The sequence below is a fragment of the Urocitellus parryii genome, chromosome 5 (genome assembly GCF_045843805.1).
Source record: "Urocitellus parryii isolate mUroPar1 chromosome 5, mUroPar1.hap1, whole genome shotgun sequence".
Taxonomy (NCBI): Eukaryota; Metazoa; Chordata; class Mammalia; order Rodentia; family Sciuridae; genus Urocitellus; species Urocitellus parryii.
In genome coordinates, this window is record NC_135535.1 from 110239600 (window position 1) to 110383778 (window position 144179).

Below are 144179 nucleotides of genomic sequence, written 5' to 3' on the forward strand. Positions count from 1 at the left end.
TCGGAGGGTAAACACAGTCACTTGTGGAGGAGGCCAGTCATCTTTAATTTTCCCCTCCACTGTGACTTCTGGCTCCCCACACCCAGCCCTCCCCACCCCTCCAGAGCACCAGGAACACAGACATCCCATCGTTTTGTTCTCATGTGTGTTTATTGAGTGCCCACGGGGCCCGTGGTACTGTGCTCAGGGTTCGGAGCCACTGTCTAGTCCAAAGGAGACCAGAGCTAGTACAGAGAATTTTTCATAGCTGCATAACATCTGTTAAGGGGTGGGGAAGGGGAGAACTAATCACAAAACAAATTCCTATTCGAAAGCAACAGAATCTCCTCTGAGAGTAATATATATGGTACGCGCACACACCCAGGCGCACGCACACACGCACTCACACACCCCTCTGGATGAACACGGAAGTATACCCACTTGGTTGTATATGCATGCATATACAACAGTGTTTGTGGGCAAATAAACTAATATATATATGCTGTTCACACACACGCACGCGCACACACACACCACCGCACAGACAGATAATCTGGCTTATGCTATCAAAGACACTAGTCTCCAGGTTCTAGTGGAAGCAATCTGTCCTAGATGCCTGCAGCATGCAAAACTTGGAAGATCCAGAGTCACAGTTTAGGAGGACGATGGGGAGACACAGGGGCTTTTCCATCCTCAGGGCCCAGCCACGGCGCATGAGGTTGCTCTTTGTGGGCGACGACAAAGCCTTTGTGGCAGGCTCCCAGGGCAGAGCGGAGGAGCTGGAGGCCTTCCGTCCATGGCGGGGCCCACGGGAGCCCTGGTGAGTCCACCGATCTTCAAGGCAGAATTGAAAGCTCTGGTTTTCGAGTGTGTAGTCCTGCGAACAGTGTTCCTGGGGACAGCGCGGCAGATCGAGGTGAGAGTTCCTTTTCCCGCTCGTTCTCTGCGCTTTCCCACATGTGCTAACGCATTTTGTAGTCATTAGATACAGATGTTTCACACAGCTGTCCCTTAAAATCCAAGTCCACTGTGAAATCGAGGTCTCGCTGCAAAGAAAGAGCAAGGGGTTGCCGCGTTAGTTTGGGTAGGGAAGTTGAGCCCTCCTCCTGGTGCCGGGCGGGTGGGCAGTCTGGGGCTTCTTAAGGGTTTCTAGCTAGGGCCTCTCCATGAACCGTCCTCAGGATCTATTCTGGTGCCTCATTATTCTCACAGGGAGTTCTTTGATTTCTAACCTAAATCCTGTCTGTTCTAATGTAAAAATGTTCTCTCAGATTTCATCCTGGGAAAAAATGGGGCGGGGGGAATGCTTGACTGTTCTATGCCATAACCCTCCAAGTAGTCTGTAGACTTGGGGTTACTCAAGAAGAACTGGTGTCCAGTCTACCAAGCCAGATGAAGAAATACAAACCAAATGTCATCCAGACACCAGAAACTGTTATTTCCTGGCCCAGCTCATCCTAACCTAGGTAGAACCCAGTCATTCGACAGAGTCCATCCTCAAAGCACCTCATGTGAAGGGCGGGGAGCTGCCCTCAAGGCTGAGAGTCCAGGGGGAACCTAGAGAAGGCTCCTAGTTGCCAGATTTTGAAGAGTGAAGGTCGGACTCCTTCCATTACGCCTAATTGCATGTCACCCCCAAATGTGGCCCGCTACTGTCTCCCTTGGGAACTTTTCCAGTTGTACACATGAAGTTTGACCCTGGGAGAGTGAGTCCTGGGGGCTCCCTGGGTCCTTTCTCCTTGGTGACCCTGGCCATACCAGGCTCCTCAGCACTCACCACGTTTTTGGCATTTGGCTTCATGGATATGGTTCCATAGATTTCCTCCCCCCTCCGGACAGTGAGGTAATCTTCCAAGTAGAAGACGGTCTGCTTCCAGTGGGTGTAGGGAGCATCAGGGGCTGAGGGGTGAAGAAGGAGGAGTCAGAGGTTATGTCTGTAGAAGGGCGAGGCTTCCCATGGGACTCACTGATGATCTTGTGGAGTCAGATGCCCAGTCTGAGCCCCCCCCCAGAACTCCCCACTCAGCCCCAATGCCCCCCCTTCCCTTCAAGTCCCAACCCCTGCAGGACTGTTGTTCACAACCACGGATCAGCCGAGAAAGAAGCCGAGGTTACAAGTTCATACCAAGGGTGCATGATGAATGCCCTCTCATCAACGAACCTCATTAGCGCCAATGAACTCACCACGCCGCTGTTTTAATTAGTTCAACAGAGTTAAGACTTTCAAATAGTGTGGGGGGGAAATTTGTGTAGTAGGCCCCCCATCTCCCCTCAAATGGCATCATTTATGCAAACTCCATGGCTAAACCAGCTTCCTGATTCGTTTGACATCCCATGTACTTGATCCTCAGTCCTCAATAGCTTTCCCTGCCTGTGACTCTGTGTCCTGGAACTGAGCCCAGCACCCTGGTCCAGGGCTACTGTGGGGTCCCAGCTGTGCCTTCCTTACTGGACTAGAAAGAAATGAGGAATGATTCTCACTCCACAGCTTCCACCCCCTGGTGCATAGTTCATATATCCCACATGCTCCACAGCACCCCAATATTATCCACTGAACCCCCTCAGCACATGGCATATTCTCCAGCTAAGCACGAGGGTCCTGCCTTTAGAGACATCATCATCTTTTTGCAGCAGCTGTCTCTGGAACATTCTTCTCCTCCTTTTCCCTCATCCCTTGTGGTCAGCCTTCTCTGGACACTCACCCCTGGATCAAGGGCTGCAACAGCACCCTGAGCTGAAGTCATCACAGTCCAAATGCCTCCCCCTCCACCACTCATTTGCCTCTTCCACAAGACTACAGTCTCCGTGAAGGCAGGGACATGCCAGCCCTGCTGATGATCATATCCTCAGTGCCTGCCATGATATTCAGTCTGTAAGTTTTAAATAAATGGATGATGGCAGGAACCCAAAGAGCAGATCCCTGTGCTGCTTCGACGTACCCTGAGATGGTCAGTGATGCTGGGAGTCTATGGATTGGAGAAGAACTCGCTTTACAGCAAGGTCCTTGTCCAAGGCTATTGCTCTCCTCTGCCAGCTTCCTCTTTGTCATCTTGTGCCAGAGATGACAAGACTTGGGGAGACCCGATGAAGGTCTTTCAAACTTGTCAAAAGGTGCCACATAGAGAGGCTTATATGTGGCTATATGGCCTTGGGGCAGAACAAAGGCTAGTCACCAGGAATTACTGGAAGGCAGATTTTCAATTCACCAGGAAGAATCAGAGCTGTCTCACAATCACACCAGCTACCTAAGGCCCAGCCCGGGAGGGGCTCACAGGACCACCCTGAGTGAGTGCAATCATCACATACCAGCTCAGACCAGGTGACCTCTAAGATCTTTCCAAACCCTGAGATCTCTGTTAATGGTGGTAAAGAGTCTCTCTCTGCCCTCTGCAGTGAACTGGCTTGATCAAATGTCAGTGGTTTGGATAGACTCCCGCAGCCTTCAAAGTGCTCATTTGGAAATCAATGTAAACTCAAGGTCACGGGGAGAAAGCACAGTCTGTGCACTTGGAAGGAGAAGGAGTACCTTAAATGTGCAACCTGTGCGTCTCAGACCCTGGGTCCTCACACGCACCCAGCCTGCCCAGCCTCCCACATACTGCTGCCGTGGACAAGTCCACCTGCTCCCGGCACACTTCCCTGCCAACGACCTCTAAATAAATTGTCAAAAGATGGCTTCTGGTTGTCTGTGGAGCATGTCAATGTATGACTGACAGCACTCTCGCCCCCACTCCCACCTACACCAACTCAGACAGGTGTCTCTTTTTCCTAAAGACCTTCAGGCAAGGGGACTCAAGCAGCCTCTTTCTGTCACCCAATCAGATGCTTTCTGAGAAACCAAGACGTCACTGGCTCAGAATTGCTGGCCAGTGAACCCAGAAGTCTGAATCGGAAGGTGGCCTAAAAAAAAAAAAACCACACACCAGCTCCAGATTGGAAGAAAATTATTTTTCTATCAACATCAACACCAAAAGGTTAGAGATTTCCCCCAAATATCTATTTCTACGGTGGGTCCCTTAGCCATGGGCTAATTGTCTAAACCAGTTTTCTCCATCCTATTTCTCCATCAAAGTATTCAGTAAAATTTAGAATCTGGATGTTTGAATCTATTCCAAGAGATGGCAATACAGTAACTCTAGGGAGGAGGGTGAGGGGACAGCTTGCCAAGACATGAACCCCCTCCCCCAGGTAGTGTGGACACACAGCCAGGACTGAATCACTGTAGAAAAGACATTTAATTAGGCGACCATCAGCCTTGTTTCCAGTCTTTACTTTGCCACAGACCTGCCACAGACTGGGGCTCATGTTCTACATCTGTGGAATATGGGACATGATACTTGTTCCCTGAGGCAGTGTGAGGATGAGATGAGAGGAGAAGGGGGAAGCGTCATATGCTAAGGGTGACCCAGTCTCCTGCAGTGCCGAGGACAGTCCCAGCTTATGTCTGTTTTCCTGGCATAATTATTAATAGCTCTCCCTTTTATTTGCAGAAGCGTCCTTAATTGAAAGATAAATTATAAAGTTAGCCTACCTATAACATATGAGGCTGGTGTTTAGAGTATCACTAAGCCATTGCATCTGGTAATTATTTAATCACTACATAAAGTGGTATGTAATTTTGTTCGTCCATCAACTGTGGCTCTGGTCTGCAAAGGTAAGCTCCCTCATTCGAGCAGCCTAGAATATCCTGGGGAAGGATCTGGAATGCTGCTGCACAGCAAAAGGGTAAGCACCCAGCACAGGGCTGTGGATGACATCTAGCGCTCTCCATATGAGTGACAAACCTTCCCTCTCTCCCCTACCCCAACTGCAACTCTGGAGATGGTACTGGCTTTCAGCTTTCCCTAGCATGGCAAAGCCTTCCTCCTGGAAATATTCTGGCCCCACCTGCCTGCCTCCACTTTTCTCCCTCTCTCGAGCCTCCTCCCCTTCAGTCTCTCTGGGTTCTAGATTCTGGACAATGTGTGTTCTATATTTTGAAGCAAATGTGATCAGTACTGTCCATAGCACCCCAAGTGCAAATGCACAGATTCGTTCACTCAGTAGATCTTTGTTTAGGAAACTTATGTGCCAGGTCCCCACCCCCTTGGACACATCCTCAGTGGGGTGGAGGAACAGCAACCAAAATGAACAGAGCTTTGCATGCCCCTCACCCCTGCAGGCCCTACAGCCTGACGAGACAGTCAGGTGGACAGTGAGAGACAGTATGAAGGACAGAGTTGGAAACAGAGGAAGCTGTGGCAGGGGGCTCTCATTAGATTTTTCCTGGTGCTTTTGGAAAGGGAAACTTGATTCCTCATGACTAAGTGGCTGAAATTTCTTCCTGAAATATAATAACTTTCCTAGTTGTAAATTTGGAATTATATTCCCTTGGGAATTCACATAGTTTTAAAAGAATTACCATGTACCAAGAGGTTTCTTTGACCTGAGAAACTAACCCAATGTCACAGGATGGCAAAGCTGGAACGGGGCTGCCTAAGTCCAAGAGCCAGAAAGTAACTAATTCAAGGAAATCTCCAATGAATGGCCACCCCATCTTGAAGATTTTTCCAGAAAAAGCAGGTCTTGAAACCAAGCCTGCTTTCACCTGGCCTACTGCCTTCCACCTACTACACAGTTTTTCTGGATTGAACAGAAGCCCCAAGGGTTCCCAGTGCCCATTTCCTACCCCCGCCCCACTGAAGATGTGTCCAAGAGGGTGGGGCACTCTGCTGGCTGGCAGAGTCTGGAAGCCTGGGTGCCTGTGCCTATTTGTGACAGCTTCTGCCAGAGCTGCAGAGATGCTGGAGCCATTAACAGGGATCATTTTCAGGCTGCACAATATGTGATGTGCTTTGGAGTGGGCCCCCCAGAGCCAGCTGCGCCTGGGCTGGGATGAACAACCCAGTCAGCCGTTGTGGGGGAGGGTCCCATCAGCAGGTTCTGATTTGCATGAAATTCAAAAACAACGGAGACCAAAAAAATACTTTGTTGAGGCATATTCATACTGGTGATAAAACATTAAAAATAACAAGGGAATAAGGAACACAAAATGCAGGATAATGTTCAACTGAAGGCCGTATAAAGGAGAAGAGGATAGAAATGAAGAATACTGGGTAGGTGCAGAGGTGTTGATACAGCATTTAAGTCACGGACTTCTATGGGCTGACAGGGAGTTAGATAACTATTATTATTATTAATATTATTAATAGTATTATCATAACAAGATGGCTATTAATTAACATCGATTATAAATATAATCATATTTATTAACAATGTATTTCTAGTTGATATTTATAGTTTAGTAATTATTTATTGTTTAATCACTAACAGTTACATTCTGATAGAAATAATAAATTTATTGCTAGTTACTGCTTGCATTCTAGTTAACACTACTTTATTGACATCCTAGCTTTTTAGTTAGGTGGTGAGTTCATGAGTGCTGGTGATATTAAAAAATAAATAAGCAAAAAGTGACCCAGGTGGGCTGGGATTGTGGCTCAGCAGTAGAGTGCTCGCCTAGCATGTGTGAAGCCCTGGGTTCCATCCTCAGCACCACATAAAAATAAAATAAGGATACTGTGTCCACCTACAACTAAAAAAATAATAATAAATATTTTTTTAAAAAGTGACCCAGGCATGGTCCAATGATGGCTGTGTGTCATAAACCAAGAACCAGGGTTAATCTAATTCTGTGCATCTGGGATCCTCAAAAACAAAAAGGAATTGCTTGGTCAGTGGTCTGAGGGCAGATGTCTGAGTAGAGCCCACTGTCCAACACAAATGATCCAGTACAGAATCCAGCTGCATGCTGGATACAAACCCCACACTCACACCCCAAGGTGGCTGAGAAAGCAGCCAAACAAATACTCCCCCTGACGTCTACCCACTCCAGATTGCTGTAGGCAAAAGTAAACTGTGTCTATTCCAAAAGCACAAAGGCTCAGTGAGCGCAGAGGAGACGGAATCGCCTTTCCAGAGGGGCTGCACATTGGTCTCATTCTCAACCACATTATTAAGGACAGTCTTTCGCAAAGACAGTGGTTCCCAAACTTGAGCAGACACTGCAACTAACTAGAAGTCTTGTTAAGAGCCAGATTGCTGGACCCCACCCCAGAGTTTCTGAGTGAGTGGGTCTGAAGTGAAGCCTTACACGCTGTCTGGTGATGCTGAGGCTGCTGCTCCATGGACCACACTACACCAAGGCACAGGAGCAGAGGACTTGCAGGGGTTCCAAATGTCTTACAGCCTAACTTTATGAAATTCTGTGCAACCTGTTACCACCAAAAGACAGACGCTGGAGCAGGCTTTCACCTGGATTTAGACCACAGTCCGTGAGTTTGTGTGGGAGGGTGGTAGGGGTGTGGCTAACAAATAGGAAGGAAAGGAGCCATGGGTTAGACACTCATCTTTGGGACAAATCCTCACTATCAGGAAGCACAGATTCTGGACTCCAGTTTCACCAAGCCTCCAACACATGGGCCACTGGGAATGTTATCCCTGCCACCCACAGAGCCAAGAGACTGCTTGGATTGGAGAAGAGATCATTTCAAAGGGAGGCAAACCTTGCTGAGTGCTGCAGAGCTAGAGCCAGGCTTTAGAAACCCACACCTTTTTCCAGAGTGGCCGCATCTACTGACTTTCTCATCACTCGCAGCAGGGCAGGCCCTGGGCAGATTCCGACACTGTGTCCCTGACCACAGCCGTGATCCTCAAGCACGCTCGTCCTCAGCTCTCTCACTGTCTCCACTTCCTCACCGCCACTGGGACTGAGCTTTATGTATCCTTCAAGGCCAAGTAAAATCTTCCTTCTCTGTCCTGGCTGTCCACTGAGAAGGTGAACTCCCCTAGTCCCTCTCTAAGGAGGGTAGCAGCTGTAGGATGGTCTCCTAGACCAGGGGGTGGGGGTTCTGGCTTTCCCCAGGGCAGGAGGGCACCAGGACAGACAAGCTGATACAGACAAGGAAAACCTTGACCATTTAGGGGACACTGGTCTGGGAAAAGCATTTCTAGAAAAGATCAGGGAAGCCTCTTGGCTTCTCTATCCACAGGTAAACAAAGAATCTTCATCATCCTGATTTCAGAAAGTTCATAATCATATCCTCCAATCAACTCCCCTTCCTCTTCCCCTGATGCACACACACTCACCCATCCTCTGAGGAGGGGCTTCTAGTCCCAGGAAGACTTCCGTCCCCTTATGAACACAAAGGCAGAGGCACAGCATCCTAGACTCATGTAACAGAGATGCGTATACAACTGTGTTGTGGAAGCCAGGAGTGCAGAGACGAATGAAATGTGATTCCTACTCCGGGGAGACAGGTAGTCTCAAGAAGAATGGAAATGTTGAATAAAGAATGGCTTCCCCTACATTGGAATCCCATGGAGTTGCTTAAAGGGAAAGAAAGTAAATATTCCTGTGAGGCTATGGAAATATCTCCAAGATATGTTGTTGAACAACAAAAAAGGTAGCAAAGGGCAGGGTGGGTAAGATGACTCAACCAGTGGTTTCTCCAGGATGTCGTTTTCATATTGTGTTACCGTTAAGTAAAATGCCACAAGTGGGGGAAACTGGTGAAGAGCTCACAGAACTCTGTGGGCTATTATTGCAATTTCCTATGAGTCTAATAACGTCTTCAAAATAAAACACAAAAGCAGTATGTATAAATACCTACATGCTTGAGCACCCACTGAGGTATTTTGGAAGGACATGAAAGAAATCATTAATCACATATGCCTCTGAGGAGGGGCCCGGACACATGGGGCAGAGAATTTGTTCCTTGACGTGTTATCTTGTTTTGAACCAATTTCTTAATGTTGCTGTGCATAAGTATCACTCTTAACAGAGGCATAACAGGCATTTACAGGGGATGTTAAGGGCCCTGAGAAAGACTCCTAAAGTTGATCTGAAGGAAAGGCGAGGACCAAGTGACACCTGAGCTGTCAAGAGGTGAAGCCTGTGGTGGAGTTGACCAGGAAAGGAGGTGGGGACCGGGAAGGTACTGTGAGCGGAACCATAGCCACTCATGTCCATATTGAAGTCCTCACACCCAGAACCTCAGACTGTGACTCTATTTAGAGATATGACCTTCAAGGAGGTGATTGAATTAAAACGGGCCCTTAGCATGGACCCTAACATAGTCTATTGTCCTTATAAGAAGAGATTAGGAACATGAAGAGAGAGCCTACAGAATGGGAGAAAATCTTTGTCACCTGCACCTCAGATAGAGCAATAACCTCCCGGATACATAAATAACTCAAGAAACTTAACACCAGAAAAACAAATAACCCAATCAATAAACAGGCAGATGCTTCACAGAAGAAATACAATCAGTCAACAAATATATGAAAAAATGTTCAACATCACTAGCAATTAGAGAAATGTAAAATAAAACTGCATCTCATCTCAGTCAGAATGGCTATTATCAAGAATAAAAGTAACAATAAATGTTGGTGAGGATGTTGGGGAAAAGGCACACTCATACATTGCTGGTGGGACTGCAAATTGGTGCAATCACTCTATAAAGCAGAATGGAGATTCCTCAGAAAACCTAGAATGGACTCACCATTTGACCTAGTTACCCAACTCCTGGGAATATACCCAAAGGACTTAAAATCAGCATACTATAGTGACATATCCACATCAATGTTTAAAGGAGCTCAATCCACAATAGCTAAGCTATGGAACCAACTAGGTGGACTTCAACAGATGAACGGGTAAAGAAAATGTGGTATATATACACAATAAAATATTACTCAGCCATAAAGAAAAATGAAATTATGGCATTTTTCGGTAAATGGATGGAACTGGAGACTATCATGCTAAGTGAAATAAGCCAGTCCCCCCAAACCAAAGTTCAAATGTTTTCTCCCATATGCAGATGCTGACATCTGTGGTGAAGGGGCAGAAGGGGAGGTTCACTGGATTGGACAGGGCAGAGTGGGGGGAAGGGAGAATGGTGGAAATGGGAAAGGCAGTAGAATGAATCAGACATAACTTTCCTATGTTCATATAGGAACTCACAACCTGTGAAAGTCCTCATCATGTACAACCACAAGAATGGGATGTTCTAGTCCATGTATGTATAGTATGCCAAAACACACTCTACTGTCATGTATAACTAAAGAGAATAAATAAAGATTTAAAAAAGCAAAACAAAACAAAGACAGAATAAGAAGAAGAGGAGAAGATTGGGATGCACAAACAAAATCCCAGGGTGCATGAGGAACCACCATGTGGGATACAGTCAGAAGACAGCCATCTGTAGGCCAAGGAGAGGGGGCTCGGGAGGAGCCAAACCTGCTGACACTGGGTCTTGGAGTTCTAGCTTCCAGAATGTGAGAAAATAAACGTCTGCTGTCTAATCCCCACACCCCAGGGTCTATGGCACCTCGTTTTGACAGCCCAACATGGGAGGAAAGGGGATCGCAAAGCCTTGGGATCTGGGACCCTCCCACCCCCGGGGCACACGCTGGATGCACAAGGGAGTGGTGTCTGCAGAGGCAACAGCCCAGAGACACAAGAAGCCTCCTTGAATTTTTGTCCCCCAGAAGTTATTGTGTTGGAAATGTGGTCTCCAATGCAGCACTGTTGGAGGGGGGGCTTGGGAAGTGATTGGGTCAGGAAGGTTCTACCCTCACAAATGGATTAATCCATGCATAGTTGGATGGATTCACGGGCTTTTGGGGGAGCAGCTTGTCATAAAGGCAAGCTCGCCCCACACACTGGCTCACTTACCACATGCTTCCTCTACCATGTTGTGATGTAGCACAAGGCCCTCATCAGAGCCCAGCAGATGCCAGCACCATATTCTCGAACTGCCTAGCAGCCTCCAGAACCAAATAAATTTCTAGTCTTTATAAATTATCCAGTCTCAAGTATGTTGGGATAGCAACAGAAAACAGACTAAGACAGTACAGGTGATCTTTGGGGAACTTAACCAGGGATTCAATGAAGGATGGATTGGGGTAGAGGTACAGGGGAGAAGAAGAGATCAGTTTGTAGTCTAGTGAGATCAGTAGAATTCTAACAGAGGCATTGCAGTGGAGCTGGAGGAGTCTCATTCAATCCTGGGTCCTTACCTCTCATACAGAATATGCTCAGTAAATGAAAATGGAAGAGTCTCTGGGGGTCCTCAGTAGTTTCCCCCTGCCTCCCCCTTACCCAGTGCTTGCTCTCAGCTCTGGGAGCATCAACCACATTTGGTTTACCTTCTCCTTGGGGAGCCAGTGTGTGGGACATGCCATTTCTCCCCTGCCTGAACCCCAAACACCTTCTCCATCAGTTGAGGCCAGACTTGGTCTTGCCCACATAGCTTCAGGGAAGCCCAGAGGAGGAGAGAACCAAGAAACAGCTCACCTGTGGAAAACCCCATTTTCTTGTGGCACTTGGTAAATTCAATATTAAAATAGGTGACCAGGGCGTGGACGTAGTCATTGCGCTGTATCTGCAGGCAGAACGCAGATGTGAACGATAACTCCTCTGTCTTCACCGTGTAGATGTCCACCTCCTGCAGTCCAGACAGGAGAGAATGCTGGAAACGTGTGGCCTCCACCAGGTCCAGGGCCTGGTCAGTAGACTCACTCCAAGAGAGACTGTGGGCAGTGGCCTCTCTGGGGGTGTCGTTATTCTTAGAGTGAATCCAGGCCCACCCTCCACCCTCCCGATGACCTCCTCCATCCATTCTGGGGTGGAGGGTGCTCAGGGAATGGTACAAATGGACTTGAATGAAAAACTGAGGGGAACAGAATGTGGGAGGTAAATCTGCTGCAGATGGGCCCTGGAGGGGGCTGGCAGGGAAGAGAAGGGTCCATTAGACAATGAATCCCTGAACTGATCATGGTCCAGACACTACCTCCATCCAGTTATCCTCAAAGTGTGGACCCCAGATGGTCAGCATCCATATCACCTGAGAGCAAATTCTGAGTGGGGCAGGGAGGGGTCCCAGACCTATTGAATCAAAACAGCAGTCTGGGTTTATCAGGCTCTCCCAGGGATTTGCATGAACCAGACCATTTATTTCCTGTTTTTTTTTTTCTTCTTCTTCCTTTCTTTCTTTTTCTATTCAAGCTCCCAGTAATAGGAGACACTGAGCATTGTCTCAGGAGTCAAAGCCTCAGCTCACAAAGTCACAGATTGAACTGAAGGAAGTTCTCTCAACCATTTATAACAAGGTTGGAAAGTTTTTCAAAAATAAATAAAAGGGAGAAATAAGAGCGAGAATTTTCAGGTCTGGCCTGGGGAACGTGGAACACAAAGAACTAATAATTCTCACAATTTCAGCCCGAAAGTGACTGGAAATCAATCTTGCGTGGGGAGCAAGGGTAATAGAGAGACGAGTCTGCCATGTGCTGTTCTTTTGAGTGTGGAGGACGCAGACCTGTTGTTTGCTGGCTGCCATGAGACAGGGAGACCCCACCAGGAGCCCAAGAAGCATTCAGACAGATTCCAGAGAGGCCCAAGGAAGAACTCCCCACAGGTCATGTTTGTGTAGCAAGAACCACTGTCCTGAAAATTCTCTAAGAGCCAGACAGACACCTGTGTGCTTCCTGGTTCTGGGGGTCCTCCTGAGCCCCAGAAGCAGGATGGATGAAGAAACAAAGTAGCATTGAGAAAATAGCTTTTATCTCTCTATATTTCTAGGATAAATAAAGAAAAAAAAGAGATCCATAGTTGTCTGGGACCTGCAAAGAGAAGTCCTGGCTCCACAGAGATGGAGAGAGGAGGGAGAAGAGCTGTCATGGCTGATCATATGAGTCCTGCTGTGGCCTGGGTTGAGCAGCCGTGAAGGCCTCTGGGAAACTGAAGCTCTCTGACCGTTGTGAAGAGGGTGGGACTGCAGGGCTCGGGGAAGGTGGTAGCGCCTCAGTGAGTTGACTTTCCAGCGCAAGTTGCACTGTGTTTTCTGGGTTCTGATAAAACTATTGAAGGGTGAGCCCTGGCCAGGCATGCAAAAGTTGATGGGATTGTACGCCACGACCCCTGGAGCAGAGCCCTTTATTCAACGTAAGAATCCAAAATCCCTCGGCAGCATTCCCAGCCAGTGTCCCTCTAGTGTTTGCAGAACCCTTTAGGGTGCTGCACTCCCCACCCACGGGGCAGCTCACACCACATCCAGACATCTCCAACCAGTAGGTCCCTCTTCAGAACCAGACAGCCCACTCTGTCTCTGCAACTTCCACCCACAGAAAAGGCCAATGGCTCTTCCCACTCACACAGGCCCCCTAAACCTTTTCTTCTATAACATGGATTGTCCCTGGTTGGCAATTTCTCCTAAGTCATGGTTTCAGACCCCTTGTCCTCCTGGCCTTTCTCCTCTGGTGAGTTCTACCACTTTCAAAGCTGACCATGATGCTGACCACATCAGCCCTTCCTTCTCCATTTGGAACCTACTTCTAGAAGCCCCCACCCACCCATGCCATCCTATTGGAACAGGCCAGGTCCCAGTCTGGGAAACCCTCATAGACTCAGCACCCATGGGCCTTCATGGTGCTAACTGTCCCTCCAGCCACACATGATCCACAAGTTCCCTCCAGCTCCTGAGCGCTAGAGTGAGCCTGGGTGACCCTCATGGTTATTAATGCCACCATCGTGGTCCACCTGGCTTGCAGTGTCCACACACAGTGATTTTTCTATCTCCTTCTCAGCCAGGGACAGCCAGGCTCCAGATCCTCTCCAGGGTCCTGGGCGTCTTTCTGTTTAGGTCCCTCTGCCACCAGCCCAGCCTAGTTTCTGGCTCATCTCCGAAGCCTCATCATCTCTACCCTCATTCCTACCCTTGAGATGCAGAAGCTACCCCTCATTGTCCTGGGCATCCTTGTTGAGTGACACAGCACGCCAAACACAGTCATGTGTGTTGGACCCATCTTCTCAGAACAGATCTCCCTGTTCAAGTCTTTCCTTCCTTCCCCAGGTCTCTCATAACCATGAACCAGCAAAACTCCTTAAGGTTCATTCAGAGGATGTTACTCCCTGGATCCACAATCTGCAGTGACTCCCTGTGGCTTATCAGCTAGACTTGGTTACTTTCTCCTTCTAGACTCCCCTCACTTCTTAATTGCTTTTAGGACACACACACACACACACACACACACACACACACACACACACATCACCCCATCCAGTAGGAACTCTACCTCTAGCAGTTTTTTCTTGCAGTCAAATGTCCATCAACCAAATGTCAGCTGTCTGTGTTCACTAAGTCCTGGAGACATTTGCATTTGAATAGCCCCCCTCCTCAGAACAAAAGCCTTCAAGGGGACAATAGTGGAGCTATACATTAAACTGGCAACTACAGAGGCAGCTGGTCCTCTGGAGTGAGGGTCCTGCCGCATGTAAGAGTGGGATCCGTCAAGGCTGGGCTTTGCAGACAAAGGCCCCTGGGTTCATGCCCATCCCCCTTCAGATCCAAAGGTTTCAGATCAGCCCCCTTATTCTGATCCCCAGAGCCCTTTGCTGGAAGGTTTCTTTCTTTCCACAGATGCAGCAGCCTCTTGGAGACCCCAGGGAGACCCACTGCCTTGGCCTCAGGCAACCCCGGCAAGCCGGAGGTTTCTCTGGAGTAAATTACTCAGAAGAGCCCCTGGCCACGGCTGTCCTGCCTCTAAATCATGTTACAAATGGATGTCTCCAAGCAGAAGTCTGGTCAAAACAGAGTCTTAATTATAATAAAGTGTCACACTAGGCAATGTTAATGACGATGAAAATAGCAATTAAGTGTGTGAAGAAGGGCAAGCGTCTTCCCAAAAGGTGGGGCCAGACGCTGCTTAGCACATTAGCAAGAGAGCTGATGGAAGGGCTCCCCTGGCCGCAGGAGCAGACACAGCCAGCCAGTCCCCCTCCGAAAACAGGAAGGGAGGCTGGGGCGGGGGGGAGGGGCAGGACGGCACCACAGATGTCCCCTCCTGAGACACCGTCAGTGCCCCTTAGTTTCATGAGGAGTGTGTGAGAGACACCACCCCCCTCCTGTCCCTCCTTGATCAGTCTGGCTGCTTTGTCCCTGGATGCACTCAGGGGCAACCACAGGAGACGCCCTTGCTGGTACTGGGCTGAGAGGTGGGAGGAGGGAGGAAGGACACAGGCCCCTGTGGGAAGAAGCAGGCCAGTCCATGAGGAAACCAACAGGACCCAAAAGCATAGGGGCCACTCCTGCAATGGGGGCTGGAGTCAAGTGCAGAAATCCACCAGATGTCCAAGAACATGGAAGGAATGTTATCCTCAAGCTGAAACCATTGCCTGCAGATGCCTAACGGTGGCTATAGTTGCCATGTGTCGTTTTGACCAATGTGATGGTGCGGGTGGACTTCCACCTGTTCTACAATATTGACAGAAATGTCTTACACTGTGGGTGAGCTTCTTTTTTGTATGTGTGTGTTGGGGGGTGCCGTCCTTTTCTTGTTTGGGCACCAAGTGGAGAGGCTTCAGGGTAGAGGGGCTGGTCGGAAGAAATGGCTCACAGTTAATCCTGCCTGCCACAGGAAGAGGCTGCTTCAGAAAGCAGAGGGAACCCTAAAAGCAGAGTCCCGGGCTTAGACTCGAAGCCAAACCTCTGAGGCAGGATGTCACCAACAGAGGGCATCTGATGAGGTCTGCATGAGGCTCTGCTATTTTATTTGCCCCTGAGGTTCCAAGGGATAGTCCAGATCATGGACTATAGTTCTGCAAAGGCCCATGCTCAGCAGGAGAGAACACTTCTCAAAGGGACAAAGCAGCAGTTTGCATCCATCTTTCAGAAACTTCAACTCACCCTTGTCGGCCCTGGGCCCACCCTCCACCCCCATCTCACTGTGAATGCTCCAGTCCCTCCTTTCACTTTCAGGAAAAAAAAAATGTCATCAGAGCAGGCAAGTATGTTTTAGCAAGACAAGAGTCAGGTGTCTGATGAATACTTACAGAAGGAACCCATATGTTTAAATTAAAGATTAATTTCAGCCATGTGAAATTGATGTCTTCTACATAAAAAATTCAGATATCGGTAGTTTCATACAGTTCAACGTAATATATCAGCATGTATAAATGCAAACACATAGAATGAGAACTGGAAGAGTCAATCCGACCTTGAAGAGCAGTCACCCCGGGAGGAGTGCGGGATTGGAAGGGAGGGGAGGGAAAGAGAGCTTTAATCTGTGCTCTCATTGGGTGTTTTTGAGTAGCTGATAATAAGCATGCATTGAGGACGGCTATGGAGAGGACACTGACCAGCTAGCTGTTCATCTGCACTACGAAAGAAGGCCTTGGAAGAAAAGATATTAAAAGCAGAAACGAGCAAGCAGGACTAGGAAGGGGCCAGAAGCTCTGTCTGGGTCAGATGAGAGCTCTCAAGTGGAGACGATTGCATGGCAGACTGAGCCGGGGGAGCTCTTTCCAGATGCACAGCCAGCTCTGAATGGACTCGCTTTCCCAAGCCTCACATACCCTCCTGGCTCCACAGCATCCTATCCTTTGATGACTGTCCCCCATCTATCCCTCTTCACACCACCAGGGCCCTGATCTGGACCCTCTTCCTTCAGCTGTGCCACCATGGAGTCCCCTCAGGGGATCTGCTCAGTGAGAACCCCAACTTTTGGCTTGTCACTGCAGAGCACCCTGAGCTCTGGCCAAGGTGGCCTCGCATCACTGGGATGGGGCAGCGCAGGAGCTGGTTCTGCCCACACTCCAGGCCCACCCCACGCCTGTCTTTCCAAGGTGGCTCAGCTGGGTTCCCAGCATGCCCAGGCCCAACCAGGATGTCTCCAGACCTTTATTAAACAGGCATTGGTCACCACTTGCTTTGGATCCACGATGTCCACCAGGGGCTCCTTCATGGCAACGTCCCGGATGCAGGTCATGTCAAAGCCATAGACGTTCTCCCACCCTGTGGGGACAGAGTGAGATGTCAAGGCAGGCTGCAGGACCCCCGAAGCTCACGTGGTCTCCTCAGTGCTAGAGCACAGCCTGCTTCAGAAGGTGGGGGCAGCCCACGTTCCCAGCATCCAATGGAGTGAGCACTGCTGACCTGCATGGGGAGCTTGGCAATCTACCAATTTTTTCATTTTTATCTCTAGAAAAGGCAGGGCCCATTTTATAATTTGGTAAACTAGAGTTCAGAGAGGCTGGGAAACTAATTTCTCCAAGTTCACACAGGTAGAATAGAGCTAGGCTAAAACCAGAACCCAAGTTACTCTTCCTGGTGTCTACTTTTGTGTCCCCTTGCTAAGCCGCAGAGTGTCCTATGAACTCCCTCATCTGCCAGCGGCTTTCCTATTTCTATGCTCAAGCTGTTCGCCTCTCCTAAAAGACCCCTCTCTCACCCTTCTCCCAGCCCCACCCATTGACCCTTTAATGCAGCCTAAGGCAGCATGGGCTCTTCAAGTGAAAGAGACTAGATGTGAATCCCCACACCGTCACGGACAAGTCAGGCCCTGTGCAGACTCCCCAACCCTCTGAACCTCAATTTTCTCCACTGAGTGAGTCCAAGAGAGCCTTTCTGTCTCCACAGGCCATGAAGCACTCAGGATCCATCCCATAAGGAATGGCCCGCAGGTGGGGTAAGACCATCCCAGCCTTGTGTGTTGGCCTTGTTCTTCAGACTACTCATAGGATGCTTCTTTCAGAGGGAGAAAGATTTGGGGTCTCAGAGTTGGTGAGTAAATGAAATTAAATCACATGGCTCAAGGTCATCAATGATGGTCATAATTGCTACCACTGATTAATCACCTTCATTGAATCTACCCAGCAACTCCTGGAGAATATCTCTGCACGAGAAATAAGAAATTTGTGGCTGGGAGAATTTGGCATCTGGCTCATACCAAAAATCTGGCTCCTGTCACTCATTGGGGAAATCATGAAGGTAGGCATGGAGCCAAACTTGTCCCCCTAATCCTTGAGCAGCAGAGACCCAACTGAGTCCGCCACAGCTATGTCACGTTCTCACCCCACTGTGCAGAGAGGCTGATTTCTGGGCAGTTGAATCTCATTTATCTGTTTATTCAGCCGGGTTTATAAATGCCTTGTAGTAGAAGTGCTTTTCTCTAAAATCTTATGAAGTCTAATTTTTTTAGAGCATTCATTAGGGGAAACAAAAAAGTTCCTTGGGGAACCCATGGCTCTGTGTGTGTGGAGCAGAGTGGGTGGATGAGGAGCGGGATGAGAGTGGTCAATGAAAGACTGGCTCCTTTGACTCAGATTCTTTCCTAAGGTACATAAAGACCTTTCTCAGGGAGAAAAGAAAGCAGGAAAAGTAATCGTCTCCCAGAGGGTGAGTACTTGTGAAATTCCAGCTTGAGGATAAGACGCCAGTCAAATCCCATTCAATCACCCAAGGTGGGTGCCAAACTCCCACTTGAAACCTACATTATGGAGAGGAAGCTGCCCGGTTGGCAATAGGACAGGCTACAGAGAAGTCTCCCTTCCGGAACCTGGAAATAGCCATTCATCCTCTCCCCAGATGAAAACACATACTAAAACACACTGCTTTCCGTTAAAACTCTCCCTTAGGAGACCAGCAGCCACGCCCCTGCTCTGTCTCTCCTGGATCCCACCATGACGTTCGAGTTCAGTGGAAGTGTTGGGCAAATCCTGAGGGTTGCTGAGGGTTGTTGGGCTTTGGAGTTCAAATCTGAGCTCTGCCATTTATTTGCTATGTCATCTTGAGCAAGAATGAATCCTCTCTAAGCCCGTGGCACTTTCTTCCTCTTTAAAATAGAGGTGAGGAACCCATTTCCAGAAAAAAAAAAATCTCCTGAATGATCTTCTGGGTTGTGCCTTATGCCAGCAGTTCCAACTAAAGAGGATTCCTAAGAGAGTCTTCAAATACTCCCAGGGACAGGGGTACTTTAAGCGAATCCATTTCCAGCTCTTCCACTTCCATATGTACTCTTTCCTGAAATTGATTTGTCTAAGATGTCTACAGTTGAGATGTGAATCAGTTCTTGTTTCTCATATTTCTTTTCCTTGTCCATGTCACCCACCCATATCTTACTACATCCATCCTTCATGATGCTTAAAAAAAGACTCCAAATAAAGGTACAATTTGAAAAATAAATAAATAAAATAGAGATGATGATGATGATGATGGTGGCAGCTGCCATCAGGGTCATTATGAGGATTAAATGTGATAGCAGTTGTAAAGTGCATAAGATAGTTCTCGGCACATAGAACTTGATACACAGCAGACATTATCATCTTTTGGTTTGTGCTCTGTCTTTGCTGCCTTCTGAGCTGTATGACACTGGGTTTATTTGTAAAATGAGAAATTTGATTTAGTGGTTCTGTGAGTTCATCTGGAACACAGTCTCAAATGCAGACTCCTGGGCCCATACAGGTCTGCTGTATCAATAGGAAATTAAGACACACGTAGAAAAGGGGGGAAAAAGACTTAATATCAAAAGAAAAAAGAGTCATCGGATCAGATTCAGACATAACTCACATGTTGGAATTAAAAGTAATTATAATAAGTATGTTCAAATATGCAGTGAAAAGGTTGACAACACCCATGGATAGATGGAAAATTTTACCAGTAAGATGGAAACAACTTTTGAAGTCAATGAAAATGCTAGAAAACAAAAATTACAGGAAGCTGGATTTTTAAAATAAAATCTATATAGGCAATTCCAACCAGAGTTTGGAAATCTTTGGAGTGCATGATCTTTAAAGTCTTTTTTCAAGTCCTGAAATGATGAACCTTGTGACACTTTCTCCAGCTACTCCTGACCGTGGGCCTCTCCTTCTGTATCCTTAGTATCTAGTCACAGCCCTTGGCATGGTACAGGTCCGAAGGTAACATGGTGCTTTTCATGTTGCAATCCATTCCCCAACATTTAATGCTATACCCCTTTGCAATGCCTGGTGTTTTCATTACCTTTCTAGGGCTTAACTGATGTCTTATCTCCCAGCTAGACTGCCCTACCTCCAACTCTTCAGGAAACAGATTAACCAGGGTAGACATTTTTTCTCCTTTCTGTTGACTGTTCACTCCCACTAGGCTCTTTTTCCAGAAGAAGAGCAGGAATGGGATATGTTTCAAATCAAATGCATTAACTTTTTTATTGCAATTATGTATTATCTGTTGAATGAATGAATATGAGGTAATGGCTACTAGCCACCAAGAAATATTGTTAGTTATCTAGGTATTAAAAAGTAACAGCAGAGGAACCTGTGAATCTTTTGTTTATGGATTAAAATTAGCTCCTGAAAAGAACTGCACTGTGGTGTAATGAACATAACTACAGCAAACCACAAAGTGCACAACTACAGATTATACTGACTCAAACCCCCATTCTAATAGCCTGACAGAGGAAAAATCTCTTTTCTGGGCATAAATATTATTCATCTGTCTCTACTGTTCTTTTACCCACAATGTCTAGCATGAATGGAAAATTATAAGACACATGAAAAAGTAACTATACTAATTATGATAAAAGATCTAGAAAAAGGTAGACAACATTCATGGACATACATAGATTTTCATCACTGAAATGGAAATAATTTTCTTAAAGCCTATGGAAATGCTAGATCAAATTCACAATATCAGAGAGGAAGAATTATTTTAACTAGCTCATTAGCAGAATGGATACATCAGAGGCAATAATCAACAAACTAGAAATCAGGTCAAAAAAAGGACAAACTTAAATACAATGAGAAAAAAATTAAAAAATAAACAAAGCATCCAAGAGCTATGGTACACAACAAACAATACCTAACATATCTTTAATGGGAGTTTCTGATCAAGAAGAGAAAGAGATCAGACAGGAAAACACACACACACACACAGAAACACACACATACACACACACACACACATATGTATATTTACACACCCAAGTATTGTGTAAGACTCCAATTAGGATAATACAAAGAAAAATACCCAGGTAAATCTATGTGAAACTGCTTAAAATCAAAATATAGAGAGAAATATTTTTTTTAAAAAAGCCAGAGAAACAGAAATATGGAACAAACTTGACTTCTTATTGGAGTGAGCCAGAGCTACATCCTCTCTCCATTTGTTGGCTCCAGAGATCTGAGTTTCTCTGCTGGGGCTAATGGCACTGCCTGAGAATGATGTCAGAGAAAACCAGCAGGGCCTTCTAGGCACTAATGCAATTTCTCCTCTATTCACAAGGGAAGATGTTCAGAATATTGGTATGCATCTTAGGCTCTCACCGTCAACTCCTGGCATAAAAGCGGGTGGACCCAAGAATAGCACTCTAAGTGCTGGGAGTAGAAATAAAGGAGAAACCCAGGGATAGCCACTAGCCCTCCAAGAGGAGCTGCCCTTCCACCCTTCAACTGAGGGTGAGCTGCTTCTGCACACAGTCTCCCTCTCAGTCTTCTCATCATTGAGAAAGCTGGTGCCCATCTCTCCAAATCTCAGTGGCTGTAGAGAGTCATGTGTTAGGAATAAAATTGAGTAGACAACCCACCACATTCCCTTCCAACTTGGAGATTCCATAAATGTCTTTTATAGTAGGATTTTTTCCCACTGCTCCTCTCTCAGAGATAAGCACTACAGCGTGCACACCCCTCTGATGCCTTACTTTTTTTTTAATTCCTTTATCCAACAAACTATGTATATGCCAGTCATTTGTCTCTGTCTTCCTATGGGTTCTCTAAGGGTGGTGAACGAATCAAGGGCACATTCTGCATTTCACTCTTTCTTGTGTTCCCCCTGTTGCATGTGGTTCAGAAAGGAAAGGGGAGGGATTGAGGGGAGGAGAGAGAAAGGAAGGAAAAGGCGAGAAGAGGAAAAGAAAGGATGTCTTTCCCCTAACAGTTTACTTTCTGAAGGGGCTGGGCACGTCTCATCCTCCTGCCCCACTTTAAGATTTTCCCTTGACAGCTGGTTCTTGAGCCAATTGAAATTTGCTTATAATTGTTCCCTTAGCAACCAGCAGCCTTTATGCTATTCTTTTGATTTGGAACTCAGAGTAACTAAAACCTCTTTTTATCTGAAAGGCATTTCTAATGTGTTTGCTTCCATTACAAAATAAAAAAGATATTTTAAAAATTTCAATAGAAAAACTTAACAATATTTTAAATAAATTTTAAGTGGGGTGTGTATGTGTGTGTGTGCGCGCGCTCGCTCACGTGCATGCACGTTTGTTATTCCGGTTTTTGTTGTTTTGTTTTCTTGGCAAAGACTTCAGAGCAAACACTCCATAAGAATAAAATGGGGGCTGAGTTTTAGACTTTGCTCTTTTCCAAAAGTTAGGAATAATGCATTGGAAATCAAAGGAATAAATCACACGATGCTCAGTCCCAGGCTAGCACCTGAGTAGCAGCTCCTGTCCCCTCAGCTCCTCTCTGGACCCCCAATCCTCTTCTGCTGGTGGCTGGCTCATTGCTGTCTACAGCCTCCAGACTCCAAGCACAACCCAGTGGAAGGGAAGAAGGGATGAGATCTGTTTGTTTTGGAAACCACGAGGAAACTTCTTTAAAAGGTGTTCCCAGGACTGGAGCTCACTAAAGATTTAAGTGGAGATGAGAATAGAGAACGCACCTGAACGTTCCCCTCAAAACACCGCTCAGTACAATTACGCTACGAGAGCTCCCAAACGCAGCTCCAGGGCAACGCATGTCCTATTTATACACACATTTGATCAATGTTCACTGTTGAGTTGTTTCTGTAATCTTCCCTGGGAAGACATCTGCCCTAGATTCCAAGCCAAGAGGGGCCAGCGGGCTTGGCAGAGCCCTGAGCGGAAAGGGGCGTAGTCTTAGCTTCAGAGAGGAGACCTGGTCTAGTCCACCCGTACAGCACCATGAACGGCTGCGCCCTTAACACATGTCACCTCACTGACTCCCTGTGACAAGTCACTGGCTTTGATGATACTGTCTTCAACTGAGGCTCAAAGGTGTTAGGTCATTTGCTCAAGATTTCCCAGTCAGGAAACGGCAAAGCCCAGAGTTGAAACTCAGGGTTGGCAGACTTCAAAGCATTTAACTAAGGTACCCAACCCGTTGCTTGCTCTCATTTGGAGATTTATCTCCTTCCCTCTTTAGGTCAAATATTAGAAATCGTACTAGATCAGCCAGAAACAGAACTCTGAGTGGGTTTCCAGGGCCTGGAGACTCAAACAACTGTCCCAGTCCCAACTTCTCCTGAAGTTGGCTCTGAACATCATGCTTTGATTTTGCAACTCCAGAAAAGTGTGCAAATACACACACACACACTCCCTAGCACAGTCCAGTGGAGGCCTCACTGGTGGCTCTAAAGATTAGATGACAATTGTTGGAATAAAGGGGGCAACAATTTGGTGACTCTTGGCCTCTGGGGGCAGGAGGCCTGGGTTCACCTAATCAGCATGCGAAGCCCTCTGCAGTAATCTTGTCAAGTGGGGCCTGTCCACGCCATCACGGCAGGATCGACTGATTCTCCTGGACAGTTCAGAGCTTCTGTCCCTTGCTCCAATTAGTTGTTTGTGTGCTTGCTTGTTTGGTTCTTTGCTCTTTCGTTATGTCTGAATCTGGCTGAGGAGATGCAGCTATGTCTAACCTCACAAACACACACAGTAGGATTTCTCCCCAGACTAGGCCTGCATTGCTGAGAAATGTTTTCTTTTAAAGGTAATAGAATAAAATAGTTCTATTCCTTTCCAGACCAGATAAAATATTGGAGAGTGGTTTTTGTTTCGTTTGTTTTACTTAAATTTTTTCCAAGAGAACCACTGTGTGTGTGTGTTTGTGTGTAAGAGAGAGAGAGAGAAAGACTGGGAATCGAACCCAGGGGTGTCTACCACTGAGCTACATCCCCAGCCCTTTTATTTTGAGCCCGGGTCTTGCTAAATTGCCCAGGCTGCCGTCCTCCTGCCTGGGCCTCCCAATTTGCTGGACGTACAGGAATGAGCCACTGTGCCCAACAGTGTCACTCCTTTTCAGCTGGTGAGGCATTATGAATACACATTTAATGTGAGCCTCCTGCTCCCCCTGAACACTCACACGCAGAGACCTACACATACACGCACACATAAACACACCATTTGTTCGACGGTTCAAAGCAAAGTCTCCCCTCCTGCCCACCCTACTGCTATCCAATCTCTGAAAGAACCTCGGGGAAGAATACCTCTTTACCTAATGTGAAGAGGAATCGAAATTATTTTGACACATTTGAGTGGCCTGAAGGCAGATTCACAGTGATTGGCCTGGCTGGAGACCTGCCCCCTCGGACCCCTGTGATGGCCTTTAGGGTGACTAAGCCCTGCTCTCTGCAATTCTCTTCTTATTCGCTTTGCATTCCTCCTCTCACATCAGGACATTTCTCTTTTACCAGCCATATCGCTTATTTTCTTTCTTAAACCTCCCTCTCTTGGGATTGGAGAGAAACACAGAGAAGAATCCAGAAAGGGTCACAGACAAACTCTACCACGGGGCGAGTGGCAGTGTCCATGACGCTCGGGCCCACTGAAGTGACCCCCTCCCACAGGGTGCAACAGAAGTTCCAGGCAGAACGAAACGGTGACTTACAGTGGATTTTGAAGTCCTTGTACTGTCTGTCTTCGATCGCTACCACGTACAAAGCTGCCCGGTCTGGAAACATAAGCCCTCCAGGTTTCTGTTGATGAATGGTGGGGAAATGGGTCTCGTAATCTATTCACCTGACAAAGACATCACATTTTGAACTGCACATAGAGTCACCAGACAAGCATCCCCTCGCCAGCATTTCTCATTCAAGGGACTGTCGCCTCGTCCAGGGTCGGGGCTGGGACAGCCATGCTCAACGTTTATTTTGGAGCCAGGACAAATGCAGAGTGGAGGGCACTTCAAAGCCAAGGTCAGCACCACGTTTGCTCGCTGGCAGTTATGTGAGTCCCAAGGGCTATGGCCCAGGACAGACTTTTCTCTTGAGGGCAGCGAATGGGCGTCTACTATCGAGAGGCCCCGGTTAGTCCTCAATTGTGCATTCTGACGGTTGCCTGCGGGACCAGGGTGAGCCTCCCATCCCTTAAAGCAGATAGGCTTTACAGAGAGCGGCCTGGGAGAGCTCTCTCTGAAGTCCTCGTATTCTCCCTAGGCTGTAGGCCACGGGGACAGCAGCGAGACAGCCAGCAGAACAGTGCGGGGACAGCATGTGAGACACTTACCAGCCACTTGTCCCTGGCAAAGATCACCGTGTTGAGCATTGACTCATAGAATAGACAATAGCCCATCCACTCGCTGATGATGATGTCCACCTTCTCCACGGGCAGCTCCACCTCTTCCACTTTACCCTTAAATATGGTGATGACTGGAAAATAAAAACCCCAAGGCCACGCTTTGCGGGGACCCCACTGAGGAACCGTGAGCTGCTCACTTCAGAGCACATCTCCAATTCTACCTTTAGGGAGTGACGTGCCTCGCTCCCGGCCAAGCTGATTTGTACTAAGATCATTGAACGCAACTTGCACATTTGCCCCCTAAAAGGCTTTAAGCAGTTACGAGGGCTGGCGTGCCTCGCCATCAGCTAGCTCTCCCTGCAACCCTATGACGTAAGCATGTCATCATTCTTCTCGTTTTTACAACAGGAAACTGAGGATTGCAGGTCAAATGGTGGCAGCGGAAACAGAGCCCAGGTCTGATATGATAGGACAGTAATCCTCCCATCAGCGTCCCCGTCCAGGGCCAGGTGACCGTGACGTTCAAATGCAAAGAAACAAGGGATGCCTCCTCCATGCCCCTGTATCTATTCAGTCAGCACCCAACACCCCTGGGTGCCCTCGGTGTCGGAGAGGGAGGCAAATTGGTGTTTTGACAAGATCTGGATTCCACAGTCACAGAAACCTGGGGGTAAGTGCTGGGTCTTCTAATGGTTAGCTGACTGGCTTTACCCGTGTTATTGGACCTAACTTAATGCCAATTCCCCAGAGAACCGTGGGGGAAAGTAAGGTCTCCAAAGAGGGACGTTGTATTGATTAAAGAAATGACACATGGGAGGTGTCACTGTTGAGGTCAGCAGAAGGTAAAAATGACCTGACAGCTTCCTTCTTGTTGATGGATGGATGGAGAGGGGACGGTAATAAGCCCTGTTCCAGGTGGCCTCTGCTTATGAGTCAGTTCCAAAACCCCAGGGCCCACTGTGATTGGTGAAACTTCTTAGTTGGATTTTTGATCAGCTGACACAGACATATACATAATTTTGGAGTCTCCTCTCTCTCTCTCTCTCTCTCTCTCTCTCTCTCTTTTATTTGTGGCAGAAAAGATCAGAGCAAAATCTACCTTGGATGCTGCTACTGAATTGACCGAGTCCTGTCCTGGTTGGCTACTTCCTTCTGAAATTCTCACTCAGCACCCACCTCCCCACCGCCCCACAGGCCACGCTGGGCCTGAGCTCTGAGGACAGGAACCCATGGTGGCCTGTACCAAATCAACCACAGCTGTCTGTCATCAATCTGAGTTTCATGGAAATTAATTTGGACACAAGGCTGTTCCTGGGTGAAGGTCACAAAATCCAGTGGCTTAACTTGGTGTCCTCACTGGGGACGAGGCAGATGATGACGGAGGGCCCATTAGCCACCTCTAGTGCTGGTTCAAGCTGTGCCTTCTGGCGTTTGATCCGGGGTCATCAGGAAGACCCTGCTCTACAAGGAGCCAGAGGCTGTACATGAGCGCTGGCCCTGACCCAGGCCTCTGTGACCTTTCTGGTTACTACTCCTGAGTCCCTGCCAAAATTCTCCTTCTCCAGGGCCCTGAGACCCCAGGGCAGGGACTCAACCAAGAGCAGGGCCCAAGATACACCTAGAGAATTCACCAGGGCACAAAATCAAGGATTTTTGAAAATGCAAACGGTGCCTGATTTATTTCTTGTTCTTATATGCCTGACCTACCTGCCTGATTACTGGCTTGCAAAGTCTGGCTTCTCTAAGTTTTTGGTAAACAGTTTTACAGTGTTTTAATGGCCATTCTCCTTCTCCTCCTTCTTCTCACGACTCCTGAAGGTTCTTCCCTGATGTCCACAGGTGTCTAGGCTGCTGTGGGTCAGGCCCTCCTCCTGTGTTATATCATGGCCTCCCTATGACCAGGGACATGTCTCTTCTGTCCTCTGGAGTCCCATGGCCTCCAACTGGGGTGTTTAACACAAGGCTCCACCCATGATGATTCAGTGGACTGGGCTCCATTAGGAGCTGTGGGAAACAAATGGACAAGCGCTTATAGGCTAGTTCAGCAAAGAGGCGTATGTGGAATATTCTTGGGTGCTTCCCCTGCCCTCAGCGAGTGAATACTGCCCATATTCTCTGTGCTAGCGCTCTAATCCATCAGCTGCTATATCCTGATCAGTATAGCTTATGACCGATAAATAGATAAGATGGCTTGATAAGCAGACAGGTGCTTTGCAACAGGAAGAAGAAACACCTCCCTTGGGTTCAGATGTGGACTGGAACACAGACTCTACTCCTACCCTTGTCCAGGTGCTTTTGTGCAGTGCTCAACCCGCACAATTTTATGCTGTCATCTTGGAGGCCACAACTTATGCTCTTGTTTCAACTGACAATGAATCCTGTGGGAATCACCGCCTCTCCTTTGGGACCTCAGTTTCCTCAATAGTAAAAAGAAAAGAGGGGAAACAGAGGAAGTAAATTGTATCAGAAATCCTTTGCAGTTCCAAAACACTATGGTCCTTCAAATACGTACTGAGCACTCACACTCTGTAAGGCACTCTGTGAGGAGTCCTGATAAAGGCAGCTGGCATTTATATAAAGTGCCACCTGCAATATCCAATTTAGTTCTAAGTTGCAACAGTTCTTGAGCTTGATTTTTTTTCTCAGAGGCCACATATTTCCTATGGACACAAACACAACTGCCAAGATGAATCGTGGATATTTATGAGGACTGTAGTCATCGCTGTAACCACTTCAATCCCCGAATTCAATTTCCAATCTGCAAAATGATACCTCTTGTGGTAGAATCTGTGCCAATCTGTTAGGGGCTGTGGACCAACATATGGCATGAGGCTGGCTTGAAGAATTCTGTGGGGGCTCACAGCTCGGTTTCCCCTTCTCTACATCATGGTTTTTCAAGGGGGTCTAAGGTTCTGGGTAGCTTCAGGCTGCAGACACCCTTGCCCAATCTGGACCCCACATCACTAAAACTGCACCAGCTCAAGGTGGCATTGAGGACACTAATGGGGCTGCATTCTTATTCCATAAGGATGGTGGAAAGTTTGTTCAACTACCTGTGACAGGGCCCTGGCTCGTCAACTTCAGGATGATTGATCATAACTAAATGCACCACAGGGAGCAATCGACTCTAAACTGGGAAGTTCCCCCCGTAGCAAATTAGACATCCAGAAATGTTATATTAGTGTTCTTTTTCTTTTTCTTTCAATTTGAGCAGTTATTTCAGAAATGTAATCATTTTGATTAAAGGTAATTTTTATTACCTTTAATATTAAAAAATTATATTAAAATATTTTTAAAGATATTAAAAAATTGGAGCTGGGCACAGTAGCACATGTGTATAATCCCAGTGGCTTGGAAGGCTGAGGCAGGAGGATCGTGAGTTCAAAGCCATCCTCAACAAAAGCAAGGCACTAAGCACTCAGTGTGACTCTGTCTCTAAATAAAATACAAAATAGGGCTGAGGGTGTGGCTCAGTGGTCGAATACCCCTGAGTTTAATGCCTGGTACCAAAAAAAAGCAAAAATTTAAAAACCTCCTCATTGGGCCAGCACAACATTTGAGCCTCCATTGCATCCACCAAAATCAGATGACCCTGTGGAGTCTGAAGTTAGTGATGTTCCCGTTTTAAATTCCTCACATCTGGGAGCAAATACTGTCCCACAGAAAAGTGGGCATTAAGGGTCATGTGCCTGAGGACAAGAAGGACACTGTGAGCCAGTGACACTGACAATGCCACCCTACTACAGGAAGACCCCTGGCCATTCCCTCTCCACTCCCTCAGAATTTCACTTGCTTGTCTATTTTGGGGACACCCACGCTGACTGCCATGCACCTTCTGAGGGCCTGACTTGCCTCCAGCCTAGAAGCTCCAGCTCCCGCTGTCTATTCTAGGTTCCTATTTCCAGGATCTAACAGAGCACTTGACTCCCCACAAGCATTCAAAACTCGTTACTGCATGAATGGATGAATGAATGAGCAATTTCAGAAGAGAGAGAGAGAGAGAGAGAGAGAGAGAGAGAGAGAGCGAGCGAGCGCATGCATTGGGTTAAGAAACAAAAGATCTTCCAACTCATCCTAATTATGATAGTAAAAAATTGCTATCATTTGAAAAGCAACATGCAGAGTGATTTCACATATATTATCTCAATCATCCTCCCAGGGACTTGCATGGCTGTTTTTACTCATCCCTTTGCCTGATGAGAGAAGTGGAGTTCATCAGAGTCAAACTTTGGACCCAAACCCAAGCCGGCTGTGTGGTCTTGTGCAAGGCACGCAGCCCCGCTGAGGTCCCTTCCCTTTGCCTGGTGGGTGGATGCAATCATGTCTGACCTGTCTGCTACCTGGGATTGCTTAGAGAATAATGAAGAGATCATCCTCAAGCTTGGGAAGTTGAGAGAAAAGAAATCAGAGAAGGGAAAGGACTCAAGGGTCCTGCTCCTGAACGCTGGTCAGGTTGGTTGGCAGGTGGAGGAGAGAGAAGCATCACCAGCAGCCAGGGCGGGGACAGAACCCATCAATCTTCCCTGGCCTCAGCGCCTGCCCCAGCTTCCTGCCCTTGTTTTCTACAGGGCCCAGATGTGTGCATAAACCTCTCTCAAGGAGGTCGGAACCAGCACAATCTGGAGCCTGTGGTGACAGGAGAAGAACATCAGTATCTTTATCTTCTACATCTAGTAGGACTTGGCATGTGTCCTGCAGCAAACAGACCCCATTACTAGAGTGGCATGGGTGGCCCCGGGTGCCATGTACCTTCCATAGAATACGTACCACTCTATGGTACCCAGATTCCTACTCATCCAAGAGCATAAAGCTTGAGGTCCCCAGTGCATGATCTGCCTCTTTCTGCGTGCCAGCCTGCTCTGGCTCCCCGGAGAGAAGCTGAAGTCCTATTGGCTTCAGTCAGAGCCTTTTTCTGGCCAGAAGCCCCACCTGGCATCTCTCCTCCCTAAGCAGTGAATGTAAGCCATACTAGAACTCTTCCCCATCCCCAAACACCATCTACCACTTAAAACCCCTGGCCTGGCCCAGCCTGCCAGAGGAGAGCAGAGGCCGGGCTGGTGGGGGCAGGGAGGGGTCCTGGGAGGATCGAGTGAATCAGTTGGTGTGTAAAAGACAACCAAGCTTCCCCTGGATTCATGTACTCAAAAACTCACTCCCCATCTCACTTTCACTCACTGGCTGTAGCGGAGGTTTACTAGGGACGGACAGAATTGTGCCCCATCTTAGGGAATTGACGAAGATGCTCTTCCACAGCTGTGGGTTCAGCATCTGCGGATTCAACCAAAATAAAATCAAAAATATTTTTTAAAAGTTGTTTCTTTACCGAACACAGACTTCCTCTTCTTGTCACCGTTGCCTAAGCGATATAGTAGAACAACTATTTACACACATTTGCATTGTATTCAGAGTGATGAGTAAGGCAGAGATAATTTCAAGTACCCAGGAGGATGGGCCTGGGCGACGTGCTACTGTGCCATTTGAAATGAGGAACTCGAGCATCCTCAGATTCTGGTACCAGCAGGGCATGGTGACACATGCTTTTAATTCCAGCAACTCAGGAGGCTGAGGCAGGGGGGTCACAAGTTCAAAGCCAGCCTCAGCAATTTAGCAAGGTCCTAAGCAACTTAGCAAGACCCTGTCTCTAAATAAAATATATAAAGGATGTGGCCCAGTGATGGAACACTCCTCTTCAGGAGGTTCTGAGACCCATTCCCGACTGACACAAGAGATGACTATACAGTTGTCCCTGTGTGTGAAACACTGTCCCCGCTCTTATCATGGACCTCTTCAGCTTCATCACCCTCTTCTCTGAAAATTGTCCCCTTCTTACCAGTGCTGTCCTGGACGATGCTCACCTTCAGCCCCAGAAGGAAGTAAGGGAGGGAGCAGAGTGGCCGGCAGCCCCGAATCAGAGCGCCTGCTGACCCCCGTCATGCAAAGACTATCAGGCTAAGGACACCCCACCTGCGGCGTCACTCAGGCAGGACTGAGAAGAGGGGCAGGCACAGAACTGGTTCTTAAAGAAAGCAGTCCCCTGGTTTTCTCCATCACTACAGCATGTTTCTAAGAACTTTCCCATTTTGTAATCACGTGGTTATTTTGTCTGCTCACTCGCCTTCACAGCTATCTTCTCTGTGACTTTGGAAGCTTTGTGACAGCAAAAATTTTACTGTCCTTGTCACACTCCCTTGTGCCTGGCTCAGGGTCTGGCATGAGGGACAATAAAAACTAAAGGGATGAATCAGTGAAACTCACTTTTGAGATTATTAATTGGTTATTTCACCAGCGGTTAGGAAAAGAAGTACCAATGGCCGATAGGCACTAGTACAAGTTCATTAAAAACACATGCATGTGATTACTCTTGTTTCTTCTTTTGACAGGGTCATTAGTCAAGTTAATAAATGAAATATAACAGCAACAGTAGCTAACCGTGCATTGGCTACTTGCTGCCCACCAGACGCTGCTGTGGTGTGCTGCAGGGTCTCAGCAACTGACTCTCAAGAGGATGAAAGCCTAATTTGTAGAATCTTCTGATTTCTTGGTAGCAAAGAATACTTAGAAATGTTTACATTTCCACCATGATCAATTTCAAGCCCTTAAACTTCACCCATTCCACAAATTTACTGAAAATTGAGCAGTCAGATGCCCTAGATCGCCACACTTTTACTGAAGCAAATATATAATTCTCACTGCAACCCTGTGAAATAGGAATCACAATCATTCCCATTTCACAGATGAGGAAACCAAGGCAGAAAATCACAAGCTGGGTTTCAGGAAGTCCTGTTCTAGGGCCAGTGCTTACACCTGGTGGAGACGGGAGCAGGACTTTGACGAGGCCTCTCCTCCACTGCATCCCACTGGAGAAGGTGGCAGATTGTCAGGGGGCTTCACATCTGGCTTCATGACTGCATTCCAAGGAGCTGGTGAAGAGCAGAATGTCAACAAGCCCACAGGAGCCCCCACACTCGCCACAGGGCATCAACAAATGGGTCGATTTGAGGAGGGAGGGGTGTGGGAGTCTTAGTAGTTTGCAACAAGGGACCAACTGTCTCAATGTGAAATTTAGTATGAGGAAGAAACTCGACTCCCAGTTTGGATGCAAAACACGCGGCATCCAGAGGTAGGCTGGTTGATGGAGCCCAGCAGTAGTGTGGGAACCGGCCACAGGCGGTAGCTGGTCCCCAGCTAGAACAGGGTGGCACCGTGTTTTCCACACTGGAGCTGCGCTGTCAGAGGTGCAGTGTGTGGCTCCCCCAGGCCCCTGGCTGAGCATCACCCTCAGAGGGTGGGGTGGACGCTGAAGCACACCTGGCCCTAGGAGAAGGGAGTCCAATCAAACCCTCCCCAGCAAAGAGGGGCAGGAAGTGGGCTGTGCAGCCTGCGTCTGTGGGAGAAGGGAGGCTCCTAGCTCTGTGTGGCCCCAAAGGAAAGAAATAGAACATTGGCAAGGTTACCAGGAAGCAAAGTCCACCTCTGTGGAAAAAAGTGCTTTCTGACAACCCCAGCTCCCCAGATGGCTGGTAGTGGGATCCCCATCAAGAGGATCAAGAGGGTCATCCCAGAGTGGCACACCTGCGTGGCATGGAAGAAAACTGTAGGGAGACAGAATCGGGCATCATCTAGGTAAGGTTCGCAGTGCGTGGCCAAGAATTATCAAGGTGGAGAGCATCAGGCCCGAAATAATCTACAGCTGCTTTATTGAGCACCTATTATGGGGGAGGGCTTGTATTAAGCACTTTGCCTATATTATCTATAACTCCCAGTAACCCAGCAAGCTGTGCAATGGTGTATCTCCTCTCTGGGGAGCAAACGGAGGCTCTTTAAAGGCTTCAGAGGCCCCTATCTCCATTGTCACTGGGCTGCATCCTGCTACCCTCTGATCTCTTCCACCCGTGACACTTATGCTTAGAACACGCACAAAGGGAAGAGAAAGGAGGGGCATTTTGTTTTCCTTTAGATTTCTGAGAAGCAAATGGGTGAGAGTGTTTGCATGTGGAATTATGAAAATCCTCTCAATCTGCACTCCCGTGTCAACGCTCACGAGCGACCCAGGATTCCCAAGCACCTGGGCAGTACAGTGGCTTCCTCGTCTCAGAGGAAATGATGATTGTCAGATGCTCCAGGCAAAGAGGAGTCACTGACGTGTGTGAAGGCCACGTGGGGAGTGAGGGGCATGAAGGCTGCGTGTCTGCTGCAGGTGGCTTCCTGTCGGTGTGTCTCCATGTGAATCAATCAATCCCAAGTTACTGCGTGTGGAGGACAGGGAGAGAGACGGATTGCTTCTGGGAGGTGGGTATTTTGTGCCCCTACACTCCCGAGATCAGCACAATTGGCCATGGCGACATTTCAAAGCATTTCCATGGAAGCATCCGGGCACTACGAGCTGTCCTCTTTGAGTCCCCATGCCAAGGCTGAGTGAGCTCATGCAGGTGACCGGGCCCTGGGTGGCTCTGTCAACTCCCCCCACCTGTTGCAACCTCTAAGAAATAGACAATTTGGCATTACGGAGTCCCCTTTGCCAGGAGTCCCCTCCTTGGGACAGTGTGTGTGAGGGGGAGGAACAGGGACGAGGCATGGGGAGGCTCTTCTCTTAGGGACCATGGTTTAGCCTTCTTGGGTCTTTGCCTCAGTGGCACAGAATCAAGTCTAAGCTACCAAATCAGAGCATGAAACGATTCCACCCTAGAGATCCTCAGTGGAGCTCAAGGGCTGGATGTCCAGGCTGCCTTGGGAAAGGTGGGGGTGCGGATGCCACAGCTCGGGAAGGTGAAGCTTGCGTGGGGAGAGGGTGGCCCAGCTGGGCACATCAGAGCTCAGGAGGGTGGAGAAGGAGCCTTGGTCCGGTGCAGAAGAGTGGAGGCCCAGGGCCAAGAGGCCTCTGTGCAGGAGGAGGCCCACTTGAGAAGGCTTCCCAGGGAACTGGCAGGAGGTGGCGGCAGCTACGGGAGATTGGTCATACCCGGCAGGGACTGGTTGGATAAGTGAGCATGCAAATAATGGGAGGCTGGGAAAAACTCGAGTAATCCTGTGGCCCTGGGTGAAAAGTGGAGGTGTCCCAGGAGCGCAGGCGTGACAATAGATATAGACAAATAAGCGCTGTATAGAGGTGCACACACTCCCTGGCTTTCCACCGTCAACCAGCCTGGGAACGTCAGGACCCTAAAGCCCGTGGGCGTACCTAGCCCCAGGTCCTCAAGTCTAAACCCAGTCCCTGGGATCAAGGGGAATCAGCGGATCTGAAAACAGAAGTATGACAACCTGAACGAGCCTGGACGATCTGCTGCCAGAGAGTGAGAAAACTTGCAAAAAGGGAATGAAGTGCATGGAAAAGACAGAAGCCAGATTGAAGGGTGCCCAGGGACCCAGCTGGGAGCAGCCCGAGTATCCAAGTAAGTAGTGATAACAAGCACAACCCATTAAATTAAACTAGGAGTCCGTGGGGAGATGAATTAATACCTAACGAAAAAAAAGGTAGCTGGATAGCTGGATGGGCAGATGTACAGTGCACATGTACACAAGGTGGATATTTGGCCAGGTGTGGGGGCACACGCCTGTACTCCCAGAGGCTCGGGAGGCTGAGGCAGGAGGATCATGAGTTCAAAGCCAGCCTCAGCAACAGTGAGGTGCTTAGCAACTCAGCGAGACCCTGTCTCTAAATTGAATACAAAATAGGGCTGGGGATGTGGCTCAGTGGTCGAGGGCCCCTATGAGTGACCCTGAGTTCGATCCCCAGTACCAATAAATTAATAAATAGATAAGTAAGTAAGTAAGTAAATAAAGGATGAATATTTGATGAGGAATGACATTGTTCCTAGCTGGGATCTGTGATGTCCCCCCAAATCCCATGGGTTGAAGGCTTGGTCCCAGCTGCTGGCGCTATTGAGAGGTGGTAGAAAACTTAGGAGGAGGGGCCTGCTTGGAAAAAATAGGTCCTGTGGGTGTGTCTCTGAAGGGTAGGTCTTGTTCTGGTTCCTTCCTCTCTTTCTGCTTCCTGGCCCTCAGCAGGTTCACAGCGTTGGCCGACCACACTCCCTGCCATGACCTACCTCACCACTAGGGCCAAAACAATGGAGTTCAGTGACCATGGGCTGAAATCTCTGACACTGTGAAGCAGAATAGATCTTTGCTCCTTTTGAGTTGCTTATGTCAGGTATTTTGTCACAGTGACGTAAAGCTGACTAGCACAGAGATGTTAATATGATTTCAAAGTAACTTCCCCAGGAAATCTTACTAATCACAAAGGGGAACAGGGCAACTCTGCCACAGAGAAGCCTGATAGACATGGCTGTTACCAAGTGGTCAAAGCAGACGCTCTCAGTAACAGGAGAAGCCAAAGTGTCATGTAACGAGAACGCCGCATCTTGTTGGGGATGTGTCTGCCGGAGATGCATCACCTGAACCCCTTCATGGGGACAGGCCACGCTCGATCCTGCCCAGAGTCCTGTAACTTCTGCTGGGTTCTTTTCCTCTGAACGTGGTGCTTTGGTCTGAGTGTGTCCCTGAAAAGTTCATGTGTTGGAACCTTAATTCCTCCGTGTGGCAGTGTTGAGAGGTGGGGCCTGGAGGGAGGTGTCTGGGTCATGGCCCTGGAGTCCCAGTGAATGGATTCATGTCTTTTCGAGGGAGGGGTTAGTTAGTACCAGAGCAGGTTGTTGTGACCCTTGGCTTTCTCTTGTTTTCTCTCTCATCGTGTGACCTTGCTTCTCTACACACCTGCTTTCTCTTCCACTTTCCACAATGAGCTGAAGAACCAAGAAGCCCACCCCCATACAAATGCCCAATCTTGAACTTCCTGGCCTCCAGAATTGTGAATCAAAGTCAACCTTTTTCCTTTGTAAATTACCAGTCTTGGGTATTGTATTGTAGCAATAGAAAACAGACTAAGGCACTTGGTCAGCCTGGTGCCTTCCTGTGAGTCAACTTTGAGTTTAAATGTGACCCCGTCAGAAAGCATCTAACCTAAAGTAACCACCGGGTCTCTTTCTATCCTATCACTACTTCAGTGCACAGAGGAGCACTTATCACCCTCTGGTATTTTTCTTTGTCTCCTGATTTGTTTAGCATCTGTAATTCCACGTTCCACTGGAACACAGAATCCATGAGGTAGTTTTATTCCCTACTCTGTCCACAGAGCCTGGCTCACAAGGATACACACAGAAGTTGGTTGAATGAACCATACTACTGTCCCTTCAAGGAGTCTAGGCAAGTGGGTTGAACAGCAAACAAGTGGTAGGGCTGAGGCCACATGGAAATAGGTCAGTCCATAACTGTGTGTGGCAGCAAGAGAACCACTGGACCTGGCATCTCTGGTCAGACCCATAGGGACATCTGGGCAGCAGACACCCCACAGGGGAGCAGGTGGTTTGGTGGCCAGCAGGGAGCCTGGCCATGGAGCTGGGCTGCCTCAGCACAGAGGGGGAAGGCAGGCTTTTTAGGGACTCCCATTCCAGCCTCTTCCCCAGGCCTACAGACCGGCCCTCAACCTTGCCCTCACTCAGGAGTGTCCTTCCCTCCCAGCCTCATCCTCTCCACCCTTGGACTCCACGTGGGCTCTTTCTTGTGCACGTGTCCCTCCCAGGCCTGCTGCTCCCAGGGGATTTGGGCCCACTGACCAGAAACGGCAGCTCGCCCTGCTCAGGGAGGTCCTCGGACCAGGCCCCCAACAGGTCTAAGACGGGCACCGAGACAGGGGCCGGGAGTCGCAGTCCATGGGCGAGGAGCGAGAGGAGGAGGGGGAGGGAGGGGATGCACTCTTCTTTATACTCAGACTCCAGCTGGCAGAAGCTCCCAGGAGCAGCATGGTTGCCTGGGCCGTCCACTGGCCACAGGGGTCTGCCAGGATGGCCGGGGGGAGGTGATGGGCAGAGGTAGGCCCGGGGATGGTGAGGACAGGAGGAGGGAGAGGAAGACTGCCCTTCTGCAGAGCTCAGCAAGGTGCCTCCAGGTCAGTGAAGCTGAGGCAGGACGGTCAGGGATTCAGCCAGGGGTGGGGCCTGCTGAGAGCTGACCCTCGGCTGGCATGGCAAGGTGAGAACCTGAGACCCCAGGGTCGCCATCCTGTTCTCAGGGGCCTCAGCGAGGGTCTCCACCACCCCAGGCCAGGAGCTCTGGACTCTCCCCTAGGATGTCAGTCTGTGACCCCCAAACAAGAAAGCGCAAGCCCCCTCCCCGCCCCATCCAGGGGAAAGGACTCGGAGGCGGCCTTACTGTTGTCCAGGTGGTTGGCCTTAATGATCTTCTCCGAGTAGTCGGAAATACTGGAGCACTCGATCTAGACAGGGCACAGAACAAAGGAGCAGCACGTCAAGAAGAGCCACAGCATGTCTGTTGCAGCCTGGATCTGGGAAGCCCCCAAAGCCCCTGTGTGAAAGGCTGTCCCCAGCCTGTGGCACTATTGGGAGGGGGTGTCACCTACAGGAGGCGGGGCCTAGTGGGAGGAAGTTAGATGACTGAGTGCATGGTCTGGAAGGGGATACTGGGACCCCAACCCTTTTTTCTCTTTCTCTCCTTGGTTCTCAGTTTCCACGAGGGGAACAGCTTTGCTCTACCACATACTCCAACCACAATGCTCTCCCTCACCACAGGCCCAAAGCAATGGAGCCAGACAGCCAGAGGCTGAAATATCTGAAACCATAAGTCAATAAACCTTTCCTCCTTAACAGTTGTTTATGTCAGGTATTTTGTCACAGTGACAGAAAACTCACTCATACAACATCCAATACCAGCTTAATGAATGGAGAAGTTTCAGGTCTAGAGAGGTGTGGTGACCTGCTCACAGCTGCACAATAAATAATGGCAGAATAAATTAGGGACAGAATTTGTGCCCTCTCAAGTCCAGTGTCCTTCCACTAAATTGGATTGTCTTCATCAGGTTCTAACACCTGGCTGCAGCCCATGATGAAGGACCTGATCTTTGTTCTGGAGCTTTAAGAAGAACTGGTGATCCTCACCTCCTGGCCAGAGGAGAATGGGAAGGGGTAACACAGCCACTGACCTCCCAGGGAGGTGTTGGCCAGAGTTGCCACAAACCTTCCTCTACATTCCCCACATGAAACCCTCCCAAGGTGAACCATGCACACTTCTGACCATGTGGGAGATGCCAGGTCAGGACTTTAGGACTGGACTTAAGATGCTCCCCTAACTCACTACACATGTCCGCTTCAACCCTTGCTGTAGTTGGGATAGTTACTAAAAGGCTTTTTTGCCTGTCTGTGGAAGGTCCTAGAACCTTTAGGAGGTGGGGCCTAGTGGGAGGAAGTGAGGTCAATGGGGACATGCCCTTGAAGGAGATATTAGAACCCAGGTCTTTGTTCATTTCACTCCTGACCATGAGGTAAGGCCTTTCTCTTGCCATATGATGTGCTGCCTCATCACAAGTCCAAAAGCCATGGAGCCAACTAACAATGGGCTGAAACCTAAAAAAACTGTAAACCAAAACAAACCTTTCCTCTTTTTAAGTTGATTATCAGGAGTTCTTTGTGACAGTAATGAAAGCTGACTCATGCAACCCTTCTTCAGACTCCACTTTTGAAAGGATTTATTTCTTTTAATCTGGAAGTCCTTTCTAGGATCCCTAAGCCTCCTAAGTGAAGGGCCAACATATTTGAGAGATGAATGGGTCATGAGCTCACAGCAGGACCTTGTGGGAATAGTTGGAGATCAAGCCCCAGGCCTAGGATGTGCTATCAGAGATCTCTGGGAAACAGATGGGCCTCTGTCAAGCGCTGCCCCTACCTCCCTAGCTGGCTCTCCCACAGGGCTAGCCTGTGCCCAGGCCCTGGGCTTGACTCCCCTCCACACTGAGGCCCCATCTCAGACTGCCCTAGGGCCTCACGAGGGGACCATTCCCTTCAGAAGTCATTGCAGAGGGAATGACACTGAGGGAGTTTCTGACAATCAGTGTCTGCCTTTGGGGCTGGAAATGGGTCTGGTCACTGTTAGAGGAACAGCTGAGCAGGCAGACCCTGGCCCAAGCTCAGGGACATCCAGGAGGCCCTCCCTGCTCCTGGGCAGCCTGGCTCTTGGCCCTCGGTTCTCACGATCTTCAGAACCATGCCCCTGTCCTCCTCTTCTCCCCCTGGCCACCATCCCACCATCCCCGTGAGGTTACTGAGGTGAACGGTGAACACACAGGCTCCTGGCCAAGGAGCTGGTCTCCCTTCGGGCCTCCACCTCCTTCCACCTGGGCCTCTCGGGCCTCGAGACAAGGTGCAGCCCGTCTCAGGTGGTCCTGTGAGGACAAGGGGGTTCAAGTGTGGAACTCCAGCACCAGCTGCCCACGGCTTCCCGGACACGCCAGGCCACTCTGTCCCCGTCCCTGTCATCTTCCTCCACCTCTTAATGGCCCTGCCTTCCCATCCTTCTCTCACACTTTCTCCTTCTTTTCCTTCCTCCTTATTTTCTGATCCTGCTGTTTCTCTGGCTCCTCGCGTCTCTCTGGTCCCCTCTGCTCTTCGTTTCCCTCCATGTCTCTCTCTCTGCCTCTGTCTCCACTTCCTGTGGCTCCCAGTGGTCTCTCCTCTCTTCTCCCTGCTCCACCCTGGCCACCATCTCCCTCCCTGGGGAGGAGCTGGGAGAGAAGAGCCTGTGAAATGAGCCATCCGGAAAGAAGCCTGGCCTGGTGGGTGGTGGCGGGCTGCCTAGGAGAGCCGCTGGGGCTGTGCCAAGTCCCCACAGCTGGGCGCTCTGGACAGCTCCTTGGCTGGAGCCCCCGTGACTCAGGAGCCAGGGACGGCGCTGCCTCTCCCAGCACTGTCCCGTCCCCTGCCTAGGCCTGGGCCCTGGGAAAGAAAGCAGGCAGGGGTCACCAGATGACCCCAAGGGCACCTCGAAGGCACGTGACCTTTCTGCAGGTTGAATCTGTGCCCTGCTGGGGGCCTCTGTCCTGGTGAGGGGACCTAGAGAGGGAAGCCTGCTGGGGAGGGGCCGCAGCTGTGATGATGACAGTGACGATGACAATGATGACGATGATGATGATGATGACGATGACGACAGGTGACCATGTGCCTCCTGGGCATCACATGGGCACCTCCCCTCAGCACAGGCCTCAGCTGAACTTTCACGCTGTTCCTGGTCAAGGCTGCATCCCAGGTACCTGAGGACAGCCCGGGCTTCTGGAAGACTCTACAGCCCCTGTCCCAGGGGCATGAGAGAGGAAGGAGCACTGTCCTGTTGGAGGCTCAGGGGCCAGCCTCGGGGACCGGGGTGCCCAAGGGGACTTGGGGGCTCTGGTGGACCCAGGGCCTGGAGCTCCTGAGGGCAGGCTCCAGTGGCCCAGCACAGCTGGAAGGATGCTCCTGCACACTGTTTCAGGCCCCAGGGCCTTGCCACGTGCCCACTGGAGCCCACTGGGGGTCGGCCTCTGTTTTCCAGCTGTATTCCACCAAGGCCGGCAGCTCAGAGCTCTTCCCAGTTCTTTCCAGCTCCGACTCTCCCTGCCCTTCCCTGTCCTGGCTGCGTGGCCACATCCTGGGAGCCAGGGGAGGCTTCCCAGAGCAGCGCCAAAGCAGATTTAAAGGGACCAACTTGCTCCTTAAAGATAGAGGAAGGAGATTGCCTGCCCTCTGCTAGGGCCCCTGTCCCCCAGCCATGACAGCAAGCCCTGAGCTCTGGCCCTCTGCCCGGCACCCTCTGAGCACTACCACGTCTGAGGCTCACCCCAGCCTCTGGGCCAGGTTCTGCCGACCTGCCATGCTACAGATGAAGACAGAGACACAAGATGTCCAGGTCACACACGCGATGGGTGGACGTGCAGAGGGTCAGACCAGAGCCCACTTCTAATTGGCGAGGGCAGAACTTGGTTCTGGAAGTTAAGGATGACCTCAGGAAGGCCCCAAAATCAGGAGAGCCAAATCCCTTCACAGAAGTCACCAGTCGCCAGGGCAAGAGGTCGGGGCCATGCCTGGTGACAGGGAGCCTGCCCACCCCGAGGGCCACGCCTGGTTTTCTCGACTCCTCCAGAGCAAGCCTGCCCCTCCAGGAGGGAAGACGAAGCGGTGGGGAGGGCAGGGCGCGCTCACCCCAAACACCTTCCTGGCCCCGGCCTTGGCGGCGAACATGGAGAGGATCCCAGTCCCACTGCCCACGTCCAGCACCACCTTGTCCTTGAACACGTGCTTGTTGTGGTACATGGAGTTCCGGTAAGTGAGCGTGCGCACCTCGTCCTTCAGCATCTCCTGTGGTGGAAGGGGAGGGAAGGCAAGGTCAGGGCAGTCGAGATACCAGGGGGACAGCAGGGCCAGGCACCCCTGGACCACCCCAGAAAATGCTTCCAGAACCTCAGTATCACGGGGCACAGCCGCAGAAAACTAGGGTGGGGCAGCTGGGCCAGAGACTCCCTGCATTGTCCCAAACCCACCCAGAAAAATAACTTGGTGCCATCACAAGAGCAGCTCAGGTCCGAGCTTTAGAAAGTTCTATTTTACGAAAGAACACAGGGAGCAATTATTCCAACTCAGTGTGAGAGATTTAAATTAGATCTGAAGCAGAATTTTCTGCTATAGCCAAAGAATTGTCATTGAACAGGTTTTTAAAAAATATTTTTAAATTATACATGGACAGGATATCTTTATTTTGTTTATTTATTTCCATGTGATGCTGAGGATCGAACCCAGGGCCTCACATGCGCGAGGCAAGGGCTCTGCCACTGAGCCACAGCCCCAGCTCTTGAACAGGTTATTAAAGACGGGTTTTTTTATGTGTGTGTACTTTCATTTCATTGGCTTGTTTGTTTTTGAGAATGGAAGACATGCTTCTCTCTCCAGAAGTAGGTGCTTGGTAAAAACTGGAACCTGATAAACTGTGAAAACTGTCTGTTGCCCGATGAGAACATGATGGATCTGTGTAGGGGTCAGGCAGGGACCTCTGGCCATTCAAATTACGGGCAGATGCTTTCAGCTAACTCATCCCCAACAGTGTTGGGTTGTTTTTTTTTTCCCCCACAGAAACCAACATTATTGATAAAATTTGGATACAATAAAAAGCTCAGATTTTAAGAGTGGCCATGCATCACTTCATGCGTGAACGTCATACAAGCTTGGACGTCGCTAGGCTGGGATCTCATGGCCACAGCCCTCCGTGGGGTCCCGGGTGCCTGCAACACCCTAGTGTGGCACCTGACTGAAGTGGCCAGTGTGAGGATTTTGACACGTACCCATTGGCACCATGGCCATAGGCAAGATCCACAATATTTCCTTTACCCTGAAAGGTTCCTTGCTCCCCGAGTCCACACGGCCCAAGTCCACACGACACATATTCTGATTTCCGTCCCCAAGCTTCTTCCTGCCTGTTCCAGACCCTCGTGCAGATCAAACCGGCTGGCATGTGCCTTTTTGTGTATGGCTTCTTTGCTCCATGTAAAGCTTTGAGATTCACTCGTTCGCGTGGCTTGGCGTATCCAGGTTTGTTTTCTGCTGTAGTTTTTATCATTGACTAGCACGTCATGGCACGAGCACCACCAATGTTTTTGTCTGCTCCCTCGTTCATGCGTGTCTGGATTGTTTCCAGGATTGTTTGTTTGTTAATTATAAATAAAGCTGCCATAAACATCCTTATGTAAGGATCTTGGAGGATGCACATTCCTATTTGCTTTGGGTAAATACCTAGAGCTGAATTTTCTGCATCTTAAGGTGGGTACACGTTTAATTTCATAAGAAATTGCCAAATCTTTTCCCAAAAGAGTGGTACCATTTTATGCCACCATCAGCAACGTCTGAGAGTCCAAGTTGTTTCTCATCCCAGCAACTTAGTACAGTTAGTCTTTTGAGTTCTAGCCATTTTTAATTCTAGCCACTGAACGGGTGTCTCACTGTAGTTTTGACTGCAATTCCTCGATGGCTATTTGTTTTGTAGGTTATGTGCTCGGTGGCTATTTGTTTTAGTGAAGAAAGACCCAACCAAAACAACTGTAGAGAAGGAAAAGTTTATTTGGAGGCTTACAGTTTCAGAGGTCGCTCAATCCATAGACAGGGGCTCCATTCCTCAGGGCCCCAGGTGAGGCAGGAACAGCATGGGGAAGAGTGTGACAGAGGGAAGCAGCTCACATGATGATCAGGGAGCAGAGAGACTCCACTCTATAAATATACACCCCGTAGCCACAGCCCAACTCTCACCTCCTCCAGCCACCACTCAGCCAATCCCATTGAGGACTAATACACTGATGAGGTTAAGTTGGTCATTTCTCCTCCAAACTTTCTTGCATTGTCTCACCCGTGACCTTTTGGGGGCCACATCTAAGCCACAACACTTCATATTTACCTTTTGTGTGTGTGTGTGTGTGTGTGTGTGTGTGTGTGTGTGTGACATGCCAATTCAAGCCCTTTGACATTTTTTTCCCTTGCACTGTTTGTTTGACTTGTTTTTACTGAATGATAGGAGTGGACATATTCTAGAAATAAGTTATTTTATAAATTTATCCTTTTTACTTATACATGACAGTAGAGTGTATTTTGACATATTATGACATACATGGAGTATAATTTCCCATTCTTGTGGTTTTCATGATGTGGAGTTTCACTGGTTGGGTATTCACATATGAACAGAGGAAAGTTATGTTTGATTCATTCTACTGTCTTTCCTATTCTCATCTCCCTTCCCTTCCATGCATTCTCCTTTGTCTAATCCAATGAACTTCTGTTCTTCCCTCCCCACTCCTTATTGTGTGTTCACATCCATTAGAGAGAATATTCAGCCTTTGGTTTTTAGGGATTGGCTTATTTCACTTAGCATGATATTCTCTAGTTCCCACCATTTACTGGCAAATGCCATGATTTCATTCTCTATAGTTAAGTAATATTCCATTGTGTATATATACCATATTTTGTTTATCCATTCATCTGTTGAAGAGCAGTTAGGTTGGTTCCATAGCTTAGATATTGTGAATTGAGTGCTATAAACATTGATTTGGCTGTATCACTATGTTACGATGATTTTAAATCCTTTGGGTATATGCTGAGGAGTTGGGTAACTAGGTCAAATGGTGGGTCCATTCCAAGTTTTCTGAGGAGTGTCCATACTGCTTTCAAGAGTGTTGCACCAATTTGCAGTCCCACCAGCAGTGTATGAGTGTGCCTTTTCCTCCACATCCTACCCAACACTTATTATTGCTGGTATTCTTGATAATTGCCATTCTGACCGGAATGAGATGGAATCTCAGTGTGGTTTCAATTTGCATTTCTCTCATTGCAGGAGAGGTTGAACTTTTTTTTTTCATATATTAATAGAAACAAGTTCTTTTTTCCAGCTATATAAAATATTTTGAATATCTTCTCCCAATCTGTGGTTGGCTTTTCTCTTCTCAACCATATCTGTTGAGCAGTCTTAAATGTTGATAAAGGCTGATTTCTCAGGCTTTTTCTTTCTTTCATTATCAGTGCTTTTTATTTCCTATTGAATTTATCCCAAGGTCACAAAGATAGACTATATTTTCTTCCAGAAGTTTTGTGGTTACATTCAGGTCTTTGATTCATGTCAGGTTTACTTCTGTTAGTGGGTAAGGTGGGGTGTGAGCCCATGTTTTATCTTATAAATAAATGTTCCAAGCGCCACCGAATGCAATAGGCTGTCATGCCCCCACACCTCGAATGACCTTGCCACTTCTCTGTCTGTATGTGGTGCTGAGGATCCAACCTGGGCCGCGTGCATGCCAGGCGAGTGCGCTACCGCTTGAGCCACATCCCCAGCCCTTTTGCCACCTCTCTCAAGATCAACTGCCTTTACACAGCTGGCTTTCAGATATTTAATCCGCTCCACTGATACACCAATTCCACACCAACTTGACAAGTTGATATTAATTTTGAAATAAAGTAGTGGAAGTCTTCCAATTTAGCTCTTATTTTACAAGATCATTTTGTTTTTTCTAGGTCTTTTGCATTTCTGTATGAATTTTAGAATCTGCTTATTAATTCATGCAGAGCCATCTCCTGGGGTTGATTGAGTTACAGTGACTCTGTAGGTAAATCTGGGGAGAATTGTTATCTTAGCACAACTGAGTTTTACAAGCCAAGAGCATGACACAGTTCTCCATTCATTTAGGTCTTCTTTAATTTCTCTCTAAAATGATTTATAGATTTCAGTGCAGAGATCTTGCATTCATTTCCTCCATTCAATTGATTCTTAACTATTTGATAGTCATGCCTAAGGCCTCTCAAAAGTACCCGATTCCAGGGGCTAGTGTATATGTGACCTTGTATCTCGCAGCCTCGCCCACACCACGTGGTAGGATTTTTATTTGTTTTCTAGATTTCTTTATTTTTTATGTAGAAATTTTTTGTTGCTTATAAAGAAAACTAATTTTCCTCCTATCTGTTTGCCCTTTGTTTTTTGTTCTTTCCTCTTTCCTTATTATTGCACTCACAAGAAAACACTGACCAGAATTGCCAAGGATAGACATCCTTCCTTCATTCCAATATGTAATATGTCACCAGCATGTAAAATTTTAGCTGTAGGCTTTCCATGAATCTTTTTTTTAAATCAGACTGAAGATGTTCCCGTCTCTCTTTAACTGGTTGAAAGCTTTGATCATGAATCGGTATTTAATTCTGTCACCTGCCTTTTCTACATTTTTTGAGATGGTGCATGACTTTCCTCCTTTGTTCTGTTAATGTGTAACTCCACAGACTGGTTTTGAATGTCATGCTGCATCAGCCTTTTTAAATATTACTAGGTTTTCTTTACCAACATATTGCCACAAATATTTGTATCTGTGTTTATGAGAGATGTTGATCTGAAATTTCTTTCTACCCTCCCTGCTAAGCTCTGCTGGGCGTACCTCGTATGTTAGAAAGGATCCTCTTCTCAACACTTTTCACAAACGTTTGTGTAAGATGCATATTCTTTTTTCCTTTAACTCTTTTATATTACTCACTAGTAAAACCATAGGGGTCAGGAGTCTGAGGCAGGAGGATTGCAAGTTTAAGGCCAGCCTTAGCAACTTAGAAAGGCCCTAAGCAATTCAGTGAGACTCTGTCTCCAAATAAAAAGGGCTGGGGACGTGGCTTAGTGGTTAAGTATCTCTGGGCTCAATCCCTGGTGATTGATAAATAAATAAATAAATAAATAAATAGCCTGGGTTTTTTGAGGGGGAAGTTTTCAATTATGAACTTTGTTTGTTTCATTAGTGAAGGGTTATTTTAGCTTTCTATATACTTGTATCCGTTTTGACAGTGTTATTTTTCCAATGAACTTATCCATTTCATTCAAAGTATCAAATATATGGGCAGACCAATAATTCTCTTATTGCCTGCTGAGTGTCAGCACAACTACAAAGATGTCTATTTATGATTCTATAACTTGTGTTTTCTCTGGGATTTTTTTCTTGATCACTCGAGGTGGGTGTTATCAATTGTCTTAGTCTGTTCAAAAACTAGCTTTTGGTTTTATTGGTTTTCTCTCTGGGTTGATTTCTACTCCATTGACTTCAGCTCCCATACTTATAATTTCCTTTGCTAAACTTATTTAGGTTTTACTTGTTCTTCTTTCTCTAGCTTTATAAGGCAGAAGCTTTGATCATTGATTTTACACCTTGATTCTTGTTTTCTAACATAAACATTCAAAGCTATGAGTTACCCTCTAAATGTTCCTTTATCCGCATCCCATAACTTTGGATATGCTATGTTTTCACTATTATTTGGTTTGGAATATTTTCTCATTTCTCTTGTGTTTTCTTCTCTTAGCCATGAGTTGTTAAGAAGAGTGCTGCTTAATTTCCAATTACTTGGAGATTCTCTGCATGAATATTACTTTTGGTTTCGAATATATTTTTAACAAAAACAAATTCTGCTTTATTTTATTTTATTTTATTTTTGAAATTTGTAGATCTCTTTTTTTGTAACCAGTTTTGGAATTTGAATGTCCTCCAAATGCCCATATGTTAAAGGCTCACTCCCTGCCATGGTGCCATTGGAAGGAATGGAACCTTTAGGAGGTGTGGCCTCGTAGAAGGAAGTTAGGTCACTAGAGAAATGTCCTTGAAGGGGATATTGTGTACCTGTCCCTTCCTGATTCTCTCTTTGCTCCCCAGCTGACATGAGGTGAGCAGTTTTGGTCTGCATTGGGCACACTGCTATGACATTCTCCCTTGCCATAGGCCCCAAGCAATGGGCCCCCCCGACCACAGACTGAACTCTCCAAAACTGTAAACTAAATCAAAACTTTTCTCTTTTTAAGTTGATTGTCTCAGGTATTTTGTCACAGTGCTAGAAAGCTGACTAACACATCAGCACATGATTTATCTTAGTGAATGTTTCCATGTATGTGAAAAGTATGTGTCTTTCATAGTTTGGGATGTAATGCTCTATAAATTATAATTAGTTCAAGCTGTTTGTAACATTCAAATTTTCTACATCTTATTGATTTATGTGTGTGTGTATTTTTGCTATCAACTACAACGAGAAATGTCTTAAAAATATTTGACTGATTGGAGATTTGCCTTTTTCTCCCTTTAGTTTTTCAGGTCTTGCTCCATTTGTGGTTTTTTTTGGAGCTCTGTACACACACATTGTGATGATTATCCACATATCATCTTGGCTAGGCCGAACCGCATTTCCCAGAATCTCTTTCTCCTATGTTTCCAGTTAGGGTGGATTGCAAGGGAGATTCTTGTGAGATATGGAAAGTGAAAAGAAGGCATGAAGACTAGCCACTGCTTCTCTGCTACCTGGGATTGATCTCTGTGATATTAGTAGAAGTAGAACAAGTTTAGTGAGATTGAGTTTTCTTCTGTTTTAAAAGACTTTAAACCTCTCTGTCTCAGAAATCTCTGAGATCCAGTACCATCAAACAGCTGGACAATATCTCCAAGACTAGGCACGGAGCATGGTGCACAATAGATGCTCAGCAAACACAAAGACAGTCTGTACGGCATATGGTAAAATGCCAGCACCAGAATCCCTGCATTTCCACCATACCTCCACTGCTACTGAGCTCTTCTGACCCAGTCCATGGCTTAGCCTTAATTTTCTCATCTGGAAAATTGGATCATCGGGGCTGGAGTTGTGGCTCAGTGGCAGAGTGCCTGCCTCACACACGTGAGGCACTGGGTTCGATCCTCAACACCACATAAAAATAAGTAAATATAATAAAGCTATTTTTAAAAAATTCAAATAGTAAAAGAATCAATACAATAAAAAAAAAAGAAAATTGGGTCATAATAGCACTTACTCTACAGGGCTATTGGGTTGATTGAATAAATACAGTAAGTTTCACAAAAGTGAAGCCCAAACAGTTCTGGATCTTTCTCATAACCACACACCTTTTCTTCTTCCATGCAAGGAAAGAGTTGCGGATGAGCAGAGAGAGGAGGAAGATAATGACAAAGGTGTCCAAAATCTTCAGTCCTTGCCTATCTCCTCTCCTGGGTTGGCTGAGCACCTCTGGAGACCCTATGTTTGCTGGAGGAGTTTCCCAGATGTCCTGTTTGGATTCACAACTCTGTCACTTCTTTGGCCGCTTCCTCCTTTCCTTAAGGCCCTAAACCACAGGAGCAAGGTCCAAATGCTGGGAAGACGAAAGCTGTGCTTGCCAAGAGCAAGCGCTCCCTCTCCACCTCCTCCTCCCTGCTCCAGTGGCTCCTGGGAGGAGGCCCCAAAGATGCCTTCAGAGGGGAACAGGCCACGCTCTCTGTTGAAAGCAGTTCCCAGCCCCCAGCCGAGGGTGGCTTTGTCTCCCGCTTCCTTGCCTGTTAAGCACACGACAGCACATGGACTGATTGCTAGGAAATGAGGCCCCCAACAATGTATTTCAACAGGACCTGAAAGATGTTTCCAAGAAGGGAGCTGGCCAGGAGTGGGATCCGGGCCCAGGGCTTGGGGTGCAGGACAGAGCTACATTGTCCAGGACTCTTCCTGAGGCAGAGGCAACAAGCCCAGCCCTGACTTCCAGAGATGCTGAGAAGTCAGAGCCTGGGTCTCAGGGTCACAGAGCCCACTCCCTGCTCTCTGGGTGGAAGATTCAGGAAGCACACGTCTGTCACTCCAGCTCCTGTTCTGGAGTCCGTCCTTCTCAGAGAGGCTTTGGATTGGAAGGCCACAGTCTTCCCCTCCTGGCCCCTGTTCTAAGGAGGCTGGGTACCAAGTCATCTCTGAATGGAGGGAGCGTGGGAAGGGAGGAGCACAAGCGTCCAGAATCACCTCCTGCTCTGCTCTTCAGAAACCCAACAGTCCCCTGCCCCCTGCCCACCACTGGGTGCTTCCTGTTACTATTTACAGGTGAATCAAACCCAACCTGAGTGTGCTACGCTTCCCAACATCCACTGACAGCTGTTCATCAGCAGGCTGCTGCACCCCACCCCTGTGTGGAAGAAAGGGCAGCCGAGCCGCCACCCAGCTCTGCACGGTGAGCCATGGGACTTGCCCAGACCCAGGAGGCAGGGCATCGCTGCAAGCTGCCTGGCAATGACTGGGTAGAGACCCCTCCTGCTCGACAACCAGAAACCAGAGGCCCTGGCCTGCAAGCACAGTGTCAGAGTCATCCTCGTGCCCCTGCCCCCAGATGACCTTGACACTGAACCCAGTGGAAGGAGACCTCAGGGGTGAAGGACTGTGCACTTCTCTCGCAGCCAGGGTCTAGAAGGGCCCAGAAGAGCAGAGGAGGGATGTGAAATAACTGTGCAGAAGTACTTCTGATGAGAAGGTTGCTGAGGACTCTTCTAGGACTCAAGTGTTTTCTGGAACTTGCGGGTCCTCGGTCTGCACTAGGTTTACGTATGTTCATCAATTCACACAACTGAGGGAACCTGGTCTGGTATTTTAATTGGTGGCCCTAGGTGACCCTTCCCAAGTGGAAGTCATACTCCTCTGGTGTTGGCATGCCCCGGAGTGACTAGATTAGCAGCCATGTCAACAGACCTCTGCAAATCAGACAGCGGGCCAAGCTCTGGGTCCCAAGCTGGGGACATAAAGTCCCCAAGGAATTATAGAGATCAAAAGTAGCCCAGAGTGTGTGTTCCAAGTGCCAGAGGTGGCCCAGCAATTCAGAGCTGGGGACAGGCCAACCTGGGGACAGGTGCAGACAGTTGGAAGTGGAGGCAGAAGACGGGGCAAGGCTGGCGGGGGTATAGGTCCTGGCTGGCTGGTTTCCAGCAGGGAGACTTGCGGCTGGCCCCAGGGCAGGTGTTTGGGGCACTTTTCTTTCTTCACAGGAATGTGCCCTGAAATGGGTACCCAGAGCCACAGGCTCATTATGTCACAAGTCATGCCCTTTAATTAGAGACAGGATCTTGGGGCGGGATGGGGGAGATTTTGAGGTTCTCAGAGCTTCTCACAGGCCTAGAATAAGGCCCTGGGCCCCAGGCCGCACCCTGATGGTGAGCTGCAGTCCACCCACCTGTCCTGAGACGGCACTCAATCCCCTCCTGGGCAAGGACCCTCAGAAGTGAGCTCCAGGTCCATTCCCTGCCCACAGGCTCAGGCCTCGCGGTCTTATGTAGAGGGAAGCTCTCACCAGCCAAAGCCTGAGCCTCCCTGGAGTAAATGAGGCTGAGCCCTGAGTCCAGAAGTAACTAAAGGGCCCCACCTGCACCCTCTACCGCCATGTGGGGCTGCCAAGGAACCCGCAGAAACAAATGAGTCCATGAGAAACAAATGAGCGGTTTCCAGAGAGAGAGAGAGAGAGAGAACGAGGCCTGGCAGGGTGGTGCACGCCTGTCATCCCTGTGGCCTGGGAGGCTGCGGCAGGAGGATTGAGGGTTCAAAGCCAGCCTCGGCAACTTAGCCAGGCCCTGAGCAACTGAGTGAAACTGAGTGAGACCCTGTCTCAAAAATTTTAAAAAATGTATAAAAAGGGTTGGGATGTGGTTCAGTGGTTAAGCACCCCTAGGCTCAATCCCTATTACCACAAAAAGGGAATGGAGACAGAAGGAGACAGAGGCCGTAGGGCACAGAGGTCAGGAATGAAGTCCCTGGAGTGTGGAAGTTTAATTTCTATTTCTGTGTCACGAGCCCGTGACCTTGTAAACAGATCATGAGAGCGGATTTGATTCTCAGGGTCCTCGGCCATCTGTAGAATGGGGACAAACAAATCATACCAGCCTCTCAGAGGCAACTGGAGAAATAAAGGAGCCAATCATACAAAACGCCTGGAACAACACCCAGCAGGCAGCAAGCCCTGGAATGTTTTTAAATGTTGGCTCCTCTTATTAAACACCTTCCTGCAATGGCTACAGGCAGAGCTTACAGCAGCCTCTAATTTGAAAATGCATTTGCATAGCAAGCCAACTTTTGTTTCTTTTCCAATGTTTTCTTCATACCATAAGAGGATCATGAAAATATTTCCTTCATAGGTTTTTATGGGGATTAAATGAAATGATACATTTAATGTACTTAGAACCATGACTGTGGCTTAGTAAGCACTCAATCTATGCTAGCTGTTTACTGCCAGTGGCTTAAGAGTGTTAGGGATTACAACGGGCGGTGTAGAGTAGGGGCACCATCATGCCCCTCCTGGGGCCAAGAAGGCTCTTATTTGGAGGCTCTGTTCTGTTCCATGGCTAACAAGTTGACCCTGCTATGGTGGAAGATAGGCTTTTGGATCTAAGAAATTCCAGAGCATCCTCAGGTATCAGACCTGGGCCAGATGGCCAAGGACACTTCCCACATCTCTCCCCCTGGAGATGTTCATCGCTCTAAAGAAGGGGCACCAGAGCCCAGAGCCATGGTGCACGCCTATAATCCCAGCAGCTCAGGAGGCTGAGATAGGAGGATGGCAAGTTCAAAGCCAGCCTCAGCAAAAACGAGACACTAAGCGACTCAGTGAGACCCTGTCTCTAAATAAAAATACAAGATAGGGCTGGGGATGTGGCTCAGTGGTTGAAGGCCCCTGAGTTTAATCCCCAGTACCAAAATAAAAAATAAAGAATGGACATCAGGACCTTCAGAAGGCCCTTTCAGCCTCAGGACTCTGGATGCAAGCACCTGAGCTCCTTGTCAGGACCAACACCATCCAGTCCACCCTGGGTGTCCAGGGATCATGGCTGGGGAGAGACACGGGTATGGAATGTCAATCAAACAAGCCCCGAACACCCGTCGCACTCTGCAGGGCTGTGGAGCACACACTGGCTCTCACTGCTGGCCTGCTGCCAGCTCGACCCTGACCCCATGAGAAGGGCCCATGGGACCCAGAGGGTCAGGACCTGGAGACGCTGGGAGGATTCACTTCGTGATGGTTCAGAGTCCTGCTGCCCCTGAACCATGACAAGAAGGCAGGGCCAAGCTTGTCCCACCCGCCCTCTACCCCACCCCTGGCTTAGGACGTTTACCTCGTGGATCCCAAAGTGGGCGTAGGAGTCAAAATAATAATCTCGCGACGTCATCTCCTCCGGGTTCAGCAGCTTGGACATCTTGCCCCGTCCCGGGCAGCTGGGTTGAGTGGACACATGATGGACGCATTGTACAGGCTTGGGTGGGACGACGGGCTGTGGGGGCTGGGAGGGGGGACTGCTCACCTGAGGAGGAGAGAAGGAGAGCCGGTGTTAACAGGTCCTGCCCTGGCCTCTTCCACTCCGCTTCCTGTCCCCTCCCCGGGCCCTCTCCAGTCCTCCTCGGCAGGCCTTCTGCAGGGCTGAGGACCTCTCCCAGCTCCCTGGCAGTCAAGTTGAGGGCTGTGACTCACAGAGAGGTGGCAGGCTACTGATACGTCAAATGACCTGGACTGAACCCAGGTCCAGCTCTTGCTAGCTAGGTGACCTGAGCTGATCTAGGCCTTAGTTCCCAGATCTGTGAAATGGGGAGAACAAAATTCCCTTTAGCGTGAGTAGGAAACTCTCAATAAAGGGAAAGACAGCTGCAGAGTCCAGAGTGGTGCCTGAGAATGAGGATTCTAGAGCAGAGCCGAGGCTGTCTTGACCCCCAGCTCTGTTATTCACTAGCTGCTCTGGTCTGGGTGTGGTTTGTCCCTTGAGGGTCCCTGTGTTTGGAGGCTTCATCTCCAGTGTGGCCATGTGAGAGAAAATGGAATCTGAAAGAGGCGGAGCCTCGTGAGAGGTGATTGGATCATTGGGAGATGTCCTTGGAGGGAAGGACCTAGCTCTCTAGTGGGACCCTGCTTCATTCTCAAGAGGGTCGTTATAAAAGAACCAGAATGGCCCTTCTCTGTTTTTCTGCTTCCTGTCTCATTAGGTGATCTCTCCCTCTTGCTCACACTCCCACCATTGTGATGCCACCCGCCATGAGGCCCTCACTAGAGCCCAGTAGAAGCTAGTGCCACACTCTTGAACCTCCAGAATTGTAAACCAAATAAACCTCTTTTCTTTACAAAACACCCAGCCTCAGGTATTTTGTTATAACACTACAAAACTGACTGCTATTTGTTGACCCTGTCTGTGGTCCTGAAAGTCATTTGTTACCATTATGACTCCATTTGTTCCTCAGTAAAATACAAATCATAATAAAGCATGCCTGTACGAATTGTCAAGGCCATTTGGATGAGTTTGTAGACATAAAGACTTTGTACACTTCCTGGAATGTAGGGAGTGCTTATTTATTTTGACTATTACTATTATTCTGATCACATAAATCATGTCCCCACTTATGTTTCAGTTTTCTCTTCCATAAACTGGGTCAGCTCAGACTTATTCTTAAGGGAAACAGAGGGATCCTAGAACACAGCAGATTAAAAAAAAATTAAAAATCCAAGGGATTCCATCCCTTCTCCTTGATGTGGTGCACTTGGCTCCAAGAATGTCCCATGTCCAGGGCTGCAGGAGTGAGCTGGGGGAGGGTGATGGTCCCATTTCCTGGTATATCTAGGCTACCACCTCTGGGAAATAAGCAGGCTTCCCAGTTTAGCAACATTGGATTTCAGGTCGACAAGATCCTGGGCAGGCTGACAGAGAGGCAAGCCGGGCTGCCTCATTAGAATGCAGCAGGTGTGTCCACTCTCGGCTTGGGATGCTGGTCACGGTCCCCAGGAGGCTAAAAATAGACTGTGTCAATTGTACACTCCCGTGCAGGCTGCAGAGTCACCTCTAAAGCCAAAGAAGTCTCAATGCATGTAGCTGACCCCAATATTGACTCCATTTAAATATGTTAAGGAGAGAAAAACTCCTAACCCGTCCAGGATTGTCTACAGCAATGGTCATAGGGCCCAGCACCCTTAGCTGTCATTCACCTAATTCCTAGCTTCCCTTTTCCATGAGATACCTGAGTCTCCTTCCCCAACAGCCACCTTATGAAGTATCTACCACACCCCACACACTGCATAATGCAAAGAGACAAATGAATTCGGGGGCCTTCAACTTCAATAGACACGGGTCTTGGGGACAAAGAGATAACTATCAGCCAATCACTGGTTCCAAAGGCTGCCATCCCATCTTGGCCTTCTGCAGAGAAAACTTGTCTTCTTCTAACTATGAGCTAATACATGAACCGTCTCCCAGAAGGCTGCGAGTCAGCAAGAAAGAGTAATGATTTTCAATCTTGGGGCATTCAGCTATGTGGAGTGTCGCTTTTAATTCCACAAATACCTATGGCACTTCTGCTCTAGCAGGACACTGGGTGGATCCTGTGAAAGAAACAGACATATGGGAACTGTAACCTCTAAAGACTCTTTTTTTTTTTCTAGACCCTAAAACACGCAACAACTCCATGGAAGCTAGAATAAGGTGTAGTCTGAAAAAGAAGTTCAAGGAAATTGTTCAGAGGCTGCAAAAAGAGAAAGAATTTACTTTAACTCAGAGAGTCAGGAAATCCCGGGACAGCTGGCCCAGGGTAAGCTGGGGACCTTGGGTAGGTGGCGAGGGTGTGGGGGGATTCTAGGAGGAGAGGATGCTTAGGCAAATGGTGAAGGGGTGGGGAGGCAGTGAGCTTGTTGGGAGCAGCTTGGCTGTGATAGCGGGGGATTCATTCAGTTGAAGGAAAAATCAGGCCAGGTTAAGAGGTTGTAGTTAAAGACAGAAGGCCATGGGAGCCTTGCCCCTTCACCCAGGGAGTTCTCTGTGTGAGCCCTACTTCAGGAAGATGGATACCAGAGCAGCATGCAGGAGGGGACAGGAGGAGAAAGGAGGGGAGGGACTCGGGTCAGGGAGACCAGGGATGCATTTAGGAGGTGATTTTCAAAGTCCAGTCAAGACCTCATGAGAATCTGAACTGCTCTGCCCGCCAGGGAAGTGCAGAAAGAGAATCTGCAGGAGTTGGCAACCGATGGAACATGGGAGAGAGAGAGGAGCTGGAATCAAAGACGACTTGCACGTTTCAAGCCTGGGTGAGTAGGGAAATGGTGACATTAACAGAATAAGCAAGTCAGCGGGAAGAGCAGGTGGGGGTGGGGGGGACGATGAGTTTCAATTTGGATGTGTGTCGTCTGAAATGTCATCGAGTCCTATAAGACAAGATGTCTAGCAAGCAGATATTAACACAGTGCCAGTAGATAAACACCAGGAACAAAATCGAAAGGCAAATGACAAACTGGGAAGTACACCCTCACGTGTGACAAAGGTTAATACCCTCTATATGGAGAGAGCTCCTAACACACCGGTAAGGAAGAGAGGAACACCGCCAATTTAATGTGGACTAAGGGTCTGGGCTCGATTCATGCAAGAATAAATATAAATGGCAAATTAACATGCAGGGAAAAAAAAAAACCTCACCAGCAGTCAGGTAAATTCAAAACAACAACCACCACAAAATGCAAGTGGTCCCCACAAAAATTGTAAGGTTTGTTAAAAAAAAAAAAAAAAGCAGTTGCCCTCATCCACTTCCTGTGGGACTATAAATAGGTCAAGACTTTTAGGAAGTCACTAAAATTTTTTTTTTAAACACAGATCCTTTAACCCATAATTGCATTTTAAAATTTATCCTAGAGCATTGTAATAATCATATATATGTAGTTACAAAAATTTCATGATGGTGTTGTCCATAATGGCAGAAAATAGTTAACTTTGATGCCCCACAAAACAAAACTAATTAAGTCGATGAGGGTGTATTCCACAGTAGAATGTTATGCAGCCATTAAAAATGTCATGGGAAGAGTGTCTAATAACACAAAGATGGAGTGCAGTAAATTGTTGGTTGAAGATGACAAGCACAATAGGGAAAGACTGTGTGACTGCGTTTTAGCCACCAAAACCTGTTCCTGCCTGTGTGCGAAGAGGGGAGATTCAGAGAAGGCACCGGAACCGGCAGTGACTAATGCAGAGAGTTAGTTGGGCTAAGAACAATTAATTCTTTGTTCTTGTGCTTGCTTAATATTTTCTGAAACAGATGCCATTAATATGGTGCCACTCTTTGTAAATAGCAAAGAATAATGATATTGAAAAAGAAAAGGAAAAAGTCATCCTAGATCTTTGGAGAGAAACTGAGGCTGGGACTCTGGTTTGGAAACTATTTCTGGGGATGGGGTCCTGAAAGTGTGCCTGTGGGAGAGGCTCCAAGTGGAGGTGGGGAGTGGGAGTGAGGATGGGCCTAGGAGAGAAGCCAGAGTTCCTGTCCTATGAGGACCTTGGAGTCACCTGGAGACCCAGGGAGAGAGGCGGGGGGGGGGGGCAGGGAGACAAACCACAAAGTGGGGAGGAGGCGTCCTCATTCCTCCAGCCCTGTGACTGACCCCCCCCCCCCAGGCTGTGCAATCCAAGCATGGCACCCCTGTGTTCAGCAAAGTGCTCCAGGACCAAGTGGACCTTCATTCAGGACCCTCTGAGCCTCCTCTACCCAGGGTGACAGTGGGCTCAGAAGGCAGTGCAGAGCCACCTTGAATGGTGTACACGAAGCTGGCCCCCATACTGACTCCATTTAAATATGTTAAAAGAAAACCTCCCAGCTAGTCGAAGCATTGTGCGAAGTCAGGGTCACCAGGCCTCCTGCCACCCTTAGGGGTCATTCAACTCTGATTCCATGATCCCCTTTTCCAGAGTCTCCTTCCCCAACAGCCAAATTACAAAGTATCTATCGTGTGCCACACATTGTACTTTTAAGGCCAAGGGATGAATGGATTGGGGGAGATGGACTCCAATAGCCACAGGCCACAGAGACAAAGAGGTGACTGTCCCAGGCCAGTCTCTGTTCCCAAAGGCTGCCAGCCCAGCTCTGTCTCCTAGAGGGGACCTGTCCCTCTGTGCCTGGGCTATTAGGTATGTCCTGTCCCAGAAGTCTTCTCCAGAGGGAGAAGGGGAAGTGGCCCAAGCCTTCAGCTACAAATGCCTACTGAAGGCCTACCACAGAAAGGCAGTGTGCCGTTCCTGTGGAAGAAACCAGAGATGCATAGGACCCCGAGAGATCGCCATATAGACAGATAGGAACCAGTGCAGGGACCCAGACATCTACTATAAAAGACGGTTCCACTGCAGATGCAGGTCCTTGGAGGGGATCTGAAAACTTGGCTTTTGGCTCATCTGTCTGCCTACCCAGGGTCCTGGGAAGACTTGAAGAGCACAGGCAATGGTTTGGGCAAGGCCCAAGGTCTCATCTGCGATATCAGAAGGCCCATTTCCTCCCTGGCCCTCATTGGACAACCAGAGACTCCGAGCCAAGGAAGTCTTCAGACTATCTGGTGTATGTTGAGAAGTCAGAAAAAGGTTTGGGAATCACACTGGGATGTGCAGCCCGACTCGCTCCCACGCTCCAGCACCTCTGTCTCCCTACAGTGGCACACACCCCAACACACCCCCAGGGCCCAAGCCCCTTCTCTCTGGACATTTTGCCACCCTGGAGTCCTGGTCCTGCCTGCTTCGCCTGCTGTCCAGTTTTGGTCGTTGTTTCTGCACAGTCACCTCTACCCTGGTCTTGCCCAAGCCACCCGGGACCCAGTGCGAGGAAAGGGTCCTGCCCTGCTCTCTCCCCACCTCCACTGAGGACCCAGCCTCGGGCGCTGCCATTTGCTGGAGGTCTGTGATGGTGATTGGCTGAGAATTCCGTCCTGCTGGATGGCTCTGTGACTTAACACTTGTCCTGCCTTTGGGGTGGATTTTCCAGGGGCCTCTTCAGCTAGGTGCTCTCCTAGTCTACACATTCCATTTTGGTGAACAGGCCTGGGCATCGGAGTACAAAAGTTGGAGACCACAAAGATCATTTCCTGAGGAGGTGGCCCTTGATGGATGGGCGAGATTTCCCCCACATGGGTGGGGACCCACGGAGAGCATTTCTGATCTAACCCACCTCCACTTGAAAAGATCAGCAGATGATGAAGGACGATGTTGAAGATGCCCATTGCTGACCGGGGCCCACTGTGCCAAGCACTTTCCAAGTGTCATTTCACGAAATCTTCATTATAATTCCATGAGGTGCTGAAATTTACAGACAAGAAAACTAAAGTTCCATGATATTTGAGTCATTTGCCAGAGCCCAGAGCTAGCGAGGAACAGAGCCAGAATGTAAACCAATGTCTGTTTGACACTGAAGCCCACGCCCTTAACACTGGTGCCCTGGCAAGCTCGGTTCAGCCCAACTGAGCTCAACAGAGCTACTGCAGGAGGCCAGGCCTGGTGCTGGGAAAGTGGCAAAGAGTGGCAAAGCTGGCCCAGGAAAGCAGCGACTGCCCAGAGCAAAGTGCTTCCATGAAACTAAGCTCCTACAGGCACTTCTCCAAGGTGGCTGAGTTTAAAAGGGAGCAGACAGTCGGCTCCAGGTTGCAGATGGAGAAACCGAGACCTGCGGAAGAAAAGCCAGAGGTAGATCTAGAAACGGAACTTTCAAGAAAATAGGAAAGTGGTGGGGGCCCAGTGAGAAGAAAGAGGAGAGTGGAGAGGAGGGGCTTCTTTTAAAGGGGGAAGGCGGGATGCAGAGAGTAGAGAGAGGCCAGTGCTTTCCATGCCAGGCTGCTGAAGCTCACCCAAGCCCTTTGGGCTATAAATGGCTCCTACTGGCATCAGCCCAAGCTGTAAAACATTTTTTTTTCCTGAGAACAAGAGGCTCCACTAGAGGAGCCAAATCCTGCTCTGTTCTCCAAATGTCAAGAGAGCTTTTTCTAACCCCAGCCATTCATCCGCAGCAGTGGCCTGCCTGCCTGGAGACCCCAAGGTGGGAAGAGAGAGGACAGGATGGCAGGAGCTGGGACACTGCAGAGGAGCAGAGGAGGAGTGGGCCTCACCTGTCCCCCACCCCCAACTGCCTTCGCTCTCTCCTCCCACCCTGTCCTGGCAGCTAGCCCTGCCACCAGCATGGCCCTGGACACTCAGTGCACCCTGTCACTCCCCGACGTGTATGGACGAGGCTGTGATCTGAACTTGGCCCTTGTCGTTGGTACTCCCATAAAGAGTTAGCTCGACGAGCACCATCTGTCTGCCTGTAGAGACCAGAATTTTACACAGAGAACACTGCAATGGTGTGACGCCAGATAGGGCTCTATAGGGCCTTTGGGCCTCTCCTACTACCATGATCACATTGCAAATAAGTAGTTTTCACCTCTGCCTTTGGCCAAAGAGGACCCGAGTTCCACCTTCCTATCTGCTCTCCTTCACCCATGTTTCCTGTCATCTGGGTACAGAAAGGGGCCCCACAAAGTCATCTTGAAGTCCCCCATGCCCCTCCTCCACTGGTGGAAGCAGCATGTTTTATCAAGTAGCTCTAGTCCACTGCCTCTTACCCAGGGTGCAGAACCCCAAGAGTCTAGGGTAGGTCCAGTGCAGCTGGCCCTGCATGTCTCTGTGGTCCTCTTGCACTTGGTCAGCAGGGCTCTCTAGCTTGCTCCAGCTCATTTACCAAGAGTCATCCTCAGGACTCCTAATGCCCCTAGAGTGGGCTTCTTAGGCACAGACCCTCTCCAGATGTCCCTTCCCTAACTAAAATGCAGGGGCCAAGGCAGCTACTGCTGCCTGCCACTGGGTGTCAGCTACTGTCATCCATTTGTCTTTCCTGTTAACAGTGTCTCTGTCTGTAACTCTGGTCTCTTGACAGAGCCCATCGTCATGTACTGTTTTGTGACCTTGGAGTCAAGATCCCCCAAGGCTGCACTTCCTGGAATCCCCTTCTCTCAGGTGCCATCACCCACCACTCTCAGTCCCCACCTTCCCGCTCTCCTGAGTACACTGCTTGGGAAGTGCTGAGCCAGGATTCATGAAGGGTCCTGGGGCTGTGGTTCTCAAAGTGAGATCCACGAACCATCAGCATCAACATCACCTGGGGGTTTGTAAGAAATGCAAATGTCAGGGCTGGAGTTGTAGCTCAGTGGTAGAGCGCTTCCTCCTCATGCATGAGGCACTGGGTTTGATCCTCAGCACATAAAAATAAATAAATAAAATAAAGATATTGTGTCCATCTACAACTGAAAGAAAGGAAGGAAGGAAGGAAGGAAGGAAGGAAGGAAGGAAGGAAGGAAGGAAGGAAGGAAGGAAGAAGAAATGCAAATGTCTAGACTTTATCAGAAACCTCCAAGTCAGAAACTCTGGAGTGGGGCCCAGCAATCTGTGCTCAGCAAGCCCCCCAGGGGACTTCCACACACTGCTCAGTTTGAGAATCACTGGTCTAAACTGGCGCTGCCCACACTGTACTACTCCACAGAATAGTCCCTCCAAGAAAGTGTTCCATGGACAGGTACATTGGTGCACATAGCTGAAGAGATTTCTTCTTTGTGATACTTCTCAGCCTTTCATTTGCTAAAATAAATTGGAAATCTCCAAGCAGGAATGAGGGTGTCTGGTGCCACCAAATTTATGGCTGTGGCACTCTTTTTTACTAAGAAATCTATCAACATGCTAGAAACTAATGTTCCGAGGGAAACAATCTGGGCTCTGATTGAGAACAGTGTCTGTAATCCAATCTCTGTCAAACATTGTGGGGTGGCTTTCAGGCCACCAGATGAATGGGGTCAGAACGAGTGGGGTGAACCCTACGATGTGCATGTTCAGCAAGGTCCCTGGGTGAGGCCTATGAACCTGGTCCTGTAAGTGCTGAGGAAGGCCCCAGCCTTTTCCATTCCCCTGCGACCCCCTGAGCTCAGATGTAGCCCTCAGATGCCCACCTGGCACTGTCTGGGTACTGCTAAGATTCCCACACTGCATCAGGGCCAGCCAAGGTCCCCTGCAAGAGAGACAGCCAAAGATTTCAGAAAGCTTTTGAGCTCTAATGGAAGAAGATCAGGATCAGTTTGGGTTCTGCCATTCTCAGGCTTTGTGACCTTGGCCAGTTCCTAACACACAGTCATCACCAGAGTTCAGTTTGAAGGCAGCCCCAGCGGGCTTCCGGGTGATGTGCCCGGGTGCTTCCTGTCAGCCCCTGGCTGTCTCTCTGTGGTACAACGGCAATGCCTACCTCATATCAAAATGGCTCAGCTCCCACACAACACTCCTCTGTCTCCTGGATCAGTAACTGCTGGGAAAGCGTCTCTTGGATTTGTTGGACCTGACCTATTTTTTAAATAAACTGGGGCTGTTTTCCACTATTAGTCACTTTTCTCCCAAGCCTCCATGTATTAAATTTTCTTTTTGTATCCTCAGATATTTGGGTTGCAAAGAGATAGATGTCAGGTTAATTGGATGTTTGGCTCCTGGCTCTTCCTCATTAATGGGCTTTAAGAGCAGGCTTCCCTGTGTGTCCCCCTCCCCTTTGTCCCTCTTCCTGCCCCAAGGTAGCAGGATCCTCTCTCTCCGTGGACTGGAAGAAGGTTGCTGAGCACTTGGCTTCCCTTTCCAGTCGCCTTTACAGGCAGATATGCAGAGAGACAGTCTCCTCTCACCCCTCACCTCACTGGCATTAGGCTACTCTTTTAGTTACAGATTCGAGTCACATGATCCCTGGGGGATCTGGGCTGGACTCTCATTTCCCCAGCCTGAGGACATCAGCAGAGAGTCTGTCCTGTACCCTCTTCCTCAATATGTAGACAGAACACCTGTGCATTCTGCTCCTGATTCTCTTGTCCCCGTTCATATCCCTATGCAAATGCCACTGAAACTCTCTGACCCTCAGCTTCCTCTTCTGTCAGATGGCAAAAAACTAGATGTTCCATCTCTTGCAGGGGCTGTTGTGAGGACTGAAAGATTCTGAGTATGCAAACATTCAGAGGAGATACTAAAATGTGACACAGGGACATGAGAAGTCCAGTTCTCGCCATGTGATCCATGTCATGGTGCTAATTTTGGAGACTCTCTGGGCCCTTTGCTGGAACTGGGCACGGTGGCTTTGGCTGCCCTTAGAGTTTCTTGACCCCGCTCCTCACCCTCCATAGTGTCCACTCTAGGCTTTAGCTCTGCCCCACCTCCCTCTGAATCGGCCTGAGTGCGATGGGATTGATTTCTGCAGGACGGGGCCATCCTTGGAAAGGAAATGCTTTCTCAAACCGCTGACACCTGGGTCTGTCCTGCTCCTATTCAGAATCTTGTGGCACCTGCTGGTCTAACACTACTGATTATTATCTGTTTTGTTTTACAGGAAAATTCTCACACAAATTATCTCACAACTGTAGGTGTTACCTGCACATAAAGAAGTAAATTCTTTCAGACTTGTAACCAGATCTTCTGTGTCTCTGCTTCCCCTCAATACTTGGCATAGATCTGAGAATCAATAAAGATGTGTTGATCACAGGCTCACCATTGCTCTTTAGAGATATACTATGAAAGTAGAGTTGGGCCTGGAGGTGCACACCTGCAATCCCAGCAGCTCGGGAGGCTGAGGCAGGAAGAGCGAGAGTTGGAAGCGAGCTTTAGCGACTTAGTAAGGCACTAAGCAACTCGATGATACTCTGTCTCAAAATAAAATAAAATAAAATAGAAAAGGCTGGGGATGTGCCTCAGTTGTTAAATGTCCCTGAGTTCAATCCCCAGTGCCAAAAAAAGAAAAGATAAAAAGAAGAGACAAGGCGGCTCCTGGCCACCACGCAACCAGAGAACTTTCAGTGAGAGGGTACTGAGGTGGCAGGCAAGATAGAAAAAACTGAGAAGAATCATCATCAGAATGCCAGTAATGCTCCAAACCCTTTGAAGTGTTCGACAGTACTCCAATTGTCTTTACGGAGAAGTGTCTCATCTCCTAGGATTTCAAGAAGAAGGACATACTTTGCAAATATAGATTCCGTTTATGAAGACTCCGCCGTGTAGATGACAAGAGGCTTCGAGTACAGGCTTAGTGTATTTGTTAGGCATTTTTTTTCAAGCAATCTCTTCACACTGAAGTAGTGCAAGACTTCCCTGCAGGTAACGATGATGCCATGACCCAAAGAAGCTGGCTGCCCGGGTCAGCGCACACAGCATGGCTGGCCAGGAGCCAGGAGGTCACCCCTCACCGCTGTCAGGCACCATCGTCAGGCCATTAAGCTTGTGGCTGGAGGAAAAATGAACTCCAAAGTCGTGTGGTAAGACAGAAGGAGAATCACAAGTTGCTGACCGACTCATCTAGATCCTCACCTGGTTTCCATGGATTCCTCCAGCAAACCTAGGTACTCCAAATATATTTCCACCATGATTCTAAGAAGAAATGAATGACTCCTCTAATCAGAGATTCTGATGCAAATACTCACTGAAAACACTGACATTTCAGCTAAAAGGGAATCATGTCAGCTATTGGGTAATATGCAGGTCTATTCCAGAGGTGGTCTCAAGTAAACCAATATAGATTCCAGGATTATGGATATTCTAAGTGCTCCCAGGTGATTTCAGCAATCAGTTAAAAAGAAAGAAAAAAATGTCAGAACTAGCAGTTCTCAAGACATGAATAGTGGACAGTGAAAGATAGTGATCCCTGAGAGGTGGCCAGCAAGGTGAATCCTATGATTGCCCCAGCTGCCAGCCTGGAAAGAGTGCCCAAGCTACAGCATCAAATCCAGGCGGAACCCAGTGATCCCTGCTGGTGGAAAAGATGGAGATGGAATCTGAGGACAGCACGGCAGCTGACGTTTGCAGAGCAGAGTCCTGGAGAGCAGGACATCATTCTTCACAGCACAGTCTGAAGCGTTCTGTAGCGTGCCCCTCAGGTCTTCAGCTAAGACTGATTGAACCCCACACCTGAATCATCTACCTAAGGTCAGGAAAAGAACTCCTGAAAGGATAGAATGGCTAAATCAGAGCACCCACAGGGTGCTGCAGAGATTCCCACACACTGTCAGAACCAGCCCAGGACCCCTGGGAGAGAGACGGAGCTTCCAGAAAGCACTTTATCTCCAACAGCAGAAGGTCAGGCTTCAGTTGGGCTCCACCACCTTCAGGCTCTGTGATCGTGGCCAATCTCTGAGCAGCAGTTACTATCAGGGTCCCGGTGTGGCTCAACTTGAAGAAGGTCCCTGATGGGCTTTGGAGCACTGTGACCCTCACGAGATGTGTTTGGGGTGGGGGTATTTTCTCCTCAATAGTGAAAAACCAGCCCTATACTAAAATAATATTTAAAAGCAAAATCTGAAAAACATTAAATGGTCCAAGTAGTTCAAATGCTTCCCAGAAAAACATCTAGTACCCAACAAAGTAAAATCCACAATGTGTGGCATCCAGTCAAAAATTACCAGGCTTGCAGAGAGGCAGGGAAATAGTATCTAAAATACCTACAATAAGGAGAAAACCAATAACCTACAAGTCTATAATATTACTTGAAAGTAGACTATAATAATAATACATACATACACACATAGATCACCTTGCTTGCCGTGTGTGTGTGTGTGTGTGTGTGTGTGTGTGTATGTATGTAATCACTTTATAAAAACAAAAATATGGATTTTCCTCAAAAAAGGCAGAAAAAGAATAAGGGAAGCAAAGAACAGTGATATAGAAACAAATAGCAAGACAGTAGGTTTAAACCCAACTGCACAAATAATTACATTAAATGTAGTGGTAAAAACACCTCAATTAAAAGGCAGAAGCTGTCATATTAGATTTAAAAAGCTACCATATGCCTCCCGATTTGAAACTTTACTCTACGTATTTAAAAAGTTTCAAAGTAAAAAGATAAAAAGATACATGGTGTTAATTCTAATTAAAGGAAAGATAGAATATCTATGTTAATATCAACTTCAGAGCAAATAATATTGTCAGGAAAAAAAAGGAGGTCATTTCATAATGATCACTCACCAAAAGGACTTAATAATCCCAAATATTTATTGCATAATGAAAGAGCTAGAAAACATATGAAGCAAGAATCAATAGAGCGAGTCACTGGGAGGATGCAAATCAAAACTACATTGAGGGCTGGTAAAGTAGCTAAATGGGAGAGGGCTTCCCTGGCATGGGCACAGTTCTGGGTTTGATCCCCAGCATGGAAAAAAAACCTATAGTGAGATACAATCTCACATCCCAAACATGACTAATACATATTTACATATTTAAAAAAAACAGAAAACAACAAGTGCTGGCAAGGATGTAGGGAAATTGGAAACCTTGCATGTTGTTGGTGTGAATGTAAAATGGTACAGCCGCTGTAGGAGACAGCATAGTCGTTCCTCAAAAAAATGAAAAATTGAACTAACATATGATGCTGTGATTCCATTTCTAGGTTTTAAACTCAAAATAATGGAAAGCAGATTCTCAAAGAGATATATGTACACTCTTGTTCACATCAGCTTTCTTCACAAAACTTGGAAATAAACCAAGGATCCGTTGAGGAGTAGATAAAACCTGACAGGTGCACACAGTGGAATATTATCCAACCTTAGGAGCAAGGAAATCCTGGCAGGTGCTACAGCGTGGATGAAACTTGGGAAAATTATGCTAAGTGCAATAAGCCATTCACAAAAGTCGAATATGGTGGGATTCCACCTAAGGGACCCTTGGAATTGTCCAGACTATAATTGTCCATCAGGAAGACAGAAGATTGAACAGTGATTGCTAAAGGCCAGGGGGAGGAGGACAGGAGAATTAGTGTTCCAGGAGTACAGCATATAGGTTTTGCAAGATAAAGTCCTGGAGATGGATGGTAGTGATGGATGCACACACTCTGACTATACCTAATGCCACTAAAATGTACACCTGAAAATGGTTAAGATGGTAAATTTTAGGTTATATGCCTTTTTGCCAAAATTTTTTTAAATGGAGAGAAATAGATGATCAAATCACAAAGAAAAATAGCCAAATCTGATGATTTCTATGGTCTCAAGCTAAAATAGGCAATCCTTGGACTTCCAGCCTTCAAAATGAAGAACTGTTGGTTCCCATCCCATCACTTCCCAAACTCCCCAATTAAGAATTTGAAGCACCCCTCTGTTAAATCAACACCTCACTGTGAGCCCACTCTCGGGTCCTTTTATTCCTGAAAGAAAAGTACATTTTAATCATGCTGGAGAGGAGAGAGAAGAAAGACAAACCCAAAAGACCCTTTATTTCCCAAGGACTACCTGTGGGTGCTGACCCTGGGAGCGGAAGTAGAGGTAAGCAAAGGGAAGCCCTGTGCTAAAAGGAGGAGCAGGAACTCTGGGGTTCTACACTTCCATCCCACCTCCTGCCACCTCTCCACCTGCTCCCGCACTTTGGCCCCTGTCCCCTGGCCTTCCTCTGCTCCTTGAGCACACCCAGGCTCACCTCCACTGAAGGCCTTTGCCCCAGTTCTACCCACGTGCTGGGAGGCTTGACTTTTCTCCTCACTTGGTTTCTATTCCATCATCACCTCTCCCCGCTGCCATCTCCGCAAACATCCCAGCCTCCGTCACATTCTGCTTCCTTACCTGCCTTATTTTTTCCAGCATTTCAGTTCCTGACACTGTTTTATATATTTGTTTATTGTCTGTCTCTCCCATCAAATGAAAGCTCTTACCAGTGCTGGCAGGATCAGGCTCTCGGTACCCTGATACCAGTTGATAGAGCTGAGCCTGGATTGAGTGGGTGTTCAGTAAATATGTGTGGGACACAAGAATGGATGAGCAGATGAATGGACGGATGGATCTCTTAACTCAGGGGCTTGGGGGGCTGATGCAAGGGTAAGAAGCACAGTGAAACTGGAACGGAGAGTCATCCTTGGAGACACAAGGAGCTCAGCCTGGGCCAGGAGCTCCACAAGAGAGACCACAGGGCACCTAAGGACAGAAGGTGCATCATCTGTGCCCCAGTTAGACGGTGGACCCACAGCATGGAAGAAGGCTGGGTGCTCCAGAGCCCAGGAACACAAGATCAGCCCTTGGCAGCCATGTGACCCAAGAGGCTAGCTGGAGCTACCAGAGCCCCCACTGAAAAGTTCATGTTCATTAGCAAAGTTTTCAAGCCTCTCCCACCGTGATCTGAGCCCCACAACTCCTCAACCTCCTTTTCAGGCTTCTCCCCTCCTCCAATGCTGCTCCATCCTACCGCCCTTTGCTGCGCCCCCTCAATGCTCTTAAAAGTCTCCTGACCTTTGTTCCTGCTGCTTCCCTGCCTCAAGCCACCAGCCCCTCCCTCTTACTTCCCACCCACCTGCCAAAGCCCTCTCCTGGACAACTTCACCAAGTCTTCCAGGAGGCCCAGCCGACCTTCCCCATGGCAACTCGACTTTGATCACCTTTTGTTCATGGAGAAATCAATCACAGGACACACGGGCTGCCTTTGAGAGGAAGGCAGCAAGAGTCTGTGCTGTCGTACCAGGCTCCTCTGTAAGATCAGCCTTTTGTTGATCCGAGGTCCTGATCCCTTATTAAATCATACAATCCCCCCTTGGGTGTGTGTCATAGTCCCTTCCCCGCTGAAGAGTCATGAAATTCCCTCTCCCAGCTGACTATGTACGATTCTCAGAGGAAGCCTGAAACTCCCGTTCTGTCTCTGTATAAAGGAAAGCCTGTGGTTTGGAGGTGCCATAAAATGTTAGGGGATGGACGGAATCGAAGCTTGCAGCCTTCGGGGGCTATGCCCTTGCTTCTCTTGTTCCTGCATTGCAGTTCTTAGCAAATGGTGCAGTCTTGTGTTAAATTCCAAGTCTTGTCTCACCCACAACAGCTCCCTCCCCCAGGATCCGTCTTATAGTCTTTACAGTACCCCTGCAACTCTTGGTGTCCCTGTCTGAACCCCTGCCAAAGCATGTGTTCCTCAAAAACAAGGACCATTTCTTACTATTGATTCATCTCTAGGATCTATCTTCGTACTGGCATGGAGCTGGCACATAGGACATGCTAAGGGAATATTTGTCAAAGGAACAACTGGTTGAATGGACAGAGGGATGGATGGACAATTAGATCTATAGAAGGGACTGATACTTCAGAGAGTTTAAGTGGCTTCCCCCTCCAGTCCCTGGTGTCAGTAAATGACCCAACTCATGGCTTCCTGCCTCCAGAGTTGGCCCTAAGCAGGACTGCTGAAAATGTGTCTTCTGGATTTGACTTCCCTTTTATTCTCCGGGCAACTTGCCAGATGAGCAGGGCCCAAATGTTACTCTTTGCTCTCTTTGGGCCTGACTTTCATTTGCAAACCAGATTGGCTTTTCTGATTTCATCCAAAAGAGGTAAGCATTTAGCAACCTGATTCGACAGTCACCAAGGTCAAGATCCTGAGGCATGGATGGCCAGTGATGATAGCCCTGCCTAGAACATCTCCTAGAACATGGGGCAATGCTGTGAACTCTCTTATGTCAAGGAGTTCACTCACCAACTGGACACAAAAATATGATCCTGTGCATGAATCACCCCACCCGAGACACCATCGCCAACAACCCCAAGGGCGCCTTCCTTTGGCCAGGCTCATAAAACTATCAAAAACTTCTTCTCAGGCAGTTGTGAAAGCTCAGAGGTGCACGGGGATCTTCGGCCTCAGCCAAAGGACCCTACGATGAGAAAAGTCCCACTTCTGGATTAGGACCTCCTATCTCCAGTCCCAGTTTTGCCACAATTCACTGCATGGCCTGGAGTCAGCCACCATCCTCTCTGGCCTGGGATCCCTATCTACAAAAAGAGAAGGGACAGCATTAGACACTATTGAGCCCAAGAATCAAACAAGCATCCAGGGGGATCAAGCGAGTGAGGTAAGTCAGTGCCGGGAGCAGGCGTAGGTGATGTCACCCACCCTGAGGGAGCAACGTGAATGGCAGGTGCAGACTGGGCCCCTCCTCCAAGAGGTGGCCTAGGCCCTGTGCTGTTGTCTTCTCATCAGACACTTCTTTATTTTTAAATGTTGGCCTCTCTGAGGCTAAATGAAACCTGTCCTTGGGCAGGTTTGGCTTATTCTATTCCATTATTTGTTACCCTGTGTTCATAACTAGAAAGTAGAGGCAGAGAAAGAAGCAGATCGGTGAGAAGCAAGGCAAGGGCAAAAAGGTCACAGCCCTGAGAAACCAACCGTGAGGCCAGGATCACCACAAAGCAGAAAACAGACACTTCAAGGCTGGGGGCAATGGTGGATGCCTAAGGTGCCTGTTTCCCAGAGCATCCTAGATAGCGGAGTCAGCCCCATCAGTGGGGCCAGAGCCGCGAGTTCCCAGGAAGGTAAGAAGGCGCTGATCTTCACCTGGTCCACGTGCAGGCACAGTGTCCTGTAATCAGAATCACCTGGAGGACAGAGAGTTTCTTATTCAACAGGTATGGGATGGGGGAACATTTGCATTTCTAATAAGCCCCCAGTTGCTGATATGACAGGTGCAGAGACCACACTGGTGACCAGGGGGCATTTGGATTCTGAGATAGGACTGCTTCTGTTTGAAAACAACTATGTGACCTTGTGACCTTGGGAAGTTCACTGACCCTATCTGTGTCTGTTCCCTCTTTATTCATAAATCCAGGATACTCTGAGTATCTTCTCAGAGGACTGCTGAAGAGTTAAATGAGATAATCCATGTCGAGAGCTTTGAAAGGTGCTTGGAGTACAGCTAGCGCCCAGTGAGTGACATGAATAATTTCTGTTTGTGCAAGGAGCTTAGTGGAAGTGGTGGTTGCAGTAACCTGGCATTGGGAACAAAGACACTCCGCGATGACCCCCTAGGTCTAAGAGAAGTGGCTGGGACCCAGAGCTAGCAAGGTCTCCACGGAGAGGATTACGCGAAAGCTCCACTTCAGGGAAAGAGCCAGGAGACAGTAACCCCACAGGGGACGAACAGGGGACAAATGCCCTGACCACACTCTCCTCCCTTCTCTGCCCTCCTGCTAATGTCCCCACAGGGGAACTCAGTCAGCCACAGAGTGGGAGGAGCTAGGAAGTGAATCTGGTAAGAACTGTGCATGGAAAGTTCCACAGAACAGGATGGAAAAGGACAGGGAGTAAATTGGAGGGGCGGACAGAAGATGCCAGGGCACTTAGGAAAGAGTCCACATAGGTCAATTGGTCTATGCCATCATCTTGAGGTAGGATGATTCCCTAACCCAACGGACATAGGTGACTTCCAGCAAGAGAGTGGTTTCTGAAAGGCTCCATGTGCCAAGGTGAGCAACCCCTCTGCTAACCACTTGATGCAGCCTGAAATGCCAACCATCCTCCAGCACCAGCCTGGTCCCCAGTGTCACCTGGAAGGTGAGCCGGATGACCCTGACACCAAACCCAGCCAGCTCTGACACTGAGTCAACCAGACATCACCCTCAGAGGACATGGAACTCCTTAGCATTTTGTAGGGGACAAGAGACCACCTTCCAAGGGACAGGAAAGACAGGATGAATTTAGCAGACACTGCAAAATGAACTTAGCAAGCTGACACATGGACCTGAAGCCAGATCTCTGACCCCAACAAAGTAATGTCTCCTCAGGATATCCTCATCAAGCCAGGTGCTGTGGTGCATGCTTGGGAGGCTGAGGCAGGAGGATCACAAAATCAGGGTCAGCCTCAGTAACTTGGCAAATCCCTAAGCAACTTAATCAGACCCTGTTTTATATTTTTTAAATAATAATAAAAGGACTTGGGATGTAGCTCAATGGTGAAGCATCCTGGATTCCACCCCCAGTGACCCCACCCCCCCGCAAAAAAAAAATAGAATATCTTCATCAAAGGACAGTCACACCATCCTGCCCCTTCCTCCACTTCCTCTACCTGAATTCTCCTTATACTGCAGGATTTGGGACTGGAATAGGCTTCCAAGATGTACTAAGTCACCTTAGCCCCCTAGGGGGAAATCACTAGACCATTCTCACTCTCTTCTCTAGAGACTTACAAAGGACTGATGGCAGAAAAATTCCACTAATGGTAGGATTCTGGAAATCTCTTTGCACCTGGACCAAATATTGAATGTACCTGTTGAAAAGAACTCCAACTTAAGTTTCCCCTTTATTTTGGCTGGAATAGGAAGCTGGCCAGGTGACCCTCCATGAGTCCTTTAGGCTTTTGGAGCCTGTTTAGTGATATCCTACCTGACCACAGAGGACAAAACCACACATTTTATTGAAGTCTTTTGGCCTCCATCTGTTAATTCTGGGGAAAGTGATGTGGAAGAGGCACTTAACTGATTTTCTAAAAAGATCCAGCTACAATGGAGTAGAGAAGATACAACATGGTGCTCACCCTGCAGAGAAATGGCTGCACTGTCCAGGTGCAGCTGTATTCACTAAAAGCTGCAGTTGCAAGAGTAGAATTAACAGAGACCCAAAAAGACCCTAGAGAATCGTGTGGTGTCCCCCATGCCCCTACCACCATCACACAAAATGTTATTAAGCAGGCTCCAAAAGTCCTGAAGGACTTGCAGATGGTCACCCGTCAGTTCCCTACTCAGGGCAAAACAGGAGGGAAACTTAAAGCAGAGTTTTCTGTTCAACACATCCATGTTACATTTGGCCCAGGTGTCAGATCTCTGCAAAGAGGCTTCCAGAATCCCCAAGACAAAGCCCATCTGGTTATGAGGGGAAGAGGAAAACATTAGAGCTTTCTAGGATCGGGTGATGCTGGAGGGATTGAAAATGTTTCCCGTAAGAAGCTCTCATGCTAGATCCCCGTGGGTTCAGCACTTCTTAGCTTCACTTATGGTCATAACTTTTGTTCTTTTTCCTCCCCGGGTGGAAAAACTGATCTAAGACCCTGTGGGTGAAGAGAAGAAGATAGAAATAAACCATGTTAAGAAAGTAGAATTGTGCTTACTTAACATGTGCAAGGCCCTAGGTTTGATCCCCAGAACAGGGGAAAAAAAATAGGTAGAATCAGCAAAATTTTACTATGAATCATCTGGGATTGGGTGAGTGGAAGTGTCAGTAAGGGAGGCCTCTAGTCTAATTCCTGATTCCTGGTGGGACAAAGGGAGGAAGGACAGTGTCCTTCATGGAGATAGGCATCCAATTAAAAAAGCAGATGAGGAAATTGGGAAGCATCTTGAATTGTAAGTGCCTGAAGAACACAGAGGAAGACAAATCTATCCATAAGTGCAGGTCTCAATGTCCCAAGAGGTGGGAGAGGATGAGATCATCCAGGGACAGTAAGCTAGAGGCACCACTATCAAGTAAGGAAGAAGAATTCACATCAGCAACCAAGAAAGAACAGTAATGGACATTGGAAAGTGTATTAGTCAGCTTGGTACTGCTATGACAAAATATCTGAGAAAAAGAGCTTATCGTGGGAAAAAGTTCATTTTGGTTCACAGTTTCGGAGTTTTCAGTGGCCCTGTTGCCTCTATGCCTGTGGCAAGGCAAAGTATCATGGCAACAAGCATGTGGTGTAGGAGGTCTGTTTACCTCCTGGTGACTGGGAAGCAAAAAGAGGGAGAGATGATATGTCATGAGCTTTGTAATGTTTTGAACAACCAATAAAAAAAGAAAAATAAATAAAATAAAATAAAATTTAAAAAAAGAGGGAGAGAAAGAAAAAGGGTTTAGAACCCAATATCCCCACTGAGAGCACATCCCCAATGATCTAACTGTCTCCTACTAGGCTCCACCCCCACATGAAGCTTCGAGGAACATTTAAGATCAAACCATAAGAGAGAGGCAGGTGAAAGCAGGGCTTAGAAGCCCAAAGAACAGAAGGTATCAGGTAAAATGCATCAACCAACAGCGCCTGATGCCCTGGATGGGTCAGGTTGAGATGAGACCAAGGAGACCCATTGCAGCAAATCACAGAGAAGTTGTCCAGTGCGGGTGGAAAGAGCCCTCTCTGAGGGATGGCCATACCCTCACCGCCCCAAGGCCCCAGCGTGGAACTCAGCTGCTGGTACCAGCCATGTGCCCAAAGGAATAGGAATGACATCCTAGCTCAGGCCTGGGAGATGAGCCAGGCTTCAGCATTTTGGAAACAATTGTCCAGTCCTACATATGAGGATGGCAGTGAAGAATGGTTTTAACAAATTTGGAACTCAGATATTCCCTCTCACTCCCTCCTTCACCCACCCTTTCCACAGTTAGAACAGACTAGGTCCCTGACATCTGGGTCAGGTTATGCGGCAATTGCCCGATCGAGTGGGTATGAAAGGAATGGCTGCCTGGGATTGGATGCTTTCCAACATCCAGGCCCACGGAGTGCAGAGTGGAGAAGTGGGGCTGCCACCTGGGGCGCGAGCCCTTCTTCGTCTCTCCTGCCTGAAAAAAAAATAGAGCGGGTGCTCTTAGAATCCTAGAAGCTAATGCTTGAGAATGTGAGAAAGAGAGAGAGGAGAAGGCTGAGCCAGCAGGTGGAGGGCAGAAAGGAAGGAGGAGGTTTCAGGAGAAAAGTTCATTCTTTCCCAGACAAATAACTGCCTCAGGCTGCCCACCCTGTGTCCTTAGGTCTGAGTCAGGGCCCCAGAGGAGTTCTGCTCCCCGCAAAGTCAAACCACAGATTGACAGCACCTTCTCGCTTTTCCCCCCACCTCTACTTTCTATGCCATTTGCCACCCAGGGGGAAAACATCACTCCATTTTCAACATCACGAATTTAGCACACGTGGGCATGTCTGGAAGGGGAAGCCACGTGGAGGGTGGCAATGAGCTCGTCCCCAGCTCCACTGACGACTCACTAAAGGGAGACAGGCACAAGGCTGCACTGGAGATGGCAAGGTAATAACAACAAGTTCAAGATTGGCACCACACTCTCTACTTCTTCAAAATGCCCTGATGACTTTGTGGCCATTTATTTAAGGAGCAGGGCCAACCAGTGGGATCAAGGTGAATCATCCCTGGCACTTCTCAGATAGGTTTGAGTCAGGGCCGAGTTGAGTCAAGATCATGGCTACTTTTGCTATGCTACCTGGTATCAGCTGAGGGCAAGAGGAACTGGAGGGAAGGACCTAGAAAAGTTGAAACAACTGAGCTGGGTGTGGTGGCGCACGCCTATAATCCCAGCAGCTTGGGAGGCTGAGGCAGGAGAATCACAAGTTCAAAGCCAGCCTCAGCAACTTAGTGAGGCCCGAAGCAACTTAGTGAGACCCTGTCTTAAAATTTTTAAATTTTACAAAAGGAGGCGGGAGACAGCTCGCAGTGGCACATGCTTTTAATCCCAGCAGCTCAGGAGGCTCAGGCGGGATGATCACGAGTTCAAAGCCAGCCTCAGAAATATAAAATGGGCTGAGGAAGCAGTTCAGTGGTTAAGTATCCTTGGGTTCAATTCCTGGTACCAAAGAGAAAAAAAATTGAGGCAGCTAGTTCCTCCTCAGGGTTCACGATCTATTCCACCGTCCTCACGAGATCACAGGGCACGCATTCTGGAGGTGGAGGGATAGACCGGAAGGACTGCAAGACTCTGGATCCCTGAGGCTGACACAAAGCTGGAAAAAGAACCGGGGTGGGGTGCAGGTTTGGTAAAGCCTCAAAGAAAAGCCACCAGCCTTATGGACAAAGTCCCAGGGCTCTGCAGTGCTGGAAGCCTGTGCCATTGGTTTGGTTTTCTTTACATCTGGAAGTAGGGGGACACCTTATTTTTAAATTTATACCTAGGAGAGTGAAAGGCCATACTGGACCAAGAGCAAGCAAGAATAAAAGAGGCCTGGGCCAAGTTGAGGCAGAGGAAACATCTGTTCCGCAGACATGGAGCCTGGTAGGGCCACAGCCTCGGGGCAGTTCGAAGCCCTGGTCCAGGAACATCTCCCTGCATGACCTACTCAGCGCAGCCCCAGATGATGGATCAGGTCAAGTAGGAAAAGGATACTGATTGAGCCAAGCCCTAAACCTTTCTGTCCCAAGCCAGGTTTTCAGAGGAGCCTCCAGGGTATCTCTGCTGCCTCTTCCCACGACCAAAGTGCAGGAATTCCCCAGGCAAAGCCTGACTTAACTCATTCTGAGACTGACATCTGTGCAGTTCCCCTTCTCTGTCTGAAAACCTCCTCGTGCCAGTGGGCGTGGACTCCACACCTTCTCTCAGGGTACTGACTTTGCTCTTCAGCAGTGGACATCTAACTGGCACAGCTTGACTCCCACCTTGCTTTTGGGTCGGGGGGAATGACAGCTGTGACCTCTGAGCTTCACTCCATATTGGGGTCCTGTGTGACTGATAAGAGCCTCAACCAGTGTATTAGAAAGGGTAGCAATATGTAGAGATTTCATTTAATTGATATATCAGTAGGGCCTTTCCTATAGGAAAGGCACCTGTAGCCATGACCATCCATGGGACAAATGGTTTTCTGCCTGCAGTAGGCCGTGGGCCCTGTGGCAGGTGCTGGGGATTGAATGGCGAATCACACAGAGTGCCCACTCGTAAAACGTGCACAGTGGACTCTCAGACAAGGGAGTCAGGGAATGGAATCCAGTGTCTTGTGTGTTGTGACAAGAGTCCTGGGCACCGTGGAAGAACACAGGAGGGAGAACCAAACCAGACTCGGGTAAAGGGACGGTGGCGGACAAGGCTTTCCTGGAAAAGGTGACTTCTAAACTGAGACCTTCAGGAAGAGTAGAACCTGTCCAGGCGACGAGGAGAAGGAAGTCGCTGCCTGTGGCTGCAGCCAAAGGGGAAGGTCTAGAAATGAAGGTGGAGTAGTCTTCAGGGACATGAGTATGCAAAGCTTCATAGGCCACGGCAAGAGAGGGCCATGATTCTAAGAATAATGGAAGAGCCACCAAGTGGTTTAAGGAGGAGAGAAGCATAATCAAATTTCCATTTTAGAATCTGCATCCAGGCCATTATCAGAGTAGAACCAAGCAAAGAGAGTAAGAGTGTGTGGAGACGATCAAGAGGGCACCAGGGAGATCCAGACATGAGAGGAAGAGACACAAACCAGGACGACCTCGGTGGGCCTGGACCATGGAGGACAGACTCAGGACAAAGAGGAGAAATAAATACTGAAGATGTAGAGTCACCAAGACTTATGGAGAATGGAGAGAAAAGAGTATAGGTTTGTGGCTTTGGAAACTCAACACTGAGAAAGATGATGATGATGGAGGAGGGCTGGGTTGGAATGAAAAGAGCAGGACTTAGGAGGGGACCCTGAGTAGTCTGAGGCCCCTGTAAAATTTCTAAGTGGCAGTCAGACATGAGGGGACAACTCCAAGGACAGATTTGGGCTACAGCGCTGAGTCTGAGAATCACTAGCAAATAAACAAGGAAGAAAGCTGTACTAATCAGCTTTTCATTACTGTAACAAAATAGCTGAGACAGGATTATGAAGAAAAGAGGCTATTTAACTCAGAGTTTTGGAAATTCCAAGTTCAAGATGGGGCTACCCCATTGGTTCGTCGTCTGGTAAGGGAGGCCGATTGTAGCACAGAGTGGCAGAAGCACATGGAGGAGCAGTCATATCTTAAATCAGAAATGCCTTTTCCCATTATTAAATCCTTTCAATCTCTTCAATCTCCAGTCGACCCAAGGACGTGCCATTCAGCCCTCCTTTTAAAGTTCCACACCATCTTCCAATACTACACCCCGTGGGGACCAAGTTCCCAACAGGTGAAACAGCAGAAGCCAAGGGAGTGGATGAGATGTCCTGAAGAGAGTATGTGGGGTTAAGAGACAGACGTAGCCTGGAACACAGCCCTGGAGAAGACCAGTACACCTGAGCTACATAACAAATGGTGCCCATCAGACCGTGAAATCAGGACTGCATATCCTTTCTGACACTGAATCTCAGATCTAGAACCACCAGACTCTCCCTCAACTATTTTTACAACTGGACTCATCCTAACGTGTGTCCAACGTACAACACACTCCCCCATGCTGAGACATCAGACTCTGACTAACTCAGAGGCTACAGGCAAATAATTAAACTTTCACCTTACATATTGCATGTTATAAATTGAAAACCACATTTGATATGTATGTAAATATATGTACTTCTGCTTAAAGTACCTCCTGATGCAGATGCATATCCACAGCCCTGCACAGAAACAGCCCCACGGGCCCTACAGCCTGCCTGCATTAGCTTATTTATATCTACTCTCACTGAACATTAGAAGTGACTGTTCCCACTTTGAACTATAAATTTTCCCTTAAAAGCAAAACAGACACTGGGCAAATAAACTTAAAGTTATAACAGGAAGAAAAAGAACAAAACATTCAAAACATTTGTCAAGTTTCTTTATGACTTATCCTGTTATTAAATTTAATCCTCATGGCAGCCCTCTACAATTATGGTCCCACAGGGATGAAAATGAAATTCAAACTAAGATTGGACTCCAAAACTTGCCCCTGTATCCTCCTGGGCCCACAGCTTCAATGTGGGGAGAGAAGTAAGATTCTGACAAAAGGAAGTTAGTACGTTACATGTGATACACACATTTTTTTTTATTCATTCATTAAATAGTCATCAATTTCCTACTATGTACCTGGAGGCAAAAGTTAAACTAATTCATGTTAATAGAGAATGAGAACGTTGCTTAATTAGGATCCTATCTACGCTTCTGATGGGCTATAATCTTTTGCGGGATTCTCTGATTGAGCCTCTTCAGAGAATTGCTGTCATAACTGCTTGTCAGGGAGAGATGAAGTCCTCGAATTTAACTCGTCTGTGGGAATTACAGTCTTTCATTTTCTGGGAGGCCCAATCTTGAAAGGCCACCACTTTACTGCAGCTAACATGAGATCATCGTTCACAATAGAGAGACAAATTGGGCCCCAGCTGATGAATTTGCTAATAGCCACTCCCTTTCTAGTGGCATTAGCTCAATGTGGTCTTAGCTGGACCAACTCTTGGGTCGGGCCACACACACACTATGGGATTTATGGCCAATAGGACAGAGGGTTTAACCTGGTATTTAAAAACCCAATTGTCTGGTAAAACCCTCCTCCCCTCCCCTCCCCCCTTCACCCCTCCCCTCCCCCCTTCACCCTCCCTCCCCCTCTCTCTTGTCCTCCCTCCCTCCCTCCCTCCCTCCCTCCTTCCCCTAGCCTCAGTTTCTGTCAATAGGAACCTGAAGAAAAATCACCCATTAATGCAGGAGTGAACAAATAGGAACTGTGCTCTTTCTAGGAGCAGGTCTGGGAGGGGCATATTGAGAGCCACACAGGAAGTCTGCAGTTTGACAGACAGATACTCCCAGCTTCCCCATATTCCTCACATTTTTAGGGACATGGAGAAGTTTCACTTTCATTCTGAAGATGTGGATAAACACCTGGGTTCTAGATCCCTGTGATGGTTAGGATATATAATGTCCCTCAAAGGCTCATTTGTTGAAGCCTTGGTCCCCAAGGCAGCCACGTTCCGAGATGGGGCTCTTGGGAAGTGATGGGATCTTAAGGGCTCTGAACTCACCACTGGTTTTATCCATTGCTGAGTTAATGGTTCTTGGCATTAGAGGGAGAAGGTGGAAACGTGAGTAGGTAGATCCTCACTGGAGGACATGGATTCCTGGAGGTGTGCCCTGGAAGGATATTTCTTGTCTCCAACCCTGTCCTCTCCCCCTCCTTCTCTCTCTCTCTCTCTTCCCTGGCTTCTGTGACCTGAGAGCTTTCCTCCACTAGAACATTCTGCCAAGAGGTTTGTCTCACCTCAGGAAATTTTGAAACCATCAACTAAAATTGATCCTTTAATTTCCTCCTTTACTCTGTTTCTCTCAGGCATTTTGGTCCCAGCAATGTCAGGCTGACTCACAAGTGGGGTACGCCAGCCTCTGGGTCACAGAGAGCCCCTCAGCCTCCTGTAACTGGACTGTTCTCGTGAGGACTGGTGGAACCCTGGGCCAGGGTGCTACGGAGTCCTGCTTCCAGCCGTCTTCCTGGTTCTTGCGGACTGAGCTGAGAATGAATTGGCCTTTCCTCAACTTCTTGGCTTCCATTTCTGTGAGTACTGATTCCACAATGTCACCAGTAAATGCCCTTTATGCATCTGCACCCCCTTTGGGACGCCAACAGATAAGCCCAGATGACTAATACTAGCTGATCTTCCTTGAGCATTCACCAGATGCCAGACATGTGCTTGACATGAAATAAGTTATTTAATGTTCATGTCATATCATTCTATCATAGATGATGAAATTCAGGCACAGGTAAGTGGAGTGACCTTCGGAAGCTAGGAAGCAGCAAAGCTCCTGTGTGAACCCAGACAGAGCCCAGAGCCTGTACTCAACCTCCACAGGAGACAAAGAAGTCAGCTGCCTAGGGGTTTAATTTTTCATTGTTCCTCCTGCTCTCCAGAAAATCCTTCAGATAAACTATGAATACGCTCACAATTCTACCAATAAAATCATCCCTCTGGCAACTATAAAGCAAATCCCCTGGGAGGATGATGGATATAAACCCTATTACAGGTTCTTGGGTTCCAACAGTCATGAGCCCTTTCTCATATCTGGAAGTTTATCAGTTCCTTCCTGAATCTCCAGATGGGTAGGAGCTGTTGTGGGGCGAAGGGGAAGAAGTCAAGGTTGTGCATGTAGGTCAAAGAGAGGAGAGAGGTCCACACCACCAGCAGAGTACATTCCGACTCTGAGAGCATTCCAGATGGGCTACTCATTGGCTGAATCACCTTGATCAACATAATTAACCACAACAGGTGTAAGTTTCCCAAACTGCAAAATGCAATTAGTAAGAGTTGCTCTGTATTATATAAATTCAATAAGACAATGCTTACTAAGGGCATAACAGGGTACCCAATACATAATATGGACATTAAAATGGTAGCTCTTGTTATAATCACTGCTACCGATCAAGGAAAAGGCCAGGATAGAGACTCTGAGAAGCCAGTGGACAAGATGGATAGTTGAGTGAGGAGCAGGAAAGAGATCAAGGGAGAGAATGTCACACTGACTAGTCAACTGTTCAGGCCTTCAGAAGTCATGTCCTGCCGACCAGGCACTGTGTTGGGTAATGTTGTGAGCTGATCTGTGCCCCCCCACAAAAGATGTTTTAGATTCCTAATCACTGGTACCTGTGAATATGACCTCATTTGGAAATCATGTCTGTGCAGATACAATCAAGTTAAGATGAGGTCATATGGATTTGGGATGAGGGCCCTAATCCAATAAGACTGGTGTCCTCATAAGAAGAGGAGAAACATACATACACACACACACAAACACACACACACACACACACACACAGCAGAATGGCATGTGCAGATGTAGACAGAGACTGCAATGATTAAATCTAGAAGCCAAGGAATGCCCAGCGTCACTGGCACACACCAGAAGCGTGGAGAAAAGCAAGGCACAGATTTTTCATTGGAATCTCCAGAAGGAACTAACCCTGCTGACATCTGGATTTCAGACTTCTGGCTTCCAGAACTGTGAAAAGAATAAATTTCTTCTGTCTAAAGCCACCCAGTTTGTGGGGCTTTGTTACAACAACCCTAGGAAATGAACACAGGAGATAAAACTACAAAGATAAATTTGAAAAACAAAGTTCCTGTGCTGCACTGTTTAGGGTTCACTTCCTCCTGCTAAAGTAGCTGGATGAGGATGCAGACTCAGGACTGATGGCCTGTGTCGAGCTTCCAAAATGGTATAATTTGTTAAATGAGAGTCTTTCTCCTGGTCCGTCAATGAGGACTCTAAGCATCGATCTATCTCAGGTGCATACAGGGAATGGGGTGATGGTTGTCCTTGTCACAAGTGATGCCAGGTCCCTGTCACCGACAGGGCATAGTACTGAGGACTCTGGGGGTGCGGGTGGCGGACGGTGGTGGAGGCCAGGAAAGAAGTCTTGGAAATAAAAGAAAGTGAGCTTGCGGTCCTTCCCGGGGTTTCTCCTAAACCCACTGTTCCGTATTTCACCTGCTCATTTCTCTATACTATCTTCATATTTTTTTAAAATATTTTTTTAGTTGTAGATGGACACAGTATTTTTATTTTATTTATTTATTTATGTGGTGCTGAGGATTGAACCCAGTGCCTCACGCATGCAAGGCAAGTGCTCTATCCCTGAGCCACAACCCCAGCCCCCTATCTTCATATTTTGAGTCTCTGCTCTGGTCCGTCTCATGCCTTACCAGTCTCATGCCTTATTCCCTTTAGGATAGTATAAACAAAGGTGACTCAGATTACAAGATTCAGTCTTGTGGACCGAAAAAAGCACGGGAAGCCAGAGTTGAGTCCTGGCTTCATCACTTACTAGCTTGGAATCCTGGGAAGTAACTCTAATTTCCTATGCCTCAGCTTCTCAATCTGTACAATGGGGATCATATGTACTTCACAGTGTTCCATGTAATGAAATCATAACATAAGCATTTTAGGGCTATATGAAGAGGAGAGAGCTCTCACTGTGCACAATTCCTAGGTCTTGTGTAGAGAAATATGAGTTTTGGATAGTACAGATCAGGATACACCAAAAAACTAGCACAAAAAAAATAAAAACCTCAGACCAGAATAAAGGAGATCTCTCCACCAATGCTGAGGAACTCTGACATCGGACAAGTGTTCTCATCTCTTCATTTAAATGATTTGAGTTTCCTTCAGCTCTAAGATTCTATGACATTATGAAAATGTGCATATCAAGCTTTTTGCTCTTATAAAATTGCACTTGAAAAAGAGATCTTTACTTATGGGTCACCTATTACGAATCCTGGAAAAGCTTTGATGATTGAGGGAATTCTAATTTCAACTGAAGTAAGAAAAGACATTTTATGTGTGAAATATCCTATGGGCTCCATAATATTGGAAGGAAAAATCTTCTCAAACACTCCTCTCTCTACTATTCCTATGAAAAGGTGAATACCAGACTATCAGAGGAAGAAACTAGAATCATTTGGAAGGAAAACTAGTAAAGAAGGTGAAATCACCTAATACAATTCATAGTGGAATGTAACCAGACAGCTCTCATCTCCCTTTAGGATAGCATAAACAAAGGGGACTCAGATTACAGTAAAAAAGATTGGGGTCAGACTCTAGGAAGAACTTCCTGATTACTGAAAAACTCCAACAGATGGGAAATTGCCTTCTCTGAAGCTTTCAAACAAGAAACCAAGTTGCCAGGTACCCATCCTAAATTAGAGTACTCAGAGGCAGAAGCATGGACAGAATGACCTTCCTGGAGGTTCTCTGCCTGTTCGCTCCATCTATTCCTTGACCAAATTAGTTCACAGGGTACTTTTCGCACACCCAATGACTGCTTGCAGTCACCTTGGCAGTTTGCATGTTACCATGCTGCCCGTTTTTCCCTGCTGGCACCGTAGGCTGCAAGGTGTAAGAAATGTTTTTACAGATTTTTGCATGTTCCACAGCGGCACGTGAGAATCACTTCACATTGCAGTTAGCAAAGAGGAGGAAATGAACCCACTCCTGAGTTGGAGACGGGAGTGTTGTGTTTCACCCTCTTTGACAGCCAAAAGCCAATTTAGGACTCTTTACAAAGCCAAATTTGCCTGGGCGGTGGTGGGGGGACTGTGCGTATCTTCTTAATTCTCCTGAGCTCACTTAAGGCCTGAAATCAGTGTTGGCTGAGGGAGGAAAAATTGATGTGGATGATGGTTTATGGATCATTTCAGCTGGAGAGTCCATCCAGCTTGCACTTTTCGGGCAAGACTCCAAAATGCTAGCACAGTAATAATCATAAACACGTATTCAGGGCTCACCATGAATGCAGCAGGGCCCTAATCCCTGTGCATGAATGAGCCCATTTAACCATCTTAACCACCTTATAAGACCCATCGAGGGTAAGCAACTGGTCCAACATAGTAATACAGCTGCCAAGTTCACAGCTGGATTTAAAACCAGGCAGCCTGGCTCCATAACCTCGCTGTTAGTCAGTGCTCACCCTTTTCAGAAAGACATAGACAGAGGCCATCCTTAGGGATGGAGAGCTAAGTCTTGCTTCCTCTTGCTCCTCTTCTTCTTTTCCCAGGTCTTTGTATAAGGGACAATGCTTCAGTTAAAAGTGAAGGATCCATTAGCCAAAACCACCAAGTCGCACCATACTGGAAGTCAGCTCAGTTATCCCCACAACTCAGGCAGCTCCTTGGTACCCTCAGCCCTGCTGTTACAGCATAGGATTTTCCCCAGCCCATGGTTATTCTCTCTCCCTGGGCCAGCAGTTCAACAGAACATTCAAGAAACAAAATGACTCTTTGCTAAAACTGCTTTCCCACCCTGGGTGCTCTCCTCTGAGGTGATGAAATCCCAATCAGGGAGTCATCACCATAAATAATGCATCGGGCTTTCACCCAGAATCAGAAAAGCAAGCAACAGCTAAGAAGGGTCCATTATCCCCCCATGCTTCACAAGTGGGTATTGTGATTAATCCATTTATCTGCTATTCAGATGAACACCCCACAGGAAGAGTCAGTAATTGCTGAATATTGAATAGGTACATGAATAACCAAAATGTACCCAGGCTCTGAGTGGCAGCAACACCTCAATTCCCAGAATCTTTCTTCATTTTGAGTTTTAAAGATCCACAATAACTTAAGTACAGCAGAGAGGTGGGAGATAGGAGCCCCAATTCTCCAGAAAGTCAGAAGTTTCAAAGAACTTGTTCATAATCACATGAATCAATGCAATCAATACTTATTATTTACTTGCCTCAGTCTCGGTACTAGGAACAGCGTACAAACAAAAAATCATATTATTTAACTGGAGAAATAGATATATAAAAGGCCAATTATCCTGCAATAGGAAAAGTGAGAGGTAGGTGTTAGGAACACAGAAGGAAGAAAGCTCACTCTCCCTGGGGGGAGAGGCTAAGTGGCAGATCTGGGAAGGCTGTGTAGAGGAATCCGCATTGGAGCTGGGTCTCACAGATGGAGGAAGATTTTCTCCAGAGAGAAGGGGGAAAGCACAGCACAGGTAGAGGGACAATTGTCCACAAAAGCATTCAGGTATAAAGTCAGGAATCTTTTCCAAGAGTCACATGGGACAGGTATTAAAGGGCCTTGTCCACTATGCTATGGAAATTGGCTTTCAGCTAGTTCAAAGCTGTTAAAGGGGTAGCAGAGGCATCCAGGGCCAGGTGTGCCCACCAAGCCTGTGCCCTAGAGGCTCCCAAGCCCTAGCTCATCACTTCACTAAGGGGGGGGGGGACTGTGGTCACAACATACATAGCTTTATTCCTGGCTTTCTCCCTCCTGGAATCCTTCCCTGTCTTTACCTTGTGAAAGAACTCCTCCCATCCTCCTTGCCTCCCCCCTCAGCACATCTCTTCCTTCCAAAACGTTCCTCTCCTCCCACTCCTCATCCACTCCCATTCACACATGGCATCTTGCTAGAAATAGCAAGGGTAAGGCTAAGAGCAATGAATCAGAAGAGGGGGCAATCTGTGTTCCAAGGCTGATTTACCCCACCCAGTGCCTGACCTCTGCCTCAATGTCCTCAAATAAAATGTGGATAAGAAATGCATACTACCCTTGGCTTCTCAGGCAGGGTTATTGTGAAGGTGAAATAAGATAAAGCCTTGAAAATAGCATTAACAAAAAGCAGAAAGGGGTGGTATTATGTCATCCAGCATAATTGTCTACCAGACTTTGAGTTCCTTGAGGGTAGAGACCAGGTGGTTTGGAACTTGGGTGTCCAGTTATTCCTGGTACAGTGCGAGTGCTTCATACGCCTTGAATTAAGACCAAGGACCATTACCACCACCACCCCGCCCCCACCACATGATACACAGAGACTTTTCTTGCAGGTCCCCATACATACACGCAAACCCACAGTACCCCACTTTGGGAAGTACTGCTCTCCTTCTGGCTTATTCCAAAAACAGCTAGTTCCTGGAGGAGAACCAAGTGATAGTCACGCTGCTTGGATGCCTCTCTGGGCACGTTTGACCAAGTCTAGGTTCCACCCCTTCTCCAAGGAAGTTGCTAAGAGCTGAACCTCCTCCTCCCCTACTCATTCCCCTCCTAGGAGCCCCAGCTGAGGCTGTTCCTGCCCCCGCCGCCTCTGTGCCCTGTGAGCGGCGTGGATTTTTTTTTTTTTTCCTCGCAAGAGCTCGGCCGCCTCTACTGCTGTTTTCATTGATGCCTTGAGCAGAGCTGGCATGTGCGACTGCTGAGAAGGGGGAGCGCCGAGCGGCGGGGGAAGCAAGTAAAAATAGCCTGGCGCGCGTCGCTCTGCCTGCTCCGGACGCCTTTAACCCTAGCCGAGTAGGGAGCGCTGCAGCCGCCACTGCATACTGCGGAACCCGGCAAGGGTCTGCATCCAGACCCCGAGCAACGGCGGGTTACAGGGGATAGGGACTCGCGAAAACTTTTTTTTTTCTTTTTCTTTTCTATTTTTTTTAGAAAATAAGCAAGGAATGGGGTGGGATGGGGAGGCAGAGAGAAGCGCCTTTTCTCTTCCAGCGCTCCAGCCACCTGGCTGCAGGGACTGCTACGTGCCGGCTGGCCCAACACGTTGCAGGAGCAAGGCCCTGAGACTGAGCTATTTTTAGAAACCTTTTCGGCTGGTGGGTGATCACAGGGCGTAGGGGGAGGGGAATGATATAGCTGGGTCAACTGTGAGGCTAGGCGCCTTGCCCTACACAGGGTTCTGAATGTCTGCTCTCAGGTGGGAGGGTGGGGAGATGGAGGCGGCGAGGGGACCGCACGCCTGCTAGCTTTGCCCGAACTCAAGGAGACGGCGTTAGCTACTAAATGCCCTGCTGTTTTGAAGCCCCAGAGCGTGTTTGTTTCGAATTCGACAGTTGCCAGATGCATGCTGCTTCTGGTCTCTCTGGGAATGGGGATTTTTAAAGCTTTGCTGCCTACGCTGTGGGCTAGGGGTTAGCGACAGAGTTCTGACCTCCAGGAAAGAAGATCGGAAAGGGTCTCTCTGCACCGTTTTGCATTCCGGCAAGACAGAGGGACAATCCCCGCGCCACACCCCCCTCGCCGCCCCACGCTGCATATGGTTAACCATATGTGAAATGTACGGCAGCCCCACCAGACACCCGGCTATTAATAGAGCCCGGGAGTTTGCTCTCTGTGTCTTTTTCCTGCCACCGAGTAAGGGATGATCACACATACCCCACTCCGCCCCCACCTTGGCGCACCATTTCTTCGGGAAGGTAAGGGGGCTACCCACGCCGAACCCCTTCGTGACTACAGGTGCCCAGAGCCTACGGAATAGTCCAGTTGTTGTAATGACCACGGGGTCAGAGCGAGGCGAAGGAACACAGCCTCGAGTGTTGGGACGCAAAGCCCGGCGGGATCTCTGCGGCTCGGGGCCAACTCGAGAGTAGAAAGGGCAGCTATGGGATTGCCTCCGGCGGGGGGCAAGAGTATTATTTGCGGAGCTAAAGCGACCTCCTCGACAGCTGTTGCGGGACAAGTGGCTGCAGACCCATTTCTCGCTGCAGCTGTCGGCTCGCAGCCCCCACCGCCCGCGCAGGCTCGGCTGCGGCAGGAGCGGGCGCTGTCCCTGGTTCTGAAGGTGGCCTCGGCCAGTGCGCCCTCCCCGGATTGAGCGCCCCAGAGGCTGCTCTAACATCGAAGGATTGCAGACTTCTCCCGGGCCCGAATCTGGGCCCGAGGATCTGTGGAAGGTGCCTAAGTACTACCACTGGCTTGCCCCTACCCCCGCGGCCGGGAGCTCTCGGTGATTATCGCGGGGAACTAGAGCTCGGGACCGACTCGAGCTTGAAGGATAAAGCCGAGAGATGGGCAGGAGACAGTCAAGGAGCTGCAGGGAACAGACCTGGCCCCAGGATCACCCACCCTGGCTCTGCATAAAGCTGGGACGGGAACCCCTAACGGGGCCCAGAGCAGAGGGCCGGGGAGCCCGACTGCCCAGGGTTTGGGACTTGGGGGAAGGGGAAGGGAGCAGCGGGTGGCAGGAGAGGGTGATGGGGTGAAAGCGACTCTTTTGCATTTTCTCGAGGGAGGGGACCTGAGACGACATGCACTGTCTCCCCCCCCCAACACGTACACACACACACACACACACACACACACACGGACGGACGGCAGAAGCAAGCGCGATGGAGCTGGGGAAAGTTTGGCACTAGGTGCTGAGCAGCGGCGGCGGTGGCGGCGGCGACAGTGGCGGCGGCGCGGTGGTCCGGGTGGGCGGCGGGGTCGCCGAGAGCCCGGGCTCTGTAGCCTCCTTACCTCAGTGTTCTCGGCAGCGTTCTCCGCCATTTTCCTCCTTAGGAGCAGGCAGCGGGAGGAGTGTTTCATGCCCATAAGAGCCAGCCAGGGTTTGGTGATACAGAGATAGTAGAGAAAGAGAGAGAGCTGGTGTAGCTTTAAAAGAGAGAGCCAGAGAATGGGAGGAAAAAATAAAAAAGAAACAGCCCCTCTCCTGGAGCGTCAGCCGATACAATCAACCACGGTGGAGTCTTTCCTGCAGTCTCCACTTTGTTTTATTTTCCTCCCTTCTCATCTGCTTCGGATTCCTTCACACAGTTTCAAGTTCTTCTCGCGCACCCGACCCCCTCCCCACCCCTCTCCACCCGCGCTGCGGGCTCGGCAGGAGGGAGGCAGCCCCGAAGGCTCCGCGACGGCGGCGGCTCCTCTCCCGGCTGCTGGCAAAGTCCGGCCGGCCGGAGGCAGCCACCAACTCCTCTCAACTTCTGTCGATCGGCTGGGCGAAGCCACACGCTTCCTGCGCGTCTCTCCCAGGGGCTGAGCGGGGTGAGTGGGGGCGGGGGAGGAGGTTCGGTGGAGCAGGCGGCGGCTGGGCGCAGATCGAGGGCCCCCAGCGCCCCCGGGCCCGCCCCCTCCCTAGGCTCCCAGGGTCTCTCCGCCGCCTCCACTCCTGGGCGCTGCGCACAACTTGCGCGGGGGCCAGGGCCGCGCGGACGCTGCAGGGCCGCGCGCGAGGCTCAGAGAAAGCAGGCTCCCGGAGCAGGGCTCTGGCAGGTTCTCAGACTCGGCTAGCGTCCTCCCACTGAGGGCAAGCTCCGGGCAAGACGGGGCCACAGTTACCTCGCCCGCACCCCACCCCGCCCCACCCCCAACACTCGTGCTCCTCTGCCAATTCCTGGATGCTTCCTTAGCTAATTACGGTTCGGGGAACTAAGGAGTGGGTGTCTGGATGGGGGAGGGTCCTTAAATCCTTCAACACTGGCGCTCAGCTTGGTGTCATTACCTAGCCTTCTCTCCCACTCTCCCTGTCCAAGGCACTTGGGGCTCCTAGACCCTCTGGGGCAGGCAGGGTTGGATGAAGGTGGCAGTCATAAGTGGTTTGGGAAAGAGGGTGGAAGAAAGTCAAAGGCAAGAGCCTGCTGTCATGCTCCCCCTACCCCAGTCTTCTCTGGCAGCCCCCAGCCCACACATTTCTCTTCTTTCTCCTCACCCATCCCCCACCATCACCAGATTTTGAAGTCCCTTTTATGGCAGAGAGGGAGGATGTCACGTACCCATTAGGATTCTCTTGATCCTTTTTTAAGGGAGTTTGGGCGGCAGCAGGGGGTGTGAATTTTTATACAATGCATTCCTGTCTTCACTTTGAGAGCTTCTTTTTCTCTTGTCTTACTGGCCATCTGTCAGGCGGTTGGAAACAGAACAATGGGGGAGGGGGACCCATTCTTCCCCTCAGTTGCAACAGGACACTCAGGCTGACTCCTTGAAAGACAGCCTCACTTTGAAGCTCTCAGCCCACAAGTCAAGGGCAGGGAGCTCAAAGACCACCGTCAGCATCCTGGCTCTCTTCTCTTCATGGGTGTCTTCATTTGGGGGGATCTGCTCTGAATGCCCTAAATTTACTTTTATCATCACCTTTGATAGCCAGAAGTGTAAGCCTGACTGTCCTCAACTAACCTCGAGGTCCATTGAAGTAAAAGGGCTAGGGCCATGCTGGGCAGTAAAGATATCCGCATCACCTGGTCCTCAGGCAAGGAGAGAAGACAAAGCAATAAGTGGAGGTGAGACGTAAGGATGAAGAATGAGAAGGATGAACACACAGAGACTTGAAGTTAATGGGAGTACAGTGTGTGTGTGTGTGTGTGTGTGTGTGTGCGAGTAAATTGAAATGAATGAATTTAACCTCCTTAACCTTTTCCTTTCTCAGACCACAGACCTGGATTAGAGTTCTTAGCAACACACCTGGTCATTCTCTTTCCTTCTACACTCTGACATCATGCGGAAGCAGTAGGGGAAGAAATGCAGTGAGTCTATTTTTTTTTTTTTTGCCCTAACCTCAGTTTCTCTAAGCATCTTCTTGGATATTAAAGATCCTGGGAGACACCCTACCAAAAACATCTCAGTACTTGTAAAATCAAAGAAAGCCCGAAAAGGAAGGATCCCCACAGCTCATTGGTCCAGTGACAGATAAGGGTCCTGAGATCAGAGAGGACTTTGTCTGGTCCTTCAGCAAGAGGACCGAGCATCTGAGACCAGCTCTCCAGCCTCCCGACTTTCAGTTCAACACTCTGCCCCCACCCCACACTCCTTCTGCTTGTGCATCCATTCTGTGACTAACCAGGGAGGAGGGGAGCTGAAACAAGCTCCCACCGAAATAGGCTGCTGCCTGTGCGTGATTATGTTGCTATGAGAACCTCAGTGGGTGTGTTTCCTCCGTTCTCTGTTGAAATCTTTTGCTTGGCTTGGCTTCTCCCCAAGCACAGACACGGCTCCCCTTGGAATGGGGAGTGGAGAGGCTGAGATGGAGAGCTGTATTTCCATGGTGAGATTTTTATGGGTCCGTGAGTGAGGATCCCAGGCCAGGAGAGTGGTTCCACAGTGCCTCCAAGGAGACATGAATGAACTCTCTCAGGAATGGATCCTCCAGCCCCCCTGCTGAGCAACCTTGGAACACTTCCTGCAGCCATCTCATTACAAATTCACAAGCCAAATCATGATTACTTTAAGAGACCGAGTCTGTGGTGATTTGTTATACAACAAGAGATTACCTGAAACACCTACCTCCTAGAGCTGTGAAAATCCATGATGCATAAAAAATGCCTGCACATAGTAGGAATTTTATGGAGCGTTTTCTCACCATACCCACCATTCATATGATCCCAGTCTTTCTTCATCTCTTTTGCATCAATAGCTATCATATTTTTTATTACTTTAATTAGTTGAATCATTCCACACAGAACTTACTCAGTATCTCATATACCTAGCTCAGGAATGGACCCTAGGCTTGACACAAGGCAATAAAAGACAGGAACTATTAATGAGTTCTTAATTTAGTTACCTCCATTGCTTTGAAAAATACAGAACTTTTGAAGAGATTTTGATAAGAAAACCTATGAGATGACAAAGGAGTACAGAGAGTTCACCAGGGTGTGAGTTACATGGATATTGTGGAACAATAAAACTTACCAGATAAAGCAGTTCTGGAGGTACATTTTGCTTATGGCATTTTTCATACAGTAGCCCTTCAATAAATCAAAATGCTTAGAACAACACTCGTCTAATGGTAAGAGCACAAATATTGTGTTAACATTCACTAAGCTTTGTCTTGGCTCATAAGTTAAACTTTGAAGAGTATTTACTACATGCCATGAACTCTTCCAGATTTATCTGGGTTTTTCTGTAGTCTTTCAACAACTTTTTCAGATACTATCATTATTACCATAAAACAGATGAGAGAGAGAGAGAGAGAGAGAGAGAGAGAGAGAGAGAGAGAGAGAGAGAGAATGAACTGCCCATAGGGTAGAATCAGAATCCACATCCAGGATGCCTGTTTCCCATAGCCTCATAGCATGACTCCCAAGAAGTTAACCAAGTTCATGGGACAAGACAGTTGTTCTCAACCTTGGCTGCACAGTAGAATCCTCTAGGGAGCTTTAAGGGGAAAAAAAATGCTTTGGTGCCTCCCCCGTGACTAATTTAGTGAGGTCTGCATATCAAGGCTTTTTAAAGACCCTAATTTTAATGGACAGTCCTGGTTGAGGACAAATGGTTAAGTGTATTTGAAGATAAAATGAACGACAGAGGCAGAAGGTCTCTACAGTACAAAAGGTGCTCTCCAAAACCACAAAAACCCACACACTGTAGAAAGGTCTGTCTCAAATGCAGGTTCCTGAGAGGCATGAAGTAGAGCCACATTGCACTGATGGTTGACCTGGTCTGCAAAGGCTGGAATTAGGTTCTTGGGGAGAACTGGAACTGGAAAAGGTATCCGGCTCTGTAAGATGCCATAGAGGAAGTGCTTCCTGTCACTGGAAGGATTCCATTGGACTAGTTATTTGGCAAAGCAAGGCCTCTGGGGTACTACCTGCCCAAGGCTGGACACCCCATATTTCTCTCACCTCTAACTAAGCCTGTGCTGAGACCTCTAGAAGAGGAGGACTGTAAAAGCTCAACTCTAGGGGTCAACCAAACTTCCTCTGTTGTCGTCCCAAATCCAGTAACCCAGAGTCAGGATGCAGACCAGGCTGCCTGGGAAGGCGCAGTCTCTGGGTCCTGTTCCAAAGTGGTTGCTGCAACGAGGGGAGATATATAAGACATGTCATGTGGTTTCCTCCTCCCTCTCCTCACACGTGGCAAGGGCTCACATATGGCCACGGCACACTGCAGCGAATCCAGGCCTCCTCAAGAATCAGGCCAGAGCTGTTATCCATCACACCTCATGGCAGCTAACCCAGCAGTGTGCTGAGTTTCTTCCAGGCCAGATGGGAGCCTAGCCAAGGCTGCAGCAGCCAGCTACCTGGCTAAGCTTTCAGGCAGCCCCACACCTGGGTAGTTCTCCTGCACAAAAAGCATCTGCAGCCCGATTTCTCCCTAACCCAAGGCCCAATGTTTCTTAAACTATATTCCAAAATTCAATTTGCAAGAGTACCACCAGTGCCTGCAAAGCAATTTAAGTTTATTTTTCTTTTTCTTCTTTTTTTTTGCCATTAAAACCAGAATGTTATTTCTTCCTTGCTCTGATAATGTCTGATTAAATCAATTCATTGTGGCTTTGTGCTGCATATGACACTATTCAGTTTGTTTATTTAATAATATTTGGAAGGCATTTTGTTAGTTCTGTACCCATAGGGTAATCCTTGGTGTTCTATGCTTCTGAAAAGTCAAACATTCGAGCTACCTACCTTTGGCTCAGGGTGAGAAGGACCCAAAAAAAAGCATCCATTTTTCTCAATGGCCTATGATTGCACCCAAACATCTTTGGAGAAGGGGGAAGAGGAATACAGTAGCAGATCCCTAAAGGTACTAAAATATTCTAAAATGCTGTCACAACAGAATTCAATTTTCCTACTTGGTGGGGGTTGTACACTTCTATCCTCCTTTTCAAATATTTCATAAAGGTTTGCCTCTTTATGGAAAAATCTCTCTCGAATCAAAGCCAGCTGGAAGTTAGTCAGTCTACCCAGTGCAATATCTCTATACACATTTGTTTCCATGATTCCTTACGTAGCTATGACTATGGGCCACGCATGTGCTCAGCAATCTGGACTCAAAAGATAAAAGAGATGCATCTCTTCCCTGGTGACCCTTGTCTTCTGGGGAGAGTTAGTCAGATGGCAAACTCTGTACTGTACTGTAATAGTCTTCTATTATCAAGGGTCTTATTATTGGTTCTTAAAGGTCAAATCAGTGGCTTATGGTCATGTAGGCCCTGCAAGAAGTATTTCGTGACATGAACAGGAAACCCTGGAGACTCTAGGGCCTGCTCCAGAGCATGGTAAGCTCCCTTCAACTATGGCTTGGGGTGCATTATTTAATCAAAGCACCAAAGTTCTTGGGTGCCTCTGGAACTTTTACACATGAGAAGTTTTGTGGTGGTCTCAACTCTCCAAACGCACAATGTGCTGGTATCACTTGGGTCATAATGCATATCCAGTTTGGGGCAGATCTTTGGTCTTTCAGAGGTACCCTCACCTGAAAATGCATAATAAGCAGAGGTGGCCAAACAAAACAAAGCTGTGATTGATGCCATCTGTTTCCTTTCCAGAGCATTTAACCACCTGGTCTCTTCTCTTCCTCCCAGAGGATTTTATTTTAAATTTAAACTTTTTTAGTTTTTTTTAATTTAAAATTAAATTAAAACCCTTTCTGCTGTGTGCAGTGATGCACATAATCCTAGCAGCTCCAGAGGCTGAGGCAGGAGGATCAAAATCTCAAAGCCAGACTCAGCAAAATTGAGGTACGAAGCAATTCAGTGAGACCCTGTGTCTAAATAAAATAGACTGGGGATGTGGCGCAGTGGTTGAGTGCCCCTGAGTTCAATCCCCAGTACTACCCCCCAAAACCCTCTTAAAATAATGTTAACATTTTGCTGTGTGTTCTTTTGCTTTTTGCTCATGCAAATATATATGACAAATTTTACCTCTGTGTGCAGTTGGTATATGTTACGTAGAAATAGAAACATGCTATATACATTACTCAGAAACTTGCTTTCTTCAATAAACAATGCAGTATAAGCCTCCTTCCAGGTAATTACATGTAGATCCAAGTCATTTTTAAAAAGTTATATAATTCCTCACTATATGGATAAACCACACATTTTAAAATCCCTCATTAATGAACTTCAAAGTTGTTTCTAAGTGATACTGAGTACTACTAAACAATAAATGTTCTTTTACACATACCTGTGAATGGAGCTTTTATTTCCACTGATAGTTTCCCAAAAGTGGCATCATTTTGATACATATTGTCAATTCCTTACCAAAGTGAGATTTCAGGCCCAGAGCTAGAACACTTGAAAGGCAGAAACCTAATCTTCCTTCCTTTTCCTATCCCAATGTCAAGTGCAAAAACATCTGCTGCTTTCACTGTCCTGGAATATCCACAAAATAAAGGACACAATCCCGTTGAACAGGCATTTTGACACCCATCAGCCTTCAAATGCAAAAACAGAGGTTCTTGAGAGAGACGCGGAGATACGGGGTGTACTTTGCCAGAGGTCTTTACAGAGAACAGGTCACTTCCAAATGCTGGATAACAGGGCATGAATTTGGTGATACCAAGAGGTATTGTGATCTGAAAAGCAATAAAGAGGTTTTTTTTTTTTTAATTGGCACAAGAAATACTGAGGGCCAAGTGGAAACCCTCAGTTCCTTTGTCTTCTGGAAGGCTGTGCTGAAGGAGAGCCTGGGTGGGTAGCAGCGTGTTATCTAATAGAAACCTGCAACCAGGAGACCACACTCTCTATTCCTAGAAGAGCTTTGTTCAACTCCCTTGAAAATCATACTTTCTGTATTCAGAGTTGCACATCAGAGCTGACCCACCTGTTACCCTCAACTCAAGGAAAACCATCTCCCGAGTGAGTCTATCCAAGGGTGGTTCAAAGAGTGAAGGAGGCCAAGAGAGGAAGAAGGTAGGAGGAAGGAGACATTTAGCAGAGCAAGAAAGAGTGTGTGGTCAGTCTCTCTATGTGCAAATGGCTTAGAGGTGTTCCACTGGCAGAGGGTTGTCAAGACAAAAGAAGCCATCAAACGGAGGCATCTAGCACAGTTCCTGGGGCATAGTGTCCTAAGGTCCTAAGACAGCTAAATTTCCTTCCCAGAATCTCTTTTATCTAAGCTCACATGAAATGGACATTGGAGGAAGAATATGACATCAGGATGGATCAGGTTAACATCAGATGTGCAAGTTTCAATTCTGTCATTGAAATGCTGGATGGGCTTAGAAAAGCCACCTCACCTCTCTGGGGCCCATATCCCTCCTCCATCTGGAAAAGAAGGGGTTTGTCTAAGGCCAGACCCTCAACCCCTTTCTGTTTTATCATTTTATACGTGGTGTGAATTATGATTCCGACCACACTCACATCGCCAAAACAAAGACTCAGAGGACAGAGTTCCTTCCTCCTGCTTGGAAGAATAAATGAAAGCACGGTCCTGTCCCTTCAGGTCAGAGGCTCGCAAAGGAGGTCTCCAGGAGATGCTGGTTACAGTGTTCTTGTCTGGTCTTTCCAGAGGTCAAAGGAGTTTTGTTCTGTTTGGTGTGTGTGTGTGTGTGCGTGTGTGCGTGCGTGCGTGCGCCCTCGCATGTTTTTTAATCCTGTTTGTCTCTAGCAGCCTCAAAGACAGTAAGCAAACAGCCATTAGAGATAGTCATCATTTGATTTCTCCATTTCTCCCCAGAAGCAGATCTCAAGGGGAAACCAATGCATTTTTTCGACAGCTCAGGCTACTGGGCTGAAAGTCAGCATAATCTCATCAGCTCCAATAATCTGTGTCAATATTTGCACGAATAACACAAATCAGCCAATTATCCAAAAACTCACTTCTCTTTGACTCATGTATCAGCTACATCCATACAAATAGAATTTTTACCTGTCCAGTGATTCGTGACTTCAAAATGTATTCAAATTTGTGTGTGGCTCAGGAGTACATAATGAGGGCCACAGCGACGCCCCCAAGGCCGCCAGCAAGCTGCTGGAGAAGCTGGCCAGGGTGGTGTTCCTTCCAGAAGCAGTTCACCATGTGGCTTAATACACCTGTGGGGAAACAACAATCAATTATGACCCTCACATAACTCTCCAAAGTATACATAAGGTGGGGGGTTAGGAGTGGCTTGATTTATTCTATGGGAAAAACTACACAATAATCAGGTGACGTTTTAAGATCACACAGCAAAAGAGTGGTTTCTGTTTCTTGGATCTACCAGGTTTCCACTTAATGTGAGTGCAACTGTGGCTTCCGGAGGCAAGGGCTTCCCTCTTCTGGGAGGTAGTACTACAGGCAAATCTAGAAGCTGTCTCCTAGGAGGCCAGGTTCCTCCCACCCAGGGCCGGCCTCACTGGAGGCAGAGGGATCCTGGTGGCATCAGAATAATGACCGCACACAAAGAACCCCCGGCAAACCAGACACTGTGCTAGATGTCCCACGCACTACCCCCACTGAGTCCTCACACCAGCCTCAGAGGTTGGTGGCATTCTTATTCCCATTTTATAGATTAGGAACATTGGCTCTGAAAGGCTCAAGAATTTGGATTCAAGAACCAGGTCACACTCATGTCTTCCTAATGCCACCAAGTGGACAGGAACCAGGCAGACCTAGCTTTACATCTGAACTCTGACATTTCACCAATTCTGTGACCTTGAGCACATCATTTATTTTCCCTGAGCCCTCAAATGCCCATCTGCAATAAGAGGTAGGCCTGGTTACACGGCCATTTCAGGTTGTTGTAAAGTGCCAAACCCAAAACCCAGCTGGTTGATAGACTCCAGAAAATGAGAGCTATGACACGTGGCATTGTTTCGGGAAGTGATGGACTTAACTCAGCAGAATTGTGCCTGCTGTTAAGACTCTCAGGCACAGAAAAAGTTCACCCCACCCCCAGAGGCCAGAGTGTCTGTCAACCTGGCAATGGATCTAGACAAGCAGCTTCACCTAAGTGGCACCTATCAACCTGTATTCTTGCTGCAGTTCTGCCTGTCACATCTGCTTTAGTGACTTCTCTCAGTGGTATAACTCTGGGTTGCATAATGTATTTACAGGTATGGAAGACATTGCTTTTTTTTTTAATCTTCTGGAAAATTCAGTTTATACAGGCCCAAATCTGCCATCCAACCACATCAGGAATTGGTTAATGCATCCTGAGCAAATATTGGATTAATCACAGGAAGGAAGGAAGGAAGGAAGGAAGGAAGGAAGGAAGGAAGGAAGGATGGATCCAGCACTTTTACAAGTGGATAGTGGAGGAAGAAGGGGGATATTAACATCAGGACAACCCTGCATGAATGCCCTCTTTTCAAGCCTGCAAAGATGATCTTTTTTCTTTTTTCCTTCCTCTATCCATTTCTCTCTCTCTCTCTCTACTCCTTCTCCTTCTCTTCCTCCTTCTTTTTCTGACTAATCTATTGTCATCCTTTGCAGGATAGTCTGTGCTACATTGAGATTAACCAAATATCATTAGCTTTTCTTCCTGGCCCAGAAACCAGGCCCTGGAAAGTTCAAGTCACGCTTTCTGCCTGGAAGGCTCCGAGTGAGTCTTGCCCTCTTCCTTCTGACCCCTCTTATTTTGAGACAGTAAGAGGAAGAGTGGGATACTCCCTTCCTTCTCCTGGTTGGATATTGGAGTCCCTGAAACCATTCTTGTCACTGCCTTTTCCCAGATGGAGTTTGGAAGAAACTTTCCAGTCCTGTAGACTCAGAACCTAAATTTCAGTGGGTAAGAAGCAAAAGAGATTGGGCCATGAGCTATGTGGACCGTTTTTGTCTGTCAGCACCTCAGGCAGGGATTGAATGATCTGAGGTTCCTCTTCTTGACCCATGTTTGAGATAGACAATCCTTTACCATCCCTACCCATGTAAAGACCCTCCCAAGGGTTTCTAGAAGACCTTTCGGACCACAGTATAGATACTCACATTATGTCGTACTCTTTGTCTTTGGCTCTCCTTAGTGATATCCAATAAACTTGAGGTTGCCTTGATGTTGTCCACGTGGATAATGTCCCTCACGATCAGGGAGGACACAGAGGGGTTCTGCCAGGGGTGCTGGATCTTGTGCAGAGGATGGTGAGGTCCTACAAGCCTCTAGCACACTCTCCTGTGTTCAGAGTCCTGTCGAGTCTCTTGGGGAAACAGTCATTCTGTTCCTGACCCCAACCCTTCCATTTCTCTGTAAGGGCACAAACCCCAGTGTTGGGCTAGATACAAAGGACCCGCCTTCTTCAGCCATAGACGAAAATTGCCCAGAACAGCCCATTCATGAAAACAAAACTTCACAGGGGACTGTCTCTTCCCCAGTCTCCATGCCTGTTAGCAGAAAACACTGGGCTGGGTGTCCTCTGGTGGCACATGGGCTTGGGCATATTGTCCTTCTGACTGGGAACACTTACTCAGGCCTTGTGAAGGGAAGGTCCCATCAATGCCTCTGGGTTATGTTCTGCCTTGTAAATCTAGTCTGGCCTGTAGGGACATTTATTGAATGTCTACAATGGAGACAGGACCCATGTCACCAAATCGATCCTCCTTTTTCAATGTGTTCCCAGATCTCTGGGTCCTGGTCTGGCTCCTCCTCCATCCCACCATCACCCTGTTGGGTAGCCATCAACTCTTGGTGGATCTGTATCTCAGGAGGAAACTCTGGAACAGGCGGTCCAGCCTCCCAGTTACAAAAGAATGAATCTCTAATGGTGGAAAGTCAAGCATCAGTTACAGGATCTTGGGGGGTTAAGTTCACCTTGCACTCTTTAAAGTCACGCTACCCTGGTACATAATTAGGCCTATGGGCTTCAGAGGAAGCTTGGAGTTATAGAAAGAAAGAAAAAAGAAATCACTGAACCAAAGTCAAGGGAATGTGAAATTGTAGTCCAGGTTCTCCCATGTCACCAAAAGTCCCAGGATGGTGGGAAGTCACGATAGAGACCCCTGAGAAATTGAGGCAGGGGGTTGGCTAAGGTCTATTTCTCTCCTCAATGTCCTCTGTTTTCCTGGGTTCCGTTTTTTCCTCTGCAACATGAGGTATTTGGGGAAACTGAATTTTTGTGGGTCACATTCAAATCTTCCATTCTATTATTGTGAACCTTGCAGCTGGCATTCAGAGTCAAGAAACGGACTGTCCTAACTCTTCAAGCAAGCAAGAGAAAGAAGGAAAGAGTATTAGGAAAGCTTGTGCACTGAGGGCTCAGAGTCTTAGGCTTCAAGAGTATCCAACCCTACCTACCTATCTTCAAAGTCAGTTTTCTTTGATGAAAGAAAGAAAGAAAAAAAGACAAGCTTTCAATACCACTTCCTCCCCTTAAAGAACTCAAGTGCTTATGGCAGAAATCATCTGTCTTTGAATATTTCATTCAAGCCAGGTTTGCAGAAAAGTCCTCTCTAGCTGGAGATTTATGGAGAAACATGGCCATTGGGGTTGGTCCATTCTCCATGCAGGTGGGAGAAGCATGCCGGAGGGTCAGGGGACGTACCTGTGGGCTGGTACTTCTCAGGATCTGTTTTGCAAGGTGGCCCTAAACAATGATCTGTTCCTGTCCCAGCCTGCCCTTTTATACTCCTCACCCTGCAGGCACTTTACCATCATTTCAGAGGAAATGCTGTGCTGAGAGGCTTCCCAATGGGCATATAGTGTCTGAAGCATGAATAAAAATGTGAGGGCCAAATCCAACACCAATGTGTAACAAAAATTCTACAGCAGGTTCCAGAACCAAGAGGCTGCCTTATTTATGAGCAGAGATGGAGTGAGGCCACGTACGTGCATTCAGTGGTCTTCCAAGGGTACACAGAGAACCCTCATGATGGTCCTTTCCCTCAATTATAGTAGGTTGCAGGGGAGTAGCTTAACCTTTCTTGCCCAACTGCAAGAAATGAAAGAGTGTTTCCAAGAGACACTGTAGTAGCTGATTCTCGGGGGATATTTTAAATTTTTATAGCCAAGTCAAGAAGATGGTTATCTGAGGAAACTGCTTTAAATTTGGTCCTGCCTAAAAGCCAGGGAACAGGATATCATGGCTTTGAGCCCCCCCCACCCCCCCACCCCCGCTTCTTGATTACACAGTCAATGATCGTAATCAAAAGACTAAAAAAAATATTAGCCAAGTTCGTGGGGCTCCTTGGAACATAATTAAGCATGGTATCTGGTCTTCTAACCTGGAGAACCAGGGACAAGCCAAGGGACATGTGCCTGACTAGGTAAAAAGAGGACCCACAAAGATCTGTCTCACAAGGACCAGGATGGCTAAGAACTGGAGAAGCTACCAAGGAGGTGCACACTCGTGTGGGGAGACATTAGCCCCACTTGGTTTTCCCAAACATGAGAGTAGGAAGAAGAGAGAAATTTGAGGGGTAAGAATTACTTTAATCACATGAATTTTTAAAAAGCTTCCAAATCCTCCTCTGTGAGGAGCCTGTCTAGGGATCCAGGCAGAACCGACTGTACCCTGACTTAGACTCCAACACCCTGAGGCGCCTCCATAAGCCACCTCTCACTCTGATTTCTACCCTCGAGGTTTAGCAAAGCAGAGCTTTGTCCATGCAGTTCCTCCACGGACTTCCACAGCCTCCTACAATAACTTCCCAAGACTGTAGGGGCCTCCTCCTGACGGGTATTCCCCCTCCATCCAACGGGGCTGGCACTTTCCCAAGATGCTAGGCCAGTGGACAGAGTTCCCAGAAGCCCCAGGGCATGCTCCCCTCTGCTCAGCAGAGCATATACCTCTTGTTCAGAGCAGTTGAAGTCTGCCATTGTCCAGCTTCCAATTAAAAAAAAAAATCCACAGAGATAAGTTCACTGCAAGCCAGAACATCAGCTCTGGGGAGAGGGATAATTGCCCTCAGTCTTATCTCAGAGCCCAATCTTCTCTTATGATAAGATATATTTGAGAATTTAAGGGACAGAAAAATCTAATAGAATAGTGGCAAGCCCAGTTTTAAATGCCAAAGGGAAAAGTCAGGACCCAGTGTCAACACGCCATGCTCATTCCACACTTTAATATAATGAACCCACAAGGGCAGCTCAAGATTAAGAGCTCTTCACTATGGGTACCTGCCATTTATCTTGGGGAGGTGACAGATAAGTTCACTCTTCTTCAACAGTGAACCAATTGAGATAGACTGCCTGGCTTTGCTCTCTTTAAGGCAGAAGTGTATGCAATTAGCAAAGAGCAAACTCCTGAACCTGCTGCTTTTATTTTGCTTTTTGTGACCCCTGGTAATTTTCTTAGTGGGAGCCAGTGCATAGTGAACTCTCTGAGTCTATGACATCTAAAATGACTCCTTTCTCACCCATGCATTTGAATGGCAGTTTCACTGGGTAGATCATTACAGGTGCGCGGTCTTCCATTGTGCAGACAGCTCCATTGCCTTTTTGCATCTAGTATTGTCAGTTAGAAGTCAGTCGTCATTCTTTTCCTTTTTCCTTTTTACACAACCCCTCACTTTCTATCTGGGAATTTTGTTTTTAATTGTTTTCTCATCTTCAGTATTGCAGTCTAACTTGTTATAGGCATTTTCTCACTCATCCTACTTGGCCCTTGGTCATGTTATTTAATATTGGGATTTTTGTCTCATTTCTTTTCTCTGAAACGGCTTGTGGATGGGTTCCGAAATCTATGGATATGTTCTCCACATCTCAACTTTCCCCTTCCATAATTCTATCTCATGGTCTTTTAGACCATGTGCTCAAAGAGAATTCCTGTTTTTGTCTCTCATTTCACCAATTTGCCCTTTGGTTCACTCTACTAACCCAAACCATCTGTTAATTTTAAATTTTCATTGTAAAGGTTTAACTCCAAAGGACTTTTTATGGGTCTGATGAGCATGCTAAGTCCTATTCCACTTACACAATTGGTATTTCCTTCTGTGTGAATTCTTGTTTACCGATATCAGTGATTCCTTTTTTGAGTAATGGTCTCCATACAATTTTGGTGACTCCTGGATGCAGGCTCATTTTTGTATTGGGAAATCACGGTTAACCTGGCAATGGTGGGAGGTCGAGAATTGTTGGTGGGGAGAGTAGAATGCACTATAGGCAGACTTTACTACAGCCTGTCCAATATAAGCAAAGGAAGGCACCGACTGTTGGTAGAGTGAAACAGTTGGTTTTGCAGAAATGGAAATCTTTCTCTTGGGTTGTGTTGGGCTACCTGGAGCAGTGTTCTGTTCCTGTGACCCAAGTTTCCAAGAAATTTCTATTGTCCATGGCCTGATCCAAAGGGTCAAACAGAGTTATAGGGGAATTCACTTGCCTGCCCGATCTTCCTGGTAACCCAAACCATTTGTCCATCCCACACTCTGGGCTCCTTTCTTCCACACAGCTGTCACTTACAGGCCCAGAACACATTTTTTTTCCCCAGTGGTCCTTCTACAGGAGCATTTGGAGCAGTGTTTCCATCATCAGTCTTATTTTACCTATGTTTTATCTTTCAGGCATCAAGGACACCTTTATTTTCTAGCACTGTTTATATCTTAAAAGTATATATCTGTCATTCCTAGGATGAGTGAGATTGCTAGTTTTGCTTGATCCCTTGTCTTGAGCCAAAAGACATGTTCTGAAGTAGTTGCTGGTTGCAGGAATGAATTTAACGTCTCCTTGTGACTTATTTGAACCTGTCCCACATTTGAACAACATAATGGTTGAACCACTGACTTAGCAACTAATTTCCAACATGCCTCCTCCACCATCTCAAGTGGATATGGAACTTGGTAGGATCTTAGGTCCCAAGTGGACAGCTTGTCCTTGCCCCAGTCTATGGTTCCAGAGTTCCCAGGTTTGATAACTTGGGAAAGAACCCTGATATTTTTCATTAATAATAGACGTCCCCATGAACCCACATCCAACTGTGGATTTTAAATCTGGCTTTGTCACTCTTCCCTGGTGTTAGGAAAGTCTGGATTCTAGGGGGCGGGAATGGGCCTTTGCCAGCACATGAAGGAGATGAAACCAGTCTTTGCCCTCCACCTCTGAAGCTTGGCCTACTGTCTCCTTTCATGTCATCTGAGTAAAAGCCAGGGTACAATTTTCTCTTCTGCCATTCACCCTCACCATCCAAGAAGCAATCATAACCAGCAAATGTCCTGTGGCTTTCTGCAGAATGTGGAGGAACCCAAGCTAAGGTCTACAAAAAATAAATCCTTGCTTGGGCTGGTAGGATGGATGATATGGTGTCACGCACAACCTCATGATATATGCATCTATCTCATGAAGACGTCACCTGACTCTGCTGAAGAGTTCAATTTATCCCTTTCTAGATAATGCAACTGCTTCCTCTCTCAACCCCCCCCAGGCTCTGTTCTGTCCCCAAGGTCCAGTTAAGTTTCATTTCCATAAAGCTTTCCCTGGGGCCTCCCAGACCGTGGGGACTTTTCCCTCTTCCCTACCCTCCCAAAACATTCTAGACAGTGCCAATCATTTTGACACCTCATCTTATAGAATTTTGACCTATCTTACCTCAAAGTTATGCCCAGTAATTCTGCTTATATGGAACACACCTTAAGAGAAAGGAAGAAACACACTCTCAGGAAGGGAAGGAGACCAGTTGCCACAATATTCATGCAGCATTCAACCACCAAACCAAAGCTTAGTAACCAGGAGCTGGATATAAACTTGTTTGTTAATTAAACAAAAGCAGTTCTCTCGTCTTCTTGGTGCCATACCAGGGAGAACCTTACACAGTGAGAAATGAATGCCAGTGCTTTCAAAGGAAATAATCACCAACAACTAGAAAAAGTTGAACACTGAGGGAAGGGTTGGATTAGGACCAAACCATCCAAAAGAGATGAAATCGTGTCTGTGAATTCTGTTTTCTAAGGTAAAGGGGAGTATCTTTTCAAAGGCCTTCCTTGGAAGTTTTAAATAAGACATTTCAGAACTTGAAGGCAATTAGAGAGTCCACTGCAGGAAAATCCAGGCACATGGGGCACCCCATATCCAAACCAAGATACAGAAAGCAAGCTCTAGCCACCTCCCCACTTCCACGCTGCAGGTGTGCTTGGTCATTTCCTAGCCAGGCCTCTTGATTTCCCAACCATAAACTCCAGAGGATGAAGCCATGCCTTCTGACTCCTTTCTCTTTTGGTGTCCAGCCAAGTGGTGAGCACAGAAAAAGTGCTTATACAGACTATTTAAATAAATGAGTGAATGAATGAATGACTGAATGAACACATCTCAGCTTCAGGCTCTCCCTCTGATGTTTTTAATTCCACTGTGTTTCAGAAAAAAAAAAAAAGTTTCCAACTAGGAAGCTTTGTACACCGCAGTTTTAGAGGACCAGTCTGAGGACCCCTCAAGTCCTCAGGACCACTCCTTCTTTACCCCTCTCCTCACTTCCAGTGTGACTAGGAGGAAAATCAGTTCTCCACTATAGTCAATCGAGTTCCAGGCTATTCCCAAAGTGTTTCAGGCTAAAGTTCTGTCCAACGTCTCTCCAAGGCTCAGGCCTCCTCCCTTCGTCATCCAGATACATACCCCAGTCCCTATTAGCTCATAGTCCTGCTGAATGCTTGAGTGTTCACCTGCAGAACCCACAAACAGCTACAAGTGTTCTGCTGGGTAGAAAAGACAAAGAATATGAGGGGTTGCAGTCCGTGCTCCCAGGGCAGGCAGCCCTCAGCTAACTGTTCTGCTCTGGCCCAGCCCACGGAGGGCTCTGCTCAAGAATCCAAGTCATTTTTGCCAGGGTTCATCTCATTCGCCTCATCTCTTGATCTCCCTGCACAACGTTGAGCAAAACTCTTCCCCGGAAAGAGACGGGGGGAGGGGGTCAGATCAAGTGTGTGCTGGTGAGACAGGGAGTGGATGCCTATTGAAGAGCTAGGTACACCACGGACCTGGTGCCCAGTGCAGGCCAGCTCGCGGGCACTTCCCTGGTTCACTGTTTATGTCCCTGCCAACAGCAAGACCTCATTCACGTGAGAATCAGCCTCCTTGAAAGAAATGCTCTGCCTAAGACCAGCTGCCTCGGGGGCCCCTCTCACCCAGGGAGCCCACACTTCTGGCACCCTATGTGGATGAGTGTCCTCCAGAGAAAAGGCTCCAACCTCCCTCACTTCCAGACATCCTGACTCCCCAGCAAGAAGCGCCGATGTGTGTCACCTAAGATGCCCCCCGCCCCAGAGCTGAGCCCTGCAGATTGCCTGGCTCCCAGTGGGGTTAGAAAACATTTGGATCCCTGCCCTGGAAACCCCCTGTGCTGGGAAGGGAGATAAAGCCATGTTCATTGAGGTTAGTCTTAGAACCAGTTACCCAAGTGAGGTCTCCCTTCTAGATCCCGAACACGGTGGAGCATCCCGCCTGACCCCATTTCTTAGCAATGAGAAGAAATGAAACTTTGAAAGCTATGACATGGAGAAAGATGTCTAAAAAGAGAACTCAGGCACAAATCCCTGACGCCGGGGGCACCAGGCTGGTGGCCTGTCCCTGTCCCCTCCCTCCCATCCCTGGTACTTGGGAAGGAAGCAGCCAGACCTGGTCAATGCCGTTCGAGGGCTCCTTCACTGCTTGGCCTCCTGCAGGGCCACAGACAGGGAGGTTAGCAATCCGTCTCCACTTCTGCTAGAGATCCAAAGCAGTGAAGACCCCGTAATGCCCAGGAGAAGGTACAGATGCGGAAGCGCCCCTCCGGGCAGAGAGGCAGGTGAGCAGGCTCAACCCAGATAGCAAGGTAAAGAAATCCCCCGGGGATCCCTCCAGCCGCAGACAGACAGGCTCACTGGTAAACTGATGGGAAGTGACACTCACAGGCCCTCTGATCTGCCTGGAAAATGATTTTAAAACAGAACCTAAATCCAGACTGGTGGGAAAGGTCCGTCTTTGCCTGACAGTCCCTGAGGCCAATGTCCACAATCCTCCTGGCCGGCCAGAGTGAGAAACTGTACATTTCCTCTAGGGAAATGTTTGAACTGTTTGGCATCTCCCTTCCCCAAAATTTCTCCTCTTCCTACCCCAACCCCCACCCACCATGGTCCCCACTATCCACAGGACCTCTGAGCTCACCCAGCACCCTCCAGGCCACTGGGTTTGATGGCCACAAAGGGTAGATGATGACCAGCGTCTCACTCTCAATTTCCCTTCTTGCAGGAACTAGGCAACGAGATGGTGGTACAATACCTGACCACCACCTATCCCAGATTCCACAGGTCACATTGCTGCTAGGGGCCCTGCCCTCAGGGAGCTTACAATCTGATGATGGGCTGACACCCCCTGCTCCCGAGAGAAGAAAAATAAACAAGAAACAATGAGAGCAAGAGTTTGAAAGCCACCTGGAGAGAATGTCCTGTTTGGGTCGGTTCATCCAACAAATGGCTATTGACAGCCTAGTATGTCCGGGGCGCTAGGCTAAGTCCCAGGGATATAAAGATAAATAAGACATGATCCCTACCCCCTCGAGATTCCTTGTGCTTGGGAAAAACACTTGGGAGAAAGGTCCTTGTGAGACCTTGACGTGAGCGCCCTGTGGGGGCACGAAAGACTGTCATGGAAACACTTAGGAGCAGCAGCCAGGCTTGATGTGCTTAGGAGAAACTTGCAGCACATGGTTCCCGAGAAGAACCTCCATGACGAGGTGTAAGTCCTGCAAAGAGGTGCATGGGGACAGGGAGTGGGGCCAGAGCTGCAGACATTGTGAATTGGTATGGAGGTCAGGAAGGGCGTTGGCTCCTGGGGAGGATGGGCCCCTCAGGATGGCTAGAGCAGAGAGTAAGAGCTGAAAGCTGACAGGAAGAGACAGCAAGGAACAGGCTGGCAGCGTACGCAGTGAGTCCCATTCACTATATGCCTACAACAAGCGAGGCACTGTGCTAGAGGCAAAGGGGCATACAGAACAACAAAGTGGCATAGACAGGACATCTTTTAACACTCTGCACCCCAGGAGACACATTGTCCTCTTTATATACAGGAGAACACAGAGGCTCATAGAGGTTAAGTAACTTCCTTGGAGACACACAGCCCAAATGCTGCCAAGTTTTGTACCCAGGTCTGAGTCCTACTCCTCATGCTCAGGACCACCGGGCATGATTGGAAAGGGCCTTAGACACCCCACTAAGGAGTTGGCACTTTATTCTGAGGGAGTTGGGGAAGCCAAGCCCTGGAGAATTTTACGCAGGAGAAAGGCATGAGCACACCTGCCTGGGTAGACTTCTGTTCTGGCAGCTGTATGGAGAGTGGACAAACCCACATTGGGGGAGAGGAGGTGGGCGGCTGTAGCAAGAGATTATGGGGGTCCGGAGCAAGGTAGCAGCAGCCAGGAAGATAAGCAGGAGCTCCATAGAATAGACAGGGCCAGAGGCAAGGCTGGGTGCAGGCATAAAGGAGGAGATACTACTAATGGTAAGGGGCCCAGGTGTGGGTTGATGGGGCCGGATGGGTGGTTGAAGACAGTATTTACCAAGGCACGAAATAAAGGGGGAAGGAGCAGATTTAGGGGGTGGAGGGAGAAGTTTCTTTTGGGGCCTAGCCTGGGTGACAGGTAGTTGCACAGCCCTGGACCTCAGGAATGCCACCTGGGTTTCAGACCCTAACAGGGAGTCATCTCAACAGTAGTTGCACCTTTGAAAAAAGATTCACTTCACCAAAGAGACCACAGCTGATCGGTCTTGGAGCCTGGAGAGCCCCCTCCCCTACCCCTGACTTTCAGTGAGGTGACAGAGGAAGCAGATGTTAGGAAGGAGACTGGAAAAGACCATCTAGAGAGACAGAAGGGAAGCAAGGAGCCGGCACCGTCAGGGAAGTGGAGCAGGAGGGTGTTCTGGGGGTGGAGAGCCAATGGCCTCTCCTTTAGAGGCTTCTAGGTATGTGAGGTCTGAGAAGCAGAGTCCACTGGGCTGGACACAGAGGCCAGCAATGATTTCAATTCTAGGACGCTCTCAGAACATTCTTGGGGCCAGGAAGGAACTATGAATGTCATCGTGAGGGTTGACAAGCGAAAGGGTGGGGACGCCACATTGCCCAGAAAGGCAGACCAGGCTTTCAAGAGCTCCGACCATAAAGAGAAGGGGCGGTGGGCCCAGGGTTCAGAGGACTGAGGGTTGAGAGAGGGTCGGGCTGGAATTTCTACCGAAAGAGCCAGGATCGTGTGTTGAGATGCCAATGGGGAAAGAGCTGATGGTGAGGGAGAGAGTGAAGACAGGAGAGTCCCCAGTGGGAAGAGCTCCCGGTGAAGAGGGAGGCAGGAGGAGGGGCCATAGGGAGAGATCAGCTTTGCCCAAAAGAAAGAACCCTCTGCACATGATGGGAGGAGGAGCTGTCAAGTGGCCAGAAGGGGGCCGGGCCAGCAAGTGAGAAGGCTCCACCCCGTGAGGAAATTGACTCTCACCTTGGAGAAGAAGAGGGAGGTGGCTGGGAATTGGGGTGGCGGGGTCAAGTGGGTAGGAAGCAGGCTTAGGGGACGGGGGAAGGTTGGCCACGTCTCGCGTGGGGAGCAGAACAGAGAGCTGGCCGGACCCCACAGAAGGACCCGTGGGCCACACTGAGCACTAGGCCAAGGTCTCAGCAATCTTGTGCTGGCCTCCGTCCACCAGGTCCTGTGACCCTGAGCAGCTCTCCACCACCCAGGCAGGAGCCGAGAAGGCATCGGGCTGGATCAGGGTCAAGAATCAGAGTTAGTTTTGTGATCCACCACACTGGGTTGAGGTCCTGCAGAGGGAGGTGACACAAGGGGTCATAGAGAAGCAAGAGAAGATCCCAGGGGACCTGTGGGGAGTCTTGAGAGAAAATGGAAAGACAAAGTCCTTGATGTTGGTGGAGGCCTCGAGGTAACAAAGCTGCCAGGACAAGAAATTGAGATGATGAGACCCTACCACATCAGCTTCCAAAGGGGCAGCAGTCCAGGGTCGGGAGAGAGACCAGAGCCATCTCCCTGGAGTGGGGGCTGCTGACTCTCCAGGGTCCCAGCCCTCGGTATGAGCGCGGACGGGGCCATCCTCTGGGCTTCTCTGGGCACCCAGACCCTCCACGCCCCACACCACATCACAGACTCAGACCGGAAGGGCCTGCTTGGCAACACATCGGCACATGTTGGGCTCCAGAGCTGCATCTTTAAGACAGGTGGGGTCTAAACCATCAAGACATCACTCCTGACCTCCAGCCACAGGCCAAGCTCCCAGCAGCTCAGCGTCCTCTCCTCCTGGCCCCCCGGCTTGCTGCTCTTGGGTCCTGCTGGCTTTGGGCTTTTGTCCCAAACTGTGCACCAACTTGGACTCTGACTCTAAGCTCCTGTGCCCCACATGGGTCTTGGCGCTGCAGGTGGTGTTCCCCTCCTACGGGATGCTGGCCTTCACCAGTTCTTCCCCCAAACCTGGCTTCTGGAATGCAGCCCCCGCCTGCCAGGCTCTTCCGTCTCCCTCTAGTCGTACTCAGTGCTTCAGTCCTGGCACTGCAGTCTAAGTCCCTGGGTGGTGAAGACCAGGCACACAGCTAGGGGATGGGCCTGCCCTTCCATATGAACCCCAGTCAAGCGGTGAGCGGCTCTGTTCCCACAGGCCCCAGCACCCAAGTCCTCCCTCGAGGAGTGAGCTGCTCCTGCCCATTCATTCATCCATCCAGTCATTCATTGTTTACCAAACACGTCATCCTGTTTGAGGCTCCAAATGCTCCCTCAGGCCTCAGAATGGTGAAGCTTAGCGTGAGAAAGGGAAAGGTTCAGACGAGCTGAGATATCAGGTGGACAGGGCACAGTGGAGCTCTGTGGCTGGCAGCCATCGGTGGGCCACTTTCTGTAGCCAGCGAGAACTCCACAACCCTGTCCTGTCACCTTTCCTTGTTCTCATTTCTGGAGCCGCTAAAAGGGAGAAAGACAGCGACATTCACTGCATCCAATGGTGAGAACTTATCTCAGAAGAGTACCGTGGGCATGGCTGTCTCCCCCACACCATGTGGAGACCCATCTGGGATCTGTTCAAGGCAGCCCCATACCCGGAGAGGGCTTCAGAACTTGTATGGCTGGGACAAGACTTGACGCCGGCCATGTCTTAGGAGACCTGCTCTCCCCCTATCCTACACTGGCCTCCCCGGCACCCCCACTCACTCCCATCACCACCAACAGTCCCACCAACACCCCACCTGGAAGAGCAGCCACCCCGTGTGATCCTGCTTCTGAGCTACAGCCAACTCAGCCAGCGGGGGGCCAGCCAGAGGCCCAAGAGGTGGCCTAGCATGAAAGTGGCTACTAACATGGGCCACGGTGACAACAGATCTCGTCGAAGTCTCTCGAGAAGTTGGAGTGTGAGAGCAAAGGCATCTGGTAGTGTGACTAGAAGCTAAAAGACACCATGAGAGAGCCACAGGCAAGCAGAAGCCATGAAGAAGCGGAAACTGCGTGTCGGTGGGGGGACCGGAGCACTCAGTGGAGAGAGAGACAAAGGAGCCAGAGGCCGTCTGGGTGATGGAGGAGCTCCATCTTCCTGCGCAGCTTAGGAGATGACCAGATCCCTCCGGCTGCCGCCGAGCCGGGGTCCTGTCCTGGGCTCTGGAAGCCAATCTGCCCTCACTGTTTATGGCATGCTGAGCACTGGGGGGCTCCCAATTTCCAGACACATCCTTACAATAAATCCCCATAAATCAAAGTGACCCACAAAGGTGTCTGGGGCCTGGGGAATGCGTGACCAATGGCCACACTAGCATCTGACTTCTGTTCCCTTCATCCTGCCCTTCTTGCTCCTGCCCACCGTCTGCCAGAAGGCCTTGAAGGACGACGACCAGTCACCATTCTCTCCATTTTCGCACTGGGATTCACCAGGGGTCGACTGACTCGCATGGAAAGCTGTCACCTTACAGTGGGAGTGGTCGGTCCTTCCAGAGGTACCTTTTCCAGCAACAGATCTGAATTGTGTTTTTAAAATCTCCAAAATGTCTATTTTAAAATGCAGGCCCGATGTCCCGAAGCCTGTGGAGGGTAGGAACCCAGCGTTCCTTGAAATAGTCCTGCTAGTTCCCATAGCCCCTCACTTGGGTGGGAAACCCTTGGGTTGCAGGGGTGGCAAATCGGACTTTGGGAAGAGGTTGCTTTATCAGTGCAATGGGTCTCAGAGAGGCAAGAGCTGCTGCAGGATCGTCTGCACTCCCGTCTCATCTTGGGACTATTTCCATTTTTCGAACACTTCCCTTGAGTTGGGAAAGGGGCCAGTTCCAAACAGACCTCACTCTGCTACGCCTAGTTACAATTCCCGCCCTTCTAGCCCCTTTCCTGCCACCTGAGCTCAGTACTGCTCTCAGGCCCCAGTAAGAGGCACATTGAATCTTCTGGAAAAATGACACAAGTCAATGCAACTGGAGCATTCACCACGAGCTCCCACATGCTCAGGGAACTGGGGGTGGGGGCTGAACTATTCCCACTCAGTCGCTCTCTGGGGGTGTCGGGGGGCCTGTGGGGATGTTTGCCTTTTCACAGATGCCTGAAGCCATCTCATTCCCCGGCTTCTCTGGGAAATGAGCTGTTCCACATTGTTAACCTGGCACCAGAAGTTTTCATATTTCTTTAAAAGGCTGGTGATTTTGAAATCTTTTTTCACAAATGTATGACTTATGACCCACTCCTCTGTCTTTTTAAAGTAAGCATTTTGAAAGTGCTCTTTCCAAGCCGTCTTGCTTGGGGTCATTATTAGGAAGAGCTCTCATTGCTAGGGCACCATTCTCCCCAGAGTTCAGGGACCCGGCTGTGCGTTAGTCATCTTTGAATTCCTCAGTACTCAGGCCAGCGTGGGGCCCAGCGGGGACCGTGGGCACTTGGCTGCGGCTGTGGAACAGGAGGCAGGCTGAGCCTGCTCCCCTGGAAGGCTGTGCTCTTTGAGGGAAGCTTCCCATCGTGTCTTCTGGATGCCGTCTTGCTACACCTTGAGGCTCTTCTTCAAAAATATCTGTATTAAGGTATGATTCACGTATCCTAAAATTCAACGTAGAGTGGGTTTTAGATACGTACACAGCTGTGTGACCATCGAATATCTAATTCCAAACATTTTCATCACCTCCAAAAAAAAAAAATTTCCACACCCATTATTGTGGTTGAGGTCTAATTATTCCCCAAAGGCCATGTGTTGAAGACTTGGCTGCCAGTCTGTGGTTCCACTGGGAGACAGTAGGACCCTTAAGAGGTGAGACCTAGTGGCAGGAAGTTAGGTCACTGGGTGTGTGTGCCCTTGAAGGGGATACAGGGACCATCGCCCCTTCCTGTCTTTGCTTCTTTTGCTTCCCAGCTGCCATGAGGTGAGCAGATTTGCTTCACCATCTGCTTCCTGCCAATATGTGCTGTCTCACCACAGGCCCAAAGCAATGTGACCAAGCGACCATGAACTGAAGCCTCTGAGAAAATAAAGTTTCCTTCCTTATAAGTTGATTATCTCAAGTACTTTGTTACAGTGATGGAAAGCTGACTAACACATTCATTGTTACTCCACATCCTCCCTCCACTAGTCCTGGCAGCCACTAATCTACCTTCTGCCTCTCAGGATATGCCTCTCCTGCGCTTTTTTATAGAACTGGAATCATGCACTGTGGTCCTTTGTGTCTGGCTCCTTTTATTTGTCATAACGTCTTTCAAGATCCATCCGAGTTGTAGCATGAATCCTACTATGAAGATACTGTTCTTCTTACTCTTGCTTCTAAGAGTCTTTCTTCAGCAACTTCCTGAATTTCTAATGTCCTATGAGCCTGATAACCAAACTTTCTAGAAATGAAAGCAAAACAAAAAGAGACAGGTCTTGTGTAAAACTGAGAAAAATGTGGGTACTTGGGGCTTTTATTTCAGCTGATCAGGAATGTTGCCTGCTTGCTTTCAGTATCTTAGTTATTTTCTCAGTGGCTAAGTTTTTCAGTGACTCCAAGAAAAGCATCAATCTAAGAATCACTTGCTTCATTTCCATTTGACAAATCCATATATATATATATATATATATATATATATATATATATATATATATATATATATATATATACAGAGAGAGAGAGAGAGAGAGAGAGAGAGAGAGAACAAAGAAGCTAAGTGATTTGTACACAGTCACACTGGTGGTATATGTAACACTAAAAAAATTCATAACATAACATTCTCTACTCTGAGTCCCCCATCAATACTTAAGAATTGGTGTGTGTGTGTGTGTGAAATTCAAGAACTAGTCTGACATTCACAACTAGGCCTCAGCATTGGTAGGAGCTCCCTTGAATACTAGGGCCAAGGCATTCTGTGTTTTGTTGGACACAGACAATCTCGTGGATCCCACCATCAGAGACAGTCACTCTGTGACCACAAAATGAAACCAAGAAAACACTAATCTGTCTAAGCAAACCAAAAAAAAAAAAAACAAAAAAAAAAGGTCACTGTGCAAATCACAAAAACATCAACCATCTCTCCACCCCAGCTAATACTGATGATGGAGCTTCTTCAACAAGTGCAACTTGAACCTTGCTTCGTTCCTCTTGCTTTCTAGGTAAGAATCATTAACACAATTGCAGTAGCATCATCCTGCTTACTGAAAATACCCAACCCAGAGAAAGGCCCCATCCTTCCTAACCCTCCTGGCCCCAGGCACAAGCCCAGGTGTGTAAGTAGATCTAACATCAATGGAGCAGGTTCTTCCTTCTTGGAACAAGTCCATAAGAACAACTCAGTTCAACTGCAGGTGTGTTCTCTGTGGTTTTTAGGTAGAGTTTTGGCAGAAACAGAGATTGCCCTGCAAAGCCCACTGAACCAAGAGGCTCTCCTTGAACCCAGAGATTGTCACTTGGTGATGGCATTCATGGCCATCCAGTCTTCTAAGGACTGCTCCTATCCCTAGCTACTTGTCTGATGCATTAGGTGTTCTCTCTAAGTCAGCAGGAAGAGCGCAGACCTAGCCCGAAGAAGTCGACCCTGGAGCTGGTCTCAGGGACGGTGGAGTTCAGAAGATCCCCTGACCAGCACCCTTTTGGGACCAATTTTACCCCAGGTCATCATTTCAAAACTTTATGAAGGCTTCCCCCTGGGTCCTGTCTTTGTGCTGTGGCATTAGAAGGATTTTTGACTGAATGCTCATTTTTGACAACCTGCCTTTGACCTTAGACCCAGCTCCAGGGACACAGTGTCCTTACAGATGGCTAGGGTTTCCCTAGGGCTTTCTTCTTCTAAAATGGCACTCTTCTGGGCTTTAGACTTTCTCCCTGCTAATTCATCTTATTTCATTTACACAAGTCCTTAAGAGGCAATTTGGAAATATAAGGGCCACCGTGGGGGAATTTTGACACAAGCAGGATTGTTCATTGGTACCATGCGGCAAAAAGAAAGATCATTTTGTTTAATGTAGGAGCCCCAACCCTCCTCCTCTGTTACCTTACTTCAGGGATTAATAAGTGCTGGCTGTTTTTTTTTTATCACAAGCCAATGTTGACGCAGTAGCGTTTGAGCACCTATGTCAAAATCCATTTTTCTTCTGACCGACTTTTCGTAACTCTCTCTATGGAAGGAACATTTAGCCTTAGAGTGATCATTTCTCATTGGAAACCAGCCCCTCATATTTTGTTTGCTTGTGTGTTTCTGTCCCTCTGTTTTTTTCCTCTCTTGAGAAACTGCAAAGATAACTGGTCAGTAACAGCACCATTGAGGGTGTGTTCTAAGATGCCTAGGGTCCATAATAAACAGTCCAAAAATATCCAAAAAGAAAGTCATTCAACTGTGCTTCTTTTTGTGGATGTTATACGTAACATGTATAGCCTTTTTAAACAATATTTGTGAAATAAGAAAACGCCTTAACTCCAAGATTAGATTTTAATCAGCTCAGTCTTTAAATAATCAATTTACCATAGATAGGTGGGTAATGCCACCCACTGCTGAGAACAAGACCACTGTTAAAGTTCCCATTGGTTTTATGAGTTAAGTTACACTGTTTAAAAATAAAAGCTATGCAACTATAAAACTGTGTTCAACTAGCTGGAACATGAGTAATGAATAGCCCATTTGGATGATCGGCAAAGGGACTTGAGGTTTGGGTTCAAACCACCTGTTGCCTCTGTTTGTCCTCTGAGGCCCTCTGTCCTCTCAACGTGGTCTCCCTTACCTTTATCCCACTTATTTTTACTCTTTGTTCTTCAGCCATTTAAGAAAAATGAAATTCTCATATAGTTCCCCCCTACCCCCCCAATGTTGGCTACTGTTCTGAATTTAACTCATTATTAACAAAATTGAACAACTTTCCTCTGAACACTTGGGAAGGTAGAGTTCCTTCAACAGGCTCCTTCTGGTTCTTGAAGTGCCCTTGCATCACAAATTAAAAACTTGGGTCTTACAAATCGAACCGTGATCCCACTTCAGTGAGATGTTTCTGTGGAGACCATTACAATCCTCTTGGCCAAATCCAGCCCATCGGGAAGGGGAACTGGCATGGGATCTCTTTGAGCCACAATAAAACAGCCCGTTCTTGCTTGGCAGGGACTTTTTTAGTTTTACTCAAGAAACCTGCCCATCTTGAGGGACCAAACATTGGCTCATTTCTGTTGTGCTAAACGATGCTTATTCTCCCCATCCAGTTGGGCAACCCCCCAAACCCAGGCTGCTACTTTTGTGAACATGAGGCATAAACATAAATACAAGGGACAATTGTTAGAGAGCATCACATGTTTCAAATGACTGTCCCCACACACTGGATCAAGTGTCCCTGAAAAGAATATTTAGAAACCTCCAGAAGAGGCAACTCAAAGAGTCCTTGGGAGAATCCTCCATGCTTATTCTGGGAGCTAGAGTTCCCATAGTGTGCATGAATACAAGTGGAAAAAGGTCATCTGGATTGGCCTGTGACCCAAACGGACAGCATAAATGACAACTTTGGTGGTAGAAATTTAGCAAATCACTTTAAACTTCACTAGCTAGTGTTGGCTAATCACAGAGTGCTTAATTTCCCCTTAGGTCCTCTCCCAAAAGACATGGATGTTATGGCAACATGTTTTGCTGTCCCCGAGTCCATACTCCAGGGCAAGTATGTGACTAAAAGTAAGAGCTACCTGAATCCCCTCAGCAGACCCACATGGGTTCTGGAACATGGGTTCATAACCCAGGTCCTATGATAGCTTTCAGGATTCTTAAAGGGACTAATGATCCTTTTATTTCTAATAAGTCGTTTGTGTTAGGGTTGGCTAATATATTTGGTCCAGTATCTTTAACACTACTGTGCAGCCCCTGTTCAAGCCAGAGGAGTCAACAATTCACCCTGCAACAGAAGAGCCTATAGTCCAGCTATACGTTACATTCTCTGGACACCCTGGCGATCCTGATCAGCAATAATTTAGCAATGGTCAAGAGCTGGAGGTCAAAGATTAATTCCCACACCTCCTTTGGCCAAAAAGAAGAGGTCTCTGAACAGAGGACATTTAGACATTTCTTTCTTTTTCTCTTTTTTTTTTTTTTGGACATAAATATGTTACTTGCACCCTAGTTCACACTGCTAACCTACATCAGGGCCACAGATCTGGTTGGGGTTCTGAGCAATAATACTGTATCTCGTTGCATGGTCTCCCTCAGAATCAGTGAAAGGAAAAAGAAATATGGGGATCATCAGACTTTCCATGCCAGAGGTCCGGCAGTCTCGCCGAGGCCCATAAACCCACAGAATGTCAGAGCTCATCCAGTCTAACGGCTCAGTTTACAGATAAGGAGCCTCAGGCCCAGAAAAGTGACTTGTTCAAGGTCACACAGCAAATTAGTGGCAATGCCCAGACTTCCACTGAGATGGCCTGAGCTTAGGGCACACCTCTGTCTAGGCCTTAGACAGTAGATGCCTTCATCCTCGGTCCCCAGAGCACATGGGTGGCTTTTTGTTCCTGTGTCCTTCCTCTCAGCAAGAAACATCCTTGGGCGGAGAGGGCTCATGCCTCCCTTGCAACCACACGGGATTTCTCTTGGCATTTTAGTTAGAAGTGTCCAGATTTCTTGTGTCCAAATTTCTCTCCACTGCAGACAGGAATTGCAAAAGAACTCAACTCTGCCACTACACGTGCATCATTGCCCACACTAAATAAAGTGAGAGTAGGGAGCAGAAAACATGTAAGCAGAAAGGCCAGCCCCAAACTGTTGTCCCCTTTTTGAATTATTCTCAGGTCATCCTTAAATCACCCATGGAATTATTTCCCAAGTTCTTTCTCAAAAATGAGATTTCAAATTTCAGAATCTATTAACAGCCAGACAATCATGCTATCCTCTTGCCTACCCCTCCAAAATCTCTAATATTTCCTAAAAGTCATAGATCCTTACCCCACCATGCAAGGCCGTCTGTGACCTGGCTTGAATCTACTTCCAGTAAGCAGTGCCCACTATCTCCTTTTTCGGCATTCAATCTGCATCGACAAGATCAAATTTCCTAGAAAGAACTGCTTCTCCTTCTGACCTCCAAACTGTTATCTCCCTCTTGACAAATCACTGTCTACCTAAGTGCAGATACTGGGGTATATAGGTACATATATACATCTCTTCTCCCCTTAAAGGAATGGCTTCTAGTTATCCCCCCCCCCCAGCAGAGAGCTCAGCCCATGGTTGCATTAAATAAAAAGTGAGTAAATGAGTGAGTATGTGCTCCGAAAAATGACGCTTACCCTTCCCCAGTTGCAACCTGGGAAGAATCAACTACTACAGAAGAGAAAATAGATAATGTCCTGAGATTTTTCTCAAGTGAACATAAACAAAGCTCAAATGAGATAGCAAGTTGAAGCAAGTGTGACACTGCTTATTTTTAGGGTATCTTTTTTCTTAAAGAAACACACTGAAGAATAGGAAATATCGCACTAGGTGTTGAGGAGAGGGTACCTGTGCATCTTCACAGTTTGCGTGAACTTTGTAACCAGGATTCATGGGGGGCGAGGAATAAAAACCCCTCGTTGCCTGTATAATTTTGTTCCTTTTGTTCGTTGCTTTAAAGAGGCAAGATGCTATTTGCTTTCTATTACTGAACAAAAATCACTCAGTTTATATTGCTCTCAAAGGTATAGAAGAATCCCTTCCCCTTTATGCATTCCATTCATTTGTAACCAAGATCTTCAGTGTTGCTAGTAGAGGCCCCCTCAGGCCCATATCTACTGGGGGTAAAGCAGTGAGTGGTGGATTTAGTTAAAACATCAGGTAAAATCAGTACCCTAACCTTTCTAGGAGAATCCTAGAGACAGAGGATTACCCTGTGCATACAATTGCTCTAGGCAAGAATCATCGCAGGGGTAATAAAGATCATCACCCTCCAAGTCTGTTGAGAGCTCTTTACAGTTTTCTTATCTTTTTCCTGTTTATTCTCCCTCTAAATCACTAAAAAGAATCCTGTAAGATAGGCGTAAATCTTTCCAGAGCACAGCTGAAAAGGTTAAATGGCTTCTCCTAGAGCATGCAGCTTGCTGGAGGCCAAGGGGAAAATTTTAATCTAGTGTTTTTGCTTCGATACTGCAGCGAACCTCTGCTAGAATTTTAGAGAAGTCCAACTTCTTGGTGATAGAAAAAGCAACTATAACCTTCCTTGATAATTTAATCTACCTAACAATCTTCAGCCCAGAGAAAATCTTCCAAAAGCCCAACACAGATATATGAGCCGGCTCGTGTGAGTGTGCACATTCACCCATCAGCCATGACCTTCAATTTAAAGCCAGGAACTGAACAGGAATTCTCAGAGCAGCTTTTTCTTTTTTTTTTTTCTTTTATTTCCCCTTCCCATTATCAGCCTTCCTTCCAGGCCCAATTATGGTTTAGATCTGTCTCCATCCTCCACATGCCTAATATCACTCTTTCTATGCACATCTTCCCAAACAGACTTGTACCACTCCTGTCCCTCCAAAAGGGACTGGATCCCTGAACTTGTGCAGTGAGGAATGTTCTCCATGTCTTCTCCATCTGCCTGCACCTATGTTACAAGCTCTCTGGGAATAGGACTAGCAGGGCTAATCAATATATTTATTTGACTTAAACTGGCTTTTACCATTCAGCCTGCAGTCACAGGATTTCAATGCTTTTCAATGTTGGTTGCAGTCAGGGGACTGTGGACTCTTGTGAAGCACTTTGAGTTCCTTGCATGTATACCCTGTCCTTGGCTCTGTCTACTCCTGCCAGCAGCTCCTCATAGGACCAATCCAGACGCTCAGGTTAAAACAAATAAAGGGGTTCCGGGGGGAAATGAATGAATGGCCCAACTCCTTCTCTGTCTTATACGCAGACTCCACATGAGAGGACTTCCTACTCCAAGATAGCAGGAAGGCTATTTCAGAAGAAGGAGGAGCTCCTGTCTGCTAAGGGCATGGTTCTGTCCAATGAGGTCAGGAGAGGGCTGTTGGCAGCTTCCGTTGATTCCGTTGGGACAGGCAACTGCCAAGTGGCAACTGGCAGTTAGTTCTGAGGTTGAGCTGAGGATGATGGGATGGGTTTTTAAGTGAACAGTTGGCCTTTACATCATGAGCCTAACTTAAGTGCCCAAGGAAATGGAATACCAGGGAGAAGGGACATTTGCAAATAATGCCAAAACCTCTTGTTAGTCTTTGGCTTCCATATCCTTCCCAGAAACTTTTGCCCAAATGCTAACCAATTTCTCCATCTCTCCTCGTTGTACCATGGCAGATGTTCCTGTTGGTAAGGCAACAGGGGAAAAGCAGGAAAGATAAAGGATTGTAATAATTACCATATGTAATTTACCAAAAGCCTTGTTCAAATTAGATGATGACCTCTGAATCTGAGCTGGACCTTTTAGGTCAAAGACCATGCTCAAGCATGGACAGAGGAGGTGTCTTAAGAAATGCCAGTTATATGGACAAATAAATAGCTAAATGAGTCTCATCCAAGGCTGAGAACTTCCTTCTCTTGCACTAAAGCAGAAATCCCACACCCTCAGGTCATATCTACTCGGATAATCCAGTTTCTTATCAATACTGGGAATGTCTGCTTCCTTTTCTTGCTTTCTCTTACACCTTGGGGCTAGAAATCCCATCACGGTCAGTCATCCAAATAGCAGGACAGAAGACATTCTTTTGTTGTGGCCATTTGGAAATCTCCTGGGAATCTGGCTTCTCCTCACACTGTGGCTCCATGAGCCATGGTGGTAACAAGCTTAGGTTCAGAAATCAGAAAACTCCATACTTGAATCCTGGACCCTCTTACTGGAGGGTAAGAATCCTGTCCAAGGAGTAATGTCACCCAGGTAGCACATATAACTAGCTAAATGTCTAGATCCATAAAGCCACTTCTTGGATATAAGACTTTGGGCAAATTACTTAACCTCTCTAAACCTCCATTTCCTCAATCTGTAAAATGGGGATAATATTGGGTAAAGCACCGAGTGTCCAGAAATACATTTAGTGCTCAATAAATGTTTGCCTTTATTATCCCCACACCCCTTCCTGCCATTTCTTTCTTTTTCTTCCTCCGCATAACCCCTAACTCCATCATTGCCTATGAATAGCCCAAGGGTAGAGTTGTCACAAGAACTGGACCCAGAGATTATTTACAAGCCTCCATGGCAGCCCAAGCAGCTGCCTGGTCTTTTGAAATGTACAAGTAAAAGCTGGTGATGTCCCCAAGCCCATATAACTTCCTAGGGATAACGGGGGGGGGGGTACGTTCATAAAGGAATGACCCTTTAAAAGAATACATGTATGTTTTGCCCCCATGATATCTCAAATAGTACCTAGATTTAGAGAATCCTGTCCAAGGAGTAATGTCACCCAGGTAGCACATATAACTAGCTAAATGTCTAGATCCATAAAGCCACTTCTTAGCATCTTAGTCTCTTCATAGGTAAAACCAAGGGGTTGGATCTGATGCTAGCTGAAGAATCTCCAAATTTCAAGATTTCAAGTTTAAATGGTTCTATGATGATCAGAGAGGGGTCATAAAAAAAGAGAAATCCACAAAACTTAATCTCCCTGGGGGAACAATTCAAATGTTTTAATTAGAGGTAAAGTATAAAGTGTTCTAGTTTGATGTAAATGTAATGGCATGAGTAGGCCAGCGGGTTGGGGACCCTCTCAAACTCATCCTCAGTACCCAAAGTGGCATCAGGAGTAGTCCCATTCCATCCTGACGATGCTGGGAGAAAGGTGCAGGAAGCCCAGGACTCACTCCGCTCCCTCACTGGCTACTCCCAAGCTGGAAGGGGGCGGGGGGAAGTGCCCAAGGTCTTCTGTCACTGCTGTAGACACTGGCAAAGGCCCTCCCTCCTCCCTCTCTGCTCTGCTTCACACTCACCTGTGTCCTCACCCCAAACTGTCTCCTGCCAGGTATTAGGTGTCAGCTGCCCTGCACCTGCCAGAGGTCTTCTTTGACAACTTAGGTCATAGATCTTTGCATATGATCTGTGTACATTTGCAGACAGGAATCAAGAGCTCTGAGTCCAATTATGTAAGAGAAAACGACAGTGACTTCACTTACCAATGAAAAAGGTTTTCAGGAGGAACCACACTGTATTCACCTGGGATGTTCCTATGGTAGTTTCCTCCACCATCAGGAAAAGCCAGCTTTTTCAATCCTGGCTTGAAGTCATGCCAATAGGTAGGGGAAAAACTTTTCTCACCATAAGGGAAGACTGGCGATGTGGGGAAGGGTGGATGGCCCATCTCTTCCATCCAAAAGGGAGCGTGGAAGAACAGTGGCAAGCTGCAGTCTGGAGTTCTCCCCAACAGGGAATGTTTTTCTATTTCTGATTTAGCCCAACCAGGCTCTGATTTCTTAAATAAGGATAAATCCAGAACCATTTAGGGAATGAGGTATCTGGCTAAAAGATGAGCTTTGGAAGAGTTATCCTGTCGTCAGCTCTCAGGCCACATTAACACAAATAAATGACTCTGCCCATTTCATTCTATGAACAATCCATCTAAGAGAGGAAAAATCCCCAATTAGTGTCACAAAATGAGATTCATCATTTTTGAGTGCAGACCCTCTGAGCATCTTGAGAGAAAAAGTGAGTCTCCACTTTCCCCCCAGAAACTTGATAAACCCTCCCCTCATGAACAAACAGGAAGCATTAACAGCAACCACCTGGAAAGGGAGCAATTATCCTCTGAGCCCAGGGATGACAGAAGTGAGCCCCATGCCATGGACAAAACCTACAAAGTCCCCAGAGCAGCCGGCAGCTGCCACATTGAGTTTATTATTTTCCAAACGGGGGTGGGGGGGGGAGAGCTCCATTTCATTCAGAAAGCTCAGGATGGCTCTCTGAAGGAAGGTGAATGAAACACATAAAGTATAAAAAAAAAAGAGGGAATTTTGTCCAAATTTTTGATTGGCTCAAAAAAGCATACTGTAAAGGTTCTCTTGGGATGGGTTGCTGGTGCAATTTTGCATCACAGAAGGGCAAGTGGAGTTCTCAGAGAAGTCCCAGGTGGATCCGTGGCATGTGGCTCTGGCAGCCTGGCACATACGTCTCCTTTCTTTGATACTTGAAGGGTGAAGGGTTAGGAGTCCCGGAGTTGTGTCAGCTGCTGTGTGGCTTAGTAAAGCGCTCTGGTGTCCAGTGCCCGTGATGAATGGATAAGCATCCTCTCCTGCTCAAATAGAGGAGATAAAATGAAAGCAATCGCATAGTTCTGTTAGCAGGTCACTATGATATTGTCTAAACATGAAAACATAAGAGACAGATCCCCAAACTTCAGCATGTGAAGTATTATATGATTCAAATTCAACTGAAGGAGGAGGGACGAACTGAAAAGAGCTAAACCAGTGTCAATGGGGTTCACATCCCACAGGGACTGTATTTCTCTGGCTTTAGTGTTGTCGTGGCAGGCATGGTCAGCAAGGCCTGCTCCCTACGTCACCCTCTGCCAGGACCTCAGCCACACGGAGACAATACCCGTCTGTCCCATTTGTTTGAAGCCCATGAGTTAAGAGAGCCCATGGCGTGTGTTCTGCTGTTCACCTCCTTTCCCTGGTGGTGGGATTGGGGTGATTTTTATTTTCTTCTTTTCTGTATTGGTTTTCTAGATTATTCTTTTGTATATTGGTGTTCTGTATGCTCCAAGTTTTCTACTCTGGGTGGTTTTGAAATCATATATATATACGTATATATGTTTTAATCTTTTGATGCAGCAAGGATGAGCTCAAGGTCAAGGTGCCTAGAGAGCCAAAGGTGTGCTTTGCAAAGTCAGGACATTGTCCCAGGACAGGAGTTGAGAATTCAGAGCTTGTGGCTAAGTCTGACAGCCTCCTGCTGGCCAGACAGAATGTGCAGCTCCATCAAAGACACAGAAACCTGTCTCTCCTCTCCCGGGTCCCTGGGAGGGCAGCAGTGCTCAGCCGAGGCTCGGGGACCTCGAGCTTCCTCTTGCAAAGCTCACTCAGATAGTGGTGGATCGAAGACACCAAGTAGCATTTCATCTTTATAAGACAGCTCTGCAAAAGAGAGAGAGGGACCTTTTGTTTTCTAAAACTGGTGGCAGCACAATCCCACAGGGACTCTATTTCTCTGGCCTTAGTGTTGCCGTGGCAGACACGGTCAGCCCGGCCAGCTCCCCGAACCACATGCGCCCCCGCGCCCTGCCAGGACCTCAGCCACACGGAGACAACACGGGCCTGCCCCTTTTGTTTGAAGCCCATGAGTTAAAAGAGCCCATGGTCCCTGTTCTGTTGTTCACCTACTTTCCCTGCTATAGGGCTTCAGTTTATTCTGTCTGGTAATTTTTTTCTCTCTCTTATTTGATCCTTGGTCAAGGAGGGGGCGAGGAGGCAGTGGCGACTTTGGGTGTTTCCATCCCTTCTCGGCCGACCCCCTCTGCTTTCTCTCCTCCAGGCCATGCCAGTCCCACTCTGCATCCTTCTCTTGAAGGTCACCTTCCCGACCATGCACTTGACATTCCTCCACTTTTTATCCTCATCCCATTGGGTGGATTCAGAGGGACCGTTATGGGTATTTCACAAAAGAAAGACTGCTTGTGAGTTGGGAGATGACCAACCTGCGACAAATCGCTCAGGAGGCTGAGTGTCTGTGCTTGTGCATCCTGATATGGCCTTGGGCCAAGGAGCTTTGCAGGTGGTTTCAGAGTTTCTGGGGGTCTCCCGAAACCCTGTCGCCAACCGTGTGGGTTGGGAATACAGGGGAGTTTCTTTTCTTCTCGGAAAGGGAATCTCTAGCTTTCGTTAGGTTCTCAAAGAGGTCTGTGTCCAGAAAAATGTCTAGAAGAGTCATTGAATGGCTCTGTCCCCCCAGTTGACCACCTCAGCAGAAACTGTTGTTGGGGGCAGTGGGGCCGGAGGAGGTCAAAGGCAGGTTGTTGTTTCTTCCTTGGGGACAGTGCAGGTGCGGTGTGGCAGCCCTAGCATACTTGGATGTAGTCATAGGGGGACTGTGGTTTAAGGGGAGCCTCACTCCTGCCCAGGTGTTGGGCTGAAGAGGTGATACGCCTTCTCTGGTCTTGACATCACAATTCCCCGGTGCACTGGCTCTTATTATCCCCATTTTACAGATGAGGAAACAGGCTCAGAGAAGTTAAGGAGCTTCCCCTATGTCCCTTCCCTAGCAAGAGGCAGACCTAGACTTGGAACTGGAGCTGTGGGGCCAAAGGTGCTCGTTCCTCTCACTTCTTTGAGCAGCCCTATTTGTTTCTTGTGTCACTAATGGGGGAAGGGGAGACAGTGGCCCAGACATGTCACCTACCCCCTTGGAGATTCAGGTTCTTGTACCTTCAAAATAGAAATATCGTTGGCCCTGCTTTCCTCGCCCTGTCTGGAGATTTGTCACAGGATCGTTAAGAGAGGGCAGGAGGCCAGAAGCCAGATGCAGCTTAGCAGGCTCCACTTCCCAGGCATGATGCTGCAGGGCGAGGGGCTGGAGGTGGTGGCCATGGGCCTGGTGTGCCAGCAGAGCAGAGCTGCGAGGGCAAGCTATGTCACCATCTCCTCTGGGGTGGGTAGGACATGAACAGTGGTGGGCGAGGTTCCGATGGCAAGGTGGAAAGAAGAAACACCAGACTCCCGCTAACAGCCCACTCAGGCATGCCTGACAGCCCCCCTCCCAGCTAGGTGAGTGGCAGTTTCCTTGATGAGGGTGGCGGCAGGGTGAAGGGGTAGGGAGACGGGAAGGAGCAGAGGGGGGCAGAGGCAGGAGTGGGAATGAAGGAGAAGAGGGGGGCAGAGGCAGGAGTGGGAATGAAGGAGAAGAGGGGGGCAGAGGCAGGAGTGGTGATGGCTCGCCAGCTCTGCACCCAGCCCACCAGCTCCCTCCGTCCCATCTGAGGATTCTCACCCCAAAGCTGGAAGGCACCTTCCCCACCTCCATCCTCTGCTTCCAACCTGCCAGACACAAGGGGGAGTGAATGGATCCCAATCTCCCTAGAGAAACGTCAGGCCTGGGGCTCTCCTGGGCCCCTCCTTTCTTGGCCTCCCCACTCCCCTCCCCCTTCCCAAGCAAGGTAGTGAATGACTTCCTTTATGGTTGGTTTCCTTTCCAACCCCCTTCACCCCCTCCCTCCAAATGCTTTCACATAATGCAGGCTTTCATCGACACTGGTGATTCATTTCCCATCAAACTTTAAATATTCCTCTCTGAAATGAGTAATTCTGACTTTGAAGGGAGGCACGCTGCGGTGGCCTGGCCTCCCTCCGGTTCCCACTGTCTCTTGCCGTGCCACCCGCCCCCCGCCCCATGTGTGGCCTTCCAGGGCCGGGGGTGGGGGAGGAGCTGCTGAGAATCCAGGCTGACCCAGGAGCCCCAGGGAGGGCAGGGCACTGGGTACAGGTGTTGAATTGGGATGCTCTGAGCATGCTAAGCTGGGGGCGATTCAACAAAGTGATGGTTGACGGTGACCCTGACAGTCATTTTCAACTCCAAAGTCTTGGATGGGCATCTGTGATGGGGAGTGTCAGGTGAGCCTTTCCACACAGACAAAGGCAGAGCAGTGTGCATGGTCACATCCGGGGACTTGGTGAACAATCAGAAGAGCTTCAGATGGGATGGGAGGCCGCTTGCTAGGGGGCTTTGGCTTGGGGTGAGGCTTCTCTCGCCTCTGACCGTGCGCAGGCTTTCCCTAAAACCAGTTACCTCTCCGGTGTTTCCCCGGATCTGAAGAAGGCAGCCAACAGACCCTTCCTTAGACACCGGTCACCATGCTTTGTACCCTGTGACACCACCAGCCTGGCCACCATTGTCTGGATGTGGATGGGCTCAGTCCCTAAGCCAAGAGCAGAGCAGCCCTTTGGTTGGTCCCTGGGGCCCCTCTGAGCCCCTGTGATGGTCCAGTTCTCCAGGAGGCTGAGAACTAAAGCATGGCCTGGGTTTCCCTATTTCCTTACATATCCTTACAATAAGCCCCCATCACCTGAGGTGACCTGAGCATATCACTGCTTCTTGATACCTGAAAGAGCTCCCAGTTCCATAAAGCTGCTGTGAGAAGCACATGACGTGGTATAAAGGGCGTGCGGAAGACAAAGCTCCCCCAGGGGCCAGAATTTTACTCAATCACTTGAGGAAGGCAGGAGCTAAGCCCAGCCTGGGGTGTAGGGCTGAGCCACAGCTTATTAGACAAGAGGACAAGAGCACCAACCAGTGGGTCACATCAGGACTCAAGCCCCAGGTGTCCACTGTGAAAGACGGGGGGAACCGACAAAGCCAGAGGGAGAGGCAAAGCCCCAACACCCAGCTGAGGGTCAGGGGGTCAGCTCCGGGAGCCCTCAGATCAAGCCATAGCGTCCCCCAAGTGAGCTGGCTGAGGTCCAGTCCTCCCTGACCGTGGAAGGATGAGCTCATGTCCTAAGAATGTCCCTTGACCCTGTGCTCACCAGTTCTTGCCCCAGACATGTCACTCGTGATCCTACCTTCAGGTCCCATTGGCATATGAAATGTTCCATCTGTATTTCCCCAATGGAAGGAAAGCCAGGCCTCTGGGGTCAGAGCTGTGGTCCCCAAATGACACACTTGGACTGGGCAGTGGTTGGTCTATTTCCAAAAAGCTCCAGGATACCAGCTCCCTCAGCTGCCAATGCCCAGCCAGCATCAGCAGCCACTGCCCTTGGGGATCCCACTAAGTGACCACCCAGGCAGGAGTCTTTAGGAGGGTGGGGGTGACCTGTGATCATACCAAGCATGTGGCTTCCCCCTTACCCTTTCTCAGCTTCTGTCTCTCCCGAAGACTTTTTGAATCAGGAGGTGTCCCCGCTCTGTGAGGCTTTTCCTGGTCAACACCATGCCTGTCCCAGTCCACCTGCATCCCACGTGCAGTGCCCTCTTATCATCCTCCACTTCAATCATGTTTTCCATGATCTCATCCGAGGGTCGGACTTCTCTCCCCTGCCAGGTTGGAAGCTCTGAACAAGCGCGTATATTTTCTTTCTTCCACAGGCCAACTAAAGCTGCCATTCTGCCTCTTGGTCTGTGGGGCTTGCAGACAATCCTCTGATTAACTTTTCTTTCACCCCATCCCCACCCTACATGCTGGCTTCTCAGTCCTTAGGTATTTCAGCAGCAGCCTCCAGGGGAATTAAGATTCCCCCCCCCCGGGGGGTGGGGGGCAACCGGGGCTGTGGTTTTGCTTCTCCTCTGCTTTGGACACTCCCCAAGATCAACCAGTTTTGAAATCCAGATCTTGACATCCTGGGGAGACCTTATCCAGGAAGCCCAACCTGGTGAGGCAGGAGTCCTGGGTCAGCAGATCAGAAGAATCCCACAAGATAGCAGACCCTGCTCCTGGGTTGGAGGCTCCAGGCAGGACACCCTGGAAGGAAGGATCACTGCAGGGTTTTTCAGGAAATAGGTCTCTCCAGGTGCAAAGCTGCCCTGCACCTCCCAGTCCTAAAGCAGCCCAAGAGACCACCTAGTCCAGCCTCTGCCCACCCCAGGGCAGTTTCTGAAGAAATCACCTTGGCTATTAACTCTTAGATCTATCTTGTGGGGCAAAAAGAAAAAAACATGACTAGAAGACAAAGAGGGGTCCCTCTTTTCTCAGCTCAGCTGTCTGAAAGCCAAGCAGGCCTGGCCCTGGCTTTCAAAAGAAGATTCCAGGCCACCAAGAAGGAGCCCTTTCCATTTTTCACTGTCATTAATAATTTTGAACTTGCTGTTGTGCCACTTTTTTTTTATTTAGAGAAGCCACAACTATCTTCTCTGCTCCCCAACTGCTAGAGAAAAAAGGCCCCAGTTCTCTTCTGAAATCCCCCTAGGCAAAATGGGTAGAAGTCAAGAGCTTTGATCAAGGAAATGAGCAGCATCAAAACCACCCGGTTAAAGCTGATCCCAGGGAAGATGTTGCAGAGGCTTCCCGTAAATGAGCTCGTGGGCAATAGAAACACCGACTCCTTAACCCAGGGGGAAACCCAGGGGGTGCCATTTGTGAATCGGCTCCATGGGTATAAGTACAGGGCACAAAGGTGTGACTGATTAGCACATCCGGTAGCCAGCTCGAATAATTGTAGGAAGGCAACTGGAGGAAACAGCCCCTGAATGCTGGGTGGGGCAAAATCAGCCTCGCAGACCAAGAGTGAGACACCCGTGATCATGAGCCATCGTCGACCCTGAGCGTATGAAGGACATTTCTGCACGTGTACTGGACACCACGTGGGATACTTGTGAATAACAGGGTGTGGTAGAAAGAGCACTGGACTGGGAATCAAGAGACCTGGGCTCTAGGAGTGGTTCTGCCTGAAAGAATTCCCCACGCAAAGACACTTCGCCGGGAGAATTCCAATTTTATTGCAAAAAGCTGTGTGCTTATATAGAACTAAGGGGGAGATGGCAGGGCTTAGATAAATGGCAGGCCACCCGTTTATTGGCAAGTTCTTCCAGATATCAGCTCCCTCGCCCAGGAATTAGTTCTCATTGGGGCTAAGGTTCCCCGCCGACGGGAGAGTTCACAAGGGTGGGAACTTTTCGCGCCACTGCAGAAAAGAAGAAGGTAGGAAGAAGCAGTCCTTAGGCGCCATGTTGGGTTTTTTTCTCTGGGGTACGGCTGCCGTTTATACTTTTCCCAACACTGCCACCACTAGCTTCAACACTTTGGGTGAGTTCCTTCCTCTCTCTGGGCTAAGTATGCTCATCTACAAACTGAAGAGGCTTCAATGATCTCAAGGTTCCCTTTCTGCCTGAAATTTCTAATTCACAACTATTTCCTTGGTCATTTGTGAGGCAATTGCATATATAGAACTCCATGTTCACGTGTCTGGCTCTTGCAGTGATTGCATTTCATGATCAAAGTGAAACCACATTGGAGTGGACCAGCAATGTGCTCTGTGCACCCCCCCCAGGGACTCAAAAGCCTTTCCAGGGTCAGTGAGGTCAAAACTATTTTCACAATAAAAAGATGGTGCTATTTGCCTTCGACGCTGTGTTGACACTGGCACTGATGCTGCAAAAGCAGTGGTGGGTCCAGCTGCTTTTCCTTAGCCCAAATGGAGGCAGTTCTGGAACTAGGGGTCATTGCATTCTTCACATCTGGGTATTTGCAGAAGTCAGGGTGGGGGGCGGGGGAGCTAACTTCATTTAGGAATGTCCTTGATGAAGACACACACACACACATTTTTAATTTTATTAAATCTCAACTTTTTTTGGTGTACTTTTTACAATATTCTTTGTGAGAATAAGAGAAGTACACATAGAACTCCTGGGTTCCATATCAAAGAAGAGTGTTTGTCTTGAGATAAAGCACTGGGCGGCGGTCGTTTTGAGTTGCAGACTGAACCAGCAAGCCACTTTTTACGTGAAACACTAATATTTTCTGCTTGAAAGAATAATTGATAGTCTACAATTATACAGATTTTGGCATTGGATAGCCATTTCCTCAAGACTGAGTTGATCAAGAAAGATGGGTGATAATGATAATATATTTTGCCAGTGATAAAGTCTCAACTCTCAAAGGGAAATCGGAATTTTGGGAACCTGCTATTCTGACCTGTACTTAAAAACCTCTCTAACAAGATTAACAAATGTCATTTCTTTTATATCATATAGTGAGATGCACTGACATTTCGAAGACCTGCACAATTTTTTTCCACAATTAACTAACATAGGATGTTATGAAACCTCACATGGGTAAAAGACCCATTCAAAGTCCAAGGTAACATTTTAACATTTAGGAAAAGTTTATTAATGTGGTTTCAGATTCCACATTACAATTGACCTTGAAGAAACCACCACTCCCTAAATTTTGGTGTAGTAGCAAAGAAGAAGAGCAGCACTTATTTAAAGGTTATTAAAATACTTCTCCCTTTCCAACCATGTATCTGTGTAAGGCTGAAATTTCATCATATGCAGATTGAGCAGACTGAATGCAGAAGCAGAGGTAAGAATCCAGATGTCTTCTATTAATCAGCATATTATTAAACTTGCAGAAGAATCAAACAGTGGTTCTTACTCATGGTGATGTTTTCTCCCTCCCAGGGGATGTTACGCAGCTTCTGGGTTATCTTAACTGGAAGGAGGGGGTGCTAGTAACCTCTAGTGGGTAGCAACAGACAAGATGTACCACGGGGTTTCCTGCGACAAAGAAGTATCTTGTCCAAAATTTCAATCGTGTCAAGGTTGAGAAACCCTGACATAAAAAAAAAAAAAAAATGCCACTCACTAGCATTTTTTTTTAAAGTATCCATCCATGGGAGGGTATAACGGGGTGGTTATCTTTAAATAAAGTAATAGTTTAAAATCGTTGCCATGTTAATTTTTGATGTGATAACTACCAATAGATTTAACTCATATAAACAAAAGCTCTTTGATGCCCTCAATCATTTTTAAAAGTTTGGTTCCAGCACCTAAAAGTTTTAAGAGGTCCTGCTATAGACAGTAGCGCAGGTGAATCCCAGAACTACATTAAGTGAGCCAGCCCAGCCCTACCCATCAGCCATTACGGAAAAAAGAAAGCACCATGGCGGGCTCACCCAAGCAAAGGCTTCCAGGTAGAGGTCACATCAAGAGAAGAACAGCACGTATCAGAAGGTCATCTGGCACCGAGGGCAAATGCCAGATCATCGCCGGGGTGTCAGAGCCTGATCATGGCAGGAAAAGCGACCATGACTTGGATTCATTTGCTACTGCCAAAAAGCTTACTGTCTAGGAGGGAAGAGAGACAACAGCTGACGTTTTCATCCAAATCTGAGTAGGAAAAGGCAAAGCGGTGCACAGGATGCATGAGATCAACAGAGAGGGGCCCTGGGATTGGGGGTAGAGGGGCAAAAAGGACCTCTGGGAGGAAGTGACATCTGAGCTGGGTCTTGAAGGATGAGTAGGAATTTGGTCACTGAGAGTGGGAGAGGCACCATGGGAGACAGCCATTTCCCCCGCAGCTGTGGGGACAGCAAAAACCCCCAGAGGCATAAAACAGCATGATGTGTTTGGAGAAGGCATGAAAGGGAATGGAGAAAGCAGAAAACAGACAACCTCCCTCCAACAAAATAAAAGCAGTGTCCCCAGTAAAATCAAGATCTTAAAAATTTTTTTTAAATGCCTTTTTTTTTTTTTTTCCTTTTTAAGCAGAGAGGAGTCAGGCTCCAAACTTAGGTCTGCTGATACAAACTACCTGCTTTGGGAAACAAAGTGACTCTGCTCTCCCAGCTCCACGCAGAGTGAAATGATGCCATCTTCCCTCCCCGGCTCTGGCACTTCCTTTTTGTGACACCAGTTCTTTCTCTGGCTCAGGGGGCTGCCTGGGTGTCAGTGACCTGCCGGTCAGAGGAGGAGGAAGGCGCCCCCTTGGGGCTCATGGCATGAACCCCAGACACGCCCCCTACACCTGCCAGAAGGGGGATGGGGTGAGCTCTCCGTGCCACTGCAGCAGATGACGTTGTCTTTCCCACCTGAGGAGTTGGTGGAGATAGTCGGATGTCAATTTCGGAAACACGGGCTTGCCGTGCTGCAGCTCACTGGGACAGGCGGGGGTCTTGCCCATCAAGTACAACGAAAGCGGAGAGAGAAGACAAAGGGAACATTTTCCAATAATAATGAACACCCACCTATTCCCACCAGTAGCCTTCATCAAAGGTCGAACAGATCCAAAAGATACTCTGGCATTTGCCCAGGGTCCCAGGGGGAGAACCTGCCCTTTCCAACAGGTATTGGTAGGTGGCGGAAGCAGCTTATCTGACACACCATTGGGAATCTGCTTCCCATACAAGTTGGGTTGAGATCCCTTGAATCGTGGGGCTCCCAGACCCCTCCACCCCGCCCCCTACAGCAGGCCTGTGCAGGCCGACAAGGACAGCCTCAGGAGTCAAACGGGCGGGCGTGGTCTGCCCACAACAGCAGGCAACCAAAGCAGCACAGCAGGAGCAAGAGAGCCCCTCAAGCTGGCTAGGGAGCTGGCAGGTGGAAAGGACAGTCGGCTCACACGAGTCTGCAGGTCAAGCTGATTCTACAATCAGGAGAAAAGTCAGTGGCCTCAGGAGCAGTGAGGCTGGGACTGTCCTAGGAAATTGGGGCTAAAAGTAAAAAAGTGGGAATTCCAGTGGTGAGAGAGGGAGCCCCCTTGGCCTTCCATACCAAAGAGTTCATGGACAGGCCACCCAACATAAGGGGTCTCACGCTTAGGGAGCTGGGCTTGCACCCTCTTGCCAGCAATCCAGCCGCCTACTGTGAAAGACTTAGTGAGTGTCCAAAGGCCCAGGCACGGCAGGGCAGAGGGTGCCAAGGAGGGACGGTGGTTTCCCATTTCTCACCATCCAGGACGGGCAGGAGGCATCCCTGACAGGGATGTCTTGTCAATCATTCTCCATGGTTGAAACCATGCACACAGGCCCAGGCCCCATCAATGGGGCAGGAGGCAGTAGCCTCAGAGGCAGGCGGTGCTCAGGGAGTACCTGCCACCTGACCCTGATGACATCACATCGGTGTTTATTGTTTTGTTTATTGTATCACCGCAAACAAGCAGCTTCTTGTTTTACCAACATGCACAGTTTGCACGCGGTATACAACAGCTACACGGGTATTGGGGGCCTTGGGGTAGATTTCATTTAGGAAAGACACAGGGGTCGGATAGTCAGGACAAATAACTGTGTCCAGGAGCAGTCACCTGACCCTTTGGTCCCCCAGGCCATGGGCATTGTCCTGATTACCTGGAGTTGCACCCACACCTGTCCGTTCACACAGACTTTCAGGGTCAGCCACAGGGCTGGGGCTGTAGCTCAGTGGCAGAGTGCCTGCCTAGCATGTGCGAGGCACTGGGTTCGATCCTTAGCACCACGTAAAGTAAATAAAATAAAGACAATCTGACTATCTACAACGACAAGAAAAAAAAGAAGTTAAAAAATAAGACGGCCGAGGACACGGCTGCAATAATTATCACCATTACTATCAGAGGAATAGCTAGCAGCACCAGGCACTGTTCTAACCTCTTTACAAACATTAACTCGCTTAACCAGCCATGGTTGATATGGCGTTGTGTAAGCAACTTCGATCAACTAGTGAATCACCTGAGTCTGGCGATTAATGAAAGAACAACAAAGGTTGTGGCATCCACTGGGCCCTCTCTGTGCCCGGAGCAGGCCCAGCCCTCCCAGGAGGGGAGGCAGTGACTAAGCCACAGGCTGCTCCTCCCACCCCTCCCAGGGCCTCAGGAGGTGAGCGTGTCCCCCACTCAGCACTCAGGACAATAAGAACACAGGAGGAGACAAAGTGGGCGCCACTCTCAGGGTTCCCAAGTCTGTTACCTGGGCCAAGTGTCGTTGATCCTCGGGCCACACTTCAGATCTGATTATAAACACGAGTGGGAGGTCCCCAGACACAGCCCATAGTTCCAAATCGCCCTTTTCTGCTTCACTTGGAATCTCTCCTTGGAGTAACAGTCACTCCTGTTGGTGGCCTGACGCCCTCTTCCTCCCTCTTCCTGAGGAGAATCAGGAGACGCACAGATGGTTGGGAGCCAGGGGGCCGTGTGCTATGCCCATCAGACCCCCTGCCTCCAGTGCCCTCGGCACCAGGAGGAAAGTGTGCAGGGCAGCTCCGATAGGCCATGTGGCCAGCTTGCTCAGAGGCACCCACGCCGGGCCCCTTCTCTGACGCCGTGGGGAAGGTGAACCCCCCTCTGAGCCGCCTGTTTCCTCCTTGCTCGGCTCTGGCGTTGCATGTCTTGAGGCCAGGACAGTTTCTCTTCCCAGTTTCTCTTCCCCTTCAATGGAAACGGGGCTACCTGGCACAACCCAGATGCCTTTCCCTTCCCTTCTCACGTGGATTTCCCCCTCTGCCCAAGACTCTCACTCAATGTTGACCAGGCACAATACACATCTAATGGAAACAGAGACCGCTTGCCTGAACAGTTCCTTTTAAAAAAAGAGACTGGAAAGTGGATGACTTTGGAGGGAAGCTTCTTGCCTCTCTCCCCAGGACTTTGCTCTAGCAAGGTGGATTCCGGGGCTGCTGAGGACAGGGTCCCAAGACTGTCCCAAGTGATGTGCCTTGTTACCCCTCCCCTTAGAGTCCTACAATCCAAAAGAGTGCAAAAGCAGAAAGCCAGACCCAGAGTGGAGAAAATGCCTGGATTCGAGGCATGAGGGCTGGAAAAGCCTGGCAGTCAGGGCAGGAGTGTTCACTGGGCATTTGGGAAGAGGACTTTCCTTGAACCGGAATGACTGAGGCTTTAAAAGCTTCATAAGCACATCTGATAAGAAAGGAAATTAACTCAAATCCTTGTCTGGGCTCTCAGAGGAAACAGGACAAAGGATGAGTCCCATGACTGCTCGTTTCTACAGAGGTTTGGAAATGCACGGAGACTTTTGGATCACCTTGCACGTGACATGTTGAAAATAGAACAGGGAGATGTGGAATGAATGGTGGAAACCTTGGATGGGATCCGAAGAGATGATGCTGATGCTGAGTCTGACAATTAAAAGCAATTCATTGTCTTTTTGTGGGGGCGGGGGTACACATGGCCAGAGAAGGGGATAATGCAAGTCTCGGAGGCAGGATCAAATTTGGGGAAGAGACAAAGGGTGTTTGGGGCTGAAGCCTGCTGTGTGAGGGGGAGGATGGCCAGGGTAGATAGATGCTGGAGGGGTCAGCAGGGGCTGGCCCCAGGCAGCCTTCCTGGGAAAGGAGTCTGGATTTTATTACAAACCATATGGACAACCCTGGGAAGGTTCTAACCCGGAGGGTCAATTGATCAGTTTACATTTAGAAAAATTAAAAGTCTAGGGGGCACACCTGAAGGCAACAAAAAGCAGACATGTAAAGAGACCCCGTAAGAGGCCTATAGTAACCCAGGCAGGAAGTGAGAGGGTGGCTTTGACCTGGTGGACAGTGGGGCGGCGGGGAAGGACCACATCCACTTGGAAAGTGTTTCAGAGATCGTCTTGACAAGACTTTGTGGTGGACTGGATGTGACTTAGACAGAAGGGGATAGAGTATGGATGCCAAGGGGACGGGGGTACCACTTAGACGGAGAAGAGAAGCCAAGCACGTTGGGGTGGGTCATTATGAACCTTGTTTGGGGACAGGGTGCACATGAGTATTAATGGCTTATAAAATGTGATGCTATCCTAGGACCCATTGGGACTCCCGGGAACTTTGACTCTTCCCCTGAGGTTTTAACCAATTATGTCCCATCGTCATGTCTAAACAAATTGCCCCATAAAAACAAATTGACCAACAAAGATACCACTTATGGCCACTTTGAAATAAATGTGTTTTTAGAGTTTTTATTTATTGATTTTTTGAAAAAAGTAATGCATGAATGATTAGTGTTTGGAAATATATGCATATGTTTTATGGAACATATACAGAGGATATATAAGCTCTAGATTATGGCTTCCAGCATATTTCAATGTACCTGTGCCAGTTTTGTTGAAATAGTCACAGAATTGAAAACTTGGACTTGATGGGTTGAACTCTACTAGGAAACCATGGGCAGAGTTCATGAAGATCAGCAATGACCTTGTCTGGTCACTCATCCATTCATTCATTCCACAAACACACACATGTACCTCCCATAAGAAAAGTCTGCACTTTCCTCAGTCTTCATAATAACCAACCTACAGAGGCCTTTCGATCCAGAACCCTGTCATTGTATTTTTCAAAACTGATTTTTTTTTTTTTAGTAAATAAAAGCACAGAAAAACAAAAACAAGACCAAAGCATGGCCTCCTATCCTCACGTACAGGAAATGCATCCAAAGAGTGGCTCCAGGCCCAGTACTAGTGTCCCCTCCACTGTCAGCCTATATGGGAATTTTCTATTTCCTGCCCCAGGAAACCAGGAGAGCTAGGCTGTTCACATGGGGTGGGGGGGTTGTGTGTGACATTACATAGGAGCTGAGGGCTGACAGGACATAGGATCTGAGGGCTGATAGGTCCCTGCCAGGGCCAGTTGGCAATCAGGAGTCTGGACAAGAGCTGCCACCAGCCAGTTCTCCTTCCCTCCTCCTCCTCCTCCTCCTCCCTGCACAGAGTTCTGGAAGGCAGGCTCTGAATAGTTGTTTTCCTCTACATCTTTGGTTTTCTATTTTCTCATTTTCAATTTTATCTTTCTGCCTCTTCTGTGTAACCAAAAAAAATAGTAGTCACCCTATGATTAGCTCTTCAATCATTCCATCCAGCATTCAGGTTTTCGTAGGCCTAAAACATTTTGTCTCCGGATAATTTCCATTGCTCTGCTTTCCTTGTGATTCTTTTTTAACCACATGTGCAACTCTCCAACTCACTTCCACATACCAGATGTGAATTATAAGTTATAAATGCTATGAGTTCTTTTTGAGCAACAGTAACTCTATGGCAGAGATTTTGATATGTGTTGTCTACTTTTTTAGGTTCAGTTTTAATGATCCTCTAAACCCCCTGTGTTCATTTAGGGGAATTTTTAGACTTCCATGATAGCTATTTTGACTTTTGTTTTTTGTTGATCCCCATTAAAGAATTTTATTTTTCAAACAATGCTGAGGTTCTTTATAGTGTGAAGGGCAGATTTTGAGGAATGGTATGTGAATACCCAATGTTTATTTGTTAAATATTTTCAGTTTCACTGCACAAATATCCCACATTCTCAAGAGTTTTAAACCCTCCTGGCAGAATGCTCTGCTGAGCCTCAGAAGTTAGAGAGACCCTCTGGGAGTATCTCTCCCTCATTGGCTCATTCATTCATCCATTCATTCATCCACTGAGTACCCAGTTGGCCCCGGGGCCCCTTGCAGAGCCACAGGCTATAAGGTCCGGTGGGTCTGGTGGGTGTGTGTCTGCAAGTCGTCCCTGAGAGCCGCTTTCCAAGAGAGAGAACAGCTTACACAGAGGACGGGAGGTTGGTTCCTCAGGGCAGGACTGAGGCACTTGAGTACTTTGTTTCTGTCCTCTCCACTCTCTCCAGGCATGTTCTGCTCTAGCTGTCTGGTGGTCCTGGGATAAACCATGGGGGACAATCTGCATGGTCTCTGTGACCCAGCAGGCTCTGGTGGCCACAAGGTGTTGGGTGGCAGCCTAGAGCCCTGGGGAGCAGCCCTACCTACCCTACTGTGGATCCTTCTGTTGGAGAAGCTGCAGAGTTTTATGGAAGGAATGCAAGGTGGTGCGACCCAGGCCTGCTGGCCTCTCTGGGTGTAAGTGAACCATGGCGGAGTGGGCCATGGCATTTCGTGTTAGCAGTGTTCTGGACGTTAGGCAGAATTATCCTACGAGTGAAAATTTTTCCATGCAGAGAGATGAATACAGCATTTGAACAGCTCAACACTAACTAGTTCTAGTAAAATATAAAGCCCTGCTCAAGTTTCATCCTTTAATGGAAAAAAACTCTAACCCAACAGTGCCCATATTTATGTCATCGGTGAGACCCATGTGGTAGAATTTACATGGTTTAAAAAAAAAAAAAAACTTGGAATTACACTTTGAGATACATCAATCCAAATACCTCACTATCAAACTTCTGATACATCAATTCAAAAGTTCCCTTGATTTTCATGCTTTCTTTTAGGGACTTGGTGACTGTCAGAGCTGGAAGAGACCTCATAAAGACAGTGGGCACACCACGCAGAGTGTGCTGGTAACAAGAGGAAGGAAGTCCATATTTTTAAAGCTTGGAGAACTGGGATATTTTAAGTCAACTTCTTGTCTGATCCAATTATATCTTCATTGTTTTTAGTGCATAATGAATACTGACGGGGAGACTATTCCAGGCCCAGCACCAGGGTTGATTCTGCCATTTTCTTGCTGTTTCCTTGACCTTGTGTAATCACTGTGATCTTCAGCCCACCTGTTTCCTTACAGGAATCTTTAAGTTACTCATCCATTTTACGAAGGGTAGCTGGATCCAGACCACGATATGTTGTAATGGAGCACACGTAAACTGCAAAAGGTAGCGATGTGCTGAAGGCTAACCAGCTGGTCAGGCTAAGGAACTGGTCAGGCTAATGAGCTGGTCAGGACGCCACTGCCAACACCTGTGATGATGACCCTCCCTTCCCCCAGTCACATGCATGCCACTCGGGGGCCTGGCCTCACACCAGTCACTGTCCAGATTCTTCGGAGGATAAAATAACTACCAGTCGTGGGCCAAATAACAGCATTTTGCACCTCGGTGGTTTGTGGGGTACCTCTGAGTGGAGAACAACCCATTTGTCTTCCAGATGCCGAAGATGAGGCACGACTTGCTCCAGGTCACATACTTAGACATCTTGGTCAGGATGAGAGCTCAGTGCTCCAGAGGCCCAGAGCTCGCTCTGCATTTCCAGGTGCCCAAGGGGGCTGCTCCACAGGACCCCTCTGCATTTCCGGCCCTATTTGAGACCCATGATCCCCAAGGGAAACAACAAATGCTCCAAAATGAAAGCAGTTCTGTGACCCAGGGGAGTCATAGGGTAGATGACAGCAGATTTACCTGTGGCGGCAAAGGCATTGTAGACGGCACCGGTTTGGGGTTACTATCAAGTTAAGGTTGGGTCTCCTAAAGTCACCCCCATCTGCTTTTCATGCAAATCACTCTGGGTCAATGGGAACAACTGTTGCTGTAATCGGAAGTTTTAATGTTGAATTAGTGACTATGGAAAAGCACGAGTTATAATAGCAGCTGTTGAGAGTGAACATTGTGACCTCAAAGGAACAAGGGGATTTGATGCTAATGAATGGATCAGGAAAGACCCTGGTTTGTATGCTGAGAAAGTGAAGCCAAAGGGACTCAAGAAATAAGGAAGTTATTAGGAGAGGCATTAGTTTGGTTTGTTTTTAATGGATCACCGAAAAAAAGACAATATACCCAGGTGTGCCAATTGACCTTTCTGGAGTTTCTATAAAGTGTGACAGGAACAATGAACCTGGGCATTGAAACCAGCTGAGGAAAGCCACCCAGAACGGTAGTCTCCAGTCACTTGTCTTTTAAAGAAAATTTAAGTTCTAAAAAGTTGAAACTCCACCTACTTAGGGTCGCCTCTTTTTAAATTTGTCACAGTCTGGGTATAGGTAGGGGGAGCCAATAAATTTAAGTCTTATTAAACATGAAGTGAAAACAAATTGTCTGAATCAGAGATAAAATGTAGAATGGAGTTAGATTTATTTAAGTGGTGAAAAGAATTGACTGTATATGCATAAAATAGCAACTATACATCAAATAGCCTACACGAGATGTAAAATTAGTGATGCATGTGACATTTTTGCAAATGTTTTTCTTAAGGGGTAATGCTTTTAATATAATGTATCTTGTTTTTTAAATTTTTTATTTGTTATTTTTAGGTACACATGATAATAGAGTATATGTTGACATATTATACATACATGGAATATAATGTGTTCTAATTAGGAATCTCATTCCTGTGGCTGTACATGATGTGGAGTTAACACTGCTCATGTATTCACATAGGAACATAGGAATTCATTCCACTGTCTTTCTAGTCCCATCTCCCTCCCTTCCCATCTCCTTCCCCTTTGTCTAATCCAATGAACTTCTATCCACCTCTCCCTCCTTTACTATGTGTTCACATCCCAAATGACCAAAGTCCAAATGTTCTCTCTGATGTGCGGATGCTAACACATAATCAGGGTGAGGGAGCATAGAACTTTGTTGGATTAGACAAAGGGGAATGAAGGGAAGGGAGGAGGCACGGGAATAATGTATCTTGTAAATCAACATAAAAGACATTAACATTCATTGAAAATATGGATGGGGGCTGGGGATGTGGCTCAAGTGGTAGCGCGCTCGCCTGGCATGCGTGCGGCCCAGGTTCGATCCTCAGCACCACATACAAACAAAGATGTTGTGTCTGCCGAAAACTAAAAAATAAATAATAAAATTCTCTCTCTCTCTCTTAAAAAAAAAAGAAAATATGGATGGATTCATAAGCAGAAAAATCATAGAAATTAACTTTAAAATATCATTGAAAATTTAAAAATGTGTCCATTTGTAAAAGGAACCACCATCATTTTTTCCACCATGATTTTTAAAAGGACATGCCAATGCCCTAAAAGTCATCTCTAAATCTCAAAGGGTACAAGGGCAGCCCATAAGTGGAATATGCTTAGCTTTCTGAAAACTCATCCCTCTGTTCTTATTTTTCTCCTTTCACCAATGAACCCCTGTCTGAAGCCAGTCTGGGGACCACTATTTGGACCATGGATCTGGAAAACTCTGAGCCCGTAGCTCAGCCTGTGCAAAATGATGAAGGGGCCTAATGCGCACACACACCCAGGGTCGGCTGGGACGACCAAGGAGGTCACCAAAAGTGCCTTCACCCAGTGGCCCTGGAGACTTGTGGGAGAGAGGAAAGACTCCAGTGGGATCGCCCACCTTGCCCCTGGACCCTAGTGAAGACACTGTGTCAGATCTCCCTGACAGTATCTGGGTGGAGGGGAGATGCCAGCTGGTGAAAGCGGGTGTGGTCAGAAGCAGCTCTGCCTAGGAGGGCCGGGGAGCAAGTGAGCTTCATGGCACTCGAGGGCTTGAGTGAGAATCCCAGAGACTCCAGGCAAACGGCCCTGACGGACAAGAGCCAGTGGCTCTGGGCCCTCGGGGGTGGTACTAGCTGAAGCCTACCAGGTGCACGGCAAGACCACAAGGTTCCTGACCATGACTAAACTGGAGAGGGTCCTGGTAGAAGGACCTTGCCTGAGACCCCTCCACCAAGTGGCCTCCTCCACTTCTCTGAACACAACCCCCCCCAACATAGACAAGTAGAACCCTTCAAAGGTGGGCGGTTCACTTAATGAGCAGAGAGAGGAGACCCACCGCCTTCCTGAGGTGGCCTCGGAACACCTCCAGGATCCACCCCCTCTGAGGAGGCTGTCCCTGTTTCTGCAGAGGATGTAGACTCAGGTCAAGCTGGAAGAACACTTCTCCAGTGAGTTCTTCCTGAGAGCCCCAGGCCCTGTAGAGAACTATCCTTAATGAACAACAGTGGGAATTCTGGCAAGATGGAGGAGGACTTCCAAACCCCAAGTCACCATGAGGGTTGACTGCGCACATCACCTCCACCAATCCTCACCCTGTCACTGTGAGCTGTGGCTGCCGCCATTGTGCAGTTGAAGGCCTTGAAGCTGGAAGAGTTTAAAGAAGGTCCTGAGGGTCACTCACTAAATGGCAGAAGTGGAATTCAAACCCAGTTCTGTCTACTCCCAAAGCCCCCTCTTAACCCCACCACACTCCCAGAAAGAGTAGCTGAGAGGAAAAAAAGCAGAAAAAGAAAAACCCTAGAAAACAAGCTGAACATAGACCAGAAGCGGAGTGATTCAATGCATTATGTCTATCATGCTCATGAACGGTTAGGCAGGTATACAAAGAAATGAGTTACATGTATCTGTATGAACCTAGAGATGTTTCTTATATGGTTTGGGGGGGGAGTAGAATATATGTCCTATCATTCCAATTTTCTTCCTGTAAAAGTCCAACGTCTGTGAATTTGTTTGTAGAAGCACAGAACTTATAGAGCAGCCCCATGATATGGACTCAACCTCGGATACCTCTGGGGAGGGTTGAAAGGGGAGGAGAGCGACCTTCCCACTTAATCATTGGAATTGTCAGAACGAGCATATCTCAACTTCCTAATTGAAAAGAAAAAAAGAAGACCCTTGGTTTCATGTCCTCCATACAACCCAGTAAGAGGTGAGCAATTTTTTGCCAAAATGAGTCAAAGTGAAGCAGCAGAGCCCTCCCAGTTCCCTGGGAACTCTCCACTAGTTGGGCAGGCTGCCCGGAAGCAGGGAGGTAGGACCAGCACTTCCCAAGATAAAGGGTCCCTCTGCCACCAAGTCGAGAGGGCCCATGGAAAGAGAGCAGGCTCCCCTGTTCAATCCGTCTCTCTCTCCCCCTCGACCCAGGCCTTGGCACTGTCGGGAAACGCTGCGATGGATCACCTGGAAATAACTTCACCTTGACGTTGAGTGGACTCATGGCTTTTGCATTTCCAGGCCACCCAATCGTATTAGCAGCCCCCAAACCCAATTATGGCCACACACACCCTCAAAACATCTCCCTGCAAAAGGGGACAGCTGAGCCCAGTTGGCTTCATTACTGGCTCCTCTTGGAAAAATCACTGGCAGCATGAAATCTTTAGTCTATTAATAGAGGTCTCCTACACCCTGACAATAGCAGCTCATAAAAAAAGAGAGCGAGAGAGAGAGAGAGAGAGAGAGAGAGAGAGAGAGAGAGAGGAGTGGCTACCGAGGTTCTGATGGATGGAACCAGAATTGGATCACAGAGGCTCAGCCCCTGGCTGACTTGAGGCTCCAGCCTTGAAGAGACAGAAGCCTTTTGCCTTTCAAAGGCATGGACTTGAAAGTGTTCTGTGGAAACTGTGGGAAGGTGTTTTAAAAGCTAGTGAGCGTCAAAGACAAATTGGATAAAGATGTGCGACAAGAAAGCCAGGTGTTTCTCTAGGACTTTGAGATGAACTCAGGACATAATTGGGTCCTAACAATCCTTGCAGAATAACTGAGGAGAGGGTGGCGGGCATGTGGCGTTTTTTAGGTGAGGAGCCCCGTGACCTTCACTCAAAGTCACAGGGAGGAGATGGAGGCCTGGACTTAGACCAATGACAGCACAGCCATGGGCTGACCCTTCTCATCTCAAAGCGTCTCCCCTTTGCCCCCAAATTACTTCTCCTAAGAAGCAATAAAAGGGGTATCAGGATTGGGTTTTCTTGCTGACCGGGGGGTCATCTGGGACCAGTCCCCAGCTGAAATATACCAAGCATAATTCCCCATCCTACAAGGACCCGGGAGGTTGGGAGAGGGTTCAGTTCCACACCCAGGCCTGATCATTCTCGATAGCCAAAGGCACTTGACAGTGTGGGAAGCACTCTGCAGGTTGAACTTCACACACACCCTGGCCAGGCAGGACTGGCCTGACGGTTCCTGTTTAATACACAAAAGCCTCAGACAGCGGGCTACAGGCAGAGCCCACTCTAGCAACTTCCAGTCCCCAGCCCGACACTCTTCTTGTCCAATGTCAAGAGCAAAACCAAGCAGGGTCTCCACCGCGGACACCTTGGCCTGGCCATGGACTGAGGTAGTCCACCAATCCTCAGCTGTCATAGTCATGCACTGGATTGGGGACACTTCCTCCCGAGGGCCCCGCAATCAGGCCATGGCTTCACAGGCACAGTGGGAGTCTCAGCTGAGATCACAGAAAAATTATGAATAAATTAATTAAAAGGTGGGCAGTTCATCCATCCATGTTCATCATCCCCTCAAACCCCTCGGCTTCCTGGCACACTGTCTAGGGACAGGCACAGGGACCCTTTCTCCAAGATTCCTTCTGTAACTTTTGCTGATCAGCCAGTGCCCATGGCCAGAGGGGAAGGACACCAAGGAAGCCGCGGAGCTTCTGGAAGCCGTGCCATTTTGTGGCGTGTTTAAATAGCTTTTGCTCCCTAATTTGGCGTCGCTTAGGGTGATGTTAAAATTAGCATGTCCAGAAAATAGCAGCGAGGAAAGATGGCCCAGAAACCTTTTTTAGAATAGGAAGGAGAATGTTGGCCTGCTTTTAATTTTGTGCCCAGGGACAGACTACAAAGGGAAGGGGAGTTGACAAACAGTACGTCTCCCTGCGCAAAGCTTTGTCTTGTTTGTGCCTCGTGAGTGGGGTCGGTGGAGGGTGTCAGCGTTCCCATCCTCAGCCAGTCCCGATGGGTTTTAATGGCTGTGGCCTCCTCATGGCTGACCAGCTGCAGTTTAGAGTTCCTCGGGCTCTCAGGGTCACTGCCCCCCCCCTGGTCACAGCTGGGTGGAGGACCTCCCCTTCTTCCTTCATCCTCCCTCCTCACTCCTATCTACAGGAGTGACAGCCCACTCACATGTCCTTGGAATTGTGTCCTGTCACAGGAGGATACCTCGTTTTTCGTGAATATACGGGCTGTTATTGTATAAGAGTGGTATCACACGGTGCGTCTCACTCCTTCATTCAACGCTACATTTGTAAGATCTTGTCACTAAATCTAGCTGGTGGTTTCTGACTGCTGCAGAGCACCCCCCACCACCCCGTCTGCGGGAGATGCCTTCCAAGACCCCCGGCGGGTGCCTGAAGAATGGTGGATGGTCTCCACCCCTGTGTCTGCTATGTTTTTTTGGTACACGTAGAGGCCAATGATAAAGCTTGATAAATTAGGCACAGCAAGAGATTAACAATGACTAATAATGAAATAGAACAATCATAACAATATCCTGTAATAAAAGTCACGTGAACCTAGTCTCTCTCTGTTTCTCTCTCTCTCTCTCAATATCTGACTGCACTGTGGCCACCCTTCTTCTTCTTCCTGTGATGTTATAACATGGGCACAAAGTCCCTGTGCTGAGATGCAGTGGGGTGAGTGACACAGGGTGGTGGTGTAGTGCCAGGTACTAAGTAAGGGTCACTTGAACCCAAGCCCTGGGAGAACTGTGGCTCATAAGTCAGTCTGACAACCCAGACACCTACCCATTGACTAATGGGCAGTGCAGGCCGCATGGACATGCTGATGATTCACATTCCCGGCAGGTCAGGGCAAGGTGGACCAAGATTCCATCACAGCACTCAGGACAGTGTGCAATTTTAAATTTATGAATTGTTTATTTCTGGAATTTTCCATGTAATATTTCCAATCAGCAGTTGGCCTCAGGTGACTGAAACCTCAGAAAGCAAAACATCAGATGGGGTAGGGAGGGGAGTAGCTACTGCATTCCACTCTCTCACCCTGCTGTATCACAGTTCTGCCTCTTGCTAGCTGTGTGACCTTGGGCAACTTACTTAACCGCTCTGTGCC

General features: G+C 48.1%; 1 protein-coding gene across 1 annotated transcript; it reads right to left on the minus strand.

Moving 5' to 3' along the window:
- Positions 1–941: 941 nt before the first annotated feature.
- On the minus strand, positions 942–87071 carry Prmt8 (protein arginine methyltransferase 8). The gene is made up of 10 exons (XM_026407261.2): positions 86997–87071; positions 52274–52459; positions 41043–41198; positions 37231–37294; positions 25012–25154; positions 24395–24482; positions 16693–16808; positions 11315–11465; positions 1757–1878; positions 942–1025 (listed from the first exon to the last, which is right to left on the minus strand). The coding sequence occupies exons 1-10, from the start codon at positions 87069–87071 to the stop codon at positions 942–944; spliced, it is 1185 nt and encodes a 394-aa protein (XP_026263046.1).
- Between the last annotated feature and the right edge of the window lie 57108 nt (positions 87072–144179).

Bases quoted from the DNA above. Each gene is read 5' to 3' on its own strand.
- Prmt8 (XM_026407261.2), bottom strand. From the start codon at position 87,071: ATGGGCATGAAACACTCCTCCCGCTGCCTGCTCCTAAGGAGGAAAATG. The intron at 52,460-86,996 runs GTAAGGAGGCTA...TCTCCTCCTCAG, and splicing joins ACGCTGCCGAGAACACTGAG to GTGAGCAGTCCCCCCTCCCA. The intron at 16,809-24,394 runs GTAAGTCACCGT...CTGTCCCCACAG, and splicing joins CAAGGACTTCAAAATCCACT to GGTGGGAGAACGTCTATGGC.